General features: G+C 29.9%; 1 protein-coding gene and 2 long non-coding RNA genes across 5 annotated transcripts; 1 reads left to right on the top strand and 2 right to left on the bottom strand.

Moving 5' to 3' along the window:
• Positions 1-26,866: 26,866 nt before the first annotated feature.
• Positions 26,867-72,916, top strand: LOC149058820 (uncharacterized). Its single transcript, XR_016190118.1, has 3 exons — positions 26,867-27,249; positions 63,514-63,618; positions 72,710-72,916. It is a non-coding gene; the product is annotated as an uncharacterized LOC149058820 (long non-coding RNA).
• On the bottom strand, positions 50,074-83,799 carry LOC107162301 (uncharacterized). Of its 3 annotated transcripts, XR_016190117.1 has the most exons (5): positions 83,244-83,769; positions 58,961-59,156; positions 58,635-58,835; positions 50,755-51,071; positions 50,074-50,658 (listed from the first exon to the last, which is right to left on the bottom strand). It is a non-coding gene; the product is annotated as an uncharacterized LOC107162301 (long non-coding RNA). The 3 variants fall into 3 exon arrangements; XR_016190116.1 differs by having other exon boundaries at positions 58,635-59,156; positions 83,743-83,799; XR_016190115.1 differs by having other exon boundaries at positions 58,635-59,156.
• A 720-nt stretch (positions 83,800-84,519) lies between these two features.
• Positions 84,520-85,696, bottom strand: LOC149058819 (uncharacterized). The gene is made up of 2 exons (XM_089221408.1): positions 85,496-85,696; positions 84,520-85,421 (listed from the first exon to the last, which is right to left on the bottom strand). The coding sequence occupies exons 1-2, from the start codon at positions 85,618-85,620 to the stop codon at positions 85,133-85,135; spliced, it is 414 nt and encodes a 137-aa protein (XP_089077534.1). The 5' UTR covers positions 85,621-85,696; the 3' UTR covers positions 84,520-85,132.
• Positions 85,697-134,444: the final 48,748 nt, after the last annotated feature.

The following is a 134,444-nucleotide window of genomic DNA, read 5'->3' as shown; positions in this document are numbered from 1 at the left end:
ATTATTTTAGCATATTTAGGTGTGTTTACCTAAAATATATCGGCTCCAGAGTGTCGACATTTTATAATATTACGTTATAAAAATCGTAATTTTTAAACGTGTACATACATATATGTATATATACATAAAATACAATAATATTTAAGTTACTACTTTTGTGTATGAGATTATACTATTAGACTAAATATACAATACATTACGCAATGTGTTTTTACTAAATTATAGATATTATTATGTAAATGTGTATTTAACGAAACGTGTATATGCTGCAATATAATGATGTAGAATATAATAATAATTGTCCCCGAGTTGGACGCATTCAAGTGTGATGCGATGATATTATTATTATTATTATCATCATCGTAGGTACTTTATTTAAAAAAGTGTTATCGTTTCTTTTTTCTTTTTTCTTTAATTTCTACTTAGCCTCTAACTTAAATAATAATAAATGTAATGATAATAATGTAATGATTTTAATGATATTTACATAAAACTATATAGATCGTTTCTATAAACATAACCAGTGGTTTTTATATATTTACTATCATTATTATTATGTTTTTTTTTTAGATAAAAAAAAATATCGATCTCCGTCTTTATGCGAGTTTTAGCGTTTTCTTAATTTTTTTTCTAATATTTAAATAATAAATGTGACGTGTAAATATGTAATATAACTGCTAAACAATAACTTAATACTATATTATAATATTATATACGCATAGATATCGTGTATAAGTCGTATGCATAATGTTATTATGTCTTATTTGAACTGCATTCACTATAGATAGTAGTCGGTTTTGTCGATTTATCAATCTTTCCCCTATAGTATTAATATTATAAAACGTTTTTCACACACATGAGTTGTACTTATATATTTATATATACAATCAATGCAAAATGTATTGTTTTACGACAGTATAAACGAATCATTAAAACGAAACAGTAGCAATAATACATTAGCTACTCGAAAACGGTTTATCACGGCTTTCGTTATGTTAAGTTTTTCTTCATAAATTATAGCTACAGCATTATATTGCAAATTTTCAATCCTCTGCGTAGTGCACACACATTTTTCGTTACAAATAATTATAATTTAATCACTAAAGTCTTATTAATTTATTATGACGTACATCGCGATTTGTGCGCGAAATATATCTATGAAATAAATAAACGTGTAATTTTTCTTTCCATTGTTTTTTTTTTTTTTTTACGTTATTTTGTGTTCTGGTTATGTATGACTATTAATTTGTTGTATTAGTTTCATTATTATATTCATTATTATTATTATTATTATTATTATTATTATTATTATGATTATTATGATTATTGTCATTATTATTATTTTAATTTCTTTTTTCGTTTGGTTCGACTTTAGTGTTTAAACATTATTTATTGGTGCCAAAATTGATTTTATTATTGTTTTTAATGCGACCCCTCTGCCCTCAAAAAACGCTTAAATCGTCGCGTAGAACATATTTAAATATATAATAGGCATGTGCAGTCATTATACTTCGTATAAGTAAGCAAAATATACAAAAAACGATTGCACTAAAATTTTTCTTATTAAAATAAGTTTCAGGAAAAAAAAATTTTACTGTATATATTTATATTATAGATTATGGGAATATAAAAAGCTAAAAAAAAAAAATTGTAATTTATTATGACATTGTATATTAATGAACGAAATTACGCGACCGAAATTCTTTCTGCAAAATTACTATAATATCGTCATCTGTATCGACTTAAGCATATTAATAATTTAATATAATTTGAGTATAATTATAATACTTACTAATATTAATAATGTAATATGAGCAATAAGAAAAACCGAAAAATGTGATTATAGTCGGTTCGCGTCAATTTTATGTACTAATGTTTAAAAAACGAAACGGATAATAATTTTTTATTATTATTATACCTATTGTACCTTGTAAATTTTGATTTATTTGTAAGTTAGTGTAATTTTTTTTTGTTTTTTTGCTAATTAGTAGACTACGTATTATTATTATTATTATTATTATTATAATTACGTGTAAATTGAATTCTATTTCAAAATTTGCTATATACATATTATTATTATATATTATTTACTATTTGTCCTAAATATATTAACCCGATTTGTTATATTAGTATTTTAAAAAGAAAAAAAGATACAAAAAATCAGCGTTAACCATCGGTGTTGTTATTTACACGCATTTGACAAACAACATGGTACCTATATTCAAGTATTTAATAATAATAATAATATATAGAATCAAACATCGTCGTGCGATGGTCGGCTCTTTCAGAGTGTGAGCAAAAATGTTTTCCAAGACCACCGTCGTGATTCAGCCGTCCCCGTATGGTTATAGGTACGTATATAATATTATAATTTATAATAAACTTACCTTCGGAGTTGGCGACAGAATGTTATTGCAGCTGTGGGTGTCCGGCGCCGACGTCTATGCATACATATTGTTAATTAATAATAATAATACAAATTATTATTGTTATTATTATACCTACTGTTGTTGTTGAAACTAAGCGTACCTATCGCGTTCGACGGGCGTATAGGAAATACATGCATAAATATGTATAAGAAATATTATATTTTATTAATGACCGCGTCCAACTACTGCGCAGTCGACATATTATATTATTATAATAATTTATAATATTATAATAAATCTTCGCGAGTGGCGATCATTGTTTAGCGTGATGTGACGACGGTCAGACCTTGAACGGCCGCCGGCAAAATATGTACACATGTCGTGTATTCGAGGATGTCACCAACTAATATCACACCACGTAAGTGTACCTATGCACTTTTGTCTCCATTGCCATTGTCATTTGGGTTTTACTAACGTAGTACTGCAGTCGTATAAAATAGGTGTACGATGGCCCTATACGAATTTCTACAATTTAGCCGGAATTAAAAACATGCACGTACTACGGGTTAATACGTTTTAAACCTATACTAATGTACCGTGGTAGAATTAATTCTATTTTATGCATATAATATTAAAACAAAATTTAGTTTAAAAACCAAAGAATTTAAATATTTTTATAAAAAAAATTTTATTTTTTGCACATGACACTAATTTTAAATATTGATTTGTGACATGCGTGCGAATTGTACGATTTGCTTATATATGATAGTGGAAAAGGGAATGTAAAAAAGTGAAGTTGGTAACGATAGGACTGTTTCACATTCCATTGATTTGTAAGATTCTGTATGATAATATGCACCGTGTGGAGTGGGGGGACCACCCATAAGTCTGATTGTAGACGAAATGGACTTGAGGTAACTATGTCAATATATGGATTTACAGTGCGTATTAATATTGGTTCATATTTATATTAATTTATAATTTAATGACCGACGAAACGGTTCTGAATTCATAGCGATTGTTTTTAATCGTTTCGTAGGCAATTATTTTTTTCATATACATGTAACAAAAAGAAAAGTCCGTTAGCGTATATTACGTATATTAAATACAATCTCGATGATTGGAATAAACAAACTGTACAACGCCTAAACTGACCACAGTCGATATGGAGTGCGGTTTCCGTTTAAGTTTTTCGAAAACGACAATCATTGCAACGAAAATTTGGGTCTATAAATTATGTATATATCACTAGACTATAATTTTCTCGATCGCGTGACCTGCGAACCCTTTCGATGTGGACCACATAATAATTCAAACATTTTTAATCTTCATTATTATTATTGCACGATAAAGTTGTTTTTATATTATTATTATGATTATAAAATATTATTTGACATCCGTAACGTTTTATTTTTACGTCCCTCCTTAGTGATCCTTATTAATTATTACCGATAAGACAGTTTTTATCATTAGTAGTCATTGCAATGCGTTAAAATTGATCGCATTAGGTGATTTATAGGCATTGGTGCAGTTATGAGATAAAAAATAAATAATAATTTAAAAGAAAAAAAAAAGAAGCTTTTGGACGCGAACCTTTGATGTATAAAAATAATATGGTGATTTTAGTTTGATACCACTGCATTAGACCAGGTTCTGGACTCTCTAAGTGTCATCAATTCATTCAAGTTGCCATATTTTTTGGCGGAACATAAAATATTGTTATATTATATATATATATATATAATATATATATATATATTTATTAGTGTAAATGTATAGGCTGATTATCTCCGAAAAATATGGCCAATCAATTTTTCAGATTTCTCCACATTTCTCGTATAATTACGGTATAATAAATATATTATTATGATCAGTATCCATTCCGATTTATTTATTCTGCGACTACACCTTGTCGCGTACTCGAGCGAGACAGCAATACACTATTGGAATTTAGTCCGTCAGCCTTGCACCGGTTTCTAGCGCCATCTAGGTTTTCGAGATCGACGAACGAGCGTGCGAGGATCACAAGTGGGTCGAAAATACAATTTCGTAACCAAACACGTCCAAATTGTTCATATAAATAACGCGTAAAATGCATGTCGTCATCACCGCGATCACCGCCACAACAATCACCGCAAACGCCATGATTTTCGAAGTGTCGTTATTGATTTTGCAAGCCTACGAAACCAAATAAAAATCTGCATATACCACCTACAACACACACAGGTACCTGGTACACTGGTACACGTGTATACCGAATACAGCTGATAGGAGACGCGCAGAACGTAAGCATAGCTGGTGTCGAACACCACGCACGTCCGCAGACGGAAATGACCGTACGCCATGATGAATCGGTTATAATAATAATGATACCTATTACGATTTATTCGATCATTTATTTCCTCGTCCGGACGTAGGCCCCGCGAGTGCGTTATATTAACAATAATAATAATATAAAAATCACAATAATATTATGCTATTGTAGGCCATATTATATTATTATAGTACTGCACAACGGTAATATTTATAAATAACCGCCGACACTGGCGCACAATAATACCACACACGGAATCCGCCGGACGAACGAGTTTATTCGGTCGCGGCGTATCATTATTATTATTATTATTATACCCACTCTGAAGTGCGAGAGCCAAAAACTAGCGTAATCCTATAATCCTTACATATTACATATATTACATATATCTTTCGGCAATAAACGCGTATAATAATCTACGGTGTATACGCAACCTAAATATATATATATATATATATATATATATATTATATATATACAGGATTGTATACGATGTACCACCACGTGTTTGTGCTCGTATATACACGGTATTATACAGATTTAGGTACATATAAATATTATATATATATATATATATATACACACCGGGCTCCTTCGCTATCATAGTACGATAATATATAGGACACGGAGGTATTATATATTATTATATGTTATACTATTGTAATAGGTACTCCTCTACCCGTTTCCTGTCTGAACTTTAAGACTTTTCATGCGTCGCTATACATATAGGACTGTAAATTATATGTAATATACATAGTGTATACACTCGATAGAAATAAGTAACGGTTAAACTTTTAAAATAAATTTGTATTTAAATATACCTATTTAAACGTTACCAACTAAATTTGAGAAGTAGGTTAAGTAACACGCTAGAGAAAAATACGTGTTACGAGGTTATAACAAGATTATACCTATAGTCTATAACTATTATATACTAGAATTCAGAATTTACTTATGCATTAAATAAAAAACCTATGTATAAAGAATACTGACTGGCATATAAGTACAAGCATGCAGACCTATGGAATCGTAAAAGTTGCAGGTTGGTAGTATTGTTATTGTTAATATCTTTTATTTTTGTCGTTTTAATTATAATTGTTAACAATTTTTGAGGTGATCAATGTACGTAACTTTCACCAACTTTTTGTGATCAATACTCTAGACTTGAATAAGACCTCCCTCGAAAAAAATCTTGGCACCACTAGATACTGTTTAGGACCTGTATACAGGTACATTGCAAAGATTATAATGCGCTATGATGGTATACTGTATACAACGTGTTAGGATTTCTTTAATGTCATAGAGAACACGATTGATAAATAACAAGCCATTCTTATATGCATTATACGTTTATTACAATATAATATGCAATATAGGTAAGGCTACATCCAGGTGACCTTGACATGATTAAAATCTTCGACGGCAGTCTTCGGGATTTTTCTATATTATATACATATGCGAACGATTGATCATATATATATATATATATATATATATATATATATATATATAAATAGTGTTTAAGTATATACAATACTTGAGGATGCTTTGATCGTCCAGTAAAGAAAGAAAACATTAAATTTACCAGATATTACCAATCAAAAATCAAAATAATATGTAAATCCTGATAATAGAACACTGTATCTGCCATACGAACGTTCAGTATAAATATATATATATTATACGCTTATATTTATAATAATAATTTATAATAATAAAATCAAAAATGTCAATGATTTATAATATAATGTATAGAAATACAATTTTATACAGTTTCGAATGTTTAGAATTAAAAAATTATAGGTTTCAGCGTAGATTAAATTATATTTTATATAAAAATAATTACAATAACAAACTAAAATTAAACTATCATAATATTTATAACTAATTATAATATCCACAATATTTCGAAGTCTCACGTTTCTATTAGATTCTGAACGGATTAATGAATGTATTGATTATACAATGATGTGTGTTTTTTTTTGTGTGTCTGTGTACAGCATGACTAGTCGAAATAATGCTTCAATTTCAAACTTTGGGGGTGGTTTCCGATAAAAAAGTGAATATCCTTGGTGCATTATAGAGGTCAAAAGTAGCTACATTTTCCAACAGTTTTAAAAAAAATCGAGAAAAACAAAAAAAAAAAATGACAGAAAAATGGGAATTTTTAGGCAAAACCAGTTTCGAAAACTAGTCGAACCAAATCGATTTTTTTATATGGTTGTAATTCAAAAACTAATCACTGTAAATACTTGAAATTTTTTGAGTTATTTATAGACCACAGAAATTTTCGATTTTTATGAGAATTTTTTTTTTGAAGTGTCGGTAAAAAAATTTTGAAAATTTAATACAAAGTTCCTATGAGTTGTTCCTATTGTAGCTAAAAATTAAAAATCGTTGGTCACAAAATTTTTCTTATAAGCGTTTATAGTTCAAATTTTTACGAAATCTGTCGAAAATTTGCAAGTAATTTTGAAGTTAAAAAATCATAAAAATTTTTGCGTTTATAACTAAGGATTAAAAATACAACACTAAGTTTTCCGTAAGTTTTTCTTCAAGTAGTTGTAGAGAAAACTCGAAGCATCATTATAGAAAAAATTTTAAGTGCGTTTGAATTTTAAAATTTTACGAAATAGCGTAACGATAACGATTTATCCTCAAACCAGATATATATATATCTATGATAATATAAGGTATTATGAATTATGATAACTACATGCAATGTTTTTGGAAAAATTGATTAACCATGCGTTATGCAAAATGCGTCCTAATTGAAAAATAAAATATTTGTTTCAAAATAGAATATATGACAATATTTAAATATAATACGTATATCCTAGACTGACAAATCATCTCCGTTCAGAATCGTTTTTCGTATACAATGATAGGTACCTATCATTGCATTTAAATTAAACCTTCCCTAGTCAGAGGTCCACCCCACCCCCTAATGTACAATAGAGCGATACCCACTTACCTGCTTTTTTTTTTATTGAATTATATCGCTTAGATATTATGACAATTGAAAAGACATTTTTATATAATAAATTGTAAAAATTACAAGATATCAAAATGTGGAAAACATGGTACAGTTAGGAGTACCTAAAAGAAAAATGAGGGGTGGACATCCAAAATGCAAGTTGCCAAAATTGAAGAATTTGATTTAGATATCGATTATTAAGAAAAAGAAATCGAGAAATCGATGGACGTTGTCAGAATAGATAAAATTTTGAATTTAAAAATGACTGGGTAATCCAAAACGATTGCTCGAAATTCCATACCTTTAACTAGTATTTAGATGATCAAAACGTACTTATTCCAGTTTTATGCAAAATGTAGTATTGTCCATGTTAAAAGAATAGGCTTCAATCATTAACTATACCAAAATGAACTATTGCCATAAATTATTACAAAACGTACTTTTTTTTTATGTTATGCCAAAACGTATATACTATTGCCCATGTTATTGGTATAGGGAAATAAAACTTTTAATTCGGATTGTACTTAAATACATTTTTTAAAATATTTTCATTTAAATAAAAAGTTATTATTTAGTCTAAATTAAAAAATATATAATTCTAGATTGTTGAAAACATTTGAGTCGTTTGAAAAATAAATAATTTCTTATCAAACAGTTTAAAAATAATACTTAATCTTAAATATACTTGTCTATTTATAAAATCCTTTTAAATATGTATTCCAAAATACATTTAAAATATATTTACTACTCAATAACTTAATATTAGTTTTCATTTTAAATTAACAACATACGTGTGTGTTAGTAACTATCAAAATTTATTGGAGATATGACATATTGAAATTAAGTCTCTACTTCCATGTTGTTTGAGCAAAATATTTTAATTTTGAATAAAAATACCACTTAACTACTTATTATAGTATTGTGCCAAAACACACAATACATTTAAATAACAGCATATTATTATTTTTTTATTATTATTATACCTTAAGTTAGTCAAGCTTTAGAAATTCATGTATAGGTTATACCTTAACCTAATGTTAAAGAGAGCAAGAGAAAATAAGATAATAATAGTAAAATAACATTAAAAATTAGAAAGTCTGAATAAATTAATAGCATTTTATTTTGTAATACATTTTAATAGTTTTAAAACGAATTATTTCTATTAAATTTTCCAAAACGTACTTTTCCTGTTGAATTAATTTGTCGCTTTGATTATCGCACATTTTGAAATGACATACAAATAAGGTTTATACTTGAAAAATGAATATATTTTTTTTTTAACCTGAGTAATCTATTATACATTACATTCATTCGGCTTCAGTTAACTGATAATAATAATAGAAAAAAAGATAGAGAAAACACTGCTCCTAAAAAATCAGTATTTTGGCAATGGTGCGTTTTGGATTTTCACCCTTCAAATATACATAATACTTTTAAAAAAATGTAATGTTTTGTAAATAAACATCGAACACAATATACTCACCATTAAATTAAATAATGCTATAGGTCGGTATGCAGGTATATATAATATTATAATACAATCATTTTCAGCTGTAAAATATTATACAATTATATGCTAATGGACATCTCCTTTAATTAAGCTCGAAATAAATAAAAATAAAATATGCATACAATATTATGTATTTATTTTCATATATATATATATTATATATATATATTTCAAGTATGTAAAATATACAAGATAATTTTATTAATTTGAAATGGCTGAAAGACCATGAATTAGATTCAGATTTCGATCAGCTCACTCGTTATAAATGTTGTTTTCCAAATAAAACAGATTGATATTTAATGAGTTCTACACTGCACTGTGGCCGCCTGGGTAGGTAGTAGGTACATTTTTATTTATGTATAAAATAGACGTATAATATTAAATACGCATAGCAATAATATTCCTATTTAAATCTCGTATTTAGAAAACCATGCAATCGTGTTTACAATATTTATACATATTTATGTAAAATACTTATAGTTCATGCGAAAGATTGGTAGTAGCTACTGGTAGCTAATACTGCGACATACTACATAGGTCATAGGTATACTTAATATATGTGCAGGTTGCAGGTAATGTGTTACGTAACTGGTCGACTACAGATTGATCAATTTATATACGATAGGTAAAAAAGTATTTTAAAGGTAGGTATAAAGGTAAAAAAAATAGATAAATCTTATTTACGTATCATGATAAACACATATATTACTGGATGATTCAAATAATAAAAATCACTAGGATTATCTTGAAAAGTATTAACGGTTTTGAAAATATATTTTTACCCGATTTCAAGACATTATTTTTAGTATTTTACGAACATATTGAAAAATATATATAATATTGTTGTTATTTAGGTTGTAAGTTTCTTACTTTTTTGAAAATTAGCATATTATATAAATTATTATATATATTTTAACTCAAGATTTTCAAGTAAGATATTTTTCTCCAGTGGTTTTATATGATTATATGATATATTATTAATAAAAAAAAAAATTAATTTTGTTTTTCTGATCTAACGAAAAATGGAAAAAAGAGGTTATATTTTAACGTTTTTTATGCATGAATAGTAACATGGATGTCGCGTGAGGATTTACCAATTGTGATATCTCCCGAAATAATGGAGATACCGAAATTCTAGTTTTGTAATAAGAACTACTATTATTTTAAATTTTAATGTTTTGGTAAAAAAGTTAATAAATATATTTTTTTATTTAATTATTTCCAAAAAAGTTGACTATAGCCATTTTGTAGAGTTTATTTTTCTGAAAATATTTCCTGATTTGTAATTTAATTTTTTAGTTTTAAGAAAAATTGTGAATTATTTAACACCGTAGAGTTATTATTTTATCAAACATGTGACCTGCCGCGTCACCCGCGTTGTCGTACGGCCGGCCGAACACTTTCAGTGTGTCTAGTTATACCTAATCATATTTTATTTCTTCAAAACTAGAAAATAAAATCAGGAAATTAATGAAAATAAAATTTTGAAACGTCAATATTTTCTGAAAAATTAACTCTACAAAATGGCAAAACGAAATAATTTTTTTTTTTTATTTAAAATTAAGCCGCAACAACAAAGATTATTGGCTGAAGTTAAATTTAGCATATGGTGATAAAGGAGGGATATTTATATAATTCAAGCTTGGGGTGTGAAGGTGTATTTAGATTAGGTTATATAATTTAGTTAATTTTAAAAAGGTAAATATCTTCTGAATGTTGTCGGGGTCAGGACCAAGAGCTTCGTAAAGATTGTCAGCTAGTTTGAGGTTGACTCTAACAACGTTGTGTTCACGGCAGAAGCATATGATGTGTTTGACTGTAGGTGTTTCGCCGCATGATAGACAAGGTTCGGGATCCGTTTTGGACATTAAGTGTTTGTGGGTTAACCATGTGTGACCGATTCTAAGTCTATTAAGAATTACTTAAAACGAAATAATTGTAGTTCTTATTCCTGTAAGTGTTATTACAAAACTAGAATTTTGGTATCGCCATTACATCGTGACATATACCGCAATGGGTAAAATAAAAAAAATTCTCGCGGGACACCCTATATAATTTTAAGTCATAACGACAACATTTATCAAAAATCGATTCCCTTATAAAGTTATAGATAAGATCGATGATGCGTCTCCGTTCAGAACGATTTTTCGTATACCTATACAATAATTTTACATTTATTATATTTAATTTTAAATAATATAATACACCCATTACTGTAACTGTTTCAACGCTATACGGAGTGTACCCTGCATATTTTTAGTAAGCTTTATTATCTTCTTGAGGAATAAAAAAAAAAAAAAAAAAAAAAAATATCTTCTTCTAAACTTACTATATCTGTAGAGAAATATTTTTCAGAAATATATACCCAACTTGCAGAAACTAGCCTTTTTGTAGTATATGTATACCAGTTTACAAGATTGGCTTATAATTTTTAAATAAATTATAAACACATTTTTTTGCAAGTAAGTAATTGATTGTGAATCCGGTCCCAGAGCTAGTCCGATTTGTTGTGAAGTGTGGTGTTTATATTTTTTATATCATATACGGTATATATGTATACATACGTATATACGATGTAGTATATGGCATTTGATAACAATATTTCACTGAGTAATTTGCGCAGTTCACACAACATAGCTATATTATATCACTATCATATCAGTCTAGTCATGTAAATAATAATACATTTTATAAGTAATCAAAATATGGATTCTTATTTGAGTACAAATTATATGAATCTTTTTACTCAACTACTTGACAAAAGTTTACACAGTACGATGGTTATGTCGTTTTTTGACGTAAAGTAGTTATGATGTATCCTATTATTTACAATTACATCATTATTGTCAGCTAGTTTCATCCTTCATTTTCGACATGCGGATTATACCATGAATTTGTATATTATTAATTTTTTTTTTGCCACTATAATTAAAATATTTTGAAGACGTTTTTTGTTTTATTTCTGCATAGGTTCCTACGTGTTCAGACTTATGAATCGAGTATAAGTACAAGATATATATCATTCAGACGCTTCATGGTCATGGTCGGCTTTTGCATTGTCTTTTATGCTAAGTATTTAAATAATAAAATCTATAATAACTAATATATTTTACTATGACAACCCTATACTGATAATGTCAACACACACTTATATGGACTGGTGTGAACAAAAACATTTCGTATAACAATGAACAACAGAAAAACATCATATAATTGCCCTATAGGAACGCGTCACCTGATCACGAAATTCAGCCAAAAAACGTAACCGAGAGCGAAAAAATTGTTTATAAAATATTTTATATAATATGCTTAATAAACATTAGTGAAATTTTAATTTTCTGCGAATTTAATATTATGTTTACTGTTTACTATAATTGTTGAACTTAAATAGTTTCAGCAACATTATTGTATGCTGAAAGTTCTAAAATAAAAATATTATGCTTCCAATATGTTAGAGGCCGCAATTTAAGGATTTAAAATAATTTTAAAACATAATATTGTAATATATTATGTGGATAGTATTGGTGACTTTATTGATTGATTGATGTTTACCACATCCTACAAACGTTAAGTTAAAAATTGTGTTTTACTAGAACCATTTAGGGTTTTAATGATTTTTTATAAATTTTAGTTCGTCAAAATATCAGGTATGATATTAATTCTGATATTTCCAGCAATTTAATTTTTTATTCTAGTAAGGTATATATATATATATATTGACATATATAATTTAAATATTAATTTATTATACATAATATAGTACCTATATAGCCACTATAAAACTAAAATTCAATTTTTTTCAAATGACACAATGTACATTGTACGCACAAAAAAATACTGTATATAACTATGGATTGCTCAGTTATTAACAGCTTGAAATCGTTAAAAATATCGTTTGACGTTAATTTATTTACGTTGAAAAGTGAACGGAATACCTAATTAACTTATAATTATACTGATGTATACTATATTTGTTTTTTTTTATTTTAGGATTTAACTACACTCACTAGTAAGACGCGAAGATCCGCAAGAAAAAAAATATTTCACTGTAGGATTCACGTGTTATACGATTTTCAAGAACTTTCGCTAGGTATTCGATATTATGTAATATTATTGATAATTATATTATGATAGTCCTGAATTAATTCCATTCGTTTTCAGTCTTCACGACGAACTTCGAGCAGCGTCTGATGATAATCATTATATAATACAACGATACGTAGGTATAATACTAGTACCTATAGTATTAAGTTCAATATAGCTGTGAGCTGACACACAATATGATAACTTTAATACATCATAATATAATATACAGTATAAATATACGATACATACGTATCGCGTAGGCATTTTGTGGAAACGAATAATAATGATTATTGTTCGTGTGAAACAATCGCTGGCATGTGTGTTGGATTGGACACGAAAATCGCGTTCGGCACGTTTTTCCGAGAGAATATTAATATGTTTTTGTTTCCCGTACACACGTAACAAAATAAATATTATGTGATATAATATTTTTGGCCGTCCATAACGTCATATTTTTATAATATTAATAGCAGTATAATATCGTGCGTTTATGTTGTCGCTCAATATAATAATAATAATAATAATATTGCGTTATTATTAGCGGTGGCGGTCGTGGTGGTGGCGACGGCGGCAGTGACGACGACCCTGGTGCATGCGGTCCTGGTACCTACGGAGGCAATAAAATCGTCACTTCGGTGCACGGCCGATGCTCGTTTTCTCTGCGAGTCCTTCTTAATCCTCATATTATGTTATGCGGTCCTGGTTCACGGCGAGCGAGTATTATATTCTGACGGCGGATCTCAGTCGAATCTATAGTTCGACAGACATAATACGAGCGGAGCGTATCGTATCGTATCGCAGTATCGTCTGCGAATATTGCGCGAGTGATTTTCCACTCTATAGCCTTTAGTCCTTTTATTTCATTTTTTGTCACTTATTATCGTTAACTTTCTTATAGCGAGCGACTTTTGATTTCGACAGCGATCGAGCCGTCACGAGGACACCATAAAAATGTACAACATAGCGAAAACTGCATTGCACGACATCAGTCTGTAGTCCAAAAGTCAATGATCAACCAAAACGATCACATTACAAAGAGGAGAACATTTACTGTGCAACATCGTTTCTAATTTTTCGCGATATCACAAATACAAAAAAGATTATAAATTCAAAATAATGAATTTTATAACGAAAAGAACTTTTTTTCGTATTGTTGATGTCGAAAAAATAAAAACTATGTCACACAGTAAGATATTATGTTCTCCTCTTTATAATGATAAAATTTGGTTGCCCATCAGCTTGTGGATTACTTCAGTTCTTTTGTATATTATATATTATTGGTGTGTCGTCCTCTATTGTCATTGCAGCGATCTTGAAGAGGTTTTAAGAATTTCCACACGTCTTATTGAACTGGTAAACGCTCATCAGATAAACTGCGATTTCCGTCTCCCGATCGAAATCGAGCGATATGATAAAAATTATAATCGATGTGACGTTATGTCGGCGTAGGTATAACAACAACTATCGATGCGATAGTCGACAAGGTTGGCGAACGGTGCGCGTACATAACATTATTCGAGAGGAGCGTATAATATGTATATTGCGCCAGTATGCACATTATTATGGTTTTTTTGATAATTAAAATGTATTAATATTAATACCTACGAATGGAGCTTTTTTTCTTTCTTTCTAAAAGTACGATAACAGCGTAAAAAAAATCTACGCGTAAAACTAGGCGATACGCACGAACTGAACAATAATGATTTATATATATATATATATATATATAATAAGTACCTCTACAGCGTTTCGCGATATCCGCTTATATACGTCATAATAATAGGCATATAGGTATATCTATACGTGTCGACCGTAAAACCTATTATTATTGCACTCGGGTGCGGTAAGGCTAAGAGTTTTCATTCTAACCATTTTCGAAACTTCAATCTGTACTGCAACGCTGCATGTATAATACTATTATTATGTTTTTAAGTCTTAAAGGTGAAAAATCATTAAAACACAATTTATTAAGCACAACTTGACCGGTTTATACCGCGGGTTATTGGCATGTGTGATCATTGATCATATTGTGATTTGTATGTGTATGAAATTCTGTAATTTTAAACAATAAAATAAATAGTTTTTTATTTTACAAGATTACGAATACTTTTAGTTAATGCATTGAATGAATCCAAAAATATGTACTTCAACAAGTTATTCTACGTACTAACCCGATGTCTTATATGAACTAACAATGACGGTTCAGTTAATGTATAATTAAAATTGTTATTAAATCTATTTGATATAAAATGTAAATATTCATTTGAAAAAGTGTATTCTGATTTGTACAACGTACATTTTTTAGAGTCATTAAATTAATAAAATTTTAAACAAACAGTGAACTTGAAAAAAAAATATCAAATGCCATTTTAAATCAAACATATAACCTAAATTATTACAATTTTGTTTATTAGTAATATTTTGAGGTACAAAGTACCTTTTCTTTAAACACAACCGGCTTATTGTGATGCACTTTTGTTGGCATGTGCATTTAAAAAACCCAATTATCAACCTATAAAATATTACATAGGTACCATCAACAAAAATCCAACTAGTATATCCTATATATTAACAAGTAAAACCATGTAACATATTATACATTTTATCAAAGATCATATTACGAATATATTTTAGGAATTTTATAAAAAACTAGTTATTTAAAAAAAAAAAAACGTATTCATACATTATCACTAATATATGCAATAATTGAATTTATCGGTTTTATATAATTGTATAGGTAATAGGTACCTACAAATTGCGTATAATATGTCACTGACTTTTGACTTTTTAACCTTTTAATCGAAACAAACTAAACTTCTGCAATATTGCTATAATTTTGTTTAGCTATTTTGCATAGACTGGTGACTCGTGATTTGGAAAAGAATAAAACAATACGATTTCGTTAGTAAATTATTATGGTTGATAAAATGTTACTACTTACTGACGAATACAATAATTTATTCTAACATATTGTAATTTACATCATTTTAGAGAAGTCTTATTTTCAATTAAATTTTGTAATTTATTCGCTCCGAGCGTCCGGGCGTCGTGATAAGCAATAATATGTTTATAAGAACATGCGTATTGTGTATTTTATAACATATCAGGAAGTATTGTAAAAATTAGTTATAATTAAATAATTAATAAATTGCCACAATATAATTCAATTGAATACAATTCAAACGACTGATTATTGTTAAATGAGAATTAATCAATCCTAATCGTTTAGAAATGTTTATATATAAAAGATGTTTTTACAACTAAGCTAATTATTTGATTAATACAGTTTATATATTTTTATTTTATATATAAACATGCAGTACTTCTTGTAAGATATGACTAATTTAGTTAGTTTAAAATGTCAATTAAATCGATATCATGACAATTAACTGTGCTATTACAATATCGTCTAGCAGTGCTAAATTCCGCATAGGACATTCGTGGTACCTACGTCATTTTATCGGGTTTGAAAACAACAATAAATCATCCCACAAATATGTGGAACTCTAATGTCAACTTTTTACTAATACTTACCCCTTTTTATTTTATAAAACGCAATATATGAACATCCATGTATTTTAATTTTCAGATTAATTGTTGGTAATTATTATATTGGTTAAATAATTTATTGTTTAACTCTGTATAATAATCATACTATACCTAAATTATTACGATGGCACGGCAATGCAAGTTCACAACTAATAGTTTATAATCAAAAACGATGATATTAACATTTGTATTCTAAAATAGATAGTAATACAATTGATAACAACAACCAACTGTATTTATGCTATATTGAAATCATTAATTACACAGAATATTATAAAATCATATTCTTGCACTGCCTAATTATTATATAGCGATTAACGGGCGTTAGTGACTTAAATATTATTGATATTCATATATTATAGTGTTTAGTCAAGGCGATCGAAATCAAATACATATAATATAATATATTATATTTACTAAAACTGTATTGAATAATATGCAACGTAAAATGTACTAAGCCTTAATAAACTTTAAAAAAAAAAAATGTACTGACCAATAAATATGGCATTCGTTTTAAAACGTTAAAACTTTAATATATATTTTATATATACAAGCGTTTAAGCTTATATTTGTTTGGTTTTTATTATTCGAGTTATACCTATTATTTTTATGAATTTTCCGTATTTTCAAATACTTGGAAAATGTGGTGAAAAATTGGCTATTTATACAGAACCGAATGTATAATAGCTATATAATATTTGTAATAAATTAATAAAATCAATATATAAGGTATCACGTTCTAACTTTCAACTTATATTTAAGTGTATACTACTATTATACTTATTGTGTTATGAATTATAACTACTTGTATTTGTCCATAATTTTCACTGTGGCTGTGGGTATAATTCAATTTTAAATGCAAAAATACAATATATATTAGCCTCAGAAACAAATTATGTTTTTAAAATGTACTGATGTTAATAATTGATTATTATAAAATATACAATATCTCGGGGGTAAATGATCGCGATCATCCGGTATTCCGGTACCACGATTTAGTTTTCAAAACCACGACATGCAGTACCAATTTATTTTTCAAAACTCACATTTTTAATCTACTTAAAACAAAACAAAAACGTATTCCTTTAAATCGTACGCTCATGGACCGTGGTAGCTGTAGCCACTATAGATACCATGGTTTAACGGCACGCCGCACATATTTACGTACATATTATATAGGTACGGCTACTTATCGGCCACGGCACATCGCGTTTTAAATCAATTTCACAGTTTCAGGAATCTACGGGTCTGCACATATCACTGGCGCACAATGGTCTGACATATTATTATAATCTTAAAGTTGAAAAAAGCGACGATAAAAACGCATTGTTAACAACCTATTATACATTATTATCATAATATATATAATAGATGTCTCCCGCAATGGAAACAAAAGTCATTAAAACGGTTATGAATTTGCGATAATAATGTAATAATAATTGCTTACTTACATTTTCCATAAACATGGCACAAGTGCTAAACTATAATATTATAAACGTTTACCTTTGAAGAAGTTAACAGTAGCCGATGTTTATAAATTAAAATGTACTGTATTGGCGTGTATCTATATATACTCGTTTGCTAGCAAACAACAAACAATTGTCAACATTTTTGCAGGAACACGCCATATTAAGATGCTTAAATAATTTATCGAATTAATTTCCAAATACAAACATTTTATAACATATTTATAAGGTACCTGTGTCTTAGTTACATATAAAACATTATGATGGTGTCCTTCCATCATTGACAGCTTAAAAAGCGTTTCATAACGGTCTACAGTGTTGAACAGTGTAATCAACAGTACCTACATATTATGCTCACTCACTGACTATTGTGTGACACTAGCACAATTATTATAACATATATTATATTCAATCGTTTTGCTTATCTATTTGTTACTGAAACGATGGTCGATCACTACCGAAAAATAGTAATAATCACATTCATACAATAATGAAGTCATTTATTTTTATTATAAATTACAATTCATTCTATGTTTAAATGATGCTTCATTAATGTTGAACCATATACTGAATATTGAATCTAAAACCTGATAATTTATTAATAATTATGAAAATTTAGATGCGGTAAAACTAGTCGACAACTGTTGAAAGTTTCGAAATTCTTAAATTTAATATTCACTTCTGAATAATAATCACACTTGTTCACACGGGTAGTATATATAGTAATATACATATACCTAATAAGCGAGCAATTTTTCTCATTGCAATAAATAATACTCTCATATACAATTTTTTGATAAATATTCTTCATAAAAAAAACGCGGGATACCGTTCAAAAGCCACCTAAATGCCTATGTACCAAAATTGCCTATACACCGTGCCGGCCAATGAGAACTATTCTTAAAAAATAGATCAATTAATAACCTTAATGTTCAAAAATAATCGTATCTAATTTTCTTTTCACCGGTTATGCACTCGTCTTCGCTCAAAACTTGTGACAAATTTTCCCATTGTTTTACTCATGTGCGACTGTATTTTTATATACAGCTCAATTCAAGATTTCCAATAAGTTACAATTCAAACAATTTAAAATGATTCATTATACATTATACTATAGGTTAATTTTTTTAAGTGTATTTAACACACAGAAGTCAAGCAGTGTAGTGTGACCGGAAATATTGTTTTAAAATTATAAAATTATTTATCCATCCCGTGACTTACCACAGATTTTAAAAAATTAAAACAATAATATTAATGCATTCGTGTAAAATATTATTATTTTGTCAATTTAACCAATCTAATGGTTGTATATTATATTATATTATATTATACGAAATGTTAAATAATACGGTGAAAGGTCTGCAAAACACTGCTAAGTAGATAAATTAATAGTCTAATAACTATAATGGGGTCTTCAACATTTTATTTATAGTGGGTTAAATCTATGATGCTGATATACGCTTCGATACATGGCCAAACCTTTTAAGGTAGGGTTGAATAGGAAATAAAATTTAAAATTTAATATAATTTTTTTAAGTAATTCATATATTAAATATATTTAAAAAAAATAATCTAATTTACCAATAATCAATCTAATTCTTTGTTTTTGGGTTTCCGAAATGCAATCGAGTGATATGCCATGAAGGAACCTTTAATAGGTATAGATAACCGTAATATTTTAGTGACCTATATCGATCGAAAATGTAATTTAAGCGAGTACATGCATAGAGATTAAAGACGAGTACCTATACCTGATTCTGGTGCATCGTCGACCAATTCGACGTGAGTTTCACATATTAATATGCGTACTTAATACAATACTGTTCGTATATATTATAGCATATTATATATATATATATATATATATATATGAATCTGTCGTTGAATCACGTGCATTCTGTATTTTCATATTATAAAATATTATAATATACGCAGATATTAAATTACAGCACGAAATATACGTGATATTTATTAATTATTATCATGCATAAAATCATTATAATATAATATTATATTAATATACGTATATGCATAATATCACATATTACACTCGCGAGAAAATGATAAACGAGCCGCCACCGCCGATTTACGATCCCTCGTGGCAAAATTTAATCTGCGCACGATATATGGTATGTATTATAATATTATACCGTAAGCTCGCGGCGCTTTTGCACGACACGGCGGCGGGTTAATTATAACGGTATAATACAATAATATATTATATATGCGCCTCGTCCCCGAGCCGTCCGGAATTTGCATAATGGCTGTGCACAATGCAAGTACCCATGTATATATATAATATATTATAATATGCATTGTATATACTCATATATATATATATATATATATATGATTCACCAAAGACCCACTGTGCACACACGCACACACTCTACAGCGTGATATATGTATATTATGATATATACGTCACAGCAGTGTGTCTCGTGTGCTGCACGTCGTAAAGTTATGAATAAATATTTTCGAAAGCGCCCGCGCAAGTTTAATCTATCCTACCCCTGCCGCCGTACTCGCACACGATCCCCACTCACGTAATTTATGCGAATGTGGTCGTTTCGCGTACACTTATATATATATATATATATATATATATGTATATATGTATGTGTGTGTATATGTATGTGTGGGCGTGTGTGTGTAGGTATCGCGCAGCCGAGGGTGGCGCATGACCTTTGGCAGTATTATGTGCACTGAGTCTCGGGTGCGCAATAATGCTTTTAACGGGCTGGCGTCCAATGCGGATCGACCTTTGTTTCCGTTCCCTTTGAATTCTATGTAGACGTATAGCTACGCGCAGTTACGGAACCACCCCCTCCCTTCTCCCCCCCCCACCACAAGATAAGCAACCTCCCGGGGCTCGACGATAACACAAAACCTATTATATATACATACACACACACACACATAGATATATATATTGAGTTTAGGCAGCTTCTGGTGAATGGTGGGGGGAGGGTAATTGAATTGCGAGCCGTCCTGCACACTTATAATACATAGGCACGTACATAATATATTATGTTATACAGGGTAATTTCCTTTTATCGTGAATCAAGTATAATATATATCACTTATCTAGATAATATCTATATTATATTATAATATAGGTGTAATATTTTAATAGTTTACAAATATATAATATAAACCTACCGTATATTATTCAACTATTACAACTAAACTATTATATTTAGATTCATTTATTGGAGATCAAAATATCTATTTGTAAATAACATTGGATATAGTCATAAACTAATGGAATATATATGTGCAAATTCTAAGGTTATCAATTCGTAACAAAAATATTAGTATAATATATTATATAGTTAATTATATAGTTCTCGCGTGATTATACAGTGATTTGTGTGTTATAGAAAACCATGATGCTACCTATACCTTCATACCATAATTTATAATTTTTATCATACACTGACATATAATTCAATAACTTAGAATTTATAAAATGTAGGTACCTATTTATGGTGTTTTATATTTATATGTCATTGCAGTGTGTAAAAACAGATCTTGCTAAATGCGTAAATATTATAGAAACCTATTTAGTTTCAGTTCTAACCTAAAACCGTGGATTTTATATCGTTAGTCGAATCGACTGCTATGATATTATATTTACTTGAAATATTCTACTTCCGTTTAATTAACAATTCCACAACAACTTATGCCAACAAACTTATCATGGTATAATAGAATAATTCAGAAATCATCAATATTGACTACACTACCTACATATTTAATTACCTGTTACAACCCATTGCAATTAAATAATTGTAAGTGGCATGATATTGTATGACGTATTTATATCACTTGAGCTTTATCAGTTTTAATACGTCTATAACTGAGTATGTATGAGTTGTTATAAACAACTAATTTAATCTATTCCAGTTACACATTTTCCAATACTATTGTATAATATTATACACAACACAATATTATCAACAATTTATCTAATTGTTAGGGTCGAGAATTTTGATTTGAGTGGTAAGACCTATATATAGGTATTAGGTAGGTAGTATATAACTAACAAATATAGACAAATTTAAATGAATATAGATAAATTTAAGATTTAACATCGCAATTAAAGATTTATCTTATGGTTACATTGATTTGCTGGAGAATATGGCTTTAGTTGTTTAGAAAATAACTAAATCAAACTGTTTTACGTAAATGGTAACTTATTACAATAAAATCTCTAGCAGAAAATGATAAAATAAATAATTTGTATTTTATGTATAAACGATTTAGATAATTAAATCTTAATATACAATAAATATTTTTGATTTATAGATGATGGATACTATATATTATATACTTTTCGTGTAGTTTGATAATCAATAAGGTTATTATAGTAGAATATTAGTTATTACAGTGACTTTATAAAATTAAATGCAATTGCAATAAGATATATTATATGACGTATACTGTGTAGTGTATTGCACAAACAAATAATAATCATATAATATTGTTTGAATTGTTTGAAAAATGTAGTACCTAAATTTGTAATACAATATAATTTTAAAAAAGTGAATGAAATAATAACCCATCATTCATATTTAATTTTGATTTATAGAATCTAAAATTGACTACATTAGTGTCTATTGCATATTAATTTATATTGAAAAATAAAATTAAGTTAACTTAGGTCATAGGTACTAAGTGACAAGTGTATCTACTTTCCTTATTTCATAAACTTTTTGGTCAGTGAAGGTTTATTTTATCATTTTTCATTTCTTAATCCTTTACTTATTTGAATTGTCTATTTCACTTCAGATTTCACACTACAAAGTATTCAATATACAATAAAAAAAAAAATTAAATGTTTATCTTAGTTAATTTAAATTTCATAAAAATAATCTTAATCTTTATTATATTATATGTGCCTATTATAATTATGTGAATTTGATTTATGTGAAATTTTCATGTAATTTTAATCACACTATTATTATTTTAAATCCTACCTATATTTTAAATTTTTGACTTTTTTAGAATAGTTTAATACGAAATTATCTGTACTTTAGTGGATTAATAAATTTGAAAAAAAATTAACAAGTGTGCATATTTTTTTGTCTTTTATAGAATAAGCTATTATCTATAACTGCTATGAGCGTAAGTTATAAGTATGCATATAGGTAAGGATTTTATTATTAGTATAACTTTATTGCGTGTATACCATTTGTATCACTAAAACTAATCTACTAAAATATGGTAGTAAAATACGTACTGTTAGACAATAATTTAATCAACTTTTCAAATTGTATGCATTAGAAATTTCTAATTTAACTATAATATTTTGGTAATAATATAACTATACGTATGATTGTAAAATACCTACATGGCTACATTAGTATAAATTATTGGTTTCATATAGCCTTTGCTAAAATGTTTTAGACTTACAATAATGTAACTCTGCAAGAAAGTGCAGCCTAATATTTAAAAAAAATTATTATATGTAGTTTAATCACCATAAAAATTTAAAAGTATGATGTAATATATTACTACGTTTATATATGATGGCGTTAAAACACTTAAAACGGTTTGAAATTAAATCGGTTTTAAATTCTTAAACTATACATAGTGTGAGCGTTTTAACTTTTAAAACGGTTTACATTTTTTAAACCGTTTTAACGCCATCATATAAACGTAGTATATGATTATTAATTAATAATAGGCTATAAAATATATTATAATGAAAAAAATGTAGTATATGGATCAATATGTCTAGGATTATAGATAAGACTAATTAAAATATTTTAATATATGATTATTTATCGACAACGCTGTAATTTTGTTGTTGTCTGTTGTTATTCGAATAAAACGTAGAGGTCATCCTAGTTATATAAATATGTATACTAGGTAATGCGTTATATATTATAATATGACATAATAATATGTACTTACAGAGTGTGTTAAGCTAATACTGATTAAAATATATATTGATGTGATCAGTATACAGTATAGGTATGAAGAGTACCTTCCTGAGACGAAATTTTTTAACTTGCAAAATTGCAAAATTCTTAATTCTATTTATATAAATTATAAATATTGTATTATTTATTACAATATGTTATACATATTTGAAAATTTTTAAAAATAAATACAAACTAATTGCATGCAATACATCGATATGTCGAGTAAATCAATATTGTAATACAATCATACATTTAAACAATTTCCCCTGTCATTTATAATTGCAGTAATAATATGTTCTTCTTGTTCAATGGTGTATTATCTGCGAGATGAAGAATGCGCCCTTCCGTAAACTATGATTTCAGCTCTTCGTTTGACTTGAATCTGTTATTTTTAATCTACTCGATCATTGTATTAACACCAATATGAGATTTTCAAACGAAGGTTCTAGATTGCCTATATAATATGTTGCATGCATCAACACAATATTGAGTTCTCAGAATTTTCAATTTTCAACACTTATTTTAGTTCATTCATTAATTATATGAATCACTTTTATTTTTTTATTTTGACATTATATAATCATTATACCTACAGATCATAATTTTTATATTACCTCAATTTAATAAAACAGTTTTATACGTCAAGTTTTTGCCAAATATCCAATAAAGTCGTACCTATTTATAATTTATAATAATTATGTTATACCACATTTGAAAATTTTTTTAAAAAAATTTCGGCATGATGATAGTGATAACGGTTGATGATCGTAACTAAACAGAAATGTTAATTTACCGAAAACGCTCGTTTCACTAATTTTATAGGTCTAAATGTGTGCAGTATAATTGCGGCATGGCGAACGGGAAAATTGTGTTATATTATACTAAGTGTATAATATAGTGTTTGAACTGAATGAAGTGTAAAACATTGATTTTTTTTTTTAATACAAATATTAATGTTGGTTACTTGTCGATAATGAATTATATATGGACAAAGAATTCTAGATTGAGTCATTAATAATAATGCAATGAGTTCCGTGGTTGACATATTACTACAGCGGTACATTTGTAGATTACACATACCTCTCGGCACATTTAAGATAGATTATCTTATCGTGAAATAGTATTCAAGCTTGTGGCTGATAATAATATACAGTTACAGAAAAATTAATTATCGGAAATACAAACTGTTGGGAAATCGTATAGTCGGAAAAATAATATCTGGTAAACATATCATATAATAATACAACTTCAATTCATTTCAGTTATTGATATTATAACCCAATATGTAGATACTATATTAACATTGAATTTGACATATTTTGTTACTCAATATACACTTTATACAAACTATTTTACAATAATATTTAGATATTGATTTTATTAAAACATTCGCCAGGATTTAGATATTTAAAAAATATCACGGATCGAATGTACCTATGTAGAATCATTAAGAAGTATGTGGGGTATAATAATATTTTCTACAGGAATATTATTTGTCGAGAAAAATAAAACTAAACTATTTTGTTTCTTATCGTCGAGGAAAATTTCTTTATTAAAATCATTTTCGTGAATAATGATGTGCATTATAAATCAAAATAATAAAATGCACTTAGATTAGTTCTAAACTTTTATCTATACCACGGCAGAAAAATAATCCGTACCGGAAATAGTTTGACGCACATTCAGAAGACTTGACGTGTTGCGTAGAACCGCTATCGTTCACACACACACACGACACGCTTATAATATATACCTTGGTAACTATACTATTATCGTATACAATATAAATATTTTTGTACATTTTCCGTGTCCTCGATAAATATTGCTCAAATCGTTTTACCCGCAGCATATTACATCATAATATATGCATTTTCGTATCATAAATGTGCACGGAGGGCATACTTTATATACGCTCGCGGTAAATATAATTTAATCTTATACACGTGTATGCACTTCTGCGGAGACCGGCTCTCTAGCCTGAAGCGGACGGCGGCGGCGATGAGCAGACGAAAAACCGAACTACCCGCGGCGCCGACAAGAGGAAGGGGGTTAGTTGCGTAAATCGACGGTTTTTTTTTTGTATTTTTCTTTTTTTTAATGGACTTTGGTCCAACCAGCGAATCGCTACTCGGCGGCGGAGAGGGGTCGCGCGCGCACGTTGTCGTATATACTGCACACATACATACATATATATTATAACATTATGCTTACACATCGCGTCTATGTATAGCGGCGGCAGACATTAAAACCCCGCGCACCGCCGCCGCAGCAGCCGTCGCTCTTTACGGATTTTACAGCCGTCTCTCCTATGACACGACGGTGTGTGCGAGTGTGCATTTGTGACCCCCGGGCGGTGGTGGGAAAGAGGAATAACGAAAAAACGAGACGAGATGCGAGACGAAATGGGAAAAAAAATAAAAGAAAAAAGGGGGTTGCCGCCGCCGCCTCCGAGAGGGGGTCGTAAAAAGGCCCCCTCGACGTTTTTGAAATTTTACGACACCCGCTCGCGCGCACGCACGCACGCACGCATTCACTTGAGCGCGCGCGCGCGCGACGCCTTTACGCTACCGACATAATGATATTATACATTATGTTATGTATATACCGCACAGCACACGCTACACGACCGCGTTGTATCGTTCGCACCGAGTCACCACTGACACGAGCCCGCGCGCGCAAACGCAGACGGCGGCGGTGTCTCATATATATATATATATATATACCGCACAACCCCCTTTGGGTTTTTTCGTCCCCTCCCTCCGCATTGCCACTTACCCGCCGCCGACGCCGCCCTACAGGGGACGGTGCGACGACGACGACGGGTTCCACGGCGAGAGCGTTTTTCCGCCATCGCCACCGTCGCTCACTACTCGGTTTGGCAACCTGGACGCGCGTGGACGCCAACCCCGGCGCCGCTGCTGCACACGTCGACCGTCGCGGCCTCCGTACGCACCTTTCGCACACAGCGGCTATTTACTTCCGGTGGTGAACGCACAGCATCCCCGTGACGGACACAACAATGTGCTAGACGAGAGCCCGTGATTGGTAAGTACCTATACTTAAAAACCATCGTATTACTTTTGGGATTCTCACGTTGTATAATATGATATTATAATGTTATGTTTCGTGTATGTACATATAATATATTATTATTATTATTTTGTGCACAATGTCTTTGCGGCGTTGCACACGTACCTATTATACTTAATATACGCGCGCGTCGTATACGCGGTGTCAAAATGGTTTATTTAAAACCAGCGTATATATAGGTACGACCAGACGACTACGAGTAGTAGTAGTAGTAGGAGTAAAGTATAGCGTAGTAGGAGGAGGAATCTTATGGTAGGAGAAGTTATCTCGCGGCTTATGTATATGTATATTTCGAGATAAGAGAGTTTTTTTTTAAACTTATAATTATATACGACCCCCTCTCACTGTCGCCAATCGTGCTGCAGAGCAGGTCTTCTGCGAGGCTTCCACCGCACGCGTGACCATCATATATTATACTATAAATATATAGTGTGCAATTTTCTCATGTGGTTTTCTAGGTCGACGACGTACCTCTATGTATAGGTGGTCTTCTATATAAATCATAATAATTCATTATTTTCTACATAAGGCGCATGTCACGTATACCTAACCATCACGACGCGTGTACCTGGTATACCTTTGAAACCGGTCGTCCATCGTTCACGTTAATCATCTTCGTATTACGCGTACAATAGTATAATATATTCCATACACTTTTTTGTGTTGTACATATATTAACATATTTTCAGACGTCACACTCTTGCATATATCAAGAGAATTATGTTTAATTAGACGTCATTTTAAAACGTGAACCTTAAGACATAGGTACGATTTGTACGAGTATACAATAACAAGTTTTAGATAGGCGTATACAGTAAATACTCGTATGTGCATAATTAATGGTTGTATGTATAAAAACCGAGTATATTTGTTGATTAAATAAACTAAAAAGTTAACATTAATTTTATGATTGCTATATTTTGGTAGTTTTATAACATTTAGGTAACGACGTCCATGATAGTTAATGACACAGTATTATATATACCTATAATATATATAAAATTACAATCATACCTGTTTAATATTATTTTGCCAACTGAGAACACCAGATATAAAATTGTATAATTACATTATATATCTACCTAAGATGAAACTATGTATCAGCTTATACGGCATATAGTGCTATTGCAAAAACAAATAAAACGATACCATACATTTGAGGTATCACCACCCTTATTTCGTACGCTAATGATACGCACATGGACGACGAAATAGTAATAGTTTTCCAAAACTAACACTAGTAACTCTTTAAGAATGCAGTAGTACCCATGTATTTGTCGTTGTTATTTTTCTTAAGAATTTCGAAAGTCTTAGATCATAACTTACATGCTCGGAAATCAGCGTAGTCACCATAACACGTCGTATACGCAGTGTATATAAGCATAATATTGTGTTCACAGAAACGGATAAACCGGACACGAAGTTTAACCTCACCTCTTGTGTGTATAATATCATACTAGTCGCGCAATCATATGTATAGGCACCTATACAAAACCTTGAAATGCATTTACATTTTACGAATACATTTGTATTGCATACTACATTAATTATATATTTTAGTCCACCGCCACTAATATCAACATCTATTCAGTTCATCGTGATCACAGATACGACCGATATCTATTCGAATTATTCATTTTTGATTGTTGCATCTCACAATATACGTTTGTAATACATTTTTATTTGAACGTTAAGGCTGATTTGATAGTTTTTATATAATTTAATTTTTGTTTCAATGTATTTTTCTTAATTTAAATTTATTTATAACCGTATTTTTGTGTTTGAATGATTTTCAGCTGACTGTGTAAAGTTATAGCACATAATTCGATTTGTTATTATTTTCATAATAGTTAACAATTTTATCATCGATACTTGGTGGAATTTAAAGAAAATAATCAACTGTGCAGGTCAGTTATATAATTACGGTAATTGAACGTACTTATAAATATAACTTATGTATATATATATATATATATACAATTAAAGTCGTTGTACTTGTACGCGTTTAGTAAATTTTATCAGCGCTAGTCACTGCAGGTATAAAATAAAGATTTAAAAAAACTGTTTATATTTCATGATAAAAACTAACAATTGATAATGTTATACAACTACCTATACTTTTTAAAATCATTTGAATTGAAATGTCTGATATAACTACGTGTCTACGTATATACGTATATAGCTTTGTTAAGTTTAAATTATGTATATACCTGTAGTTTTTCTTTTCCACTAAATTATTTAAAACTTTGGATTTTTTTTTTTAAATCAAAATTGTATTTTATAAATTTACTTATTATAACATATAATTATATAGTAGGCACATTATAGCTATCAATAATATATGATAATGTATTGTATTTTACAGCTGTTGACTTATAAATTTAGTTATGTATATTATAATACTTAATATACTTTTTATGAGTTTTTTGTTTTTATATACGTGTCTACTGTCTATACTAGAATGATGTATTCGATTTAAAATTATAGTTATGAACATTTTAAATTATTAATTTTCAAAATCATAAAGTTTTAACAGTTTCATAATTTTAATAGAATCCGTCCCGTTGTATATAATTTAACGATATCAAACATGGTTAGGAAAAAAATAGTTTTTTTCGTGTATAGGGGTAGGTTAGATATGTTAGGTTAGGTTTATTATACTTTTAAAATATCCCGAAACTAGGTCAAGGCAATGGAAAATAATTTACTATATGTTATAAAAAAAATAATATTATAAACCATGGGGTTCGTGGATCTATGGAATATTTTGTATGTATATGCATAATATACATATATATTATATATATATTCGAGTACACTCCATTTCAAAGAAACAAAAAAAACAATACATTATGTTTACAATAATACGTGACCCGAAAGGCTAACATTATGCGGTTCTTATATAAATACCGTGAAGAATGACCCAAAACACGATGCAAAAAAAATATGAAGAAGATTCCCTCTCGACTTTATTTATGAAAATATGTTTTGTTAGATTTTGTTGTGCTAGTATTTGACCCAGTTTTATACGCCATCAACTATTTTTAAAGTATATATTTAGGTAACAATATATTTTATAAAATTACAGATATAGTCATATAGTATAATATATGAATTAATAGAATTTATAAAATATTTATGTACACCGAATAATATAAAACGTATTCAAACAAGATTATTTTGACAAATATTAAAATAATTTATTTCTTATTGTATCAATATTATTTCGTGTTTTATAATGAAAAATACTATATATGTTCATTGAATATTTATATGTATCCAACTAAAAAATGTTTTGAATTACATTGAAAAATTTGTTTGATAGATATATATTTAATTATGTTAAATTTGCAAATTGTTTTCGATACTTTTTAATATGGTCCATCTTAAATCGTTGTACATTTTGCTACAATGTTACCTGTTGTTAATTGTAATTTTCTTATAAATGTTACTTTTTTGTAACATTGATATAATTATATTATCCTGTATTAAAAAATTGCTGTATCGAGTATAATATAAAGAAAATATGAAGGTTAATATACTTGAATAATCAAAATCGCATTCATATGTATTTCACAAACGTTCGTAAGTATATAGTCGTAGGCACGTAGAGGTAATATTATATAGGTATTATAATAATATGTGGCTAGGTGAGGCGCGTCGTATGCACATTCTGCGGTAACTCACTGATCGTACGTACCAACTGCAGTTGTTAGCTCCCGGATGGGTGACCACCCTACCTTACCACCACTGTACTTGTATACAATTTCTGTTTTGATGTCTTAAAATATATTAGACACTGTAGTGGTATCGTTACAACAAATAGACAAATGCCTTCTTACAAATATCTTAGCGTACAAAGTATACATATTATTATAGCAATAGAAAGTTGTACTTATACACTAAATTTAAAAAAGATGTCTCATAATATTGATTCGCAACGAAGAACTTAAAGAATGAATTATATTTTTATTTTAAATTAGACCCAACAATGCCTTTTGAATGGGTTTATTGAAATTATAAATCTTAAGAGTGTATTCTTAAAAATTCTATCAAAATTAAATTTCTCAAACATAATATCACTGCAGAAGTGGTAATTTAATAGCGGATTCTGTTGGTGATATATGTAAATATTTATTATTTATTTATTATATATTTTATTATATATATAGTATTTAGATATTGTTATCATATTTGTAATCGCTTTTAACGACTCGGATTAGAACATCAGAACAAAAAATAAAATAATGGTTTAATTCATTATTTCGGTATCTGAAAATAACGTAATTATCCGCTATATTTAATGTGCGTGTTTGTTAAGTTATCACATTGTGTGTTTTTCATCAAATTCCTACACCACCTACAACAACTTTCCCAGTCTCAAACTCTCTATCCTATTAAATTAAGACGATAAACGTTTAAGTTTTTGTTCGACGTCTACTGACTATGAATACAATATAGTACAAACAATAATAATTTGAAATATTAAACGTCGGCGCTATCGTATCACACATTCACAGACGTTTATATTATATAGCACTATGTATCGTATACAGCGATATATGTTGTTTGTTAGCAAGCATTTGTTGTACAAACATTTGTTGTACATGCGTTTGCAAGAGTGGTATTAAGTGGTATAATAAATTGTAAAAATATTTGGACTGATCGAGAGCCTTCCCGCTACCGCTGACGCAGAGATCTGTGCCAGACTTCGTCCGGCTTTTAGCATATGCCTGTATATAATACACAAGTATCATAATATAATGAATATACCATAGCTATATTTAAACCCAATACGCGCATATATCTATAGCATACCAAATTTTCATATATACAAATCTAGAAATCATAATATTAAATAATTTAATAGGTATATAATTATAGGCTATACTAATTATAGCCGCTATAGGAATAAGTATTTACAAATGCATATATATACATAAAATAAAGGCTTCAACTGTTAAAGTCATTACCAACAAGTATTACAAAAACATGTTATATTATATTTTTTTAGATTCAATCATTCTCATTGGAATCCTATCTTAATATAAAATTCTAACCAAAATAAAATTAACTTCTTCACTCTCCTCTAACATGGTTAATGGAGCATCAACTATCAGACAAAAAAATCATACTATTTGACATTTGGATGATTGGTAAATATTCAATTTATTCCTAATATTCATATGTAAACAATATAAGAGGAAGGAATACTAACCTAGGTATACTCTGATAGTCTGATAGGATACGTATACCTGTATTATAGGTATAATATGCGCTGTGGTTTTTTTAGATGAAAACAATGTCAGATTTTTCGTCTTAATTTCAATTAACCAAGACGCAGACACGGTTAATAAATGCGTTAAATTATGTATATTATTCATCGTTTTTATGAGTTTTACGTGAATATGCACACTGCGGCGACATATTAAATTTTTTTTGAAATTGTTTATATTATATTTAATACATTATGCTTGCGTATTATATGTATATTTATAAATACCTCACAATATGCTCAAGATAGAAGTTTCGTCGAGACTAGTTTTTATTTTCACGTTTAAATCAGTGGAAAAAATTGCTGTCCATTTGCGCCCATTGTCCTGCCGCATTATTATGTAATGCGAAAAACACAATGAACTATAAATAACAATTATATGGAAATTGTTCAAAGTAAATCTCGCGCATGTCATAGTGAGTACCTATATAGTTTTATATCAAATATTTCCACCTTGCCACTTTGCGGTAAGCGTTTCCAATAAATACTTTTGTTTTAGATATTACAATATTAATACTCAATTTAACATCGATGATTTTTTAAAATTCAACCAAGATAATTAGTTGTGAGAGAATGATTATTACTTAAGTATTTAATTATTTTTTTCCAAAAACTATCCTGTTTCCCTGTTACAACCGACAGACCATATGTGTATTTCGATATTCTTTTTTTGTGTGGGCCTTAAAAAGTTCACATCAAATTGCACTGTTTGTATATAGTATCTAAAATAACGCATTAATCATGAAAGTTTTTTTTGCTATATTTATATTATATGGATATTTTCAGAAATGTACGTTTATTATTAACTCATTTTTTATGAGATTATTATGTAGAAACTAAAAATTGTAACGAAGTTCTACTAGTATAAATTCTTGAATGAAGCTTTAACTTATAAACACGTGAAACGTGAATAAAATATTCAGCATATTACACGTCGGATTTGTATATTTTTTTAGCGATTTAATGGGATTTTAGTCTATTAATAAATCAAAATATGTAACAAATTAAACAGTGTGTTGAATTCATACAACACAGAACTCTAAAGTTGTCTTCTCCAACAAGTTATTCGTATCTTTTTTCCTAGTAAATATAAATTAATGTTTATAAATAATTATTCAACAATCGTTTTTTTTAAATAAAAAATAAACAATCATTGATTTTATGTTGTGATGTTTTTATGAATGTGATAAATGAACATGACGTACTTCTGAATGCTGATACAGTCGTGATATCTATATTACAACTTTAGAATATGTAATGTAGTAAACCTTATGCAAATAAGCATTTTTTTACAGCTATATACAAAAGTTGTGAGTATTTCATTTATAGGTTTATAATTTCAATACATATATTTATTATTATTATTATTATTTAAAAGGCATATTTACAATCTATACAATTTGCACAATAAGTAAATTTGATAACATAGGTAATAATGATATTATAATGACTTTATGTATTGAGAGGGGAAAACCGTTAATCAACAGTTCCTCCTATTTAATTTTGTGCGTTCATATAATAGAGACGGCTTTTTTTTTTCTCATGAAAGAAGGTCTCTTTGCCTTTTTATTTTTTACCTCCTCAGAGGGTTGTTGAGGATTGTTATAGAGGACATGAGGGAAATTAGAGAGTTTTGGTTTTAGTGCAGTTTGGAGTGGAACTTTTTGTATTGTCGAATTGTTATTTCTTTGACTATTGAGATTTGTAGATTCTTATGTAATATACCATGGGGCTCCAGTTATTTGTCTGTGACATATATACTGGAAAGCTTGTATGGGTCTTATATTGCAACCTGGGGATCGCGAAATCTTACTAGGGGGGTCGCCAATAATTTTTACCAAATAAAAAAGTAAATTTATATTATACACTTACATAATGTTGATAGGAAAAGAGATCGTATTATCAAAAGAAATAATTTTGGGGAGCCGTGGATCAAAAAAGGTTGCACACCACTGTTATATTGGATGGTTTTGCTTGAACCCAGATTTGAATACCATATGACCAAAGGGGGATAATAATCGTCTTGTATATTAATATTTTGCTTTTTAAATTCATTGAAGAAGACAATAATGGACGTAGGAGATGTATACGCGTGTTTGATTGTTTCCTTTTCTGTTTTGTGTGTTGGGCCCAGGTAATTATTTTATTTAAAAGAACTCCTAAGTATTTGGTTACATTTTGAATAGTTATTGGCAATTATTGAACGAAAGTTGTGGACATTCGTTTTTATTCAGAGAAAAATTTATTTGAACTGATTTGTTTTCGTTTATTTTAATTTTCCACTTTTGAGTCCAATTGGAGATTAGATTTAAATGGTATTATATATCGTGGGTGGCAATTTTTGGGTCTTTGATGCTAGCATAGCGGTATCGTCTGCATGACGTGTCGCTAGAGTTGTATGGTTTGTTTTGGGCAGTCTTGTAAAGTACTTGAGTAAAAGTATTTGGGTAAAAGTATTCAAATACTTTTTAAGTACTCAAATACGTATTCTAAATTGAAAATAGTACTTGGACACGGTATTTGAATACATTTTTTAAAGTATCTGTATTTAAAATCAAATACTATTTTTAAATACTTTTTTGTTTTATCACAGAGTATATGAAAATATAAAATATAATATTTTCATATAATCTGTGGTTTTATTTTTTGTACAGCCGTACAGGGACGCCAAATTTAAATAAAATAATACAAATTGTACAACATTTTTATTTATAGATCGTTCATCACCGTTGTGTTTTGTTATATTGTAATATTTATAGAGGCATAAACTATATTAGTATGTAAACATCTATTTAATTGGATGTATACAGTCCGTTGATTTCCTAATAAAATAGGAAATACCTTTAGTCGAATTATGTTCATATAAAAATAAAACAACGGATAATGATTGGTAATATTCAGGGTGATTCATGAGGCGTAAAACACTCATTATTTATAAAAACTATTTACTTTTTCAAATTTTTTTCTTTCAAAATTTTAGATCTATGCTGTTCTAAAACTATATAAATTTTTAATATTTATTAGCTAAACCAGTATCAACTTTTGATTTTTAAATGACAACCTATATTAAAAATATCAAAAATTAGGCTATTTTTTTAATGAATTTTCACGTTTTAATTTTCAATTTTCGTTAATCCGTTGACGAGATATAGTTTCCCAAAGTTGGATGGTTTTGAGTTGGTGTTTGTGTATAAATGTCTTATACCATGTCAGTACCGCAGCCGCAGCAATTGGGATTTTTGTGCTCTAGCGTAAAATATAATACACTTTTCAAATAAATTCAGTAAGTACGATAGTTAAGCCTAAGTTGTGCCCCAAAATAGGTAAACATTGGCCTCCATACATGCCACAGTCTAGATTATATCTTCATCATAAAATAATTGTGCACATCTACCATACAAATCAAAGTGGTTATTATTTATGCCACTAACTCATAAAGGGTTAAATAACAATAACTAATTTGCCACATTTATAAAATTAGTACTGAATGTTTAGTGTATAATATATAAAAGGTATTGTTGTCCAAGCTATATAGGTAGTATATGGTACTTACAACATCCACCAAGGACCAAAAGTACTGCATTCTTATTCTAATTAATTTAAGTAAAACTAGATAGTTCTGAAATAAAAAAATAATTCAGTTTACTAATATTAAGCTTATTTATAAGGTTAAGGTAAAAAACGTTAAAACAAAAGTATTTGAAAGTATCTTTAACTACTTTTTAAAAGTATCTTTTACAAGACTGGTTTTGGGGATATCTGATGTGTAGATATTGTTGAGTATAGGTGATACTGTGATAGGTCACTTCTTTGGAGTACTCCCGCTTTGATTTTATGGTAGACAGAGTAAGAATTTTTATATTTAAGAGTGAGATATCAGTCTTCGAGATAAGATTTTAGAAAGAGAAAATACGGAGCAGGTAGAAACGATTTTAATTTGAACAATAATCCGTCGTGCCAAACGCGATCAAATGCTTGCGCGATATCAAACTTATATTCTAAGTTAGAATTTCTATCATAATTTATTATGCATTTATATGAGTATACTTTTATGAATAATATAATATAGTGAAATATCATTCAGTTTGCATCGACGTTATAAAAACATCATTAGACATAATAAGGATCGTTATAACTTTGTTCTTATTTCTTATTTATATCTACGTACAAAAAATATTTATTATACTCGTATGATAATCCGCATGCGATATAGTACGCATAATAAATAATTTAATTAATATAAGACACTAGCATTAATTATATTCTGTATTATACGTATAATGTACAGAGCTGCAGGAGACAACTTATAAATCAATATAATAATAGCCTGCGATAACGCGTGTCATGAAAAAGTCAAAATAATCACTTTCAATTTTAATATGCAACATAATATTATTTAATAATATAAAATTTCGATACCATAATATTGTATAGTAATATTATAATATTATCATATTAACAGCTCAATAAAATTTTATCAGATGCGCGTCTTTTAATAGTATTATGTCCAGCTGAGATTAAACAGAATACACCGTCGATCGATCACGTTATCGGTTCGAATACTATATCATTATGCAGTATGCATGTAATTATAATTATATGATAAGCCATTTCGTACACCCACTGCAATGAGTCCTCATTAAATTTCTATTATCAAGAGACATTAGTACGATTTTAGTTTCATGTGATAATATATTTATTATCTTATAGTCTGTTCTATGAAATGGTTGTTGACTGCAGCAAGTACTATATTTCTAGCAGGCAACAAGATGCTTGTGACCTCATCACGGTCATATAATAATAATAATTATATTGTATACTGTGTGACGTTTCTGAAATACTTTGTTACGTTACTGTGGTAATGAAATAATAATTGGTCTTAGAGTAATGACATATATTATATTATGATATATTATATCCTATATATTTTGTTTCTATTCAAAACCATATATGTAATATATTATAACAAAAAACATCTATATCGTGCTTGACGATGTACAGATTCGAATGTTAACTATACCTATAGGATATTTAAGGTACAATTGCATCATTTTGTAAATAATTATGAATCACTTATTTATATACTATTCATTATAATATACATTATCTATTTTTATAAACAATATAGTAATATGTATATTGTATTTATATAAGTATTGTTACAGCAGTTAACTGAAAATATTATGTAATATACCTATAACTATATATGTTAGTGTGACTTGAGTCACTATTACAATATATAGGTACAGTTTAGACAACGCAATAACAATATACAGTTTTTTCATCAAACTCGAGGTACGCTTTTATTAATAGGTATACGTTTATATTATACCTTACGTTCATCTACTATTTTTTTTTATAATAACGTTTATTCAAATTGTTTTGCATTGTGTATATACCCTACAGGTTGCAAAGAGTATTGTGGCGGCTGTATTGCATCGCTGTTGTGCAAGTATATGTACATCATGTTCCATATACCTACACACAATATACATATAAAATATAAAACAGTGGCCGGGGTGGTATAAAATGGGAAGAAACACAACAACGGATCGTAGGTATACACGTGTATTGTTCAAACATTTAACTGCGGAGTCCAATAGAAAATAATTATTTGTTCGCGACTGATGCACATATTAGGTATAAATCGTGTATCACACGCATAATATATAGAGTGATACTCATAATATAATTAATTTAATAATTATATTATAATATAATGTTTGTGTATGTACAATATGGACGCATGTATAGGTATATAGTATGAGGTGAATATCTCGCAGCTCGTTATATATATACGCGTACATGCACGTGATCCGAAGAATGTTAACAATCCGGTTTATGTAGCGACCATTGATCCCAATGATCCCATTGGTCCGAGGGGGGGACGAATTTTGAGGTGGATTACGTTGTAGGTATATTATAATATTGTATAGGTTTATACCACACATCACCACTGAACTGCATTACGCCTAAAAATATACTCATTATTAGTGAAACTTTCTTGCTACGAAATCTCGATGGACAGTATAAAAAATTCTTCTTATATATATATATTTTATACTTTATATTTATATATATATTTTCTCTCTCTCTATATATATATATATATAGAGAGAGAGAAATTTGCCAAATAGAACTATAAATATATTTAGTAATAAAACTAAGTTTTAAAATGGTTCTTAAAAATATTTCATTAGATATGGGAGTTTCATGACAGTGTGTTTAAGAGAGGTATAGAATAAGCAGGTAACCTTTACAGGTAAAGTTTTAGATAGGTATATTTATGAAAATCATTGTTCATTATAATATTATAGATATCACTAAGATTTTCAGTAGGTATATACAACAACTCATAGGTTATTGTGCCGCATAGTGCATTGAAAGGAATATAAAATAATATTAAGGTGCCCCTGGACATTTTACTTATACTACTTGTAACGCCTATAGGAGCTTTTATAATGTACGCGTTGCGTGTATATATTTATTAAAATGCACTATACGTATATATTGTATACCTATTATAGGTACCTATACGTTATTGCACAACGAGTAAAAAATTACTAATTATACTGCAAGTATAGGTAGGTAGGAACCTAATTATATTCTAAAACGCGAGCTCTAACGTTATAACTATATATGTATATTTATGTTATACGTTGTACTTAATATTATCAATTTAAGTACCAAAATATAATACTGTATACACCGGAATAATTTTTATCGACATCGTGACGCCCAAATTACTAGTTAAACCACTAAATAACTAGTTTTATGAGCGTACAAAAAAATTGAAAAATAGTTCTAAAAACTTAAAATATGCAAAATACGCAAAAAAAAAAAATAGCATTATAAAATTTCATATTTAGAGTCCATGATGTATAATATAAAGTTATAACTTATAACTTACTATATGCTATTTTTATCTGTATCCAATAGCAATAATTAGCAACTACTATATAATCTGAGCTGTGCAGCAGGTTATAACAATTTAATTATAATAAATACAGATAAGTAAATGAAATATTTTTTACTACATACTTAGATATTTCATGTTTATAATATAAACACTCCGAAATTCAAATATTAATCAGCCTGTACAAAGCCACATCTTTGATAAACTATTATGACACTTAGAATTATATAATCTAGTCGATACACTTTCAGTAAATACCTATATTAGTTTTATACTATGTTGTACTGTGACATCTCGTGAAACTATAGATTTAGTAATCATAACGCACACCCTCTGTAATCTGTTGCATTGGTGATGGTTTTAATAAAACGATAATAACTGCAGCGTTATAATAACAAAAATGTCGTGTTTACGAATATTCCTATAATGTTTCGTAGATATATGTATATACTATTTTTCGATCCACGAATAGCGAAATTGGATTCATTTATTTCTCTGTTTCAATCACTGAAATAGTCATCATTATCGAAGAAACAATTAATAATAAAACGAGTTGTCAAATTTTAAGCTCAATTTTGAAACGGATATTATTAATAAAAATTACTTAATCTGCATATTTATTTTATTATTGTTGTGCACAAATAATACTGATGTAGTACTGCGTGTTAGATATAGGTACTTACGCCAATAATTATTATACGAGCTAGCGTCTGTATAATGTATGATGTCCATATTGCCCTATATATAGCTTGACACTTTTTCACATTTGTCAATATACAAACAATTTACAATTTTAAAATACTCATAGATTTAAAATTAAAACATAATAAAAAGCCTACGAGAAGCTCTTGATAATAATGTTACCAATAATTTTTATAAGAGGTCAATCACTCTAAATTTTAAACACACGGAGCTATACGTGATCTGTTGAGCGTACATTTTGCTATGTTACGCACTTATAAGACGAAGACCACACATGCGGGTATAACGTCTTCTTAAGTTACATTTTATTGCAACAAAAACGATAACATAGGTAAAACTTGGTTGACCATCGTCCATCATATTGCATTAAATATATTATGTTCCATAGTAAACTGATAATATTATATTTGCTTTGACACTGCTACTGCAGATTTATAATATTATTGCATAATATTCTACGGAAATGTTGGCAAGACTACGAAATACCTAACATCGCCTATCCTTTCCATAGTCACTGTCAACAATGACTAAGAAATTATTACGATATTTTTAAATTATCATCTTTTCCGGGAACATACCGTGTATGGCGTATGTCTGCGAACACTGAGTACACTTTTTATAATAACCCGGTTACCTACAGTTATACAGCAGTACCTATATACTATATTATGTATACACTATATAGGGTACCTACCCTATACACATTTTAGAATTCTGCGTGCAGGTAGTGAATGGTCTAATAGTCTATATATTTTAGTTCTATCGTTTCATATCGTGCAAACAGAATTAAAAATATATTAGGGTAGTGATGAGTAATATGGGTAGGAACTAATAATTATATAGGAACTAATTGGTATTTACACCAAACGAAAATGAATTCGATATTCGACCACGTATAAGTTTAATAATTCTGTACGAATTTTTTCGAGTATAGAGTTTTTAGAAAATATATATAGAAGTTGTGCGTCTTCACAGATAGTGTGGTGGAAGGAGGGTCCCGCGCGAGTTGACAAAACTGTTAGGCGGCAGCAGGTCCACTATTATTTTATTATTATTATAGCGGCGGCCGGTCGGTTGCGCGCGCATACGAAGTTCGTCGTCACTACAGTCAGCCATGGAAAAATGGGCGCGGCCATCTGTTGCGGTAGCGACGCTGCGGCGGCGCCTGTCACAGCACGTTTTCCCCCTGTCATACCTGTGACGATCGTGATGCGTACGCTAAGAATAAATAATAATATTAATAATTTAATCATAATATTAGTTGGATATACCTAACAAAATTATACTAATTTTACCGCAGACAGTGTATATAGGGATTTTATTTTCCATCGTATATATAATAAACTATTATCAGCTTTTTATTTTCACCTTATAATTAAAAGTTTTAATTCTTATCCCACTTTTAACCAACTTGCTTATTAAGTTGTAATTGTTGTTTAATCGTACGATTATTTATAATTTATAATCACTTTACCACTGGGACAGTACAGCGGGCCCAGCGGGGACTTATTGAGCCCGTTTTATTAATTAATTGTTTATTTGATTAATAATAATGATAATTATGATTATTATACTTGACATTATTGTATTAGGTGTTCATTTATGTTTCTTATTCTGTTGTGTTTATATTTATGTGATAGGTCATCGCAAGAAGAGTGACAATACACAGTGTGAAGGTGCTCGGATGATTGTCGAATTGTCTCCTTCAAATCATTATACAAAATAGGCATATTGTATAATATTTGACGATAACGTAATTTAAATCACATCCGGGCTTACACTTGTGCGGTGTTTTTCTACGAAGGAATTGTAGGTAGATACAACGCTATGCGTGCATATAATTCTAGACAATTTAAAAAATAATTGTAGGTATAGAGTTTTATTTAAAATTTAAAAACAATCTCTACTCACACTTATATTTTCTAAACTTTAAAATGTGGGTGCTCAACTTCCTTTAACCATTTCAGTCTTTGTTGAATTAATGTAAATTAATAATTTAAATTTTGGTTGATTATCTAAAATTATTAAGAAACTTGATGAATAATTTTGATTTTTTTAATAAATGTATGTATATAGACAAACCAAAAAATTGAATGTATAATTATAATATATATATTATATACCTATAATTGTAAATCTCTAATAATGTTTTAATTTTCTAAAATCATGTTAAATAGAAAAAAGAATCTGTTAGTTGTGACAAACCTGCACTAAATATATAAAATACAAATTAAAACGAGTTGTTAATTGTTTAGAAATTATAGAAATATTGGTCAAACGACTGTTCTTGCGGGAATGAGTATGAAGTTCTACAAAATACGGTCAATTTCACTATTATTATTATTATCGTATACGAAATATACGTTCAGAATGGACGAAACGTGATTTCTCTGTTAAGAGTCGCGACGACTGCGAACCAGTCCGCTAGATAGTAGATGGTCGTCGGCTGGCGCTATCTCGGGGAGGCCTAAACATGTGCACCACTGTGAATTTCAAACCGTCGGGCCCGAGCAGCGCGTCGCATCCCTTCGGTGACTTTTTTGGGAGACACTGCTGCGCTCACCCGAACGACTGACTACTGGAGTCGACGTCTGAACATCCCCTCACGCGTTTTTCTCATCGCGCTTTAGAGTCGTAGTCTAATGATAAAATGCTCCAGCTAAAAAATAATGTATTTTCATAATACCTACTATTTACTGAGCACTTAATATACGTACCTATATTACAGTATTACACACATGTTGACAAATTACTATGATTTTTTTCAGTAGATAATATAAGAGTGTATTTGACGTTATATTTTTACAGCATTAAAGTTCACAATAATTTAAGCAATTGTCGCTACATGCAGTTATCGAGTTTCCCTACTATAACATTATTTCGCTTCTATGCATTTCGGTGAAAAGATTCACTAAATATTGACTATTATTTAATTATTTATTATTCGTTTTGATGACTTGCAGGTACATATGAGCTTATATATTTTACAGGCATATTTAGTTAGTATATAGGTACGCACGACGAATTATTTCATTCGAGGTGTTTATAACTGTATAAATAATAAGAGTAAACGCAGACGGAAAATAACCGTATACTACCAATATAGATACTTACTATATAACTACTTTTTATTTAAAATTATATTTACAATCTATGTTCTAGCCATTATAAGCACATTTTAACATAAATAAATAATTTTACAACATGAAACATATTGGAGGGAGGCCATCATTAATATAAGTACGTTTTTAAGAAAATTATATTATAATTCTATGTTTGTGGACAATGTTAGGTGTGTTTAGGTCCGGCAATGCATATTGGGTAGACTAGACTTACAGAGAATCGGAAATGAAACTGCAGCCCCAGGTTCTCTCGGTTTAACAATATAATATCAACGTACTATACCATATCGAGAAATTGAGTTGTAGCAAATACATCCTATGGTTGTTATATTTAGGTCATGAAGTGGTGCGTAAAATAATTTTCGAAACCATGTAGCTATATAATATTCAGTGACATACAGACGGGGAGGGGGCTGATGGTTGGTATTCGACACCTTCCCTTAGGTATATTTTGAGTATACGTATAGATGTATAAATAAAACTCATAAAATTAAAGTATATTCTGATATATAATTTTATTATAACCATCCTATCAAAAATATCTGTGCAAACCACTGATGATAATATATTATTATTATATATATTATATATATTATATATATATTTTATATAATATGTAATAATGCTAATTTTGTTTGGAAAATTGTTCCATTTGTAATTTTAGCTCTGATTTGCAGCCAATGACGTTTACGATAGTATGTTAAATACAGTACATAATATAATTTATACGTTTTAATCGTACAATTTAAATAACATCCAATAACATTGTACCTGCTATTATACGATGTATACTATTTATGTGTATTGTGTATATCTATACACGAAAGGTCGAGTGTGGTAGTCGGACAAGTAAACACCTTCGTTAATATACTAGGTCCACGCGTCACACTATAAAATATAATAAAATATGGCTCGCCAAAATGATTTACTCAAGTTTTGACACGAATGCCGACACCGAATATCAGGACGCCTTTTTTTGCATAAACGCACGCGACATTTTACATATTTTAATCTTTATCGACTTATCGTATCCGTATGTATGTATGTATGTATGTATGTATGTATGTATGTATGTATGTATGTATGTATGTATGTATGTATGTATGTATGTATGTATGTATGTATGTATGTATGTATGTATGTATGTATGTATGTATGTATGTATGTATGTATGTATGTATGTATGTGTGTATATATATATAGGTATTAATATATTTATGTATTTTTATATGATATTATAATATATCATATATTTTGTCCGACATCCATATAATATAATTATATATAAGTATCCAGCATAGGTCAGGAGGTGGAAAACCATTTTCGGGTCATGTGTCAAAATTTTATATAATAAAATGTGTAATGAGTAGTTATATGGTCGCCTGCAACAATTCTGCTGCTATTGTTATTATGTTCATATTATTAATAAATATTATTTTCCTGGCTAATCTTGAGGACGTAGAGGTTAAGATTCTTCTTTTTTTTAAATCCTAAACAGTAGATAAGTACCTACCTATTTATTATTTAATAGCATTTACATAATATCATCTCAGATTTAATTGACAATTACCTGTGTAGACATTCTTATCCATATTATGTTTTTTTAATGTAATTTTATCAATGGATACATTTTAACCATTAGGTTGAGTATTTTGTATAAAACACAGGTAGTACTTACAACAAGAGTCAACCGCTTCTGTATGTTTATATATTGATGGAATATATTCTTTTGTTCTGCGGCATAGGGTAGTCACAAGCAATATGTATTACACTATAACAAGTCGACATTTTTATTTAAATTTGTCGATTCATTCTTAAAATAAATTTTACGCAAAATCTTCATACACTTTTGTCTAAATTAAACTTTTATACCATATATAGTACCATTAGTACCTATGTATAGGCCAACATTACATTGTAATTAATAATTATATATAATTCTAATTTAAAATTATTAAACATATTATGTTATAGTTATTTTGTAGCGAGGATGTTGCAATCATTCTCGAAACGCGATTGAGTGTATGCATGGTGGGTATAATCACCCGGGTTTGCAGTTAAAAAAACCTAGTAAACCTACTAAAAATAATCACCCAATGGCATATTTTGGCGTGAGTTAAAAAAAAAAATATTATTATGTAATGCAGTTTCTATAATTTTAAAATAAATTAAATAATTAAATAATTAATACATCACCATTTTTAATTTATCACCATGTACAATTTAATTACTATTCCATGATATATAGTTTTTTCATTTATAATGTATTTAAAAAATATATCTATTTCTTTTATATAGATACATATTTCTATGATCTATGATCACTTACTAACAATCTAATCTTATTTAATATAATATCTAGGTATAGAGGATTAATAAGTCAATGGTTGGTTAATGGTTGTTATATTTAGTAATAATATGTGCAACACGTGTACATAGGCATCAGGGTAGTATTAAATAGGAGACATTTCTATTATCAAATCATTCAAATTATAATTTAAAAAAAAAAAATTAGTTATTTTAATAACTTGTTTTGTTGTAAATTTCGTAGGTCGTGAGATATTTTCTCACGTACTGAAATAACTGGAAAAACATTATGTAGATTAATATATTATTATATTACATGCGGTTTGATTTAATATGTTACCGCGGGTGCACATTCATGAAAAAAGTAATTACAAAATTAAATTTGTAATTTTCACGCGTTACGTTTTACCTATGGACATGTAGTAAATTGTTTTTTTTTTTTATATGTACTACTTTATTTATTGTATATTGGCAAATTAACGTGAACAGAAAAAAAATGCATAAATAATTAATTTTATTGCACATGCAATGCAGCGCTAATTGCATTTGGACGATGTACACCTACACCCCCGTGAAAAAACTATACATATATTCCATTACAAATAATTATAATATATTATACACACACATATCAGCTGTTATAGTTTTTTATATGGCTCACGTTTACTAAAATTAAAATTTTTTTTATGAGTGAACTATTTTATAGTGTGTACCTATCACGCTTTGTAAATACGCGTACCGCGCGTAATAAAATTGAATTAAAAAAAAAAAAAATTAAACTAATCATATTAAGAGTTGTACCTAAACCTAAAAGGCTATAAGGCTATAACTGTATGCCTATTATTCTATTTGAAATAATATAGGTACGCATCTGCAGTATATCTTTCGATGTTAAACCACGTCACTTAGGTTTTTATTTGAAAAAAGTGCGACGTTGCTGTTTGAATAATATGAAATTCAATGATTATTAATTAGGAATTATTTATTCGGCACTAATGTTATTAATTATTTTTATTTGCAACAAAAGATATTTGCTATCTCTAATTTTATGCTCAATAGGTAATTATTAATATAATCTACTTAATATACAAGACGTGGTCACTTACTTCAAGGATACAAACTCAGAATTTTACGATGGACATTATTTACAATATTGTCTTATAGATACTACAGTTACCGGTATGGGAACGCTGTTGATAATAATCAATCGAATATAGTCGATATAGATTATGAACTATTATTTAGACTATGGAGCATGAGAATAATGTGTGTGGGAGAAGAGCACATTATTCTGTATTCAATCTTAAAAATCAGAAAACTATTACCATACATACGACACAAACTAGTTTTAATAACATATACTATGTGACCGCCTTTATCGATGTATTGCATGAATTATAAACTATTTATAATGTATGCAGGATACGCGTTTAAGATTTAGTGCGGTCAGAGTATAATCATATAATATGCCTATACACTGTATCACGAGTTTAGTTTTTCTTTTTATCTGATGGAATTGACCGAACTTAGAGCTTACACAGATATTGTAATGCACGTATGTCGATATATATACAATATACAACTAAATAATATCATTTTTGTAGATCCTATATGTATTATACATCTTCGATATATTATCGTATGCACGTGGGGCCTATATACATACGCATGAAGTCGTAAATGTGCGCGCAGCAGCTATTACGCTTTCGTAAATGTCTACAGGTACGATTTAATCAACAGATTTACATTTTTTTTTTTTTTTTTTTTTTTTTTTTTTAAACCAGTAGAAATTACGAATTCCACGCCATCATATAGCGCGCGCGGCCCCAGCTGGTGTGAATTGAATTTTGTTTATATTTTCCGTTTCACGGACGTCGCCTGTAAATTGCCTGTTTAATGATCGAAATACGTATATTGTTTGTGAATATATTATTATATAGTATACATTGTAGTCTGTAGGTACCTATATCAGTGATGACTGAGCTCATCCAATGATGGCCGCGGCGCACGACCAATTCATTCCGTTACTGTTGGTTTACACATTCTACATTTTTAGTTTTCTTCGACGACACGCGCGGTAAATCGGTCGATTACCGCGTATACCTGTATAACTATAATACCTGTCTATATATTATGATTGTATTATGCACAAATGCGTGTGTACACATTTCTTGCACGTGCGTTGTGTCGTCGTCGTGCGCGCATATGAATGGCCTCATCATATTTTGTACATATAGGTATACGTCGTATATTATATACTCGATTAGAACCTATATAGAGGTACACCATTTGTATAGTCACTACCTAAATTATTGTCTTCCCACATGTTGTGACCGCTGTAACTACGGATATATATATATATATATATTCATGTAACGTGCGGGGAATTACACGCGCACAGTTCAGTCCCTGATCTGGAATATTGTATGGAAAACGAAATATTTAAATAATTTGTATAAATATATTACATTAAAGGATGGTTGTTTAGATTAGGCCAACTGTATGATATAGGTACCCTCGTAACGTGTTCGTGATTTATTCGGTACCTACCTGCGTATATATGCGATATACGGTGTATCTGTATAATAAAATGTGTTTCTACAATATAAGAAATCGTAAGTTTTATGCTGAAGCGCATCTATTTATAATTATGAGTCCCCAAAGAAATCGTTAGATTTATGAAAATATATTGTAAATAACGCACGATGATATCGTCAAAACGATTAAGTATTTACCTATAGGCTATAACGTTCATTCTAAGATTATTGGTTTTGATAATATCGACCTGCCTACCGGTTTAAAAAAAAAAAATGCTATTTTCACATTAAACGCATACGGAGATCTGACCCATATATGATGTATCTGATGAAAAGTAAGATATATTTAAATGAAAGTAGAAAGTAGAAAATATGTTTTTCATAGTTAAATCGGATATAATATATTTGCAATAAAAGTATGCATTATAATTTATAGGTGTCATCATACCTAATACATTTAGATACTTTGTCAATAACAATAATATCATCTACGAGGACGTCTCCCCCGGCTGGCGGCTATATCACAGTATATATAAATATAGATTTATGTTCGACATGAAACATCACGTACCTATATATAATAAGGACATGGTTTACCGGAGGATAATGACCTACAAGAGTTGCGACACGTACTTTTAACCTAATATAATTAACGTATTAATTTTAATAAGCTATCTAAAAATTTTACTTCTCTATCCCGAAACTTAAAGAAGGTACATAAATCAAATTTTCGTCAACGACATTCAGACGATGTTAACACATGTTATAATATATTACCATTATATTTTATGAATACAGCGACGACAAGACGACGAAATCCTCAGTTTCCGCCCTTAACAGAGACCGAAGAATACTATATAATACATATTATACCTAATAATAAACAATCGTGCGGAAACGTGATCACCGACATTTGGACACCATTCGCGAGGCGTAAATTATTGGGACTTTGCGTGCTCCAACCAACTGCCGCCTGCAGTGTCGTCGCAATCTACTTTCGTTATTTATCTGCTGCAGTGTACCCATACCGCCATACCGACTACCTCTATATTATATACACGTACTGGTCCGCAGTTTCCGTCGTAATCGTTTTTGGTACTATTCTGGGATTATAGATTTCCGCACGTGGTATAGATATGATATTATATTATAATGTGCATACATATAAAAATATAAAAATATGTCTGTGGTATTATTTACACTCAGCGTGGAATTTATTACTGTGAAAATGTTTCAAAGATTATATATTTATAATATTATATTGTAAAACTGTTAAACATTATAATATTATGTATATTTAATACATGATGATATAAGCCAATGATGGGAAATTCCGTGTTGTATTCATACAACATGAAAAGACCTGCAGTTGGTGTGGAGAGAAAAACACATTTCAACAACATATATCTACATTGTACACATTTACAAATTCCACATAGGTACATATATATATATATATATATACGTGTGGGCGAAGACGTCATTGCACAGACCGGCTTAGCCGTTGGTTGGTTATATTATGGTGGTTGGCAAATAAGATGATATCATAAATTCATAACAACTGCAGGACTCTGTTGAGACCAAATCATATCGTTATATTATATGACGTCATGTTAAGCATATACATTATAAATGAAAATATATATTAATATTTTTCCATAATAAGTAAACCACTACATTGATGTATATATTGGGTATTCACTATAGCCATTATATTATGTGGAAGTTTATTTTGGAAATTTCCGTCGACTGTTAGAAAGACTATATTCCGAGCGAAATACAAATATAGTTAACTAATTGATTTAAAGTCTAAACGAGCTAAATGATGGCCAAGCACAGAAATACGTAGGTACCCATAAAACGCTGGGCCACTACTATCCACTCGTAAAAACTTAAAATACTTTTTATAAAATTAAACACTTATGAGAAATCGTATTATTATATATTTAAAGTTTTAGAATAATATTATGCTATTAAGGAAATATATCAAATTAAAAAAGAATTCTAATGTTTAAAAAAGTAAAAACTTAAAAAAATGTTTGCCTTATTGTCTATAACTTGAAATAACAGAAAACAAAAATGTCCATAAACGTTTAAACTTTTCGATAAAATTAGTATTGAATCTTTAATAGTTTTATAGATTCACGAGTAGAACCTATTATCTCCCACTTCTTATCATAATTATTATATACCTTCCTATATATAATATATTCAGTTCCAGTAAGGAAGTTTTTACGAATCGTAAAACAGTCTGTAGTCCGCTGGCGCAAACTGTAGTATCTTCTTCTCCTCGACAGCATTTAGTATGTATATATTTATTAATTTTTCAACCCACTACGAAATCTGTCCTTCTCGATATCTACAGTCTTATACTCATCAGCAATATAGTTTTACACACCTAAGCAGTGTGTCGACTATAAATCTTATCATTTGTGTCCAATGATACATGTGAATAACATATCTTCCGGCAAACAGTGTTGGTTGAGTTGGAGAGCATCGGGTATCCTAAAATATTAATTCGTAAAATGTTAATTTTATAATATGATGGTAATTAAACCGTGTAAATATAGATGCATAATAACAATGTTATAATTTGTATACCTAATGATCGTCGCCATTTCTGCACAATATTCTCGATCCGAAAGAATTAGGTATTTAGAATTTTGTTTTTGGTAAGGTACTGTAAGAAGATATAAAAATTTAAAAGTATGAAAAAATTTGTATACTTTTCTTTTTTATGGTTTAGAAAGTGAGTGAGCTGAAGCGTCTTCAAACGCTACTCATCCTCTCTTTAAATATGCCCTCGCTGAGATAGATTGAGTAAGTGTACCTCACCTTACCAATTGTAATAGAACTTAGAGACCTTAAATTGTATGGCTATATGCTTCTTGTTATATTCTCTCTTCTTATTGTTTTTCCTATTAAACAAAAAAAAAAAACTGTTTTATGATTCTTCTTATGATGATTACTTTATTGTTATTAGTTTTTTATCAATTTATGTTATATTATAAAGATGCACTAAAAATTAAATAATTTGCCGGAACGTATCTTCGTTAAATCTATTCATCCGTAGAAATTATATAGTACCTATAATAGCGATCATAACATTGCAGGAGTGATATAGGTACTAAGTACTTATATATTTACAATAATAGGTATGATAGAATGTTAGATATATTATGAGTGTGAATATTAATATTTCTTTGTGAACTTATGCATACTGTAAGAACCCATTGTATGTTCGAACTTATTTCATATAGGTATACTTTCATAGATTATTATAATATTGCCTATAATGTAATTCAAATCTCATTTTATTTATCAACATTCAGTTTAAATCATAATAATCCCGATTGATCAATACATATTATAATATATTTTGGTTTACCTATATGGTTAGGTACCTAACCTAAGTGAAGCAAAACGAGAAAGATTGATTTATTTTATCCTAGTCGGGTAATACAGCACATATATAGACATATATTATATAGTCTACCTATGCATTATTATTCTATACATATAAACGGTCAATGATCATATATATATATATATATATGAATGCATTTAGAATGTTTACCTACTCGTTACTCCAAAATCTGCAATATACAATTTATGCATACCTAACAATATAGGTAACCATAGTAGATATAACTTATAGATATACTTATTTAGTTATTTTTATATAAGTATGTAATCCCTTTAAGGATGACACTAAAATGTTATTAATTTAAAATTTAACATTTTACGATGGTATGATATTTATTATTCTGATAAACATATCTTTGCTTCCGATCATAAATATAATTTTTTGAAAACTTCGTTGGTACCTATACATAATATTATAGAGTGTATCTGATTTAAAAAAATATTACATTGGCACATTCGAGAATGTTAACTATGATAATTTTTTATATTAACTGTACGCATTGTTGACGTTTATTTTTATCTCCTTTATAAACTATCGTATTAGTTTTATTAAAAATATTAATGGAAATTTTGAATAAAAAACATTATACATTCATATTATTTTCATTTCTATACATTTTATTCACTAAAGTCAAATGTAAAGCCAAAAAATGTTACCCCGTGTATTATATATCTGGTAATAGGTTTGTTTATGTATACTAGCGACAGCGCGCGTTTTTAATACGAATATCATAATACATATTATCTACAATATTCAAGCCGGTTAGACGAGCATTCAACTTCATCGAACAAGTCTGTATCGTCAACCTGCTATTATATACACGTCCGGATTTATTAATAAATTTAGAAATATTAATCTTGGCCTAGCGCATTATTTTTAATAATATAAATAATTACATTAATTTAGTTGTATACAACTATAATAATAGTTTATCATTTAAGAAATAGATAAGTCCACAAAAAATACATGTTTCATTAATATAACGGGCACGCCTCAGCAGGTTTATACTCGTTTATATTATATTATTCAGTTATCTGCTCATTCTCATTGCCTAATATCTACCTACTCAATACAACTATACTATTCACCTTCTGCTTAATTTAAAAACTTACAAAAATCATTTGAGCAATTAATTTGAATAAAATCTGCAATTTTTTTTATACATTAAAATGTGTACTTCATTAAAGTTATTACTACACAATAATATATACACAGGACTTTTCCATTAATTGTAATAAAATTGTTTAAAAAAAATTAAAGGTAAGTAATGCGTTACTTCTATTACATTATACCGTGTGTTCACCAATAATTTTGGGAATACCGAATTTCTCGGTCGGATTATGTTGGAATAAATTATAAACCGAATTATTTTGTACAAGTTAGTGGTAAGTATATAAATACACTACAACCCACTTTTTGAATATTTTTACGTATACAGTTGTAATCAATTATAATTAAATAATTTTATATCCGTATTATGTTAATCTTAATTATAACACATAAAAAAAAATAAAAAAAATATTCAAAAAGTAATCAATAGTAGATAATTATAAATGGTTTTATGCATTTTATAATGAATTGTAGAAACTAGAAATGTATTATTTGTCAAAATCTGAATGGCTCTTATTCAGTCAATTTTTGTTTTAGAGCCATGGTTAACTGGTCAAAACTACTTAAAAAAATTCAGTCTATCCGAATTTGGTATCAAAAATACCGGTTGCTATTAAAAAATTAATAAGTTGCGTTGCGCATGCGCGTACCGAGAGGGTTAAAAATTTGAAATTTATCTGAAAATATGTATTTATATACCGCACTAACTTAAAAAAATTCGATTTATTCCAATATAATCCGGCCGAGAAATTCAATGTTCCCTAAATTGGCGAACACACGATATATTCTAGCACTCTGATACAGTATAGTAATTATTAAAAATGTCAATTAGAATATCGATTTGGCGGGAATAACAATCGAAGTAAATGCGATATACTATGTATAATATCCAATACTTATGACATGCGGTGATATGTCTATATATACATGAATTAAGTAGGTATATGTCTAAACGGGCGTATAACTCTTCTCGTACCTTTGATATACCAATTACATACGATATGCCTATCATATATAGATTGAATACCTGTCATATCATATTATTATATTCTGTATTTGTCTTTATCGTTGAGAATTTCCCATTTTTCATCTGTCATGAAAAGTACTACGCGAGGAAATGTATCCGCCTCGGCATAATACATATTAATATAGGTATTATATTTCCTATCCGCTTGAGTTTATGTTCAACTGTCCCATGTCGTGGTGCAGCTGCCACAGTCTCGGCCGAGGACAATAATAATTTGTCTTTTTTATCGTGACGATTTTCTGAGAAAATTACTTACCTCGTCGTTCCGTGCTCACAATTTTCTGGTATCCGGCTAAAATTAGACGTCCAAATATAAGTCTCGGCGGTACTTTTTCAACGTCGTCGGTCGTTCTTTTAAAAATAACACATCATTAATAATAAGCTTGTATTCCAGGACGAATAGCGGCGTTTTAATTTGTTTTTCAAAGTCGTTTTCCCACAGCCTAAGACACCTGCTTTGCGTTGGAGTTATATAGACACACTTTTTTGAAATAAATATTTACTATATTGTTATTATTATTGATCATGCAAAAATGTATAGACGCGGTGATATTAGATATATGTATTCGACGAACAGTCAATGGTCGAAAACGAGAAAAAAACGTGAAAATCCTGAAATATAAACATTAAATTATAACCTACCGAGTATTTTGGAAAACACACACTTCACACGCTTCATGTCATATTAATTTTAAAACATACAATTTTACTGAACCGTAAACTGTGTACCTATTTTATTATTTTTCTGTTAACACCTATATGTATGTTTGTACGTCGATTATTCAACTATAAATGTTTTTACTATCCGTCCACTTAGAAAAAATGGAAATGTTTATTATTATTTGATATTAAATACATTAAGTCGTCATAAAATTAAAAAGCAGAGGAGCAAAAACAAAAATAAAAGCAAACAGTGAGCCGCAGAAGTTTCGTCCTAAATATATATCAAAACTACGATTTTGGTAAAACTCTGCATTACCTAATAAAAAAAGAAGAAGAGAGATAAACCAATCCAATTTTGATGACAATTGCGAATGTTGTTATTACCATAAACGTATGCAATTTGTTTACCTTTTGCAGGGTAATAAATAATACGCACACGACGGCAAATCGAAAAGGATAATTAATTTTTCAATTACATGATAAGTCGTATATGCTTCAACATGAACCTTGCAAGTATCAGAATGGAAAGATAACAATATACCATACTTAACTCGTATATTATTGTAGGCAAGGCTGGGCATTAACGAAGTTAAGTTACTTTTAACTAAGTTATTTAACGAGTTACTTTTTTTTTTAAACAATTCCTAACTTAACGAGTTAATTTATTAATTTGTCCTAATATAAATTTCATATATTTAAAATTATATTTTGATTTTTATAACTTATTGATATTATATATATATATATATATATATATATATATATATATATATATAATAATTGTGGGAATAACCAAATACTTTACGATATGAATGTGAGTGTTTTGCATTATTTCTATATTTGAAATTCCAATAGATATTAGAATAACGTGTATAAGTACAACTAACAACTACCTACCTATATAAAATTTGGGAAACGATTTACGAGTAATAATAATAGTATTAGATAATAATATTTTATTTTATTCTGCTTATTCGCAGAAAATATGTATATATATATATAATATAATTATTTTGAGAAAAGAAAAACATATTATTTAACTGCCTTGTATACAGAGATAAAATACTCTTACTAATTTAATGTTAGATTTTATAATTGATTGAAGTATGTAAGTAGTACTTACTAAGTACCTACTGTAATTAATACAATTACATATGTTTATTGAAAATAGTTAGACTTCCATTATATTATGTTATTTGTTAAGCTTTGATAAAAATGTATGATAATTTATTGTAGGTACAATGTACATGAAAGAAGAAAATTAACTTATTTTTAACTAAGTTAAGTTACTTTTTTTTTCAAATTAACTTTTAACTTTCAACGAGTTAAATAAATAAGAAAACTAACTTTAAACTTAACTTACATTTTTCTGTATTAACTTAACTTAACGAGTTAAAATAATTAGTTAACTTGCCCAGCCTTGATTGTAGGTATATTATTTATTATATAACATCGTTCGTATGTATATAATACAAGTACCTATCTAGTGCACTGTTTATTATTGTTATGTATATAATATGTGCACGCACTTGGACGTGTGCAAATCTTTTTTTCCCTACATGTGTGTGGTGTGTGTGAGAGAGAGAGTGTGTGGTGTAACTTCAACACATTTACCGCCGTGTACTGCAGATGTTAATTTCGTTTTTATAACTCAATTAAATAACGTAGGTATATTAGGTGCCATTTTTACGACCAATTAAATTTTATAAACGAACGACTTATCGTCGGTGGCGGTGCGCATATATTTCGAAGCGAAAACGTGCGGCAGTTGTACATAGATACAATACACCTATAATATTACTTGTATATAACAGTATTGTATACCGCGGTAGCTGCAGTGGATCGCACATTGCCCACGTATTAATATTATTATAATATCGTTTAAATTGTACGAAAATGCGATTTTTGACGCGCGTAATTTTTTTGTATAGGTATACCTATATATATAAATTAATAATAATAAAAACGAGCGGCATAATAATAACGACGATTATGACGATGATTACAACAACACAATAACCGAGTACAAAGTGTATAGTATGATATACGATAATAATAATAATAATAATTACATTTATTATTGTATGCAATATATGGTCGCTGACGCCGATGACGCCGCCGCCACCGCCGTAGGAGGGCCAAAACACTCGCATCATATTATTATGATATACCTACGTTCGGCGTAGGTATACGTATTTTTCTTAAACATCATATTATTATTTTAATAGTTTTATTACACACACCCGCGATGAGTATAATAATATTATTTATATACGCGCGCCATCGCTATGTAATACGAGACATAATATTAATAAACGCAAGTCGCGTACACAATACCATCACGATGGGCAGGTACCTTGCCTACCTATGCTACGCGTATTATTATTACGATGACGGTCGAAGACGCCGGATCCGACGGGCGCTCAGAATCCAACGTATAATATTTTAATAATAATATATCATATAATATTATATAGGTAATATACGTATACGAACGTACACTTACGCGTTCCGCTTTAATCGATGGCCGAGGCGCAGCGTCGCGTTTTCCGGGAGTGCATGCCTATATGATGCGAGAATGCGATATTATATTATATAGGTACGTACATAGTAATAATAATAATAATAATAATAATAATATATAATGATAAAATGATAAAATGACACGACTGTGCAGCATTTGCGCCAGTCATTCGTATGCGAGTATATTATATAGATATTTTTTATATATGTACATTAGGTATACTCGCTATTGGTCGGGTCATAATTTTCACGGTCCCTCTTTGAAATAACGGACGGCGGGCGTGGGACTGCTCTTACAAAAATGATAATAATAATAAAAATAATTAGGATATAATGTATAGGTATACGCGTACGGCCTGTAAAATAATAGCCGACCGTTTCTTCGCACTATGGGTGGCTCCGGTATTATAGTAGTTCTTATATAATATGTTATTGGGTATTTATTTTGATATTTTGACGCGGTGCATATGCATAATATAGAAGAGACCTGCGAGTCCTGTGACGTATCGCTGGGTGACCGATAGAACGCCGTGTCCGGACGACATTCGATTATTTAAACAACTATTATAATCATTTCATTTTTTTATCGAGCACATAATATATTCGTAGATAGGTATAATGTACGTCCCGGTACATTAAACATTATGTAGGCTCCCCGCGAGTTCTTATCGCCTAAATACTTCCTATGAATATCCATATTTAATTTTTTCTGAGATCCGGATCCAGGGGACACGTCGTATCTCTTCGGACCACATATTATTACAACGATCACCATCCGTAAACGTATTACGCCTACACCTGCAATAAAAGGTGTCCACTAAGAAAGATCTTACACAGCATACACACGTTTGAACGTGTCAGATATGCATCAACGTACACTGTTGCTATGTCACACGATTACTTCCCGCGCGGCCGTACATAATATATATAACCTGTAAAATGGTGTATAGAGGTATTTTTAGATCGTATGCAGTAAAAAAGTTATACCCAGCAATCCAATCATTTTTTTTTTTTATTTAAAAAATATATTCTCGCGGCTCTTTACAATTTTTATTCGATTTGCTCATTATACTCAGTTATTATTATAACTATAGTCTATACTATAGACTCTATAGGTATAAGACATATATAAACTTTCCTGTGACTCCGCAGCGAAACCACCCCTTCCGAGAGCACACGAAGAGTTGCAGTACTCGCTAACCTGTCTGGGCGCCACTGAACCTGTACGTAATATTCTTTCTTATCCGGATTACCCAAAAAATTATTACGACACGCGATTTTCCGAAGCATGCGAATCGAAATCGATAAAAAAAGTGAAATATTATTATAGCACCGCGTCGGTTTGTCCCTCGAGTTTTAATACTCATTACTCATTAGGTATACTTTTGAATACCTACTAGCCGAGGTAAAAATTCCTTCGACGTCACGGCGTCATGATATTATTATTATTATGACGTCGTCACGGGCCGAACGCAGTAAGCGTCGGTTTGATCATAACGTGACCGGAACGAGCACATACATTATATAATGTTATATACCTATATATACATATTATGAATGTATCATTGTTTTATTTATGTGTGTTGGCCTATACTACCTGTGTACACATTACCGAACAGCACGCGCAGGCGCACTCCGTATACACGCACGACAAATATTTTATACTGCATCGATACTTATACTATTACACACACACATACCTATATTATATTTGCATATATATATACTAACCCTCCGAATCAGCTCCATCCGTCTTACTCTCATTACACGATAATAACATTATAATAATATAAAACGTAGTTTCGCATCACGGACAAAAGAAGTTTTTGTTATGTTTCATTAGTCGCGGTCGTTTTGGCGCATTTCAAATCGCATTATCGCCCGGCGTCCGACTAAACGGAAACTATAACGACGTCGGCTGCAGCGTGAAACCTGTGGTAGTAAGTTGTAATATGATACTGACGGTTTTACTCTAAGGTCGCACCAATGTGCCATAATATAGTGACGTATTGTATAATATCGTTATTTGCATCCTTACGATTGCTACGACTACAGACCTTTGCGGTGCTGTTGCTTTAAGTCGATTTTGAAATTCAGCGGTAGATGCTAACATCAATAGTAACGTCGTAGATTCTAGGCACTTATAAATAGATATTATGGCGTTACTGTAGGTATAGTATGTCGTCAAATTCTCGATATGATGTGGCGATGTATGATTATCGAACCAAAAAGTTTTTGAAACAGCAAGGCAATCTGTAAATGAAAAAACAATTTGTATAATACATTGGTGTGTACATATTTTTAGACAATTTATTATAAAGTTGTATATCGCCATATTGGTTAGGATACCTTATACTTATATGAATATGTATAATATTATTATACTGTATAGGGTCATCTAGATTTTTTGTTACAAAACTGGTGAGAATTACGCATTAAATATATTATTATAAAAAAATATCTCATACCCATATTATAATATTAATAGATTTTGTAAGGTGACATTTTGGATGTGGCAATCGTGAATAGACAAACATAATTGACGAATAAATTTTATCGAAATATTATTATTAATCATAAGTTAAAATAATAGAATCTTTATTGGTGGCCTATAGGATATTCTATTTCTGAATAGTTTTGCATTTAAAAATATATATAATATTATTATAATAAACGTGTTTATTTTATAGCCGTGTAGGCGTATTTCGTTATACTTTGTAGTTTGAATATTGTACTTTGGTTTCTTCATTGTCATTAATGCCTATTACTCGGGTTATGACGTTCTGTGTAAATATTAATAATATAATATATTATTATTATTTTTCGTTGATGGCAACTTACTATAAACAATTTTTCTTACTCAAGACAAAAAAAAAATATTAATAACATTTATAAAAAAATATGCTAATTTCAATAAATTATTTGACAGGTACATAATGAATGTTCACTATGAATTCGTTATGATTATTGCTATTAAATTATATACGCATATCAGTATTTAATGTGTATATTATAATATATTAACTAACTTAACCTAATGACATAACATTGTAAAATAAATTATTAGGTATATATTACTCCTGTTGTAGATTATATTTTAAATAATATATACAATACACCTTTTTATAATTAATTAAAACCGGTTTAAAATCGCGCTTACATCTTAATTAATTTTTGTGTATTTTTTTATTATTTTTTTCCGTGACTTGCTTGTACCGCTGAAGATGGTTCTTAAATAGTATTTTATATATATTTTTTTAGTCCACGTCGAGTTTTTTTACGATTTTATCCAAACAAGATGGATACAGAAAAAAACCTTTATTTTTTTTTATGTAATTTATTACTCTATCGGACTTATTATGTTCATCGTCTAAATATATATATGTGCTTATATAGGACCGATCGGGGTTGGACCCTCAATGCAATTTCCTTAAAACGCCTTTCCCGTTCGGGAAAATACGATATAATATTGCGTGGAACCTATAATTTCCATTCATTTATGTCGAATATATTTTTTTCTCGTGTTTGCCCCGTTCGATTTTATTTATTACTGGCAGCGTTGATAACCTATATTTGCGGGGTTTTTACGACGACCGCAAAAGAAGAGAAAAAAATAATAATACTGTGAAAAATAAGTGCACCCGTTTAGCGGCTGTATTATACAGCTATATACTAGTATATGTATACTATTATTATAGTATGGCTATATACCTTCGGGCACAATTTTAGGCAATATAATATTACATATGCTGGAAAAAAAATACTTCAATCTATAATATAGTCTACCTGTAGTATAGGTACCTATATCCAGTTTATGCAATTCGTGAATAATATTTGGCTGCGTTAAAGGAAATTTAAATTTATCATATTTTTCAAGGAATAAAATGACAACTTATGTTGGGTTCGAATATAAATACATTCTCGCATTAAAATCAAATTATTCTGAAAAAAATATAAAGTACCTATACAATTAATTATAACCACCACTTCTTAAAAGTATTTAAAAAAATATAATATAATATTTCATTTATATAAGTACTTAACTATACTTATGTAACATCCTCTACAAATTGAAATCATTTTACATCTAGTACATAATATATAATAACCACTTCCTATAATTATTATTATAATGTGTGTATTATAATAGTATACTTAGGCAGAATATAATATATATTATTATTATATTTTTTGTCTACGATATCACAACTTATATTTATATTATACCTACTATAACAGTTCAAAGGAATTTTCTCAACCTTGTAAGTAAAAGTAACGCGATACGGTACTATATAGTATATAGGTACACTCGGGTACACAGATCGTCCATTCAAATTTAATTTACCGTGTATAAAATGTATTTATGAATACAATTTATTTCATGTATAGGGGATACGCTGAAAAAATTTTAGGTTTTTTCAATTAATTTTGAGTTTGTTTGAAGTTATGTAATATTATTATAATTTAGAATATTAATTGCTGTTTATTGTTATAACTCTAAATCACTTTCGGGAATTTAGATAAAATTGTTATTTTGATTTTGTCCATTGGGAAAAAAATGTATTATGCATATAAGTGATATGTGTGCATGTGATAAACACAATAACGTCTCTCAATATTTTAAATTATATATACACAAAACAAACGATGAAACTCAAGCGCATGTGTACATCTACTGATTGATACAGTGTATACATTATAAATATTTACATCGAGTTTGTGGACAGTTTTATTAGTTTTCTATTCGACCGTATAGTATAAATTATACGTCCATCGTCGATGCTTATACGAGTCGGACGTCGTTTTTCTTCGCGAAACGGCCGAGTGTTAACCTACATAATAATAAAATTATATTCTTTTATAAACACTTAAGTCCAATCGTTATTTCAGTGGACTATCCTATTTTTGGTTCGCTTGGTATTTATTTTTTTTATCGCAAATACTCGATTTTCGAGGTGCAAAACACGACTATAAGCTGCAGCGTGTTATCATATCGACGTGATCGTTATTTCGGAACCAGAGATAGCATATACATTATAGTATCATAATATATTGTTTACGCAGTTTGTGCGTGCGGTATTAAACGGTTCTAAAAAGTTCACTCGACGACGCGATGTTTATATACAGATCAGAAGACCACCATGACGATGGCTAGATTAAAAATAGCGGCTGCAGCGGTGGCACGTCACGATATTATTGGTCCAACACGGTTTTCATTTTCTATATATATAAAATAGTCTCTGATATAATAATATATATTGTATACGCATACACCCCCGTCGAAGGCGCGTTCTATTTTGGTGCTAAATTAAGATAATCAATAGGTTTATGTGGAACAGTAGTTGTATATATTATTGTAGGGTTTAAAAATTTCACGAAATTTATTTTATTCTTAAAATATTACATTCATGTGAAAAATAATTATATACAAGTATTGTTTATTATGTTTAAAAGCTTATATCTATAAATTCACAGTAAGAGAAAAATGTTGAAAGTTGGTTTATTGTGCTGAATATAGGTACTAATAAATAAATAATATAATAACATTATTAAGAATAACTATAATATAGAGCCAAGTGATGAATTAACCAATAATTATATTTAATTTAGAAATACTAGATTGATTGCAATTTTAAGTAAATCTTGATTGATAAGTCATTCAGTATCGTTATTTTCTGCGTATAATCAATAATAATTTCTAATAATTCATAAACAAATACGATTAATAGAAGGAAAATATTTTTCATAGTTTCATTCAAATATTTCAAATTCAAAACCCGAAGTAGTCAGTATATAACACATGGAGCATAATATGACGAATGCGACAAGATAATATTATACTCTGAAATGTCATTTCGTGCTGTAAGAACTTCGGATACGGACGCCATTGTCACCACGAGAATCTTCGCGGTCATTGGGTACACAACAAAACGAGTTTTCGATTGTATTTTTCGGTGTAAAATCGCACAATATAATAATATATTTAAATCGTTATTATTGATTATTATAATATTATTATGTCTTCCTCAAACGGTAACAATACGGGTGCTATTTTCGTATAAATTACAATTATTTTGATATAATATTATTATAAGTTTATTAATTTATATTATAAAATACATAACGGACGGTCTGTTCAACAACAATACGATTGATAATTTCTACGGCACATAACTATACCTAGCAAGTGTGCTTGATAAAATAATATATATATATATATATATATATATATATATGTAATGTTAAATTTATTTACTATGTATAGGGGTATGCATGATATCGTACAAGTGGCGAAGATAGATATACGAGTGTATACAACGTCAAGCTTAATTGTTTTTATTTTTACGTCTATATCGTCATGTGTATCATTATTCATTAAATGCCTCTCCAGACGCATCATGTTGGAACCTATTATCTATGTATAGCACCTATCTAATAATATAATATGATGAGATATTTTGGCATGACTGTACGTGTATATATGAGTGTATCGTATAGAGCTTATACGTGCGAGTATAAATATAATGATATATATATATATATATATATATATATATAGTGCTTAAGTAAATTATATAATTGAGTCTGATACATTATATTGTTATTGCAGAGTGCGGTTGATGTCTAATAACTTCAGCGCAAATACCAATTAATGTGTAAATTGTTTCATTAGTGCAGTCCACCATTATGATACAGCACCGTGCAGACAAGTCGAGTGAGTAGAAAAATATAATAATAAAAAACCTTACATTATTACACCACGGTGATGACGACATGCTAATTTACGTTCGTTTTAAATTCTCATTCGATTAACATGTGTGTTAACAGAATAATATATTTTATTATTATTATTATTTATAACGTTTTCACTCGTGTTTGAGGCGCATGCGAGAGATAATGACAGACCTCGACAACTGACGGCGCAAAATCATCAGTATAGTATGGCGTCACAGTATCCGTAAAGACTATAGTGTAAAAAAAAATTAATTCTCACATCGGTTCTCTTCTTAATATTATATTGAATAATATATTATATTATATTAGGTACATAGACGAAACTAGAAAATTGTATTAGAACAAACCAAATTATGAATATGGAAACAAATTAAAATTACAAAATAAGTTTTCTTATTTAAATTTTAAATTTAATTATGTCAGTGTATTATTATACATTTAGTATTAGGCTAGGCCATGCCATAGTGTATTGATCCGTAGTTTCGCCTATGATTATTAGGTTTAAGTATATTCGTTAATATCTAACGGATATACATATACCTACTAACGTTACAAAATATTCATTATAGTATGAATATTGTCTTATCATTTCACCTATTTAATACATTATCATAGTACGAAATTGTCTAAGCTACCACAATATTGTTACTATAGTTGATAATATATCAATATTTCCATACGATCAATTAATTAATTAATCAATATTATAAGCTCCGGATTAAATAAACATTCTTATTCAGTAATTTATACATTTATAATGATCATAATAATATACAACAAAAAGCGCTGTAATACAAAAGATTCAATATATTTCTACATTGTATGAATGCATGATATTATTATATATTTATGCGTATATTAAAAAAAAATATATGAGACACAACTTACAATATTATAATATAATATTGAATTTAATTAATGATAAAATGATGTAATATTACCGCGTTCATTATATTTTGGACCAAGAATTACAATATAAAAGCGATACGGCGAAAGACGTGTAGCGTGTAGTCTGATGTAAAAACAAATTAATCATAGTTTATGCATATTACTATAAGCATACATTATATAGTTAATAGTTATATAATATATATATATATATATAACTATATAATGTATGATACATAAATATATATATCATGTAGATAATTTGAAAATACTGTTTTTGGCATCTCAACAAAAATATTTATAATGTTATATAAAAGAGTTAATCGTTACGGCCGCACGAATCCTCTAATTTATTTCGTAATAAATAATAACCGTATTTAAATAGGCGTATTTTACGACGCAAAACTCCTTCAAAAAAGTGACCATGTGCAAAATAAATTTGTGTTTGTCACTTTGTAGCGGCATTGGACGTGTTGCGCTGGGTGGATGCGTTTGTATGATGCCTGCGTGTGCACTTTGATTTATTATATTGTTCTAAATTTACTTGAAATATGTCTTTCAAGTCGGTTATATAGTGACGAGACGAAATTAAAGTGAACGAGTACACGAGTGTAGATTGTTGAACATTTTTTATGAAATCGTGTTGTTCATTTTATTATTTTCATATAACATTATATGCAATAATATGAATTAATTCGAAAGTTCAAAACGTTATCGCTGGTAAAAACTGCACAGATATTGTTTTTAATATTATACTTAAAAGCTTGTATGAGTATTCTATAAATTATAAAATAAAATACAGACTTTTTTTCATAAAAGTGGTATATTAATTCATGAGAATTAATTTATTATTTAAAAACTATAAATTAATCGTGTGCTATCAGATTTGTTTTTAATTTTTTTTTTCATAATATATACATATACGTGTATTTATGCATGTTGCTATAGATCTACACGAGATTACATACCTACACGATTTTATAAAAATATTTTTGTTGATACCAAACTATTACATTTAGCTTGTTTGCAATATTTCATAATACCAACAAAACTAAATTTCATAATAATCTGAGAATTTCCACTATATACCTTATACCTGCTATACACGTCAACCGCAGAATAGTAGATAGAAATTTAAAATAACATATATTATTCATACCGCTAATTATATACAATATATAATATGTACAATATAATATAACCAACGTCAACATAATATATTTTTTAATTTTTTTTTTTTTAAATTGAGCATCAACAACAAAGGTTATTGGCTATAAACATTAATATTTTTTTACACAAGTATGAAGCATTAACAATAATAAATATATGTACATGACAATAATAATAGTATAAAAAAAAAGATTGAAATATATCTAGATTAAATTAGTTGATATAGTTTAGTTTGTTTTAAATAATTAATTAATTTCTCTACGTTGATTGGCTGTGAACTTAGAGCTTCTTCTAGCATAGTATATTAATATATCATGTATATATACAACTATATTGTGCTTATAAGTATAAATGTATATTATACAGTTGCATAAAGGTTTCTTTAAAAATATTTTTAGTGTTTTAAGTTAGAATTTTAATTTCGATTTTGTTTGCGTACTCACGGTAACTACAACAAAATACAGGTATTAATATATTGGAAATCATTAGATGCATACACCGGTACACCGAGGCAATATAGGTGCGCTGCTGTACATAATAATATTGTATTAAATTATCATAATGTATTGCAATACGGGTTTCTGTTATTTACTTTTTTTTTTATCTTATTATCATTTTAACGACGCGTCCGCTGTGTTACGTCCGGGACATCAAAGTCCGGAAACGAAAAGGAAAAATATCAGAAAACGCCGCCGTCAAAAGAATATTATATTACATTATGTATTTGCGCTGTCGGAAACGATATATATACGTGTATATAAAACCTAAGACTTTAGCCCTCCTCGGTACACACGACACGGACGTTAGCTTTTGTCGGTCCGGAACTCGCATGTGCAACGATCTAACATCCACAAACACACACACATATAAAGACCGACACACACACACGTGTCTGTTTGTGTTCCATATAAGTAGCCATACACATACAACAGTCGACGATCGTTCTTGGCTCCAGTCGGTCGGCATCTTATAATCGCCTCCGTCGCCACACACCACCACCACCTTCTCTATTCGACACGCCACACACACACACACACACATTGCCACCACGCCGGATCTCGTACACAATACACGTGCACACACACACGTACACACAACATGACTATTATACATGTGTGAACGTGGAATGCCGCTGCCGCCATGATGGCCGACGACTACGACGGGGATGGCGGCGACCGTATACAACACAATAATAATAATAATAATAATGGGTATATATATATTATATTATATAAATGCGTACTGCAGCAATGTCGAGAGCGACAGAGTAAAAGGGAGTGTGAGAGAGAGAGAGAGATAAAGGGAAAGAGAGAAAGATATGTATTGAGAGAGATAGAAACAAAAAACACACCCCGTTTCCTCACGCTTATTATTATTATTATTACTATCCCTTAACGCGTGCACCATGATATAATATTATACAATATCATAATATAATATGATGTCTTGAACGAATTTCTCGTAGTGTCTGAAATTTGGTTGACCGGCGATTTCAACTATAATGTATACCTATATATATACTTGTATATGATCTGTAACTATGTAAGTAAAATTATTTACGCATATATATATATATGGCTATTCACATTCCTCCGAAGTTTGCGCTTTTACTAAACCTTATACCTAACATTATATTTAACATTATGTTCACAGCAAAATATATACTTACTGCATATTAAATAACGCACAATGCTGCTATAACTTTACCTAACATAGATAAGTTTATATTTTAAGAATAATATTATTCTATATAGAGTATAGGTACTTAATGTTTTCCATGGTTTCGATTTATACACAAAGCCGGATTGACGATATATAGATAGAGACCGATTTATTTGGCATACGATGTTATGTCAAAACTGTATTGTAACAACGTTGAAAATATATTTAAATTCACGTAGATATCTATATTATAGTTATTTACTAGATAAAAAATAATACTTATTTGCAATATTGTATGATGCAATTATAGGTATTTAATTCCAACTGATTTTTTACGTCATTTTTTGATTCGACAGTATAAAATGAAATATTATGAATTATGATATATTATATTACATATAAAACCTACATATGCCACATAAATCTATATACATAAATCGTATATATAATAAATTCTATTAATTATTTAACTTGGCAGAACATTTCACAGCGTTAATAGTTTTATTACCGGTGCACTGATATATACATACGAATAATACATTAATTTGTATATACTACATACCAAATCAATTATAGATAGAAATAAAATTATTTTGTAATTTGTTGTAGGTACATAAATATAGGTATCTATTTTGTGTAGCGTATAAGTATTTAAAGAAGCTTATTAACATAGATCATTTACCTCGAAAATTAAAAAAAAATTAAATCTTACTTGCACCTAAGAATATATACCTGCGTGGATACGTCATATATTTTCGTGATGCTACAGGAGAACATGTTTTCTAACATTCTAATAACTTAATGCCATCATATAATATATATAGGTATATACATATATAAGATATTATCACGCACGTATAATAAACTGCAGCTAATACATGCATATTATTAATATAATATTATGCAATAATAATTTTTACTCTGTCCGAACCTACCAATATTTTAATATAATTCTCACACACCCGCAATGCTTTCGCGTAAAATATATTAAATTATCATTTGCTGGCGCGAAAGGTTATGCGTCCATACACGTCATCCGAGATAATAATTTGAAGCCATTGCTCAGAGACCTCGAGCAATATTATTTTTATTATAGTAAGCGCAGCATCTTCCGATAATAATCATTTTCGTTACGCAGACATATTTATCGCACATCATAACAAAAATGTGTTCTCAGTGGCTATATAGCTATATGTGTATCATGTACAATAATTTACATACATAAAATCTAAAAAGTTAAGGATTTTAAGTGAACGATAGAATAGTTGTTTACGCCATCGGCACATTCATTCCACATTTTCCCCAAAATAATTTTACCGACGATTATCTATCTATTTATTTATTAATTGTAGCTAACGGTTTTTGATTTTCGGAAAAGATTAGGTTACCGTTATTGTATTCGACTAACTTTAAATCTAACCATCTAGTTCATATCTTCGTATTTTATAATAATTTATGTCCGACGATTATTATTCGTGTCTTGTCGATTATCAACTCGGAGGAAAAACACAAAAAATACTCAATAATAAATTATATGGACACAAAAGTAAACTTATAACGAACAATATAATATATGGAGCATGTGCCATATGAATATATTGTACACTTATAATAGTAGATATTATATGCTACGGGTTAAGGGTTAAGGTATATATACCTACTATTATATTATATAATATTATACTTTGTGTTGTAGTGGTTTGGATCTAAATGTTTATGTTTTATAAAATATTTTAACGTACAAAGTTGAAGTGTAATATACCCACTACAAAGTACACGAAAGAATCTCGAGAGTCTTATAATTCTATACACATAATTTATTATGTAAACCTATATACCTCACGTCATGGTTACGGATCGAAAAGAGATTATATCGTCGATGCAGGTAATCCGTGTGTGTATACCAGCTATAATATGTGTGCTAGAGCTGGTGAACCTACATAATATAGTATTTTTTTTTTCGTCCAATAGCGGTCCGTGAAAACCGTGGTGATCGGGAATTCAAATTAAAAACTAAACTCCACCCAAACTGCACGCCGTGCAGGTATACATATATACGGAAATAATCGGTTTCGTGTCGTTCGGCATCGCGGCGGCTATTATTTTACAGATTAAGTACATAATATAATTTTCGTCATTGACGTTTACTGCAGCGTCGCGTTCCTATCTGTCTGTCCATCGGATTACTCTATAATATAATATACACATAGCAATACAACTGCAGCTATACGTGTTATGCGCAGGCTTTTGTTGTTTAATTTTTTTTTAATATGGGATCGTGTAGGTATATAATATTATATACGTATGAAGTACAAGTTTTTTAAATACGTATACGCGCACACGTTTAATTTATGCCATAATAATATGTAGGTATATATATACACCTATAGTCATCAGTATTTATTGACATAATTTATCGAAAACGATTTACATGCGAAACGTTCTGACAACTTTTTTTCGTTAATATAATGATCTGTATATTATAATAGTAATAATATGTATTCCAAATTTGAAATTACTTAATTCCTCGATCGATTCGATGACGTGCATATTTTTATACGCGTTTAATAATTTAATCGTTATAACATAATTACGCTAAATGCTTCTATTTTTTACGGGTCAAGTGTATATTACACGCCAACAATGTTTCATGTGATGCTTTTTTTTACTTACGAAAAAATCAATCAAAACCACTCACATTGTCACATTTGAGTATTAAACGATGTCTGGGTGTAATCATGATATTATATTATTATTATATATAGTTTAAAGACTATATTTTATTTACACGGAGATATTATAACCATTAAACGAATTTGTAGTGCGTTTTTTATATTGATAAAAAAATTATCAATACTAAAAAAAATCTCAAAAATCTCATGTTTTATTATTTTAATTACATTAAAAAATAAAACAACAATAGAAAATATTTTAATACAAATACATATAGGATTCATCACAATAACTCCATATAATGGGTTTTAAGACGCCTATTTTTCAGACGATTTTCAGACGACCTTTATTCCACAAGAATATTTTTTATAATTTATTATTATATTGAATTAAACGAAAAAATAACCAAATCGCATCGTCACTGCAGTGTTTGTGGTATACCGTCATAGGTTTGTAAGTACATATATTTTAACAGTCATGATGAATATTTATTATTTTCCTTGACCTATTAGTTCATTTTATTGTAATGTCGAACATACTTTACAGTTGTTTTCTTTTTCTTTTTCTAACAACAACTATTTTCTGCGTGTCCATCATTCGTGATTTATTTCTCAACACGATATTTTTTCACCGTGTCCGTTTAGGTACAGTGCGAAACATTTTGTTATGCGCGATTATATTTTATAACATAATGACATGCGCACAATGGCCACAGTATGATCAGTACGCCATGCGTATTGCATAGTATTATAAGTTATACCTATTATTCTTTCCACCGATAATTTAGCAGATGAGCGTTGCCAAGGTCGCGTTTCAAGGGTAGTTTAAATAATTATAGTGATAATAGCCGTGAAAACTTGATAATTATCAAATGTATTTCGTTGATTATTATTTTAATAAATATGTGATTATAAAAATAGGTATATTATATTAATTTAAATCAAGAATTTAATAAATTCGAACAATTTTTACAAACTATTTAATGTTGATGCATTAAATCAATTGATGATTGTCATAATTTTCAAATAATATATTATCATAGGCCCCTCCATACATTAAAGTTTTTGCACTGGTACCCTTTTTACACAATGTTAAATCATTTTAAACGTATTCATTAAAAATTAGATTTAGGTACATCAACGTTTTCCAAAGAGTCAATAAATTTTAATGTTCAAGTAAAAGGTCTCATTTGAAAAAAAGAAGCAGATACTAATCGCCCCTTTAATGGTATATATACTTAAAAACAATAAAATGCATTAGGTATTAAAAACAAAAAAAATGGGGTGAGCATGCTTGGGTGTATGAATCAACCTTTATCTGGTATAATTATTAAAATTGAGAGATCGTGGTAATACATTTTACTGTACATCAACAAGAGTAATAAAAATCATATCACATTCGCTGGTTTAGCAGCAGTTTATAACTTTGTACCTATACCTACTGGCCGCAGTGCGTAAAGTAGGTACAGTATCGTACTATGTCAATATTATATTCGATAATCGCGTTGGTATATATGTTTGGCGTCGCATCAGGGTATTACCATACCTATAATTAATATAATAATACTAATTTTCATATAATATAATATTTAGTGTGTAAACTTAAATTCCATGAAAATGAACCATCGATAGATAAAGGTACACTTGTAAGGTATCGGTCGGCGTCTTTGACCCGAGTATGTCTCTGATATCATTCTGGAGCCGGAGCAGGAGCTCCTCCCAGATGATTTATCAAAGAATTTAGGCTTCTTCGTCGAAGCAGTAACTAGCATTTGGCAGGTTGGTAGAGACGATACTCGGGCAAAAATATGAGGCTGCAGAGCGCGTCAGGCAGGAGTGAGGTGGGCATGGTAGGGTTAAAGTGCAGTTGCTTTGTGTGGGCTGAAGGCTAGCTTTTCTGTCTTGTAGTTAGAGGACCCCACTTTTGCAAAAATTGCTATGTTGGCGAGTAAACGATAAATGGACAGTATTGTGATGAACTGCAGTTCCCAACTATTCCTGGTTTTTCGAACAGGAAAAAAATGGTACTCTTGTAAGGAGTTAAAGATGAAAGTCGTGCGTTCAGGAACAATCTGCAGTCTCCGAAAACATGATATTTTATGATATTATATTATACATCTAATAAATAGGGACCGTGAAATATGCGTCAAACGTTTACATGAATACAATCTATAGCTACTATATACCTACTATGCCTGCAAGTCGTAGTGGTATTGGGAATCGTATTTTTTTCTTCAAAAAACCTATACTAAAACTCAGTGGCGCATTAGGCGTGTCTCCGCGTGACTTACAGCCGCGTGGCCGCATTTATAATATTATCATATTACTTTACATACCGCCGAATATTTGTGTGAACGTATAAGCCACGTGCTATACATAATATATATTATATCCACACACGAACCAGTTGTAAACCACACAGAATTGGTTTCAATAAACCATATGATGTATATATATATATGCATACGTATCATGTATATATTTTTATTGTTATACGAGTAATATATGTTATACAACATTCCCATATGCAATATACGCATAACATAGGTATTACATTATATTTTGTATATAATACATATAGCCATTACGGTCCGGTGGCTTCTGACCGTATCGCCACCACAATTTTTCTTCTGATTTTTACTACTCAAAATTTACTCCTTTGAATTTTTATTTTTATAGGTACATTAAAATTCTCAAAAAAAACAAAAATATCTGCTTGATAATTAAATTGAAAAAGGGATTTCTATTTGAAAAATGGACGTTTCTACTGTCACAGGAGCATCCTTAAATGGTACAAAACTCTCATTGATTCAAAAATATGGTTTCCAAGTGTATTCGAAACGAAGCTCAGAATTTAAATATTTACTTAAATTAAGCATACGTACATAGGGTAATTGCACTTAAAAAATCACTCTAAATATATTATACATATAATTTTAGGTATATTAATATATATTTTTACGTTCGAGCTTATATAATATATGTATAACAATAATAAATATACTTGTATGCACAATATATAATTATAAATTATAATACATACATATGTGACTGATGTGCGTGGTGGACCATATATACGTAGGCGATCATTATCGTCGGGATGTCGACATCCGTTTTTTTCTACATTTTATTTATTATATATAAAATAAGTAAAAATACAAAATCTTCCAGACCTAATTAACGTAGGTTTTTTCCTTCCCTTCGCACATATACATGGTATTAACTCGTATAGTCGTATTATATTCCAAATATACATATATAAATTATAAATATATATATATTATAAATATATATATATATATATATATATATTAGAACAATGTATATATATTTGAAAAAAGGTCGTATAACGAACGAACGCCACGCCATTGCGCATATGTATACTTAAAATACAATGTATAATGTATATACATAATCCGTAAATTTCAAACCCTCCATTTATTTATAAATACCACAGCATATATACATATATTGTATAATGTAAGTTTATTATACTTATAGTCTCACGTTTTTAAAACCCTTCTAATTGGGATATATAATAGCATCGGGTACCTATATCGTAATATATACGTTATACCAAAATTCTCACACTCGTCGCGACAATTATAATATATATATATACATACGCATTTCGTATCCCTCTCGAGACATTTTTTGTCACTCGGTATAATAATATAGGTACGCCCCCACACGCAGCCGTCTACATACACAATAATATATTATATTATTCGAATTCGAAGTCAGCGTCATTAGATACGCCATCGCGTGGTTCCCTTTTTAATATTATTACTATATTTTTTTCGTCATTTCTAAAATTTAAAAACTTATTCCTAATATAAGCTATGTGGCTACCTGTGTATATGTATATAGATGTATATAGATGGATAAATAGATACGGATCGCATATATATACATAAATATAGTCTCCGCGACTAAGACGATAGTGTAATATACATGTGAATATACATACATATATCTACATTGTGATAAAGTTTTGCGGCCTTTGGATTTATATATATATATAGTAAATAAATGACGAAAATCGATAAAACATACACAATATTATCATATTATGTATATGATACAATGTAATATGTATATAGAATACACAATAATAATAACACACGAGTATATGACTTTTGCGCATCACATAAACTATATGTATATGATATGACGGTCATGTATATTATATTATATGTACGCGCAGTCGAAACTTAAAATGTCGCAAAGACGGAGCGTGTGTATATAATATAAATAGTATACGACGATATTTATGTGCAAAGTTGTCCCGGAGAATATTGCAAACATCTCCGGAATTGATCGAATAAAAAATATAAGATGCCCGAACGCGTGCGAGCAGCACATATAAAGTCGGAAACTATTCGACGAGATAATAAGCGCCGATATAAAATGGCGGCGGATGTGTGTGCGTGTGTGCGCGACAAATTATATAGCTGAGCGTCGCTCAGTGTGGAAGTCGTTTGATTTGCTCCGAGCAAATATTATTATACCATGTGAACTCGGTGGCATTATATATCTATACATATAATGTACCAAATAGTTTCTCGTTGGTATTTATTTTTTATTTATTTTTTGCTCTTTACCGCCCTATATATACATTGTACATACATATAAAAATCATATATATATATATATATATATATGTACACGTCATGTATATATGTATATGTATACGACCGAGTTTTGGAGAGTGGTTTTCATTAGCTATACTTCCGAAATTATTATTCTATGGGTTTTTATAACGCATTGAGCCAGTGCAATAAATTCCGAATCTATCCGTCACTCTTCTTACTCACAAACACACACACCACGCGACCGCTCGCGTTTAAATATACACCTACCCCGTAGCACCAGTTAGATATCTAACATCCAATCCAATACTGTCTGTACATGGTTGTAATACTTAGGTACATGTATGTATCGGTAGTTTCGCGGAATATTTATCTATATGTACATTTTATATTACAGCTGTAACTACATGTACTAGCTGCACTTTAATACCTATATATATATTATGTGTACATAATATTAAGTATATACGCGATGAGTTTATATTGTGTATATTTACTATATTTACATCCAGTGATGTAGGTACATCAATAAATAATATATGTCGTCACAGTAAAAATAACCTTTTTTTTTTCATTGAAACTCCTTTAATTTATCGAAAAGTAGTAGGAACGGCGCCCCGCGTCCTGCAATTTATTTGATTTTTTTTTTTTTACTTTATTTTCTATATATACTTTATTAACTTTATTTCAAAATACTAAAATGTAGTAACTGCAGCCCTTATTAAGATAAATAATAGTTCTTGGTTAGTAATACTACTCGATTTAAATAACATTTAACTTTCTCCTTAGAAAATATTGGTCAACAAATTTAAGATATCAAATTATTGTATAATGTGTAATATTGTGTATTAGTTTATTTATGTTAAGGTAATTTGATTCACCTTGCATAGTATATAAATGTTTTCTTCTCATTTTAATATTTTATTTCAACTTTTTTTGTAAAAATGTATCATTTGTTTTATTTATTTTTTTTAAATCGTTAAGGATTTTGAATACATTTAAATTATATTTTCGGCTCAGATACGCCTGTCATATTTTTTTCTATAACTTTTAGCCTATAAAAAAAGGTCGTAAATTTCTCTGTAATCGCAAGTTCAAAACAGCTAGGCAGTATAAAACCAAAAATATGACAATAACAATGATATCGAAACAAAAAGGAAAACGCGCATTCGTGTCGTAAAAATATTTTCCAATTACAAAAATGATTGCAACCGTGCGATATAAATTCGAAAAAAGAATATAATAATATATGGCATATAATAATACGAATTTCCATCATCCTGTATATTGAATAGAGTTTTTACTTGTTTTCGCGTAAAAAAATTCACTCCACGCAAGATTGGAATAAATTAAAATTTTCGTATGAAATATTGTAAGTAACATATTATAAAAAAATACAATACATATAGGCTATAATATTTATATGTGTATTATACTGCCAATCGTTTTTGACATCGAGTCTTATACATAAAGGGTGACCTTCGATGGTATTTTCAAAAGTAATTCTCTTGTACAATATAATTTTAGATAAAATAATACTCATGTATTTTTATAAGTTTATTCAAACAATGATATAAAATAGACTTATGTAAATATTATAGAATTAAACTTCATGGAAATAATAAAAATTGTATATATTCCTATCGTATGCAGACTCACGAGGGTACCTAAAATATTTTGTATTTTCTATGTAAAGCTTGAGCGATCGCACAAGTGACATTCTAAAATGTGTTATACATTCGCAATACACGTTTACCAGTTCAAAAACTTAATTTATAATTTTCAAATCGTTAGGTTAGGTTAAAACAGTAAAACTAATTTGTACATTCCTATATAATATGTTCTCCAACTCGGATGCGTAAGTTACAAAAAAAAATCAAATGAAGTATGGTGCTCTTCGTAAATTAACAAAATATGCTATTCTCTTATATAGGTATAAGTATATAATACGTTTTTATCTAAAGACTCTCCATATAGTGGTATAAAACCAAATCTCTTCTAGATGAAGCATAATTTTATTATCATATAGGTAATATTTTCAAAATATCCATTCTAATCCTGCAAACCTTTGATTTTCATTAAACAATAATGTCATATAGGTACCGCAAACGAAAATAGCTATACATAGCTAGTAGTATGATTATATAAACTAACATACATATAATATGATATTTAACTATGTATGATTTTATGAATAAATTGATGATACTTAATGGTCACTCATTATTCAGAGCACTGTATACTATCGATAAATTTAAATATATTTCGCAAAATAATATACGGTTTTTTAAGTATCTACCATATTTTACAAATGGTTTGAATGATATTATTTTATAAACCCATTTCTTTCATCAACACGACAACAACCAATTATTGGTTGTATGTGGTACCAATGAAGCGAATTTTACAAAAATAAAACTATCGCTGATAGTATAAAACAAAACAGCAAAAAAATCAAAGTTTTTGGATGAATTAGTAACACAATATTTAAAACTATATCGTATAATTATAATAATATCACGTAAATTACGACATTTATCGTTCGTACGGTGAATATAGATAATTCGTTTGTATGGGGTAGTGCGTACCTAATGTAGTATTATAGTAGTATAGTGTTAGCAGCGAAGGAACTAAAAGAGCTTTTTTCGAGGGCCACATACAATACAATCAGATATCGTATAACCATTGAGTCTATTATACGTCAGTAGACAAATTAAATAAAAAACGAAATTGTATCGTAATAATTTTAATGCCTATATTTCTATTAATTTATTTTGTAACTGTACATCATATAATGCACTTTTTTAATCGGTGTCAATGAAATACATAACATATAATATGTATACCTATGGCAAAAATAAAACATAATTCTTATTATATAATAAGATGTCAGAATTAATTTTTAAAAGCCATTAATTATTAGATTACTTAACGAAATCTTAAATTTTAATATATTTGCAAATAGTGGACCATATAGAGCTATCGTAACGATATCAGGACCATATATTATAATACTTTAAAAATAAAAGCTTACGATTCGCACTTTTATAGAACTTTAAAAATGCATTATATATTTATTCATCATATGTTTATCGTATGCTCTTTAACGGTCATATTATAAATATTATATATTACTGATTGCAAACAACTATACTGCATTTTTATATATGTACAGTATTTAAATTTATGATTGGATAATATCATTTGTATCCGATGATGTAATTCAGTTAGTTATTATTATTTTTAAATTTACTTAACTTTTTTATATAAAAAAATCAATATTCATAATTATTAAAAATTTAAACATATAACAATATGTACTAATACAAAAATAATATGCGTAATATTGACAACAAATTTAATATTATATGAAATTGGTTATACTTATATAATAATCAATCACAGTAAATATAATTTTCTGGATAAATTTTTCTTAGTCCATTAATGATTACCTTATTTTTGCACCTGCACTTTTATCCTGCCGTATTCAAAAAAATGGAGGTGCATCTGAGTATATTTTATGATTTAAAAAAAAAAAGACAATTAAGGAAATGGGCTGAACGATTTCACGCGATGCACCTAAACCTTAGTCAGGCCATGCCTAGGTAGGTATATCAATATACATATTATGGCAAAAGACGCATAAAGTATAAAATATGTCGTAGGTGCATATTTTAATAACGCGTTTAAATGCACGGCAGCCATCATATTATATTCTCTAGTCGGTTTCACAATTTCTCTCGGGGCGGGAAAAAGAGATAAAATTATACTTAAAGCATAGTAGTCTACGATGTGATAATAAAATGTATTAGATATTTATATAAATTATGATATACGCGCTGCATATAAGCATCGTTTGGCGGGGTAGCTGTACATATTATTATATTTTCGTATATATTTACCTACACATAATGTGTATGCAGAAATCGTGGATTTGCACAATGTAATATAATAATACATATATTATATGATATAATATGCATTATACGCGCGCGCTACAATGTATATGAGAGTTATTTCACACGCGTTTCGTGGTAATTCGAATGTTTTTTTCTGGTCGTTTGCGTTGTATTTTATTGTCACGTGATATATTAAACATAATAAGCGACAATTTTATCCGTTATTATGTGTGTAATAATGTGTTCCTCGATTCAGTAGCCAGTGCCCGTTCGAGTATATACATAATATATATTATGATAAATAATATACATGCAGACGTCTTTAAACGCCTTGCGTTACACACAAACGTACAAAACGTTGTATACCGTTGTGAGGAAATTTTTTTCTTCTTGCTCAGCAAAAAATACATTGTACAACATGTCTTACACGTGTACACCATCACATTATACATAGATACCTTCTGTTCCAATGTAATATTTTATTATTGTACGCAATGTGCGCGTTATTATAATAATAGGTAGGTATATATTGTATTGTAATGAGTGAATGCTCGTGCACAAGACCGTAAACCGAGATGTTCTAGCGGGGGATGAGAGAGCGAAAGACCGAACGGCGCGGGAAAATCGTTTTCGGCGACCGAATGCAAAAAATATTGTTCATACGGTGAATAACATACAATATGATATAATATATTATTAAAACTCCTATAGGTATAGCTATATATATATTGTGTGCGGTATACGTTTCATACCACTGCGTCAATCTATATATAGTATATTATTATGATACATATATTATATTATATTCGAGTATAATGTGCTCGTCGATCGATTACTTCTGGCAGAATAAGTTCAGTAAGCGGTCTGCGTATATGTATATTGTATATACTAGATACACCACATCAAGTGACAGCACAACCGAATTTGATATACTGCCTTACACTGGATAATTGTCACACTGAATAACTTAAGGATCTAACTTAGGATATCTATCATGGGTACGCGGGTTGAAGAGTATTTTCTATCCCGTGAATAAAATTTGTTCCACCCGCCACTGATTAAATCACACCACATCGCGTACATAATATAGGTACGCCTTGATGAAAACAAAAATCTCGAAATCGTTCCACGTTTAACAATGACCAAAGTAAATACCATTGAAAGCGGAACGGGGAATTAGGGCATCCACAGCAGTTGTTATAACTATATACACGCTTATCGATGCTATATTGTTTATATCATACTACACGATGAGTTCTATCAGTGAGGCACATTATTCGGTATGTATGTATGTATGTATGTATGTATGTATGTATGTATGTATGTATGTATGTATGTATGTATGTATGTATGTATGTATGAGATTAAAAAAATAAATAAAAACAATATAAATTATATAGGTCGAAATAATTCGAAAGATTCTTTTCATTTTAAACTGTTATTGCTCGTTATTCCGTGCACTAGCGAACGACTAATTTAATATCGTCATAATAATAATATAATATGTTACGACAAGTCGATGTCGCCCGATGACGTTAATTTTAGCTAAAACGCCTAAAACCGATGGAACGAGACAACGGTTTTACGACGAAAATTAGTTAAGTACGACGATATAATAATTATATTGTGCACATAATATATACATACCTATACTAATATAATACACGAATACGAATACGTCGGCGGTGGTCGAACGATATTTGGACGTTAAAATATTTGTTTTTGACGTATATTATTTGACCCGAAATAGGTAGCTGTGTACACTGTACACATATCTTCTGTTTGTATATTATATATATTTAAGTATATAGGCACACTGCGTAAACTAATATGTGGACAGCGGCATAACGGTATAGAAAGAAAAATAAATAATAATAACAAATACAATAAATTACTACCCGCGTTCGACTTTTGGCTCAGGTTGTGAAACGCGTAATTGATTTTCATATTTCGGTTTAAAAAAACATTTTAGTCCGTAATATCAAGTATATATATATATATGTATAGATTTCTGGGACACTATAATAATATGCGTGGACCGACATGTATGCATAATACATGGTGCATACAGCTGCACATTCCTAAACACGAACAAATATAGAATAAATATTGCGCGACATCGATTATAGTATAATATAATAATATTATATAATATATAATATGACTATATTATGTATTCGTTATTATGTATATAGTGGTGTATAAATTCAAATAGCGAATTATTCGATTTTTATTCAACGGGATCATTGCCAATACCGTATTATTGTTAGTCCTATCAAAATATATAGTTCAATTTCAATTGAAGTTAACAATATTTTTACCATTTATAGACTATAGTTTCTCATAAAAATATAAAATATAGAGACACACCACTTAAACCTAATTATTAGCAGTTTAGCACAGTAACACCATTTTCAAAAATTAAAATAATTATTAAATATTCTGCCGTAAATAAAAATAAATTTATTCGAATATACGTGCGCTACGTAAGTATAGCACCTGCATAATGTTGATAAATTATCACACTTTTTGAACGGATTTGTATAATATGATATTAGAAAATAGAAATATTATTTTATCAAAGAAATTAATAGTAAATAAGGTACCTATAGGCTATAATACAATCTTATTACGTTTATTTGCATATAGTTTCGGACTATATCGAATCACGTGCATAAAAGAAAATAGCAAGAACATAACACGCTTACCTAATATATAAAACAGTTGACAATGGTTTTCCTTGGCGTTCTATATATTATAATAGAATAATATAATACAGCCGAAAAAATAAAAAAGTGATTAATACGTTTTGTTTTACTAAAAGAGCATGTTTGCTTGTAATAATTAATTTTGTGAACTTGCGGTCGAACAGGAATGTACCTACCAACATACTATACATATAAAAGTTGTAGATAAAACATTTTAATCATAACCGGAAAGTTTAAAACACGCGGGGGATATGCTAATGAAAAATGGCGTTTTATCGGGAACGCCATTGCAATCTATACAGCGGTATGTATGCATATTATATTGCATAATAATTGTATAAAGTATGGCTATTGGACGGCAAAAAAAAATATGTAATAATATTAAAATATATAATACACATAATATACTAATAAAGCACAGCTGTACAGTATTATATAATACACATAATAATATACATTCCTATAAATTGCTCAGCGCGGAGTCGTGAAAACGACGACCGAGAAAAAAAACAATAAATAACGCAATCGCGTTAAAAGCGGTTGCGCCCTTTTTTTATATTCCTATTTTTGTATTCAAATCCCTCGCGAGAAATCTTTTTTTCCCTCGCTCGGAATTTACATAAAACAGCAGTTTTTGGTATTCACCGCGGCGGCGGCCATCAGCGACACACACGTCAGTGCGCCGTACACGCCGTAAATATATATTATAATATGTGTGGGTGGAGTGGTGGTGCAGGGGTGGCGTACAGTGCTGAATACAGAATATACCCTTTATATATATATATATATATATACATGTATACGGCCTCCCACGCGAAACATTTACTAAGCACGTATTATTCCCTTGCATTTCCTTCCGGCGATTTCCCACGCGGGAATTTCTCGTGTTTTCCTTTTTCCTATACCCTACCCTCTCTTTCTCTATATATATAATATTATCACCGCAGTCGGATAACAATAATATTATATATATTTTAGTCGTTCCCGACCCCATTTCTATGCTAATTGCTTCTCTGATAGGATACGCGGCGGCGGATTTTCTGGTTTCCCCTCCCTCGCGCTCGAGACCAATGTCATTGGAACTGTGGCGGATTTCGTATATATATATATATATACATTTATATGTATAGATGAAGGTACCTGTCGCAGCTTCGCGTCGCCGTCGATAAATAAGGAAATTCTTCGACCCGTCGTGGCGACCCGCAGAGTCGAACGATTATTCTCATCTGTCCGGGATTAAAATCGGAAATATATTATACTATATATATATACGTATAATATATCGGTTTAATATGTATATTATGTGCACGCCGTTTCACGTGATAATAATTTGAATATAAATGAACGAATTATGTACGCGGCGCAGTGAATATACTCGCTTAAATTACAAATTATATCCCGTCATTGATTATAGAAAATAAAATACTAAAACACTGCGTAAAACGACTGTGCATCGAACAGCCCGCGCATCATCAGATCTCTTTCCAGTCGACGGACGTAATATAATAATGTATTGAGAAATCAAAACTAAAACAAAACATACTCAAAGCTTACCCACACCCGCCATTATAATATATTGTGCTCACAAATATAGGTTTATCAAAATTAGTATAAAAAAAAAGAAAAAGAATTGTACATAATATATTTTACACCCCCCTTTATAGAAAAGTCTCCTCATAATATTATTAACTTGTAATTATTACTTTTAGGCTAATGACCTGGGATGTTGAAGCCTTTTATTCCAATAAAAAAATATATATATATTGTGAAATGTGTGTGTACGATGGTTTATGATATTAGGTACCTATTATATATGTATTCTTTAGTATTTATTGTTAGTTTATTACGCTCCCGATTTGTTCGACTCGCTCGGGACCAATGTTTACCAAGGCGGCACGAAAAACGCGAGCAAACAGAGTGCCGCGTGCAAACACGAGTAAATCATAAATTATACGGTTTTCGGTATATGGTAACGTAATTGTTATAACAATAATATATCATTTACATGTCATACCTGCGTTGTGTGTCTACTACCGTGCTGGCCGTCGGTCGTCTATGTTAATACATCGCATCATGCATATATTAACACACAAATACTGCGCGCGTACCTATACAGTAGTAACGGTCTCCTGATGTGTGTGTGTGTGTGTGTGCACGTAATTAGTCTGTGCGTGTGCGTCGAAAGGCATTATCACCTACGTACGACGTGGTTATTATATATTATGCGGTACCACAAGACCCAAATTTAAGATCGGAATTAATTTTTTTCAAAATATAATTTTACTGCTGCGACGGCATTATGGAACGCACTTATTGATTTAGTAACGCAGGGTATAATACGACGAAGATGTACTAAAACTACACGGAGTTTCATAAACCTGAGCGAGACTTAACGGTGTGATAGAAATACGATTTTCCCTTGCAAGTATCGGACGCGAGAGACAGACTTGTAGTAATAAGTTGAGTTGACGAAACGAAATAAGACAAAATGAATGTAATTTAATTTTACTTACTCGCAGATCGCACTTGGTCCGAGTACTCTGTCGTTCGGACGTTGACTGAACACGTACCATTTCGGTTCTTATATTCGGGGTGACGATATTACAGTATATATTTATACCTATGTCATATATATTATATATATTATGGAATATTCATATTTTTTGCTCCTCCGATCGTCCGCAAATACCGTTATTGTATAATACGACTAGAACCGAGACTTGGGAAAAAAGTTTTTTTTCTCCGCCGTTCGGTTTTGTTGTCGAAAACAATTCGGTTTTTTTCTCCTGAAAACGTATAACACCTAACGGGATCGTTCGGTGTGTTTGTACATACGGTTCATTTTATAGTCTTGTTTTGAGCATAACATAGATTTTTTTCATTATTTTTTTTTTTTTTTTTTTGCTGTTGTTTTGTTTGTATGATAGTCGTGTGATGTCCAGAAAAAACTCACGCACCCTTTTGGCTATATATATTTTTACTCGTTCGTATAATATATAGGTACCGCGTTACCACACTATAATAGTGGCCACATGCCAATGATGTAGTAGAATTTGAAAGGAATGGGAATTATAATAGAAAATTGTAAATTTAATAAGGTAATTACTCTCTCTCTCTCTCTCATTCTCTCATTCTCTTTTTACTGTAAATTTATAACATACGCAATATGCATACTATTTGGTTAGTGCGAGGGCGTTGCTCACGATGAGTGTCAAGTTGTGGATATAACTTTTATGACGTGTTTCCAAATAATAAGTTTCTCGAACTACTCATTACACGTGTGGGCTGGAACCCGATTGAGCACAGTTTACCTTTTTCATTACCCTATTGAGCATAGATACAATTAAACAATAGAAATCCAAAATATAACACGATTGAGCATAGAAATACGTACAACGTTGCCATTTCACACAGAAAAATAAAAATTTAAAAAAAAAATTGAAATTTTTACAGGAATTATTTTATAATAATGATCAAGCTATTAATTAGTGTATAAAAATATAAAATTAAATTATTTTACAAATATATACAATATACATAATTTATGTCCAATACAGATTAGTCTTAAAGTTAATAATAAAATAATAATTACATAATATAATAAACAATAGTTCATTTTTTTATAAATATATATAATATAATTCAAGTCCTATACGGATTAGTCTAAAAGTTAATTTACCTATTGATGTAATAAATTGAGTATAATTTTTTTTTAAATAAAAGTGTGTGTAAAAAAACGTTAATAATAAAATAATAAATAAAAGTTCATTTGTTCTATAAATATATATATATAATTCATCTCCTATACAAAAAAAAGTTAAAGTTAAAAGTCTTAAAGTTAATTTATATATTTAATTTGAATATTTTTATTATGCTATACAATATGTATTATGTGTCAACGTTTTAAAGTGGTATCCCTAAATACTTATTTCCCACTTTTAATAAATATTTTAGTAAATCTTTAGAACATTTATTTCTTAAATATTCATCGTAAGCCATTATAGTTGCATTAATTTTTTGCATTTCAATAAAACTCATACTTTTATAACTGTCGGTTTCAATTGACCGAATTTTTGTCATCGTTTCAGCTTGCGTTTCTTGTAAAACTATAATTACCAAGTGTATGTGTGGGTGAGACTTATAAAATTGTGAATTGTAAGTTCTATGAAAACTTTCAACAGCGTTTGTTGTTCTAAAAAAAAACATTTCATAGAAATTAAATTGACATTTTTTTTATATTTAATAATTAGACTTTGGATGATCTACCTTGGATCAAACATAGGTTCTTTAGCCCATATATTTGGGGGAAATGAAGATTCATCATCTATATAATTATTGAAAACATAATCGCTAAATTCTGAGCAGACTTCATCATTTGGGCAGACACTCATGAGTTCGACGAATGCATCGGCTACTTCATGACTAGGAAGAAAAGCTAATCCAAAAAAACTCTTAAGCCAATTTCCTAGTTCGGATTTTCACGTAATACTTGCCTTTCTAATTTATTAGGTGAATTTCCTACATGATTATGTTGTCCACTTGATTTAATAACGATATTTTTATCTGGCCCAGAATAAATCATAGCTGTACAATTATTTTTTGTGCACCGCCATTTTAATAACTCGCCTTTTTTAATTAATCCAATAAATCTGTACTTAAAAGCACCAACATTGGCTAATTCTTTTCCTCTCTCGGATAAAATAACTTTTATTTCACTAATGTCCATCGCGTTCTATGTATATAAAAAAAGTTATCTAAAACAAAACGGTGTAACGTACTAACGCGTAACGACGAACGACACTAACCACTAACGCCTGATAATATTGAGTCTAAGTTACTTATATTTTGCCATTTTGGCAATACAAAAGCCCACTTCTATATGACTATATTATATTATGTAGATAACAAATAATATCCAATCTTACAGTCGTACAGATAATCTTAATTGGCGTAATCGACAATGCATGAGTGTACCTATTTTGATTTTACGATTACGTCGATCCTAATTTCCTACACGACTCGTATATTATTTATCGATTAAACTCGTGCCGCTTTTCAAAATATGGGAAACCACGATTGAAAATAATCACCACGACTAGTAAAGCACACAGATTGACAAATATTTCCATTTCATAGTACTAGTATTTCAAAATACGCGTGTAGTCTAGCTGGTTGTAGTCGGACAAAAAAATTGGCAACGTTGCATTTATTTGACTGTGCTCAATCGGGTTGTTAAAAAATATGGACCGTGCTCAATCGGGTTTTTTCAAAATAGGGACTGTGCTCAATCGTGTTTCACCGCACGTGTGAACACTCAAGCGTAACATAATAGGGTGACGGAAACAAGGTCTAATCGTCTAATGGCATGGTTTCCGTAAAAAAAGTATTCTATTTTAAAGATAAATATATATCTTATATTATTATTCTTTAATCACCGTGCTTTAAGAATTTTCTAAAATTAGCTAATAAATATCAAAAACTAATAAGTATTAAAAGTATTTATTCTAATTGTTCTGTTCAGTCTGTTCAATATTATACCTATGTTTGATTCTATGCGAAACAATATGATTTTTTTCATAAGGTTATGGAAGTTTGAATGAAAAAATTAAGGTTTTAAATTATTTATTGGTATTGAATAAAGAATTAATAAATACATTTTCATAAAATATAGATGATTATGATTAGATGAGAATTAAATACTCCACAATTGCAATATTTTTTTTGTAGTTTTTGTCATTCAATATTTATTAGTTTATTACATTGTCCAATTCAGGTCTTCTCCGTGGGTCATAATAATTCACGTATTCGTCACTGCAGCAGAACATTCTCATCTGTAGTTTTGGTAAAATATTTGTCTATAATATTATAGTGTTTATTATAATACCTGGAATAAATTGATTTTCTTTATTTCACGTGGTTGAGACATGAGACTATTAGTATGATATATTTTAATAGGTCCACGGCGTTCGCAGAAAAATTGTAAACCGTATAGAAATTGAGTGACGGATAACGAGACACGCCGGGAATTACAATTAACAATATATTCAAGCATATACGTAGGTACCATAGAGTAAGACTCTATGATACGTAGCTACGTAATACAAAAAATATTCTTGGATCTATACAATATATAATGTTCTATACACATAATGTGATAATATTATGATGGCGATTTTAAAATGCCGGTGATTTTTTCTGTCTCCGAGAGCGTGGTGCGCGCATGCGTTATTATTATAGAATATTATTGTGGTATTGAAGTGTTTCTATAAAATAAAAGTACTCATATATTTAGGTGTTGATTTCTATGATTGAGCCAGTGTTGAAAAAAACAGATTCAGTCGAGATCGATGGATTGATTGCTGTAACGATACATATTATTATTATTATTATACGACCAGATGATTCGTCATCGTCCGGTGACTGAGCGGAACGTTATTTATGGTAATACCTAATAATGCCCGTTTCAAACGTTTTCGTCGTCGTCATATTTCAATCGGCCGAGACACACACACATGTATGAGACACACACACACAAATACACACACGTTCATAAATCGTATGCTACGCGTCCCCCTCGGCTGAAGATGTCAGTGTAGTGGGGAAGTGCGTGAGGAGGTGCGGTACAAATATCGAAATTCGGTTCAGATGAGGAGAAGGTTGCATGGTATACTTGGTATCGTAAGCTGTACGGACGAAAAACACGTGCACTTATATCGTATAATAATAATAATAATATAATATATTTGTCCAATACAATATTAAATTATTATTATTATTATAAAATATCATATAACACATATAATAATAGGTATGAATTATAAATATAATTGAGCCATGGCTTAGGCGGCGTAACTTCCCGTGTGTGTGTATATTTGTCGACTAAATTATATCATTATAATTATAAATTTTAATATACAATGTACGTATGGTAATCTCACGCGAAGGCGTTCAGTAACGAACGTGTGTTACATAATAATACCGTCTATGTCTATCTAATAATAATAATAATATCAGTACTTATTTCTTTTAATAAAAAAAATATATAAGTACTCCCAACGTGATCGCCTACAGTGAGAAAATCGAACCCCAGAAAATATTGTGGTTACATAATATAAATATTTTATGTGTATATTAAAAAGTGCATAGATAAATAAAAAATAGGGGACGGAATGGCCAAGCGTTTCAAGGCGTTGGCTGTGACTCGCACCGTCGCCGGTTCGAACCTCGGTCACGGGCGGTACCTCTCTTCGGGTAGTCACGGTGTCGTGATGTCTGGAGAGAGAGGCTGCCATCCCCCACCTGGGCATGGCAGAAACCTATGGGTGTCCTCCACTAGAAATTCTGACAAACACACAAGTGTTCCAAAAACCTACAGTCGCAAAACCAAACGGTACCAACTAACTTACACCTAATTAGTTACCTCAGTTACCGAACTCAAAATTAAATTAAAAAAATAAAAATAATTCAAGAAAAACACTCTGCTGTTTGTGGTCTGGGGGAGGGGGAAGATGAGATTCAAAAAAGTCGTCCAACGAGTACAAAATCCAAACGGTTTTTTTCACATCAAAGCTGAATATATTATATTACAGCTAGTAGACATTGTAGACATGTAGCTTCAACACAATATAATTTGAAATATTCTGATATTAAAAATATTATGGTAGAACAGTTCTTCACTTTCAGCTACCATCACGTTCATCACAGAGGCAGAACTACAAAATAAAATATGAAAATTGTAATTAATATAGTTGTCAATAATGTAATCTTAACCCAATGAAATAAAAATTTGTAACCCAATGGCCCATGTCGCCGAGGGTATATATTTCGTTTAATAAAAAAAAAATATTATGGTAGGTATTATGTACTTATATAATTAAAGGTGAATTTCCAATCATCTTGAGGAATATTATTTTTGGTTCATTAGAGTAGTTTAGATTTCACCAATAGCCAATAGGTGACACTTATATAACACCCACCCATAGGCTATAGGTTTCAGCAGTTTCACTTATGCGTGTTCGTGTCTGAGTTGTATTAATTATTTTTCTTTCAACTAATTTATCTATAATTTTGTGTTTATAAAAATTTTGCTTGTAGTTGCAGTACCTATTCGTGATGTGTTTCACTTCGTTACTATTAGATCCGAAGCCCTAAGGTAGGTATACGTTTATTATTCTTCGTCATTTCAATGAAGTTTATACGTTTCGATTAGCTACTACGGCTTGTTTTTATTTTCATTTAGTATAAATACTTTATTTGAGTGCAGTAGGTATAAAAATAAAAGAGCTATCGATATGTGAGTGCGGGCTCCATATAATTCGATAATCAAACGAATGGGTACCCTAATTTGTTGCATTTTATATTAGGTATCTTCTTACAGTGTATTTTTCAGCAGTGAATAATAAAGGTACTGCATAATACTGTAGCATAATTATTCATAATACTGTCACATTATGACTAGGACTGAACTCTGGTAGACTATTGATAGTGAGTTTGAGAATTTGAGATGTTAGACGGTGTTTGGGTTTAGTCGATATCGGATATTTTTAACCGCCGTTTCTACGGCCATAATATTATTATTAATATTTTATTTTAGCATACGCAATATTAAAAATAGATAATATATACCTTCCTAGACGTCTCAAACGTATCAGACATCTACCTTCACTGCGTTTTAAGTTCCCTCAGCGACAAAAAATATGCGTCATAAAATCTTCCATATATAGACCTATATAATAATATATACATCTACAACTATCGCGCGTGCGACACAATACCATTATTATTATTATTAGAATGTGGACTTGCTATCGTGTGCGTGGCTGTATTATACTATTTTATCGTCGTGTGTACAGTTTGAACGATTGGCACACAAAACGCACATTTAGGTATAGACACACATAACCCTATATACATATATGTACCGACTATAGTATAGGCTCACATCGATAACTATTACTTTTGTGCGGTCACAGCCAAAGTTTCATAACCGCGCGCCCGACGACAGCGACGACCCGCGCTGGACGTGATATGATATTATAATCATTTTGCTGAGAGTGCAGCTGCGACAGCGATTGCACACGAGTACCTACATACATGTCGAATATTACACGAGTAGATAAACGAACGTATGCGTGTAAGCTTTTTTCAACCACAGTAGGTATACCGCATTACGGGTAAACCATTATAATATATATATATATATATATTATACTGCAGAGTTGAAAATATAATTTTTGACCCACATTTTTTTACCGTTATTATTTCTCAAGATTTTATTTTTCAGTTAATATACATTTTTAATGTCATACTAGACCGAAGCTGAATATATTGCTGAGTATTTCATATATCACACAAATTAAATTTCGAAACTTATAAAAAGTTCTTTGTTATGAGACACATTTAATTTGGAAGTATTAAATTGTTCATACAATAACTACAAATACCTCATATTAGCCACTAGGCCATCCCGTATTTCAAATGCATGTTAAAATTAAATAGTTAACTTATTTGTACACACACAGATACACTTCCTTACTGGCATATGCGTAATAGGTACAATATACATAATAACATAATCTTATTATAATACTATTATTTTTGGGTGCCACTGCTGAGTGCCTGCCCATAAGATCTGCTAAAATCCTGTCAAAAAACATTAATTATCAAATTTACCCACTATACGTCTTATAGTATAATGTATAGATTGTAAATAATTTTAATAAAATAGGTAATACAAATAAATGAATAAAATTTATATGATATTTATATGATTTATATATTTATATATTTATATGATCATTATATTCATTATTGTCACAACAATTAAATAAATATATTATGTTTAGTAATATTAATTTAAATAAAAATTATAAACATATTCAATCGAAATAAATAATTGCACTTTCAACTATTATTATTGTTATTTACTACCAAGGTTAATCGTTGTGACAATTTCCAACGCTTAGGTATTAGAAATTTTAATCACCGCAGTGATTTGCAGCGTAGAACCTGAGGCTTTCTATAGCTTTATTCACTTTCAAATGGTACATAGGTACTTACCGTATGGTCCGTATGGATACACAACGATATTTTATATAATAATATTCAATAATAATAAAGAGCCACCTCGAGCTAAGATCATTTTGCCATCAGAGACGTGATTGCAGAAGGATCTATGTAGGTAGAAAGTATATAGTTTTAATAACGTGCATTTTTTTTTTATCTTCAGCGCGCGCTTTACAATATTATATTATACAACCCGCGTTTTAAGACCTTCGAGGAGGCGGTTGCTCAACCATTATACCTAAAATACGCGTAGTACGGCCTTAAATTATGAGTTGGCGATTTTCATTATTTCTAAGCGGCGTACCCCAACTCCCCCTTCGACAAGCATCTAATAATTGTTACTATACACAACATTTAATAAATATACCTATATATATATATATACACACATTGGGGTATTTATATACGTATGCAGCGATTGTGTTTTGTTCGTAGATAATTATACACATAAAATGCGGTTTCGCATGTGTACATCCAATTTAATAAGATCGTGAGTATCCTATACCTATATATAGTCACAACACCATTATAGCATATACTGGAGCCACAGCGTGGACAATCATAATAATACATAAGTATAGAGTATCTATTTTACGCCTATTAATAATTACCTATACATCTGTATATACCGTATTAACTGTGTATTACCTTATATATGATATAAGTAACTGGAAGGTACTAAATAGGCACTGCAGGTTTTTGTTTTGCGAGAAAGGGTCGACTTACGCCTCATCACGGAGCATAATAAGTGTTCAGTGAATCGGTATGAAAAATTTAAAATCAAAAACGTAGGTTTTAACTATATGGATTTAATGACAACGATCGTCACGGAACAAGATCTTATCGTCGACCGCATCAGCGTTTCGTTTCTACAAACATTATTTCAAAAATTGTTTTATCAAAAAGAATCTTCGACATCCGTTTGACCACGGAACTCAACGTTGATTTTCGATTAAGTTTGCAAGGTACATTATTAATATAATATTAATTGTAATATATTGTAAATAAAATTATATATACCTAAATATCAAACAAATTATATAAAGTATATATCTAAATATTATTACATTTGATTAATTAAGAGGTTTTTTCTTGGTACTTATATAATATAATGGGAGATGGTAATTTGCGCTATCAATTAGTGCATTTAAGCCCTTATGTAATTTGCACCAAATTTAAAAATTAAATATGTTTTTTGCACCACAACAAAAAACGAAATGGAAAGTATTACCTTTGCCACACTTTCACCTTCAAATCCTACTATTTACTACTTTTTGGAATTACTAAAAAGATAAAGATTTCAAACAGAAACATTGATACAAATTAAGACCATACATCTTAAAAAACGAAATCCTACTAAAAATAAAAATTGATTGGAAAATTTTCAATAAATATGATATGAACCTTACAGTACCTTCCCCTACAATTCCCCAGGCAATGACCTCAGTTGTCGAAGCCCTAACAATAAAAAAAATATATATATAATATGAAGATTACAAACAAAATAAATTTGACTGAAAGTTTTATCTTTAAGCTACAAATATAAAAAGAAGGTAAGTAAGCTAAGTATTATAAATAAAATATATATAATATAAATATATATGTTTTATTACGACGAAAAATTACAATTTTTCAATAAACAATTTTTATAATAATTATTCTATAAATATTAATTTTTTTTAATTGCATTACTCAACGAATATAATATAGACTTATAATATACATATTATACAGTATACGTATATTTATTATACCTATATTGTTATATTATACATTCATTTATAATTATTGTATTACCGATTTCATATTAAAATGAACTTGATTGGCCAATGGTTAAAAATATAATATGTTAAGTTGTTAAAAAAATTAATCAGTAATTTTAAATTGGTGCAAATTATAATTTTAGTAAGGTGACCAATGGCTTAAATTACATTTTTGGTACGTACACTATGTCGTAGATTAGGTACTTAATAATAATGCTCTTTTATTTAATTTTGTGTGGTGCACACTACAACCTTAAAATTGGGTGCAAATTACATGTATATTTTCTAGGGGGGGGGTGTTGTTTTTGGCGAAAATTACATATTATGCCCTATATAATATGACTTTGAATTTATTCAAAGCTAATATTATATAGTGTGTACTATTATATGATTCACGTTTATATATTATAATTATATTGTTTAACTATTCTGAACCGCTCTTAATATCAGTTTTATAACTCAATTTAAAAATATCATTATTTTCTAAAACAATTTTTTGGAGAAAAGTTCGAAGTTTTCATTATATGCGTACGAGTCTTGTGCGCTTCTATTTAAGTACTCTTATTGTATACATAATATTATTACATACATAACGCGTATATATATTTACGATAAAAAAAAGTTCTTTATACTCGATATTCATAAGAAAATATTTTACGAGTTGGCTAGTATAATATATATGATATGTAATAAGGCTTTTATATTTTATGAGACGCGCGCATTACACAATATATACATGTTCGATTGCGAATCAACTTGTTCAGTATTCTAAAGACCTTGTAACTGGTCTCACAATAAATATATTTATATATAGAATAAATATTTTGTATTATTTATACAATACGTATTATAACACGATATTATTTCTATGTATCTACATACGAATTAAAAAAAAAATTAAATTTACAATTTTTAGACCGGACCACACTAAATCATATTTCTCTAAAGGTCCGTTTTTAGCTGTCATACATAATATATCAGAAGCGTATAAGTTAAACCGATCAAATGTCAATAATCGATTATAATTTATAATATATAATATCAAATATCATTTACAGTTATAACATTAGCTTATTACCAATGGTTCCTCAATTTTGATCAAAACACATGAATATACATTTATATTCATACTTATCTTATAATGTACTATATTATTTATAGTCGTAAACACGAGCCGCGCGTATGTACACGTTATTAAATAACTCTAAAAGTTTAACGTGTTTTCGTTTTATTGGTTGTTAAATAGGATAATAAATTAATAATGACGGATGTAGGTGTGCGCATTAATTTCATTGAACGTCAGGATTTGTTTTTTTTTTTTTTGTACAGCAGTTATCTACCAAAACCATAATTATTATTAAAACACTTAATAATTATTATTGTTGTGGTCGCTTTTTTACGAATGGAAGTCAATAAAAATCTTCTACAACGTTTATGTGTTTATAAACGTTTTGATTGTTTTTCGCGTTACGTTAATATACATCGCGATAAAATATTATATACAATATAAGCGAACTGATTCGATTTTCGTGGCGAAAAAAAACAGTTTTATTTTCAAAACATTACAATATCGTCCAGTCGTGAAGAGTCACAAAAAGTCCTACATGCATGAAATGTATACACAACCAGAATCCAACTCGAAACATTTTAGACCAGTTACTAATTTTTTGTTAAACTCATCAATTGTTATCAACTAAAAATTTACTTCCAACTAACACTTTTCCGTAAATAAATATCCGATATTTTTTCCTTTAATTTGCTCAATGTACTAAAAAATATCGCAGTCACTGTGTTGCGCTTTAGGATAATCCATAAGATTTCATAAATAGGTCCTCCACTAAGTATTTCGTGCAGTCGTTTATTTTACTGTTTTAGAGTAAGCCTATTTTGTTAGATTTTTATTGTGCGCTGTATTATATTATGAAATATTACATCGATAAACTAGTCGAAATATTGTTTTAAACTCGTTGCACGTATTCGATTTAGAAAACATTTATTGCAAACACATTCACGTTTAAACATCATAGCTATTTATAACGTTGAATCTTTTAAAAGTGGTGTATTTGGAAATGATACAAAATAAAACGCGTAATTTTTTCCGATTTTAAAGATAAATTGTACACTATGAACAAGCTGTATATCCTGTATAATAATCGATCTGATTTCTTGTTAGTGCGCATTGTCGGTAAAAATTAAAAAAACATGTAAAACGCCTTTGTCACGTAATAACAGGCAACTCAACGTACAACTAAAAATGAAATATTTCCATTTCGAGAGCCGCCTGCGAGTTCTTGTTGTACGCGTACTTGCGCATTCATATTGACGATTCACACTGCTCGGCGATAAATAATTATTTATTAAAAATAAAATAACCAACCGACCGTAAATAATATTTACGGACAGGGACGTGGAACACATAATATCACATATAGTGATGAATCGAACTGTTCGAATCTGGGATTCGAATCGAACCCTTGACGTTCGGTTCGGTTCGAAATTCGAACTCGGTATAAAAAAAAACAACATACGAACCGAACTATCAAGTGTTATTTACTGTTTGAAAACATAGCTTTAAAATATTCTTGATCAAATAATATTTAAAGTAAATTTTTTCTGCTTTATAGTAATCAAAATTAAGTATAATAATAATATATATATGGCCTATGCTGCCGAAGCTGTAACGTTCAATAAAAAAAAAAATAATAATATTTTATTATTAATTATTATTTTTAAATTATTACAATTACGATAGAATAAAATAAATTACTGAGTTCGAATTACAATTCGAAAAAAAATTTTTAATAGTTTCGTTCGGTTCGGGTTCGTTAGAATAATAATTTTAGCTTCGGTTAGGTTCGGTTCAGATTCACGGTACTTTGACAATGTTCGGTTCGACGCACTAAAAAATTAGATCCAACCCATCACTAAGTTATTGCATTATAATGAATAAAACCAAATTTATAAATGTATATTATATTATTGTAATGAATTCTCACGCTGTATACCAGACGCCATCTAGCATAAACTCTTGAACGGGCGCCACTAGTGGTGATGACCGTAACGAATTTTAAATAATAATAGTATATTTATATTTATATAACTGCGTATACTCTCAATGGCGTACCTAATATCAAATAATTATGGTATACGCTTTAAAGTAGATCCTATCTGGCTATCTATTATTGTTAGTCGATAGATACGAAAAGTTTACTTAAAATGTATTTGGGTTGCAGTGGCGAGCTTAATGGAGGAACTATGTGGGCATTAGCCCCCTTCCCTTGGGACTAAGCTATTTAATTTTCTTAAACAAGTATGTTGAATATGATACATCTATTAATAATAATTATAAAATATCTTCATTGAAGCTATGGTTTCAACAGATAATAATATCATTGAACGATTTAAAAAAGTTAAAAAAAGAAACTTGGAATTAATAATGTAATATAAATATTTTTTTAGATAAACTTTTCTGTTATTATACTTTAATATGATAACTTTTATAAATGGTTTCAGATGGAAATAGATCAAAATATAACTATTTAAAATATGTTGTTATTGTGAAACATATACATAATAAAAAAAAAAAAATGATTTACCTATTAGTAAAAACATATTATGTTAATTAACATTTTATATAGATTTAAAATACAACTATGTAAGTTCTTGAGCTTCAATTAGTCCTCCTCACCTTGGTGAGTGATAAAACTCACCACTGATGCGTAGGTAGATATATAATTCAATTTAACATAAAATAATCAATTTGGAAGAAGTTGAGTTTGTTGAGTGTACCCTACACGACCCTCGTTTAGTCACTGACCAACCACAATCAGGAAATCACAATCCCAATTTCTGTCAAATATCCGTGCATATTTTTATTTATTTTTCTGGAGGAGAGGGTTATAAGGCTTCAAATAGGGTCATTAGCCTGTAATAAAAAAAAATTAATAATTACAAAACATTGGTCTTACGACTATGGAAATACCTTATGTTTAACAGTGGAAAAAGTTAGCGGAATATAATATGTATACCTAAATTTATATATTTTTTTGTTTTTACAGGACATTTGCTAAACCTATAGGTATATACTAACCTATATATATTTTATTTATATTGCTTTCAATAATAGACTATTGCAGCTCGACGATTTAATAATATTGCTGGAATATATCTAATAACATTTACTGCAGCGCTATATTATAATATATTTTAACGTTAAACTTCTCTGTCGACCATATATTTTGAAAACGCAAAAACGACGTTTTGTTACTATCGGTACAATAGAATATAATATCTGCGGCTTGTGTCGTCGATTTCTTCTAAAATTTTAATAACAATCTTACTCCGATCGGTTGGCGTATTTAGGTACATGTTTTTTACACGCCTTCAATTATCGAGTCCACACAACGAGTAGGTATATAGTATAATATTATACCATATTTGTCGCACCATAGCTACATAATATTATCATAATCCACTCGATGGAAGAAATAAAAAACAACAAAAATATTTTTGGACGATTTATGTGTAGGCAGTTTCGTTGAAAAAAAAATTCCATCCACTATGGTATTATAATATGGTCGTTTAATTCCAACTTGGCTTCGCACCTATTTTATACCTACAACATCAACGTAAAAATAAATTATCCAGTCCGCTACTTACCGGTTGCGCGTCACGCGACTCGATAATAATTTTGCATAAAACAATATCATTATGTTCGTCCCGTGTGTTGTACGTGTATGTTAGTATCAATATATTACTAATACCAAAAATTATTCTACATAATAGTATATGTGGAAAAAAATAAGCTTGATAATTATTATGGTAATTCGGTTAAACGAATGAGATTTTTCTCCGAGAATTTAAAATATATAATAAATAAATGGTGGGGGGGGGAAGAAAGAACGAAACTGGTTTTTATGCAAAACCGTTGGCCTGCGTGCCTCGCCAGTTGGGTGGCCATTATACGTAGCGCGTTGTTCGGACTATACATACGTATATAATATGTAGATACTACCTATATATTATATATATATCATTAAAGGTATGAATAGTTATATATGGGCTGCACGCACACGGCAGTATGAGCAACACAATCGACGTGTCGAAATGATGGCGAGACAGGAGGTGGCGGAGTGGTGTGACTCGGTGAGTATTGCGGTACGGTTACGCGGTGGGGATAGAGCTGGTTAAGGACATTATTAAAATGTACGTAGGTAGGATTAAGGACGATGAGAAAAAAAACTTTTTGAAAATTCAGATATAATATATCGATCAGAGATTTTGTGTTTAGATAAGCACCGCACTGGTCAAACGGTAGCTATTATAAATGCACCTATATCCAACTCAGTGGTTTTTTTATAAATCCGATTATTTTTTCTGTTTATTTTTCCTTGAGTAACATGACTATATATAATACTGTATCACGTATATATATATAATCGTAGCTATATAGAACATAATATATAGCCTATAGATGTAGATACACAGAAGACGACTTTCGAAATTGGATGTGGGTGTTATGGATACATGTTTAAATTAACCACAGGCACGAGTTCTAATATATACACGTTTGATACACATTTTTTTTTTAATTAAGTTAAAATACAAACCGGACGACGGAAAAGCGATCATTCGTTTGCATTAATATGTTCTCACGAGAATCACATTATACATTTTTGTCAATCACGCAGTAAGAGATCTAAAACACTTCACACTTCACTGCAGGGGAAACGGGATATTACATTATCGTATTCGTTAATATAACAAGTCTTCGTATTAAACATATACATGTATGATATTATATTATATTGTTAGAAAGCGTATACAGCTTGATGTCAATAGCCGGGTTCCTCTCAATACTGCGACCCTATATGACACAAAACGTTCTATAAGGGCACAAACTAAATATACATATAATGCATATTATGTTTGTAAATTTTTTTCAAATCTAAGTTTTAAATTGTTTATATATAGAAACATACAATTATTATCGTTTATCACCGTTTTAAAAAATGATAAGAGGTCGACGTACTACAATAATACACTATACGTTCACTATACACTCTATATGCGGTCACGCACTGTGTAGGTATATTAGGCACTATTACATAGTGTTTTAATTTTGCCCATATTATGATTTCAACGGGAAGTAGAGGTACTTTTGTGTTTATTAGTTGTTGTCACTTTTCAGTAGTACGTGACACATGCGAATATCACTCAAACGTGTTGACGACAAAAAATTATCAAATAAAATATGATTTATGTTATAGGTGCTTACCTTACAATTAACATCGATATGAGTGGAATAATAAATGATATTAATGCTTACGTACATAAGCACTAACCATATCAGAAATTAAACGATACCTTACTGCAGTAGCAAAAAATAATAATTATTATTCAATTACCTACACCAAAATCGAAATAGGTAAATCTATTAAATCTGCATGTAAATGATTACTGCAAGTCCTGAATTGTTATTAAAATAATAAGTGTATAAAAGTAAACATAATAATATATTAATTTATTAAAAACATAAACATCAGAAAGTCGAAAACATTTGTATGTACAACTTATCATGTAATCTGATTAATTTTATCATTTTTGTGTTTTGGTTTTACCTTAAAATTTCTTCAAAAATTAATTTTAGATACAATTTTATCACGAGGTGGAAGGTGGAATGTATTCAATTACTGATATAATTATGTTTAAGGTAGTATAATAACTAAGTTGTAAATATTATATAGGTATTAGGTATTCTATAATAATAATAATACATTATACCTTATACACTACACCTTTTAAATCTCACTAGGTACTGCTGAGAGCTAAACTAATAAACTATGCCGGTGTACCTATTAACCTATTGGTACGTAGTCATGATTGAAAAGTGTCAAAGTATAGTATACTAGTACCTTTATTAAGTTACCATACTACTTGTGAACTACGTTTAATTTGTCGGTAAGTAACACGCAAAATATTATAATACTATGCTCCACTTTCTAAAAATAAAAAAATGCCTATAGAAGATACCTATACTTAGGTTACTTGTATTACCTACGTTTTTTCTAATTCCACTTTGTTTATCACTAAACTGGAAATGGCATTAACTCTGAATTATAATAATCGTATTATTTTCTATAATTCATGCTATCATAATAAATAATAATATAATATAATAATCTGTGACGGCGCAGGATATTTCGACCGCAAAAATTAATTTCATGAGTTGTTTTATGTCATTGCACACATTCACATCTATAATAGCCACGCCAGGTCTTTTCGAAGAATTAGTCGTCACAAAAAATAGATTATCACTATAACTATATTTCGGCTGATAAATTAATAAAAATTATAAATGATATACCTAACTGTATACATGCGGAGTCCTAGATTCGGGACGGATAACAGTTTTACGTGCGTTTTATTATATCTATACACTGCAAACTAGAAACTACTGTGTTGTTATTATTATTATACCGACTATTATGCCCTATATATAAATTTATAATACTTTTAATAGTATTATAATCCTGTATAATAGATATTTTCTTGTTCGGTAAAAATGAAAATATTATTTTACGGCTATTAAAATGATCGACTGAGATCGAATCGTTATTTATTAAATATAAAAAAAATTGAATAAAATATGAAACTTTTCGATTAAATATCACCGTGTTGTACAATACCATGTACCTACATTGCTGTAGAATATCGTACGTAATCGACGCCATTACTTTACATTTTAAACTAAAATGCAGTAGAGGATAAAATATAAACATGTATCGACGTTTTATTTTATTTTAAACGTATCACATAATATTATTATGTATATATAATATATGTATTATTGTAAAATGTTACGTGACTTCTTTTAATTAACGGATGAAAATAATACAATCATCTATCCGAGGCTGCAGCTCATTAAAACGAAAAAATAATACAAAAAATGTAGGTACCTTTAATTGTCGTTTATAGGTTTTATTTCGATTTTCTGTATTCGCTGCAACATACCACACGGCGTAACCCGAGGCCACCGCCTCGGCATACGTATATATACTCAGCACGCAATAGTACGTATATATATACTCACTCACAAACACATTATATATATATACATACTCGCATGCACATAATATATGTGTATATATAAAATATAAATACTGTCACGTTGTTATATCGGGACATGGTTAACGATAAACGAAAAAGATTATATGAGAATTTATTTGGTGAGTCCGAAAATAGTGTTCGTCAGTAGTTCGGGCTTAAGCTCGGTGGATTATTATTTTTTTTTTCATTTCATTTGGTACGCATATAATTACCATACACCGCAATGGTGTGTGGATTCTTTGTCTGATGGTTATAGTCGTGGTATGTAATTATAATATTTACAATATATCTATTCCATAATAATTATTATCGTCAGTCGAGTCACAGTCACAAAAAATTATAAAAATTTTATATATATATTATGAATTTGTGATCTTATTCGGTCATTCAGATTACATAAATTTTAAACAATACTAAAATACAATTGATAAAAAAAATGAAAAAAAAAAATTCTCGCATTTATTTTAAACCGTATTGTACGAAACGAATAGAAACTATAAATAGGTACTTCATAAATTAGTAATATTTAAAGATGATAAGCAGAAATACAATTTTGAATTTTCTTTGTATTGTGCGTTAGTGATAGCACAAAGTATGTCTACGCTAATTACGAGTAATGTTCGCATAAATACTCTTTCATGTCAAACTCGTTTCCAGTTATATATTGGGATTTGAAAAAAAATATTTATCAAAATATATTATAATGTCATTATTTGTGTCCTAACGTGTTAGTATGACGATTGTGTAGTACTATAAAAACCAATTATTTAAATGAATTCAATTTATTCACCCATAGATCATAATCTTATATACAACTATATCTTAGCTGCAAATTTAAATAACTGATTGTTTAATGTATGCACGCTTGATTAATAATTAAATCGATATACTATATTATTACACATGCAAAAATAGAAATTTTTTTCTAGAAAAATACTTTTAACTAAATAGGTAATTGAACAAAAATGTAATTGAATATTTTCATCTATAGTATAATTGAAAAAAAATATGACATAGGTATTTTTTTATTTATTTTTTTGGGTTTTTCACGAGCCATTTAGGCTTTTGGCCGCCAAAACTAATTCCTTCCATCGTTCTCTATTGTATGCTTGTTCCCAGTCCCCTCCAATTTCTTCTAATAATTCCTTGACGCTATCCTTCTATCTTTTCCGTGGTCTTCCTCTTGGCCTCTTACCTCTTATCTTATAAGAGGGTATATAGAGGGTATGTACGAGTGGTATAAACAACATAATATGAAACTAAAATAATTTGATTAATCATATCTACAAAATATGAGGATTTAAGTTAGGATTATATATCTATAGTATATTATACTTATTTTATTTTATATTTTTGTTTTATAATAAATATACAATCTATATTATAATATTATCATCATAAGTATATGTGAAAATAGAATTAAAATAAAATCATGGTAAGCGTGGTTAAGAAGTCACCCACTATATATGTGACTCTTTGCTTGAGAATATTGTATTTAATATTATTATAATTGATATACATTCGTCAATCTATATTATTGTTATTATTATTTTATATTGATATAAATAATATCTGCAGCATCTATAAATAGTTTAAATTATAAATTTACATTTTATTTACGATAAAGTTTTATATACTTTGTTTTTTTTTTTTTTTTTATGGGAAATTAATATTATTTATATTTAATTGGATGAACAGTATAGTAATTGATAAAAATAAAAATAATATTATACATAATTTTAACACTCTACGTGCAAAAAAATAAAATAATTAAAAGTGCAGATTAATAACGTTTAATAGGTTTCAATTAATATACATACCTATTTATATTTGATGGCAAAAAACGAACAACCAATATGCCAAATATGTGGCAACACTCTCATAATCAAACACATTTTTGAAGAATTCAGAGTATACCAAATACAAAGAGAAAACCTAAACATAAGCCACAACATCGGAATAAATCTAGGTAAAAATCCTGAAAATGAATCCAACACAATAGAATTTTTCAAAACAATAAAAATAATAAACCTACTGTAAGTCACAACTAAAATATTGTAAAACGATTTAAGATATATACCATATTTATTAGTACCTATATAATTGTATTTACTAAAAATGTAATGCTAGTGGCCTGTGTTATCGAAGCGGAAATTTATTTATGTAAATTTCAAGATCATTAAAAAAAATAAAAATAAAAAAAATACATATTTGATATATTTTATGCAACCGTTCTATATAACTATATCGCTCTGTAAATTACCTACTTTTATCCTATATAGGTACCACGTTTATCGTACATTAAATTATTATTATTTATTTTCTTATTATGAAATTATTGAGGATAACGCGCAATATCGTAATACCGCGAGTTTTCTATCCGTTTTATAGTGTCGGCGATCATGTTTTATTATTGTTCATCGGATACACATATGTTCGTGGTGAACGTTTCATAATTAATTATTGCCTAGGTATGTGTATACAAAAATATTGTAGTGCTGCTTTATAGTATATTATGCCTTCCCCGCATTAAAGTCCGCTACACTTATCTATCTATATATATTACATTATTTGTACTCGCAGTGCCTATTTTTATGGCCACAGAGTGTTTGCAACGATGACGATAATATTGTATATCCATTTTAACAGACTTTGTACAACATTTTCGTCGCAGTTTGGAGAAACGAATAAGACGAAGCAATGCGATAGGTCGGACGCCATACGCGCCGCCACCGGTGGAGAGTTCAGCCGATCGCGCAAGCAGCGGTATATCGCCGCCCCCCCCCCCCCCCCCTCGCCGGGTCGTATTGATTTTTCATCCCTCAGCGTCTGGGCGGAATATAATGATAATAATAACAATAATGATAATAATAATAATAATAATAATAATAATACACGTTTCCGAGTTGCACGCATGCGCCACGGTAAACTTTGAGCGCCCCCTTCGAGTATTTGGGTCAAGAAACCACACCGTGACGGACGTCCTCGGTTGTCGTACAGCTTCAAAGACCTACGAGAGAGATAACTGCGCGTTTCTGATTAAGGAGTTTTGTACATCCATGACCTTGAGCCGTGTCATTCGACATATTATGATGTCAATACAGTATAAGACGTGTATACATCATAGATAACTACAACATCCATATACGCTGCAATGGCATTCGAATTTTTGTAAAAAGCAAAAAAATAAAATGTGTTCGTGGGTGTTGTGTGTAATATCTGATGATGTGTAGTCGAGGTCAAAAAACATCGATTGTATAAATATTGTATATACACGCGGAAAACGGTTACGGAAAGTTTCCTCGAATTCCAAACATTGAACGTGACACGAGTATGCTTTTCCTCTCCCTATCCGCAGCTCGTGTACGCACAGTTATGCCCCCGCATAAACTTTTCGTATAATACATAATGCGTTAATATTTGAACAGATTACAGTAGTCACAATAGCTTTTAAAATATTTACATAATATTTTAACTCTAGAAATGTAATTCAACGTAAAAACAAAAATGTTTAAACAAATAATATTACATTATATTAATAAATTAATAAAATTATATGTGTGGATTATAATAAAAAATATTATAATATACCTATATTGATTTTTCAGTACTGTATTTCAAAAATATTAATTAGTGAAAACATTAAAAGTCTATGACATGGAAAAAATTGCACTAATTGCACATAATATACGCCCATTTTTCTGCAAATAATTATTTAAACAAATTAAAATTTGGACAACATAATATATACATATATGACATGGCAGAACCTAAGCAAGTTAACCTACCTAGAAATTATTATCATATCTAGGTGGGACGGCAAAACTGAAGTCATTCTATCTATTCATCTAGTGTATAGGTACCAAAAACATTCACATTTAATCGAAAACGTCTCTCCTATTTTCCGTGAACGTTTTGGAATGCTCAAGGTTTCCCATGATATGCTTATTTTATATATTATTTTAATAAGCCAACCGTCTCGGAATTATCGTCCTATCAGGATTTTTTTTCTCTAATCTATATTAGGTACCTATGTACCTACACACAAAATGGTATATTTTAACAGCTCGGTCTTCGATTTATAATATATCCAATCATAATGGCACCACCATCAGAGTGCCGGGGTGACCTGTAGTTGTATGTAGGCTGTAGCTATTTACCTCCAAAATTAAATACCACGTGTATTCATTCACTTTTCGTTTTCGTAAAAAACAAAAAAACAAAAACAAAAACATTTAGACTATTTTCCTCCACTAACCATCATATTATCATATCATCTGTTATTAAAATAAGATATTTTCATCATATTTCATAATATATCTATTTTAATTTTAATTAGTACCAATTATTTTCAGGCTTAAAAAATCAAAAACGAAATAAATTAAAATTAAAATTCGTGGTAATAAAAAAAAATTAGTAAGATAATTAACTGTATAATAGCAATATATATAATACTGTTATAACAAAACTGCAATTATCATCGATTTTTTTAATTGTCTATAATATATTATTAATATCAGAGTTCTTTATTCAAAAAATAATAATAATAATAAATAGTTTTAATATTCGAAAATATGATTCTAGTTTAAAAAGTGTGCGAGGAAGTGGAAAAGTACCTATGTCGTTATTTTTGAGGAAAACACTAAATCAATATCTCTTTTTAGAATGAAAACGATCCCGCCCGTTGTGCTCGATACACAATAAATATTGTGGTTGTGTATTTTAGTATATATAAATTGTCGATTGGGTGCAGTCAGTAGATCACACGGCTGTGTCCGAGATATTGTTCCGAATTTGTTGTCGTACGTGTGGACACATGATATATACGTATAATTATATACGGAAAACGTATGTAATAAATATTATATGCTATAGGAAAGTGCAGACATTTTCTTCTTTAGAGGTTTCAATATTATTCCGATTGAATTCCACGTATCAGGTTTTTTTTTCGTTAAAATATGTAAATGCAGTTGATGTATGTATAGGCTCGTCCATCCTCGGCGATTCTCGACTAGACACCGATCATAAAATGCATAGAACACCTTTACACGTTTCTTTTGCACAAATAAATATCATATAGGTACAACGAAGATCACCTCCGAGTGAAATCTTATTTGTGTTGCGACTGTTCAAAGTGAATCTCGATATGTATATACATGAACATGCGCACGACCTTTATTCAATATTTAAATGCGTCGTATATTGTGCGTTTACTAGGTTGAACATTTCCGAATCAGATTGATGGACAGCGTAATTGATAATATCGTGAAATTCCATTACAAATAAAGTAGTAAATTTGATACAAAAAAAGTAGAGAAAAAAATCAAGAATTACGTTATATATGGAAATTACGCATATTACGATTGGATTATAAAAACTACAGCCATCGCATATTTTCTTTTCATAATTTAGTCATGAGATAATCGGACGCCCGAAAATTGAAATTAGTAACATTAAAACGAATAGATTTTTACTTAAAACCTGTTTATCTATATGTTTATTTTATCTAAAAGTCTTATTTATGTGTATTATTTTTTTTTTCTAGTAACTTGTTTGTTATTTTGTCAACAACTCGTACTACAATATTAATATGTATGGTATATACACACACACACATATATATATATATATATATATATATATATATATATATGTTATGTCATTACAATAATGTATGTTGGACGTAAAATAATGATTTTAATGTAAAACATATTATTATAGTATGAGTTTGTATGATTATAATTTTTTATTTATTTGACATTTTGACATCGAAAACATTCCAAAAATTATCAACATGATGCATTTAACAAGAATACTAAATACCTATATACTATAATGTTTTAGTAAAAAGTATTTTATTTTTTTATCAAACTAGTTACTTTATTATTATTTTACATATTCACATTCACGAAATACTTAACAATTAACAGTTACTTGACTTCATATTCAATATGAACGATAAAAAATTAATTAATCGATAATTGTTTTCAGGGAGGTTTTTTTCTTGCTTTCATGAAAACATCTTCAGCCCATTATTGTTGTAAACCAAGTGGACAAATATTATTAAATATACCTAATTTTTATACATTTATATTTATTAGTTCACACTTATCAAATCCCAACTGCACAGCACTTGAACACTTCCAATTTCGGCTTATTCATTAAAAATAAGTGTGTTAATAGTATATAATAAATATGGTATCACCTTAATTCAATGATGAGGTACATTTGAAAGTCAAAACCTTCTATTCAGTAGAGTCACTTAAATGGTTTTTATTTATAAAACTATATTGGAAACAAAAATTTAGGTGTTCATATGCCTATATACATAATAAATAGTTTTTCGGAGTGTCCACAAAGGGTTTTTGCTTTTGACATGTAGGTACTTACCTACGCCGCTTAAAGTTAAATTAAAGGAAATGATAGAACACAATTTTAATAAATTCCTTCGTAGAATACACGTTATTGACATGATGCATACCATTTTATGAAAAATACAAAAACTATAATAATTATAGTACATAATATCATAATATTGTATATAACCATAATACATATTTTGTAATATGAAAGCTAGCTATGATCTGTTTGCAGTACCTATGTATATCCAACGTGGTATCTCGTGATTCCAAGGCCACATCCAAAACTATACTGTATATTAGGATGATAGTATCTATGTCTATATATTTTTACAAAGTAGATATTGTGGTTAAAAATAACCAAATGCGAACCACCCCTCGTTTTACCGTGCTCGGCTATACAGTTTAAGAGCAAAACTCATGGCAATGCGATTTCAAGTGTCAGTATCCTATATTATTATAATGTACATGAGACATACAACTTACTGCTTCATAACAATATGATTTTATCACAATCGATTATAGTAAAATAGTATATTATTGTATATAGTATAAAGTGCAAGTACACAACGATGATATACCTCTTTTGACGGTACCTAATTATTTAGGCGTATAGACAATATTTTCGATAGCACGCGATGTATCGTGTAAAATGTACATATACGCATATTATATACATATATATTATGATATTTGTACGTTGTACGTTGTTATGTAAATATATTATGCCATGGCTTATATAATATATTATTATTATTAAACTCACAGCTCTAACGCTGCACTCGGGTGGTATACGGTTTTAATTTTTTTTTCTTTCTGTTTCGAATCTGGAACGCAGCCAGACGATGTTTTTTTTTTTTTTACATTTGTTTCTCGTCTGATGCAGCATAATATACCTCCCGTGCGCAGCCTTTGACGCGATGCATATTCACTGCACGCGGATCACGCCCCGCGCCCGCCGCGAGAGAGTTTATGACAACGACTTCGACTGCGAGCATTTGGCGGATCCGACGGGTCCCGCGAGCCAGATTAAACATATATAATATATATATATATAATTTAATATAATATATTATTATATCTGTTATTCATACTGCAGCTCGAGCCATCGAGTTTAAAACGAAAGACAGAGAGAGAGAGAGAGAGAGAGAGAGAGAGAGAGAGAGAGAGCTGCTCGAACGGTACACATATTGGAATAGTATACGAAATAATAGTATACGCGAGTGCAAAGAGGAGGAACAAAAACTGTTATTTATCGCTCACGCCCGCGATGCAGTTAAATACATACACGATCGTATTTATTAAGCGTACACGAACTTATCGTATACACAAATAATAATAATAATAGTACACACTTATGGGAGCTATATAGGCGATTAAGGTGCAGTCTAATATCATTATATTTTATATTATTATTATTATTATTATTATTACAAAACGATGTGACTATTTCGGGTGCGCAAAGAATCAGAATAATATGCTCACGTGTGATTTGAGCACACTAAAAAAATCTTAAAAAAACGTCGTCAACGACACGCTGGCACCACACGTTGATCTTCAAGCGTCTGAAACAAATTTATAAACTTAAATATTATAAATATTATATACAATACTAAACAGAACGACACCTGCAAAGCATAATAATATCATGGCAATTATTATAGCTTATCGTGTACACTTTCGAACAATTTTAGAACTACGAGTATATATAATATAATAACTTCACAGTGTATATACTATAGTACTATAAACATGTACCATGTTTTAAACCATTTAAATAGGTACACACGCGTGCACTGAATTAATTTGGCCATAATGTACGCGCAGTAATTAATGTCCAAAATTAATAGGTATAAAAAAAATTTACACAATATTTAACAATTAATTGAGCATAAATGTTCTGACAAAATCAAATAAAAATATTTATTACAAATAATAATAATTATTATTATAATCATGTTATAGGCTACAGAACATTGTTGAACTATGTACCTATACAATTTAAAGAGAGCTAAACAAAATGTTCAAAACAATATAATTATTCTATATTTGGAAGCCAATTATTCGAATGTACCTAAACCCTACTTATAACGACCCAGAAATAAATTCAAACTTCTTATAGCAATATAGCAGGAAGTAACTGATCATTATTTTTGAATGATAATTGTTGATTATAGATTATATTTTTAATTGCTAGTTGATAAACATAAAAATTGCACAGTTGTCGAAGTTGAAACATAGGTATAAATGGTTATCATTTCAATCAATCAAGTTATATAAAATATATTACATTCACGCGGGTGTCCACTTATAGCAATTGCTATATCTACACAAAAAACAAATAGTTTGAGTAAATCCATTTTTAAAACTCGAGGATTAACAAAACTGTGTACAATATACTATCACGGTACATATGTATACTATTTCATATACTCTAATTTCCTAAACATTTTCCTATTGATTACTTCAACAATGTAACTTATAATATAGTTGAAAATACTAATAAGTATATTTCTGTATAATGGCAAATAAATGTAGAGTATAAGTGTATATATAATATATAGTGTGAAAGAAACGAATGTAATTTCTCAAAATCGTGTAAAGGAATGACTAAGTCTAAATTCTAGCAGATGATGAATACGACCATGCAGCATCTATACAAATAATTGTAAACGAAATTTTGAGTGTTTCCCTTTGAAACTTTCCCTTGGAAATCTTGCCACTTCGATAATCCAATGAAATTCTAATGATATTTGTTGCGAGAGGACACATCTCAGTTGTCGTGGCGGCGTATTATAGTGGTAACAACAACGGTGACGTCGGCCTGAATTATAATTATTCTGAAACAAAAAAATAAAATAAAAATGATAAACAAACGGGAAAGGTTTGGGTCGACAAATAAAAAAAGGAACTGTGATTGGGGTGTGTGCGTGTGAAAGATAGTGAGTGAGAGAGAGAGAACCTCTATAGCTATGTGAAACCCTAGGGTGGGGTGACTGGGAGACACGTCTTAATCCAAAACATCATATATATATATATTATGTTATATAGAATATAATGTAATATGTATGTATACTGTGACCTCAGATTTACGACTCGGCCAGAGCTTAAATGTGGCTGTGGTATGTATCAGTGCGTAGGACATCATTTGAATTGGTAATTCAGATGGTCGAACGGACGGTAGTAAGTTTTTAGTCTCCTCTGGAACCATGCCATTTTCTTTTCACTCTTTCTTTTGCCTTATTCTTCCGAATCGTGTTTAAGGCCTTATATTTACTGTTTATTTTTTTTCGTCTATTAGCTTTTGGTCTTTTATTATTTTATATTTTTGTGTTTTTGTCGTATACACACGTCGGACACAGACTCGCCGATCACCGCCGATAACGTCAAAGACTAATACTGCAGTCTATACAACGATTTTTTTACCCATTGTTTTCGTCACATATATTTGAACCTTATATTTTAGATATTCCAACGCGCATTTCACAAAAACGCATTTAATGGATCAATGTATTTGAGTGTTCGACTATAATCGCTACTAGAAAAAAACTATTCAATACAAACCGAACAATTCCTTGCGTACACGCATACCCACACACACAAACACACACATCCTCAGACATATGTTATATCATGTATTATGTTTGTATATATATAAAGAGATAGCTTAAATGTTCGATTCGATTAACTTCATAATCTCATATAACATTCCAGAAGCATTATGAAGCTTGAATTTCAAATAATTATATAATTTACATAGGTACAATACCACTTCACACTGCAGTTATGTATAAAGTTACATATAAAAATTCTTCATTCACCCGTTTATAACTTTATCATTATAAATTCATATTTCCTAATATTAACGATCAGTAGATAAATGATCCGCGAGTATTATATAATAAAGTTAAATGTATCTTCACGAATAAAAGCATATTAAGTATAGTCTTGATTAAATAATATAGGTACCTGTTTCAGATCTTTGTCGATGTGTATATAATATATAAACAGAAAATAAGCGTTTATAATAATATGTTTTATTTCATGCCATCACTACATAATAATTATAGTAACGGTATGAAATACCATCCCCTAGTATTGTCCAAAATTTGGTCCTTTGTAATATCATATATTTATATGTATATATGTATAATATTACAAAGGTGCATACAATATAGGTGTACAAGTGGTTAGTGAAAACAAAGTACAAAAATATACTATACGCATCGTTAGATGCAGACATGCAGTTGTATCATAGTGTTGGACTTTTAAAATCTTTTACTTTTTTTATTGGGTCGTATAACCGTTGCAGTGCTGTATAGTGATGTTAAGTATTTTAGAAATGACCATGTCCTGTGCGTGTGTGTGTGCGCGCGAGTTCGTATAATTTACAGTTGAATGAGTAGTCATATACGTATTATACCAATGACAAATCTCGGCGTACGCCATCAATTATTGCACTTTATTTAAATTACAGTTATTTAACATCAATTGACGCCGTTAAGCCGTAGACACATATTATATTGAATGAAACGTCCCGGTCAATTTATTAGCGCGATAAAATTATTTTTAAAACAACGTCGTATAATATTTCCAATATGAATAATAATAATTAAAATTACGAACGAGAAAAACCACTCCTCTATATAGTTTAGGTATCATATAATATTATAATGATATAATACGTGGTTATAATTCCATGTTGACGCGTGCGCGTGTTTATTAACATCATAAAAAGTATATTTTGGATTAGCATTTTTTTGAGAATCGTTTTTTATTTTTTATCACCACTGACATATGTATACCATATTCTCTTACGTGTATTTATCATTCTTTAGCATACCACTTAGTACATTTTTTTAGAAACAACACCTGAACACTTTATTTTTGTGGGTAGCCAACATTTTCAAAAAAAATAAATAGGGCCATGAAATTAAAATTCTAATAATAATACTATTACGATATTTGAAATATTGATTTTTTTTACACATTATTATGATAATACAATACAAGCACCTAGTTACAATATAATGGCGGTTGAATAATACATTTACTTTAAACATTAATTATATATTTTTATACTTAATACATTCCTTTTGAAAACGTGTACTTACCGTATAGGTACTATATTATAGTCAGATTGAAAGAAAAAAAAATTACGCGTAATATGCCGGTTGTCAATGTTCTCACGATTTCGATATTTTATTATATGCTTAGTCACGATTTTCGAACAGTGCTTGATAAAATTCTACAGTTTTACCCATCCACGGTCTGTATTATACGACAAACGAATATTGTAGATAGCTATTTGGAGAAAAATAATAACGAGTTGCGTTCATAATCTATTATAGAGCGTTGATGTTTGACCCGTTTTTCCATTTTGGCGTGTACAAGAGTATTATACTAATTGTATTGTTGCAAGCAAATTTAATACAAATTTTATTGATTATATTATACATTTTAGACGTGATTAATTGTTTCGAAAACTCGAAACGGGCAGTAACTAGCACATAAAACCATTGAACCAACGAATTATACAAGTATACAACAAGCAATACACATAATTCAGCACAAAAAACAGTGTTCGGCCCGTCTCGGAAATTGTTTTTGTTTAGGAATATTGTACATTGTTTATGCCTATTCGAAATGCTTCCGGATAGCGCAACTGTGAAAAAATGTAACGTATAAATATTATATTATATAATATATTGTACACAACATCGTGTTACTATATGCTCTGTGAAAAATATTATATATATATATAAAAATAACGCGCACTCGATATTATATTTTCATACTATCTCGAATCAAAGGAAAATGTTATGATCGCGTTTCGCTGTTTCGCGACGAAAACGATTATAATATAGCCGTATATAAATATATGGACTCAACCCTTTGCTACAGGGAGCGGGTGGGGCAGATTCGCGAGTTTCGATATCACACGAGAATCGTAAAATCGGATTACTGCAGCAGCAAAATAGTGTATACCTGCCTATATACAATATATATTATACGCAATATTGTATAGGTATAATATACGTGATATACGCGAGAAATCAGAAAACGCCATTTTACCTTATGTGCTCTGGTATTCCACGCATATATATATATACGTCAGAAAAGAGACCGGCGAAAGTCGAGAGTTTACCCAATATACCCAATACACACATATATATAAATAGAGTTCCGGGGCGCGAGTGGAACGAGCGATATAATAAAACCAACACGGTTCGAGGACTTATATATACAAGGCGGGGGTAAAAACAAACGAACGAGCGCGTTACTGCGGATGTGAAAAGAAAAATAAACGTAGATAGGTATTGGTACGGCAGCCCGGCCCGTTCCACCGCCGCCGCCGCCGCCACCGACTCCGACGCCTCCATGGACGATATATGTATAAATCGTAAAACCGAGACAAAAATCCGCTCTGCAATCGACGGCGTTGCGTTTCGCACGAGTGCTTTATATATAAACGTGTACTACCTATATATACGAATATAAGTGCGCACAGGTGTATATGGATGTATTATATATATATATGTACAAGATCGGACGCGGAAAGCGGAAATTTAATCCCGCGGCCATTCCCAAAGGGTTTCGCGCGCGCAACGCCGTGAGATAGAGAAAATGATTTCTCCGACCCACACACACACACACACAAAGTCCCTGGCGTATATATCGCGATCCCGAACCTATATATACGCGTATTGTGTTGTGAGTGAGGGGTGGTGGGGGAGAAGAAGAAGTTTCTTCCAATCAACCGTATCCCCCGAGGGGTCGTGAACGGGACCGGGGGGGAAGTCAAAGTCAACGTTTACGGCAACTACGTTTTATGATGTCACCTGCTACGCGTAGTGTGCAAAATCAATTTTCCTCGACCCAGAACGCTTGTTGAGATAAAAATGTAATATATATATATATGAACCCACGTGCGACGAACGTGTACAATGTACATGCTCGCACCTTCTACCGAACATCTTTATCAAGTGGATTGAAACTGCGATTTCATAAAACAGTATAGGTTATACTATAATATTAAATATAAAAACGCTCCTATGCAATACCATTTAAATATTTAATGTATTAATTTTTAATATTTGAATGATTAGCGAAACATCAAAAAAAACAATTTTAAAAATACCGTTTAAATAAATGATAGATGACAAACCAGATTAAATGTGGCCCGATAATTACAAAAAATATCATGATTTCATTTCAAACTATAAAAGGTATATATTTGCAAATTGGTCAGCGTATATCTATTCATTTTTGAGGGCGGAAAGATATATAACAGCCCTCTTCGTTCGCGATCACATAGTGAATTTAGAAATATAAATATAAATATTTTGGCTTTGACGTGGCGCAATGTTAAAATTAAACCTCAACATCGTACACTACATCTAAAAAAAAAAAACTTAGGATCACGCTTTCAGTTACATAATATATTAATATGATTGCGTTTACGCTTCATGAAAAAATTAAGAATAATAATTACAATAGTGTAATATATTACGCTCTGCAAAATAATATTATATTGTATTAGCAGAATTACAATCATTATTACATAGTTGTTAATAACGCTTACAACGATTTAATGTTTTTTTTTTTTATACTTATGTGTATACCTATATCAATTTAAACCGCACGCAAGCAGTTTTACATTTTAATATTACAGTAAGAATAATATAAATTATGTGTGATGATAATAATATTTAACAATAAATACCTAACGTTAACATTGCCCCACACTGCGAAACGTATTATTATATAATATAAATATAAATGCTATTCGTACAACTATATGCCATACTTTCTATGCGTTTGCTTAGACCGCGGTGCACTATAAATAGGTGCGTATAGTTACTAACATAATATATTTGGACGATTATTGTACGTATAATAATTATTTCTGTCATTGTACAGTCATTTTATTGCTTAGGCGCTATATTGTTGTACACGCGTTGTGTTTTTGAGCCATGAGACACGACTGCAGCGGCGGTGGTCTTAACATTTAGCAGCACAGCAATACGTGTATCAAAAAATGTAACGTGCCGAATAAAACACGACTACGACATGGGCGGAATATTTTCGTTAAATTTTAGTTGCATCAAAAACTGCAAATAAAAGCTTTTAAATTACACAGAAAGTATAATGTCTACAGACTACCTGACCACCCGCCATTATATTATTGTATCGACTAATATTTCTTCATTTTTTTAATTTCTTCTTCACTATCAGACATTTTGTACTTTCACCTAGTACGATAGTATTATCTATAATTATTTTAAAACGTTTACCAATTTAAAATTAAAAACAAAAATTTACTACCATTAACGAACCAATGGGCAACAGACGGTACCTAAAGACAGTGGCGTATTTTGGGGGGGTGTCCTTTATGTCTTGACACCCCCCGACATTTAAAAAAAAGTCCTAATATATTGAACATTAGTGTTGTCCCCGGTGTTGTCACTTCTTTATAGTATACTATTTTTATCAAATGTAAAACTTCTTGTCAATTCCTAACATATTAATTTGTTAAAAAATTAATTCAATGTCTTTTTACATTAGTAAATAGAACTAAAAATTTTGTTTGTGAGGTTCAATAAATGTTGACACCCCCCGAGAAATCACCCAAAATACGCCACTGCCTAAAGATGTGCAGCGCTCGTAAGTTCCCATATCATGTTGGAAAAGTATACGATCAGTGCCCCCGAGGTTACGCTAATATGCACAACGATATTGTTTAATATATTAGCATTGAGTGTATATATTGTATAATACTACATATGTATATAGAGGTACACCTATACTCGATGATATAAGACGATAATAAACGAGCTTGAAATAAACTCATAATAATTATTCGATCCCTATGATTTATCCGGCGATGAACGACAACTGTCGATCTGTTCTATATTATAATAGTATATGCCATACAATAACACTTAAAGCATACTCACGCACGTATACACGACACACACGTATACGCACACACACTCGCACGCGCGACGTTCATAGTACGATGTCAACCATGTTTTTCTCACGCGCCATAATGCATCCGCGTGTAGTCGGATCGTCCCACCATCAGTCTGTCCGCGTCGATGACCTTTTTTTTCGAACCATAGTAATTAAAAAATTTTTTTTTCAATTTGATTTTTGCTCATCATTACCTCCAGATCTGGAGAATGGCTATATCGATATTCGTGTATACTGTATAGGGCTGATTTTAAGAAGAAAGAATATTGTTGATTACTATACTGATTGACTGTAGGAACTGTATAGGTATAGTGAATTGTGTATAAATCTTAGAAATATAATATATTCATTTTCTGCACACACTCGGAACAATATTGTTTCATACTTATTCGTTTAGTGCCTTAGAGGTCATAAAATACAATCTGTCAACGAACAATTTATAAATATTTATTAATCAAAAAATCAAATATCCAATGCACTATTAAATTTAACCTACCTATAATTTTTGATTGAAAATCTTAAAAACGCAATTGTCGGGTTCGTTACATTATGACGAACATTACAATAGTTGATATTATAAAAATACTATGCTATGTAATGTATCATGATAAAAATAATTGACACAAGAAAATACAATAATTTAGAATATTTTTAATTTCTTACGAAAATACTGTATAATAATAATAATAAAATATTTCGTGAACTCGATATTTGAGACAACTATACCTATACATTATCCATTTTATATCTATCACAATAATAATATTTAATAAGGTATCAAGTATATTATATAGATACCTAAATATACGTAGAGTAATTTTAATTGATGGATCGCAGATGTAATAATAATAAAAAGCTGCTAACGTCGTCGCGATTTGTATTATTGTTATACAATATACATGCATAATATTATATTAGCTGCCGTTTGCAAAACGTGCAGGGCAACTATAAAACGAGTAATTAAAATTATTTTATACTTAAACTATAACTTTAAATAACTACGTGAAATAATTAATAATAAAATCTTAAAGTGTATTAAACGATTAATACTTCGCGTGTTTCTACAAATTCGATAACGTTTAAAAATAAATAATAAACCCGCGGATAGCTTACAGTTTTAATAACACAATTTCTATATTATAAATTATAATAATATATTATACTATTATAGTATTGTGTAGAGGCGTATCACAATATATTATGATGCTATTGCGACATAATGACACACCTATACATATTATAATGATGAAATAAATATATAAAATTTATTTATATACTTCAAATATATAGGTATCAACGTTGTAGTATTTATTTTGGTGTACAGATATATTTTCTAAAACATGCGCGGTTATTTAAATATATTATAAATATATAACCATAATAATATACAAGGTGTATCAGATAGAACTGACTTTTGGGCTAACTTTTTTTCACATTATAATTTTTTATTTATTTACTTATTTTTTGTTCATTAAGTGAACCTAGATGTATAATACAATTTTTATATTTTATTTTTTAGAACTGAAAATAAAAAAAATTAATTTAATTTAAAAAATGTTTGGATAAATTCAAAATAGTCTGTTTGTGAATCTGATTATAAAAACAATTTTGATGGTAAAAAGATTTATCCAAGTCAAGTAGTTTATTTTTTTTTAAATTCAATATTTTTTGGTTAAATTAATTTGGAATGCAATAACTTTTTAAAAATTAAGATTTTTGAGAATTTGCTGACATGAGTATATTTCTTAAATTATTTAATTATCATGTAATATTAAAAAAAAAATTGTCATACGATGAATCATTTTTTTTTTTTGTCAGGTCTTTCTGTGACACACTTTATAGTTATTATATATTATCTGAATATAATATTATGATCAATGTAATGAATGTGAGGTTGATTCATTAATTGGCTTTATATTATTTGCACATGCGTTCATAAATATAACTATTTTTATAAAATTACGCGTACCTACAGATAATTATTGGCGTAATAAATGACCGTTTAAATAACGTCTCAATAGCTATAATTCTATTCATATTATAATGTACTATGCAAAGACTATGTTCGGCGTATGATCACAGGCAAAACTACGGCATGCCTAAACAACTGAATACGTTTGAGAGTATCGCAAATCGTTTCCATATATTTAAAACTGCAACATATATAATGAACTGTATAAAGTTGTGATTAGAGGGCTGTAAAGTATAATCACACTTATATGTATATATATTCTTGTACGCTGATTAGATTGTGTGCTATACCGCGACGATGACGTAAACGCTACATATTATTGTAATATACTATATCGGTCCTACATAATACGTATATTATGTAGGAAAAATCGAATAGCGTGTAAGCATTATGTATATTATATCATATCATATTGTAAAAAAACTTATCAAAATACCTACACAAACGTTGCGTATTGTGTCAAATGAAGTAGGTATCAAATATTCTGTAAATCTGTTTACACTTTTATATAATATAAAAATCAATGTCTCAGATTCGGATTTCGTGATGGCCACTCGTGAAGATAGTTATACATTTTGAATGACGTGTTTCGTGATAACAATATTATGGAATCCACTTATGCTTAGTATACTAACTCTCGTGGGAAATCGCCCTGCGTACACAATTTTATGTTACAGTTGTTATCTGCTAATACGTGAAAAATAATTTGTCATATTTTTTATACTTAATTACGTTAATTAATTTATACTCGCCACTCAGTGCGAGCTGTCATCGTATATGGAAATTGTTTCGTGCAACCCGGGTGGTGTTATATAAAACAAATGGATTAATTAATGTCAACGAGATAACGAGACAACGAAAATCATTGTTATTTGTTAATTGTTTCTGACAAAATGAACTATATACGCACCAGACGTATTCACACATTTACTTTAGACGTCTATTACATTGATAATACATTTTCTTGTTACGCCCATACCGATTTCAGAGTAAATTGAAAAATGCAGTTGGGCACACGTCAAATTTCAGTGAAAAAAATTATTGTTTTTATTTATAAAGTTTATCGTTCTTCTTGCTCATATAAACTTGCTGACTTACAATTATAGCAATTTGAATATTACTAAAGAATATAATTTTTACTTACTATATTGTTACAAGTAGAGAGTCGGTATAATGTAGATACTCATGTAAAAACTATGCAATTCTTAAGTTTGAAAATTCATTGTTAAATGCAATTTACCGAGGACTTATGTAAGTATTATTCTTCTAATTTAACATAATTATAGAACTATGGTTGTTACATAAGCTTAAATTCTGTATGGCTTCCAGGCAGGACGGTACTTATAAGCATATTATTATACTCATCACTCGTCAGCAGTTAGAATTTGATATTAATTATTCTTCAATTATTATATTATTATAGATATATTTATTTTATATTTATATTATTGTTGATAATATGTCATTTGGACTCCATTTTTCTATCATTACTACCAAACATATTATATAAATAATATACTATAAGTATGTTTTATTAGTTCTTTGAAAAAATTGCATTCGAAATAAATTTTAATTGAAACGTAAGGAAAAATAAAATATTTTTTTTTTAAAAGTAAAGATTAAATACACTCAAAAATAGGTATATATACATCATCCCAAGAGACTTGGTCGAGTGTGAAATGGCTTCCCATTACGGTTATATTATTTATGCCATAGTACATTATATATACGTAGGTATAAAATAATATTATTTTGTTACAGTCAAAAGTCGCGGGAATAAAAACTTCTGAAGCGGTGACTCGCGGCGGCTTTTAAATTTTCAACTCATTAATTTAGAGCGTTACCCTCGTGACATGCGCGTTTTCTTATCGCGTGCTTAAAGTCTGCAACCGAGAAACGAGTTACTGCGCAAATGATTAAAAATAAAAGAGCAAAAACCAAAAACGTCAAAAATACGAGCTGACTGCACGACGTCGCGCGTGCGATCTGGTCGTTATACATAGTACTTAGCGTACTACACGAATTCGCAGATATCATATTTTATTATATAGTGCGCATGCGGCATAGGTAATAATAGTTGTTTATTATTATTATATATCATATTATCGTCGTGATACTTTATCCAGGGGAGAGGCAGAGAGCTATATAATAGGGGAGTTGTTCGGTAGTTAATTAAACAAAAAACAGAAAACATAATATTAGGCAAACGCACGTATAATATAATCATCACGGTGCTGCAGGTTACGCGTAATGTACCCATATATTATTATATTTTTGTAATATCTATGTAGAATTAAAAATTATATTATACGCATATAGATAATGATAATATTATATACATATGATGTTTATTTACATATATACAAACGGGCGCCCAATGCCAAGTTTATAATAAGGACGTCGACGCAATGGCTTTGCGCCTGGCCAATAGTGCGGGTCGTCCCGCTAAGCACCACATATATTATCATATCTGTGTAAGTGATATTATTTTAATTTGAGAACTTCGGCGCATACTACATTATACGTATACCTGTATTATAATATGTGATGTAACGATAACAATATAATATACATATAATAAATACAGAGAGTTAGATAGGTACGTCATTCGATTCCGTGGCCCAAAAAACCGGAATCTTCTCGCGCGTATATACAAGGTATGCGTGATGATGCGTTTACGCGGACGTGCAGCTCGTCCGTCGAATTTGAATAAAAAAAAATCAGTCTCGGATTTACCTCCTCTTCGCCGTCACCTACCACCCCGCCTCCGGAAACCCGATCACTGCAGGCGACCCCTCCACCATCGCCATCGACAGCGGTGCCGAAATATATTAATATAATATTACCTGTGCTCGACCGAAGCGACCGACCACATACTGAAGCGTATTTATTAAAACGATATCTACCAATATGCATAATATTATAATACGTTACGACGATCAAATCGTATATACATTATTATTATACGCATCGTCTAATGTATAACGGACGCACGTGATTGGAAATCATATGTATACCATAAACGCACACGTTTGTATATATATAGTGTGATTGGTTGTATAACATAAGGTTGTAGCCAGTATATACCTATCCTATATATAATAATGTGAGATTTCGAAAATATCTTAATTAGACGTATATAATATTATGTTAAACGCGGACGGGGAAAACACAAACGCTCACACTTCGATCGACGAGATGTCACTTCGTCGCATAAAACGATACGGCGGCGTATAATATAATAATCACAATAAATAATATATATATATATATATATGTATATAATAGGACTTCGTAGGTATAGCCGGTATAGGTGTAATAATAGACGTTATGTAGTCGTGAGGCTGCAGCGGCGTCGGCGTTGCACTTATATTCACATCGATACATGAATAATACATATTATTATGTTATGTATTGTAAGATATAACATCGCGTCGTGACGGAAAATCGGATTAAAAATAATATGTATTAGGTATGTGTAATAATAACGCATATAAATGTGAATTCCGACGGTTTTTTTCTTCTCGCCGATGCCACGCTAATCTTATACTGCGCGTGTAGGTATAATTAATGGCTCCTGCGAACAGTAAAAATCTTATGAATTAAATAATAATAATATCAGGTAGGTATGCTTAAAAAATGCAGGACGGAGGTTCAATTTCTTCTTGAACCACGCCGCTGAACGTATACAGATTACCAGCGTCCAATACATTATTTTTTGTATATACCAACACATTTTTTACACCGTTGAATTTGACCAACAGCGCATATAATAATATGCACTGCGTTGCTTGAAAGTTTAAAAAACAAATCACACCCATAACTTATAACTATCAAAACACAGCTGACATATAGGGATACAGGTAGAGCGTTCTATTTACTTAAAGTTTTATGGAATTCACTCTAATATTCAACTCTGTTGGTTGGTTCTGCTGAACGTAAATTTGTTATGTTGACCGTTAATCAAATAGAAAAAACAAATAGTTCGCTTATATCCTCTTAAACGTTGGTAATACACTGACATTTGCACCTTTAAATATCTCGCGCATCGTATGCATATGCCTTGTTGTGGTTATGTCTATAACCTGAGAATTATCATCTATTTATGTATAGGTACTTAATAATCATTTGTTATACCAAATTATATCTACATGTTTTTCGGGCGAAGATCATCTCCGCAGAGACGCGATTTGAGAGAGGTGCCACTTGTGTGCCTACCTTTGTTGTAATTTACTAATATTAGGAAAATTACAGGTATCGAAAAATAACCAAGCTCACATTCTACAAATATTTAAGATACTGCAGATGCGAACGATAATATAAATAGGTATACAATGCCATTAAATGTAGTCGGGCGTCTGTGTATACGCAATACAGAGCAACGCATTAACAGTAAAACCTATCCTTACCAATTGATTTTTTCGTTATATAGAAGTTTTCGTTGTAGGTAGAAAACATATTAATATTAGGTTATGGTTTGAGGACATGGGTTAGGTATTTACAAGACTGTAATTATTTTTCGTTGCCTGAAAAGATTTCCTACTTATATTGGGTTCGTTATAAGTAAGTTTTACTGTAGTTACGTATAATATTAGTTTGATAAAAAATTTTGAATGTTAATAAAGAAAAGTAAAGAAATCGATTTTCGTTTCACGTTGCATCGTCGCGAGTCGGTATGCATTATTACGAATAAGCAACGGCGTTCGTTGGGCGACCGACGAGAAAGGTTTTTTTTTCTAACCTCGTCGAGTCTACCATCACAGGTAGATGAACCCGAATCGATACACTTATACGATGAGTATATCAGTGCATTACCCTTTCACATAGATTTAATGCTCTTCGTAGTATATACACAGAGACGTTTACGTCAGCCCCCCGGCCGGTAAGCGACAATGTTGTCATTTTTTGGTCTCTAGCCTGCTTCTATCGCACAGATAAACGAGAGACACGTTTGGAAAATGTGCAATAATACTGCAACACCAGCTACGATGTCATATTTTAATACTAGCCTACATTATAAGGGGGTTGTAGATACTTTTGTAAAGGATTTTGGTAACGCGCGATATTGAGTCCAGCGTGACGCATGCGTATAAAGGACGATCGCACCGTGATGATATGGTATACAGCGGACCACGTCCTGTATACACACCTACGCGTAAATTGTCGAATCGTAAAGTGCGCTCAAAGTATACTACGAAGCGCGTGTGCTTTAAGCGCGCGTATTACACATATTATGTACTTTCGCTAAAAGCGTTTTAGGGTTTTATGTATACGGGCAGTACACATGATGCAACTACTATATACTCGTATATTACATGCGTATAATATAATATACAACACTTTACTCGTAAGATGTTTTTATTAAATTAGAGATTGCGAGTAAAAAACATGGAAAATACTTACGGTAAAACGTTATAGAAGCCTATATTCACGCGCATAAACATTTTTATTTTATATACCTGCGTGTACGTGGCGCACTGAACACGAATCTTGATTACGCCGCGGTAAACTTAGGTATACATCACTTACGAAGTAAATATAATCGACGCGAGTGCCAAAGTCTTCTCTATAAATCTCAAAAGCATCATCTGTGCACTTAAACCGAGAGACCTCTAAACCGTATATACACTGCAGATGTTTATTGTGAATATAAAAAAGTAAAAATCATACAGCGGTAGATATTGCACACTATATAGTTAAAGTTTGAATGATTTCATTTTCGAAGTATTGACGCAGCCAATTATAGGTAATCTAAAATCGCACATCGAAGCACCATACGAGTAGCGTACCTATAATATTATAGACTATGGCGTTCGAATAACGCACCGACAAAAGCCACAAGTAATTCATGACGGATTTCCAACGATTTCAATGTTCAACAATGTAATCCGTATCATTTCAATTCACAGTCATAAAACATGCAATATTTCTATAATATTTAAATTATACAGTCATCACGACTTCAGTATACAAGTATGTTACGTTCAAATCTCTAACACGCGCGTGTGATTTTCCACCCTGTATATAGCTATTAAACAGTAATCATATTTAAAAATTGTTTTATAGATTTTATACGCGAATGAAAATATAATATAATTATGTTGTATAATAGAGGTATAATAATAGATACATAATATATATTATATAAGATAAGCTTACTTGCCGCGTCGCATAATATTATAATATCGTATATAAATAAATGCAGTCGTGCGTTCGGAACGTCTCATATAATAGTAATATTACAATACGCTGCTGACCAAGGAACCATATTTTTTTCAGTATTTTATTTTTTGCTTCCTTTCTCTGTACAATATATATACTGAACACAACGATACGTCAACCTTTAGCGGATTTTCAATACCACGGCCCGAAAAAAAACGACTAAAACGCCCGGCCAGACGTAGCCGGTGCACCAGTCTCGGGAACGACTTGCCTATAACTCTACCACACACACTTTTGTGTATGTGTGTGTGTATGTGTGTGTTTGTATGTGTGTGTGCGTGCACCGAACAATATGCGAGACGAATCCCCGAAATGGCCGACGAACACAGTGGCGAAGGGTGGGCGGGAGACTGAAAAAAAACACTCCTATACAGGCGACATTATGTTCATATATACACATATGTGTGTGTGTGTGTATTATTCGTCGTCTATACATCCCTTTTTTTCGTTTCTGTGTACTCGTGACGGCCCAACTGCCGCGAGAGCCTGTAACAGGAAAAAAAAGAACACGCACGGCGCACACATGCTGCCGACCCTCTCATTTATTTCTATTTTTTGTGACGGACATTTCGTATTATTCGATGATTTTTTTTGCCGGGATTTACTGCGGGTATAACAATATATATCATATACACATATTATAGGAATTCCGGAACGGATATTTAAGAATTGAGAAAAAAATCGTCTTCGCAGACGGTCGCGTATATTATTGTTTAGCAGCGGCGGCAGCAGTATTTGTACAATACGCGAGTGTATTATTATTATGTAGAGTCGTCATAAAAACTATATATATATATATATATATATATATATATATATATATTCAATATGTATACAAACCACATATCGTACATTATATATACACACACATATATTATACATGTATATAATATATACATATCTGGACTGTCCTATGATATAAATTAACCTCTTCCCGCCCCGTAAACTTCACAGTGCGAGCACCACGCGGTAGCGTGTGGAAGTAATTTGTACAAAATAACGATAGACATATTATTATATATCGTAGTCGTACCTATATGGATGACTATAATATGATATTATATATACTTCGTCTGGTCGGATAATAATGTGTCCTATAAATATAACATACATAGTATATAGTAAAGGTATATTATCGTCGCCGTCGCCACAACGATTAACAGGTGGGACCGTTCCCCAACAATATTGCTTCAGCATTATAGTATTACAAAGGTATAGCGACCGAGTTTTAATGATCGGCGGGAAGAATTGGGCTGCGTTTTCGGGAATATAGAGACAGGAGGCGGCGATATAATATACAATATCAGTATTATTATATTATAATTCATATTATATACGTCCAGTTAACACCGAAGCCCACGAGCTGTTTAAATATTTCAAAATATTTTTCTGACGTTCGTATCGACCAACTGCAGCGCAGTGCGTGTGCCGGTGTGACGATCGTGTCGCGGACGATCTAAGGCCGATTTCGATGTATTGTGACGATACGCGTGTACTATATCAACAATATTGCAACTTTGCAACGCGCACTTGTAAGTGATAATATAGTGCGTATATGGTGCCCACAGTGATTTCCTATTTCCCCAATGATAAGACGTGGGAAAACTCACGGCGTTCCCTCGGTCTGTATCTGTACGCCTACTGATACCTATAATATAATCGTATCTATGATGTTCGTCGACGTATAATGAGTGAAAATGAACGATATTATTTGTCACACAACACAAGCAACATTATAAAAATACAAATATTAAACAAGGTATACACGGTTTATAATAACAATTGGGTAAGTAAATGCGCGTATATATATATTATTAAAATAGTGTTGTTTTTTTTTTTTTTTTTTTTTGGGGGGGGGGGGGGTTAGAAGGATGTTACCACTTTCATATTTTTGCTCAAGATTCAAATACTTCATGGTATATACTTACAGCCTATATTCTATATTATGCTCAATTTTTATTGTTTTCAAGCTATAGTTAATGTTAAATTGCAGTTTTTACTTTCAGAAGTAATTTGTTTATACCAACTCTCCTATTTTAATATAATCGCATGTAAATTAATATCGTTTATCATACATTATAGCTAAATACTAGTACATTTAATTTATGCAACCAGCTATGCGAATAAATTAAAAATTAAAAATAATAATACGATTGCAGTGTAAAGAGTTATAAATCATATTGACATGTTTTTTGAATTTTAATAAAAATTTAAATTTATTTATGTTTAACTTATACTTAAGCCCCCATATTTCGAAGTCTTGGTGACTGTAAAATACAGTATGCACATATGTTTTATTCATTTTCGAAAATGTGTGATCTTATGTTATCGTCGTGCTAGCATATTTTGTTCATTAAAAATATATTTCAAAATCTGTAAGCTAAATAATATACAATTTTACAATCAGTGAAAGTCGCAGACTTGTTGAATATGCATAGTTGTTCAGTCTTGCGTAAAGAATCCAACCATTATTGACGATGGAACGGCTTTTTAAAATTAAGTTGATAACAATTATTTATCTCTCGTTGACCCTCCCTCTCCCCACGTATAACCTTATTTTAATAATAAAGAAGTTATATATTCCTATTAGGGCGTTTGTGCAGGTTTTCGTGCGCTTGAATCCGATAGATGATGATCTCGGTATTTATTTATCTTATATTCTCACAATATAGGTACATATATGTATTACACTTGTTATACGAATAATAATATAGTCATCTCTCGTCGTCTATTTACATAATACTATGGCCAGCATATGTATATTTAACACAAGTTTGCCCGATCGGAAAAACACTAATCAATGCCTCTGCCGCCGCCATCGAATTCCCACGTGTTTATCGTAGGTACCTACCTATACACACACGCATGATAATCTAGAGATATTTCTCGCGATAAAGCGGTAACGTATAATAATATGAACTCATCGGACGACATTACAATAATAATAATAGTAATAGTAATAATAAAAAATAATAATAATAATATAATAATGGTCTCTGTCCTCGCGTGTGATGATCCGTCGGATTTCGCTCGTTATACGGTCGCGACATAAATCCGTTTGGACGCTCGTTTTACGACGACAGCGGACAGAGGTTTGTATATTAAGTTATTATACGCGAGCATGTATATTGTCATATACCGTACATATGATTCATCGCACGCATTTACATATTATGTACACGTATTCTTATACCTAACACCCGTAGTAGGTACCTACCTGTATGTACGAGCCGAATTTCGCCGTTGTTGTGTATCTATTCTTATAATTTATAATTATGTCGTGAAAGACAAACACTCATCTTCGAATGACGACGATATTATTTACAATCAATGGTATAATATTATTACAAAATTTCATATAAGAATGTATTTCGCGTGATATAAACGATCCAATCAACGGGTTTCGGTGTCATCGTTATTATTAACTATTAAGACGCACGGGCGCCGTGTGAATCGCATAATATTATAATATTATAGACGCCCGTGAGAAACACTGCTACGCGCGTCTATGGGAAAACGTTACAATCTATTATGAGCGAAATTATTTTAACGAATATAATATGATCATCAATCGGAAACAGCACACTACAGCTATAAGTTTGTAACAGTACGCACAGGGTTTTTGCGAATTTCCGAGCCGAGTCAGCTGGTTCGCATTGAGTCTATAGACTTATAATATAATACCTATAATTTATCACCAATGAATAGATGTGTATACTATGGACGTAACTCTGCCGCCGTGAATATGGGCTACTCAAAATTGGAATCTTATAAAACATATCATAATCATTTACACATTTTTTCAAGAATATAGTTGATTATATTGTAATTGTATCGAATATTCAGATTCAAAATTATAGTATCGCTTAAATAAGACTCCCGAGGATCGGGAGTATTGTTTGATGTTTTTCAAATATATTTTATCAATTAATTCAACCAAAATCACTTTCTTATAGTGATTAAAATCGGTGGGAGAGGTCGAGCTAGGGTTCACGAAAAAATTGTATTTAATTATTTTACTTTGCTCACAATATTACAATTATTTATATAGTTATCTAAATCGGACGAGCACAGTATTATTATAATATACACGTTATTTATGCTACCTGGTTTTCGACACAAATATTAAAGAATGGATATTTGACATTCATTGTAGTTATGATACAGGAACATGAAAATATTGAGGTCATATCACAAAATATATTGTCGTATAATTAAATATTATTTTTATATTATGATGAGACATCTTCAATAAAGAAGACTCTTCCGCATTCTGGCATGCTTCCTATATTATTGTTAATATAAGTAGTAATTTTCCATCCATTTTTTGATCTATATGGTTTTTGATGCCTCCACCGGCGCTGCAGAAAATGCCTTTACGATCCCTCAGTACAAACTCTCAAAGTCAAGTCCGAATTTTGTTAGACATATATATAGGTATATATATTATACCTACCTTAATGTATCGTATATTTTTTATATTTATTCGCTTATATACGACATTTTGCTGCAGCGGATGCTTTTTTACTGCATGATGTTCCCATCTATATAATATATATATATATTTAGGTACTATCGCGTTCTCATGCTATTTAGCTAATGAACTAATCTTGTTCTTTTTCTTTCAAAATGACCGTATGGAGGGGAGGGGAAACGAATCTTTGGAAATATATAAATATAGTAACGCAGACATAGGTATATAGGTATACCGTTTATTACGAATGTACAAATATATAGGTATACGCGCTTGCTGTACCTCTATATTATTATACTGATATTACGGGCGGATCGACAGCAGTTTGGACTACTCGCGCGTGCATCATTTCTGAAATAAAAACATCCCGGGAACGAAGAGTTTATATATAATATTATATACGGGCGATCGTATAATATTTTTATGCCACTAAGCTATACAAAACTGTATATATATATACACGGCTTAGGACTCACACACACTCGTACAAACGTGTGTATCTCGTGTATGTGTTGTTTTCGGACGAAAGTCGAACACACACTGCAGGAGGAGAAGTGCGAGGATTCGAGCTCGGTGGTAGTAAAATCACTATTTCGGGTCCCCGTTTGCGTGGATTAAGATTTTTGTACAGTCTTTTAGCTCTCTGCGCGTCATGTACTTGCGACGTGAGTAACCTCTCTCTCTTTCACTATATATGTATCTCTATCAATCTGTCCATCTCTCGCGCTCACTCTCTCTCTCTCTCTCTCTCTCTCTCTCTCTCTCTTTTTCTCTAAGATTTTGGGTTTTGGGGAAATTGAACATACAATAGACTTACGGTCGATTTTATATTTATTATAACACGTGCTCGGATTTAAGACTTATTTATTATATAATATATATAGTATGACATGCATAGACAGAGTGCTGGCAGAGCTTCTGCAGCTGAAGTGATATATATGTACGATATATGTCATAATAATACATATACAGTCTGCACATACACATATAGATATTTCTCTGCGTGATGAGGGCTTTCGAAACGGGGGTGACGATCGCATTAGCACACGAATGATGGTGCTCTTTTTCTACGAAAAAATTAAAAGGGTCGTAAAACTTTCACAAAATTTTATCCAAAACAATTCGCCGTAAATCTATACCCATAGATGTAAAAATGTACTCGTTATATATATATATACCAATTGCAGCGTCGCTTCGTTTTATTGTTGTTGTGCTATAATAATAATAATTACATTAATATAAGTGCTCGAAAGTATAGACGATTCGTATATAGTAGCAATATATTATATTATTATACGCTGCTGGAATTATTAACTTATCGTTGTGCTACTATGACGAAATTAGATTTACAAGCCATCAATTGGCTTTGTTCACGATGCTGCAGATTTTCCCAAAAGAAATAATGTCTATGAGCGTTCTTCGTTACGTTCACAAAATATTTATTACGATATGATATACATTTTTTACGATATAGCTGTTGTATGGGCACAAGAAGGCCAAATAATAATTGTTAAGGTCAATAATATTATAACAAACGATATTTTATAATACCAATCATTTTGATTGCATCTTACAAAAATTATTTTTAAAAAACAATAATTAAAATCAAAGGAAAAATAGTAAATTTTATCATTAAAAACACATTTTTCCATTTCGATTTTTCACTCACTTTCTAAAAATGTATATACATTTTAAATACTTAAATCATTCTGAAGAATCGTTTTTCCTAAAACATTTATTTTAATTCTTACGATATTAACGCATTCTTGTAAAAATGATATTTTCACAATATCTTGTTTACAAAAATATCTTTCTACATTTTCATAATTTATTTTATCTTTATAAACTAGTCGAAAAACTTGAATTAGGTACTATCCAACGAATACATATTTTATGATAAAAATTTGAAAAAGTCTTAAAAGAAAAACTTTTATCTGGGAAAACATCATCAAGATGGGGCGGTTACGTTGTTCATTAATGTATGAAAGTACGTCACGGCTTCGCAATGGATTGGCGCAGCTGAAAAAGCCCATAAACAAAATGACCAAAACGCCTTCAATGTTTTTGCATTTTGACATTTGTTAGAATTTACGAGCCCACTCAGAAGGGAAAAAGCTTTGAGTTCATTATTTTAAAGTATAAACAGAGTCCTCCGTGACAAAGCAAAATGATGTGTTATACATTATACAAGACAACTATATAACATAACTACTAACCAAAAAGTTAATAAGCACATAAATTAAACAAACAAAAAAATATTAATTTTTACATCGCATAATGTTATTTAATTTTTGAATCACGTTAATCATAAATTCATAACGTAATTCTAAAAAAAAAGAAGATATTTTAAATGAAAAATAAGTATTACCATTTTTAGTTTCCTGATATTGTAAAAAATACTAAAAACAACCAGTCGACCTATTGCTAATCTCAAGTATCAAAAGGTTAATCTATTTTTGGTGTAGATACCTACCTATATTATAATATTATATGTACTTGACATTATTATATATAATATGACGTAGCTATTTCTTTACACTAAATAGGTACAACAGTTAAATTAAAATGCAGATATTTCTATTTGAACCTAAATTATTCCATTTTTCTAATAGTTTTTTGCATTTAATAAATAAATAAATAAAAGTTTTAAATTGTTGAAAACATGACGAGTAAGCTATATCTCGACATTCAATTAATTATGAAATAAATTAAAATTTAATAATCAAAACTTTGAAAAATGTAAATTTAAATACGGTTCTACACAAAAGTAAATAATATAATATTGTAGTTCTTTAAAATAATAATAGAATATTGAAGTAAATATACATATTTAAACTGCATTATAATAAACCATATAAGGCGTAATATTTTGAATTTTTAAATTTATTACAAAAGTTCATCTCAGTATCTTTTAAATTTCAAAAGGTATATATTAATATTTATTTTTACTCCGTAGTTACAAGCAATCGAAAAAATGAGAAAAATGTATATTCTCCAAACTACCATCACTGTCTTATTTTATTTAGGTACCCAGGTATATCTCATACCGAGGCTAATATAATGTTTATCTATATATATTTTTTGCTGCTTATAGAAATTTAATATTGATCAAAAGTATAAAATACAGTGTACATAAAAGCACGAGAGGACTTAAAATTTAGACAAGAAAGTGATTCAGTCGTAGAAATATGCACACATGTGAACAACATTCGCTTGTCTCTGTATATATACGCTGCAGACACTAATATAATTGATAGGTATTGCGCACAGTCAAGAGGGCAATATATTATTTTTCAAACCATTCCTACGTTTGGTTCGGAATTTTCTAGGAAAAAATAATACATATATATCCTACCCATTTTTTTAAAAGCGTATCCGAGAATATTATTTTAAGAACATACGAAACGAGTGCCTACTTATATATAGTTATACATAATATTGTTCCAATAAAGTACGGTGTTCATTGAAAAATATGTTAAATATAGTATTACTAATACGATTCATATTTTAACCTCGCTAGCCATAATGGTTCAACCGTAGTACTTTGTTATGTTGGATTTAAATAACAGTTATACCTTAAAATATCCGATATTGTGGTTCTAAGCGTATTATATATACGGTGTTTATTGACATATAACATTTTATCAGGCCCTGATTGGGTAGGCGAGCTGCTAAATATATGGGTCGAGTGTTTGATCGTAATTTATTTTTTTTATATGATAATGATTAATAAATAGCGCTGCAAACATGTTTGGAAATTATAATTGAATCGAACAATCAAACAACATAATATAGAGTTCTGGATGTAATCAAAGTAAGAAATCATAAAACTCGGTGACCCGATACTTATTATTGCCTATCCGACGCTGCATGTTACATAGCTGCAACTTATAATGATAGGTATTTTGAAGAGATCCATCACTTATTTTTAAACTTTGATAAATATTATTTAACATTATCATGTCTGTTTGATGGAATAAGAATATATATATCAATATATAATATTACAACAAAACCACCGTGGTCTACCGGTCTCCGGTCGTAGAGTTTTTGACCGTATAATCCATAATATTTTGGATTATACAATATCAAGGATAATTTGTGCGTATGCTCGTCATAAATTGAAAAAGCGAAAAACGCAGCGCGTGTGTATAATACACATCATATCATACATGTATAATGAATAATATCACAAACTCGATACATACTTAATATATATATATATATATATATTGTACAGTCGGGAATAAACGTACTGCAAACCATATTATTATAACCGCTTGTGTACACGAAAAGGTCACAGTCGGACCACTATTGTATTTCTATACAATAATAATATAATATTATTATGCGCTTACTGCCGCGCGGGGATTTTCTTCTTCTTTTTTTTTTTTTTTTTGTTCGGAAAGGCGAATCGCGTGTAGATGTAGTGCACGAGCCGATTCGTATATTGTATATACGCAATATTATTATACACCCGCCCAGTGACGGTGTGCCCATATTGATTTACCCCGGACGTTTCCTATTCTCCGAACGCTGTGTTCGCCCAGCGCCGTCGTACATCCAGTCGAGATTTCAAAATATCCTGTAAAATATCGTATACCTACATACGTGCTATAATTATGATATAGATCACGTCATCTCGACGTCCGTGTTGGTGCGTAAATGCATATAATATAATAGTCAATATCAGTCTTGTAAAGTACTCGAGTAAAAAACATTCAAATAAGTACTTAATTAGTTCTCAAATACGTAAATTTTAAATACTTTCTCAAAGTTACTGTATCTAAAATCAAACACTAACTTTCAAATACTTATTCCCGTTTAAGTGTATATATTTTCTATTTTAGTTTTAATTTTAATCGCGCGAAAAAATAAAATAAGGAATTTATTTAGTTTTGGTTTTTTTATTGTGAATTACATACCTTTCTCAACCGAAAATTGTGATACTTTGACAAAAAAAATTAGATGTGTATATTTTGATAGTTGCGCCAAATGATATTATATAGTATATATAAAATGCAGTATAAGAGTAACGTGAACGGCAAAAATTAGGTTCTGTTGATTTATAATATTAGGTTTATATTATGATTATATGATGTAATTTCCTAAGAGCATGTTATGATCGACGACTTGCGAAATACGAAATTTCAGCCTATACCTACTTCTTCAATCGAAATTCGAAAAAAATCATATGATATGCAATATTCAGGTCAAATTCTGATTTTTGGAATATTTGAATATTATATTTTACTTAAGACCATATTATTTTGAA

The sequence above is a fragment of the Diuraphis noxia genome, unplaced genomic scaffold (genome assembly GCF_037042655.1).
Source record: "Diuraphis noxia isolate RWA-SAM2 unplaced genomic scaffold, SU_Dnox_SAM2 contig0002, whole genome shotgun sequence".
Taxonomy (NCBI): domain Eukaryota; kingdom Metazoa; phylum Arthropoda; class Insecta; order Hemiptera; family Aphididae; genus Diuraphis; species Diuraphis noxia.
This window is presented reverse-complemented; position numbering and strand designations above follow the sequence as displayed.

What these genes read in the sequence shown, in the direction of transcription:
- LOC149058819 (XM_089221408.1), bottom strand. Translation starts at nt 85,620, where the DNA reads ATGAGTGTCTGCCCAAATGATGAAGTCTGCTCAGAATTTAGCGATTAT. An exon ending in GAACCTATGTTTGATCCAAG is followed by an intron (nt 85,422 to 85,495) that starts GTAGATCATCCA and finishes GTTTTTTTTTAG; the next exon opens with AACAACAAACGCTGTTGAAA.